This window comes from Notolepis coatsorum (genome assembly GCF_963971535.1).
Source record: "Notolepis coatsorum genome assembly, chromosome: 11".
NCBI classification, from domain to species: Eukaryota; Metazoa; Chordata; class Actinopteri; order Aulopiformes; family Paralepididae; genus Notolepis; species Notolepis coatsorum.
Window position 1 is genome coordinate 80384711 of NC_140175.1, and position 125294 is coordinate 80510004.

General features: G+C 43.8%; 2 protein-coding genes across 4 annotated transcripts in view; both read right to left on the reverse strand.

Annotated features, from left to right (window-relative positions):
- LOC311237166 (E3 ubiquitin-protein ligase TRIM47-like) overlaps positions 1–2271 on the reverse strand; it is a gene marked incomplete at its 3' end in the record, with an annotated part of 11823 nt that extends 9552 nt beyond the window's left edge. The window contains exon 1 of the mRNA XM_084324975.1: positions 2176–2271. The remainder of the gene's footprint in view (positions 1–2175) is intronic.
- Positions 2272–16654: 14383 nt separating this feature from the next.
- lrsam1 (leucine rich repeat and sterile alpha motif containing 1) lies at positions 16655–102041 on the reverse strand. 3 transcript variants are annotated; one of them, XM_084324236.1, is made up of 25 exons: positions 101816–102041; positions 98818–99032; positions 89465–89521; positions 86758–86802; positions 86052–86129; positions 84888–84956; positions 84384–84468; positions 80744–80865; positions 77183–77273; positions 76573–76682; positions 76311–76340; positions 75136–75258; positions 74695–74834; positions 60861–60905; positions 52101–52171; positions 51765–51864; positions 41726–41813; positions 39934–40008; positions 33006–33086; positions 32492–32587; positions 30841–30939; positions 29511–29642; positions 28689–28764; positions 24581–24804; positions 16655–20936 (listed from the first exon to the last, which is right to left on the reverse strand). In XM_084324236.1, the coding sequence occupies exons 2-25, from the start codon at positions 98887–98889 to the stop codon at positions 20814–20816; spliced, it is 2232 nt and encodes a 743-aa protein (XP_084180362.1). In that variant the 5' UTR covers positions 98890–99032; positions 101816–102041; the 3' UTR covers positions 16655–20813. The 3 variants fall into 3 exon arrangements, with proteins under 3 accessions (XP_084180362.1, XP_084180361.1, XP_084180363.1); XM_084324235.1 differs by having other exon boundaries at positions 76573–76718; XM_084324237.1 differs by lacking the exon at positions 89465–89521 and having other exon boundaries at positions 76573–76718.
- Positions 102042–125294: the final 23253 nt, after the last annotated feature.

Consider the following 125294-nt stretch of genomic DNA (forward strand, 5'->3'; position numbering starts at 1 on the left):
GCGGTTAAGCCACGGGAGGAAACAACCAAAGGTGTGTTAAATTCATGTGTGTGTGAGGGTGTAGATTCCCTACGGGAAATGAAATATATTGCAAATATATTAGGAATATAGTGGGAGTATTGCCAATATATACAAATAAGGGAAGAACTCTAATAGAGCTGCATAGTTCAGGTTTTATTTCAACGTAGGTCTACAGAATGATGCCAGTGTTTTTTCTCCATTTCTGTGTTTTATTTCAAAGTGGACTACTTTTTATTTTATAAATGTTCCACAAATAAGGGAAGGACTCAAATATACCTGAATAGTTCAGGGTTTTATTTCAAAGTCGGTCTACAGACACCAGTGTTTTGTCTCCTCTTCTGTGTTTTATTAAAAAATAGGTCTACACAGCCAGTATTTTTTCTCCTCTTCATAAGAGTTTGAGGTTTTCCTTTGTTATAACGGGTAAAAACAGCAATTAAAAAGTCAACATTTTTCTTTTTGTTGCTTTATAATCCCATCAATGCAACAAACTGTGTGCTATAAGTATAAAGTATAAAGTATAATAAATCGCAAATTACTTTGGGTATGCAATTGAGGTGTTTTATGCTAAATGTGGGGTATGCTTGGGGATATATAAAACGTTATACACTGTGTGAATGAATGAATGAATGAAAACTTTATTTAACAGATTGCACAATGGGTACAATACAGTACGGCTCAATACACACAATTGTTAAGTGGATGCAGACCTGAGAAAGACGTTTGTCTTGTTTACATCAGGGTCCCCCATTTTCAATTCATATAGACATTTATGACATACACATTCACAACATACATGACATTTATGGCATAGGGACATATAGGTATTTAGTACTGATACATTTGTGACATAAACGGTATTCAAATATACAGTACTGTTACCCCTAGATCCTGACAGAGTATACTATATACATATGATGGGGAGGGGACTGTACATTAGGAGGGGGTGGGTGGGTGGGAGAGGAGTGGGGGGGGGGGGGTTGGGTAGGAGTGGGGGGGGGGTTGGGTAGGAGGGGTGGGTGGGGACTGTACATTGGAGGTGGTTGGGTGGGTGGGGGGGGGGGGGTTGGGTAGGAGGGGTGGGTGGGGGACACTGTACAACTGTACAAACAACACTGTACATTGGATTATTGACAAGACCATACTTGGTAATTTACTGTACATTGGAGGGGGTTGTGTTCGGACATTTACAGGGGCCAGTTTCGAGTTGCAGTCTCCCTTAGGTGTTTTTTGAGAGTGTTTTTGAAAGTGGGTAGTGATTCACATTCCTTTACAGCTTTGGGTAGGGCGTTCCACATTGATGTGGCATAATTGCGAAACGTGTTTAGTCCCTTGTTTGAGCCGAATCTGGGTTTAACATGATTTGTGGAGCTCCCTCTGGTGTTGTGATCGTGGTATTCACTGACCTTTGGGAAGTATTTAGTCATGTACATGGGTATAGGAGGACCATACGGATTTCTACCATCAAATCCATGCATTGAGCTCCGTTTTTATTACATGTTTTATCACATTCTTGTTCATTTCATAAAATTTTCATACGATTTGTTTTGAAAATATTGAGGCCAACATGGCATTTCACTATTTCGAAAGCCTTTCTGGTGATTCTAAGGCGAGATATGAGTCAAAGAAACTCCACATTGTTATGGCATAATTGCGAAACGTGTTTAGTCCCTTGTTTGAGCTGTACTGTACTGTACCCATTCTGCAATCTGTTAATAAACTTTTCAATCAATCAATCAAACCCTGATTACCACGACCACATCAGAGCGAGTTAGCCGAACGTTAGCCACCAGCCACTTTTTCCTCTGTGATGGTATAAAACTTCCGATTTGGATTTCTGTTTTTGTCATTAGTATAACGCGTAACACAGCAGCTCTTTGGCATTGTGAAGGACTGAAGAAAAGTCTGCTTGATTGTCTTTAATTTGCCGCTTTAACTATCCGTTCTCCACTAAATAGTGTACAGAATGTACCAGGCGGGGCAGTTTCCCCCCACGCTGCAGTTGCGTAGCAATAACAGACAGGAAGTTGACTTCGAGATGCTCTCACCGCTACTCACCCCAGCCCTTCTTGACTGCGCTTCACGATACACTTATATACATTATATTTCTAAACACTGCTGCATGTCTGTATTATTATTATTATCTCTACTCACCTGTTAAATGTGTTGTTGTTAGACTTGTTTTAACTCCTTTGTATCTGGTCTTCTGTCCTGTTTGAGAGTTGTTGGTATGTTCCCGTACTCGAAACACTTTCGTTTTCCTTTTTGGAAACCCAGCTGGCTCCTCCCCCTTCTAGTACATATAGACATTTATGACATACACAACATACATGACATTTATGGCATAGGGACATATAGGTATTTAGTACTGATACATTTGTGACATAAGCGGTATTCAAATATACAGTACTGTTACCCCTAGATCCTGACAGAGTATATACATATGATGGGGAGGGGACTGTACATTAGGAGGGGGTGGGTGGGTGGGAGGGAAATATACATACGGCCAGGGTTCGAATTATCACCTGAGAGCTATGGGGGCCCCCTGAATCTTTTTTTTTACTATTTTTTTTCCTGGAATTGTGGCTGTTTTCGAAGTCATATTTAGAGGAATATCTCATTAGGATTAGTCTAATACTAAGTACTAATGACATCACACAACATTCTAATCATTAGACCAGGGGTGTCAAACTCATTTTCACAGAGGGCCACATCAGCATTATGGTTGCCCTCAAAGGGCCAAAGACCGTATTAATGTTAATGTAATGTAAAATAAATGTAGCTACTCATTTACATATTGTTAAACATGTTGTTTCTGTATTTATTACTTATTCAAGTTATACATATTGCATATGCATTTGCATAGATGTAAAAATATATGTTAGCTTATGTTATTTTAACAAATAATTTTAGTTTATCAGAACCCCATATTACTCCATCAATCAATGATCAAACCATTCAAGTAAATAACAAAGAAGAATATCATCAAATACAAGCTATGACATTAAGTTTGTTCAAAACCTTTTTGTCACAGTCAAGAAGGGCAGAACTAACAACTGAGCTGCAAAGAACACGTGGGACAGATGTAGCAGATGTTACAAAAACAAATGGCTGCACACAACCTTGCAGAGGCCACTAATGGAAGATAGTTTAATTAACTTTAATTAACAGATTGCAGAATGGGTACAGTACAGTACAGCTCAATACACACAATTGTTAAGGGAATGCAGACCAGAGAAGGACTTTCGACTTGTTTACTTCATCAAGGTCCCCCATTTTCAATTCGTAATGAAATTGCTATTATGTGTCTGCATGAACACACAACTGTAACTGTACTCAAAAATAACAAAATAAGGGTTGTCTCAGTTCACAACTATATTGGTCAAGTTTTGGGTGGGACTTGTTTGCGTCCCTACAGCTTCTTATTCAATTGAGCGAGATGCTCGGTTATGTCACACAGCCAGCTTGCATCTGACAGTTCAGACAATATTTCTTCAACCCTTTGTTACCTATTCCGCCTGGATCTTTTTTGTATTTTGGGCTGTAAAATTGTCAAAGAATGTCTGAGGAGTAAGTGCTTTTGGCTTTTTTCCTTTGTTACTTCATCAATACCTCAGATGTTCAACACACATGTATGTGTAAGAATGTGTAATAACTAAGGCTGTCAAAGCATTATTAACGCATTAACCCACAATTATTTTAACGCCGCTATTTTTTTACCGGCGCTCTTGGGGGGCCACATCAAATGACGTGGCGGGCCGCATTTGGCCCGCGGGCCATGCGTTTGACACCTATGCATTAGACTATTGTGTGATGTCATTATTCAGGCTCATTCTTAACCATCAATATTTGTTCATTTTCTTACTCACCTCTGATATATAATGCCATATTTACTTATTTGCATTTTGCATCTGAAAAAATACAACAATTTAATTTGAAAAATTAGACCAAATTTATGAACTTGAATTAACATTTATTTGTCTCTGCACTTATAAATCAAAAACTAACAAAATAATCGAATGGAAAATAAATAGTTGTATGGCACAACAGCAGCATTTATCAGGATACAGTAAGTAACATTATCATCTGATAATAAAATTAACATAAAATAAATACTTGTATAAATCAAAATAAATAATGTTATAAACAAATGTGCACAGGTAATCAAGAACTGTATGAAAAATAGTAGCAGCATCTTCTTAGAACAACAAGAAGAAAAGTAACTACTGCAGCATGTCACCGACATGCAGACTGGAAGAGCCGGGATTCAAACCACTGACCTCTTTTATCCAAAGCGAGTAGTGACGACTATATTCTCTTCCTCAACTTCTTGCTCTGAGAGCTAGTCACAGTCCCATTCATCCACTGCTCTGCCAAATGGGCTCCAAATGATTTATTTAACAATATCTTGACGTTATTACATGGAAGGCAGCCAATGCATCCCTCCTTGGCAAATAACCAGTCATATTTATTTTTCCAAAAGTTCCACTGACTCGGACCCCAGCATTGTGGTGGTTGAGTAGCAGCGCAGTCCAGGTCTAGTGGTGGAGACTCGGGTCTGGCAGTGGCAGCCGGCGCGGTAACAATAACAGGTGCACTGCGCACAGGAGCAGCAGAGCTAACACTAGTACTAGCACTAGCAGTGTCAACTTCAGTGACAGTAGCGCTGCTAGCTGCTACACTAACAGCGTCAGTCTTTGGCCTTTTTATAAAACCAAAGCTGTCCAGCTTTGTACAGCCTTGCGGCGGGTTGAGCCTTTTTTTTTTCTTTCTTTTTGGCGGCATGTGGCGTACTGTTTAGTGTTTATGTTTTTAGTTGCAGGACACAGACCGGCAGCTTTCTGTTTACAGCAGCTGCTTGCTGCTTCTTCTTCACTAGGTTGGAGTAGCGTTAAACTTATGGGCGACGCATAGCGGCTTGGAGGTGAAATGCAGCCTATTCCACAACATTAATTACTCAGTTCTTTTAAAAACTGAAAAGAAAAATATGATCTATTAACAATTTATTTAGGTAACATAAATAATACTAATTCGTAAAAAAAAAAAAAAATATATATATATATAAATTTTTTGAGAGACCCCCACAGGGGGTCTTGACTATGGGGGCTCAGACTATAGCTATGGGGGCTGAGCCCCCATTGGCCCCCTCATAATTCGAACACTGCATACGGCGGGGAGGGAATATATACATGCGGTGGGGAGGAGACTGTCTATTAGGAGGTGGTGGGGGTTTTGGGCATTTACGGTGGCCAGTTTCGAATTGCAGCCTCCCGTAGGTGCTCTTTAAGAGCGGTTTTGAATGTGGGCAGGGATTCACATTCCTTTAGTTTCAAGTTTCTTTAATAGTTGTCATACAGAAGTACAGAATACTTTTATACAAAATGCTTCTTACTGTTACGCTCCAGAGACTGTGCAAGACAAGATAAGTATGAAATAAAATAACATAAAAAAAATAACATAGTATAGCATGTAAATTAGAAGTAAAAAAAAATGAGGTCAGTGTTCAGTTTAGACATATGTACAATGTTCGATGCAGCATAGACGTAACTGAGTTACCATATAATATACAATACTGTGCAGTGTACTAATATACTATGTCTATACTATATAATAATACTATATAGTGCAAGGCAGAAATGGGATGAGGTGCAATTTAGGTACAATTTACAGTAGGTGTACGAGTTGTAGTGCAAATCCTTTATCAATAAATATAAAGTGTAAAGTGTGTTTGTGTGATCTAAAGTGTGGAGAGTGGGTGCTGCAGTGTGTTGTTTGTTTGAGTGAGTGTGTGCGTGTGGGTGTGTGTGCTGTGTGCATTTGATGGTTGTTGCATAGTGTTTATTGTTTGTTTAGCAGCCTGATGGCCTGGGGATAGAAGCTTCTTCTGAGTCTTTCTGTGCTCGCCTTAAGACTCCGGTATCGCTTGCCTGACCGCAGTAGTTCAAAGAGGCAGTTGTTCGGGTGGCTCGAGTCCTTAATAATTCTCGTAGCCTTCCCCTTGCACCGCTTGTTGTAAATGTTCTGGAGGGTGGGAAGCCCCCCTCCAATTGTGCGTTCGGCTGAACGTGTCACTCTTTGTAGTCTGCTACGGTCTTGTGCAGTGCTATTCCCAAACCAGGAGGTGATGTTGCCGGTCAGGATGCTCTCTATTGTACATGAGTAGAAGTTCCTAAGGATCTTCTGACTGACTTGGAACTTCCTTAGGCGCCTGAGGAAGTAGAGGCGTTGTCGTGCCTTCTTCACAACACTGTCAATGTGTGTGGTCCATGTCAAGTCCTCGGATATGTGGGCTCCGAGGTACTTGAAACTGTTCACTCTCTCAACCGGTGCCCCGTCGATGCTGAGGGGGCTGTAGTCCTTGACCCCCGACCTCCTGAAGTCCACAATCATCTCTTTTGTTTAGCTGACGTTCAGGGAGAGGCAGTTCTCCTGACACCACTGTGACAGGTTCTCTACCTCTTCCAGGTAGGCCCTTTCGTCGTTGGCAGAGATCAGGCCCACCACTACTGTGTCATCAGCAAATTTGATGATGGTGTTGTTGTTCCGCTGTGCTACGCAGTCATGTGTGTACAGGGAGTAGAGGAGGGGGCTCAGAACACAGCCCTGGGGGGCCCCTATGTTGAGTGTGATGGATGAGGAGGTGCAGTTGCCTGCTCTTACCACCTGGGGTCTGCCCGTCAGGAAGTCCAAGACCCACTGGCAGAGGTCATAGTTCAAGCCCAGGTCCCTGAGCTTGGCTATGAGTTTGGAGGGGACTATGGTATTGAATGCTGAGCTGTAGTCGATGAACAGCATTCTCACATAGTTCCCCTGCCTCTTGTCCAGGTGTGATGCTGCTGTGTGCAGCACATGGGCTATGGCGTCCTCCGTGGACCTGTTGGGGCGATATGCAAATTGCAGAGGGTCCAGGTTGATGGGGAGGGAGGAACAGATGTAGCCCTTCACTAGCTTCTCAAAGCACTTCATGGCTATGGCTATTACAGCTTTGGGTAGGGCGTTCCACATTGTTGTGGCATAATTGCGAAACGTGTTTAGTCCCTTGTTTGAGCCGAATCTGGGTTTAACATGATTTGTTGAGCTTCCTCTGGTGTAGTGGTTGTGGTATTCACTGACCTTTGGGAAGTATTTTGACATGTACATGGGCACCCCGGTCGTATAGTGTATCTTGAAGACCAGGCCCATTGCAAGTTGCTGTACTCTGTCGTCTACTCTAAGCCATCCTAGGTTGTCAAAGTGGGCAGGGGTGAGGTGGGTTCTGGGGTTCAGGTCAAGTAGTAGTCTGACCAGTTTGTTTTGTGATGTTTGTAATTTTGTTTTAAGCGCCTTTGAGGTGCTTTGGTACCATGAGGTGCACGCATAGTCATAGTACCCTTGAATGAGTGCTCCTGCCAGAGTCTTCAGGGTATTCTTGTTTACCAGAGAGGAGATCCGGTACAAGAATCGAGTTCGTTGGTTGACTTTTTTTATTACATTGGATGCCATTTTGTCACAGGAAAGATTTGCCTCTAGGATGGAACCCAGGTAGGTAATTTCGTCTTTCCTTGTGACAATATTGTCACCCACTGTAACCGAGAAGCCGTCGGTCTTGCTGAGTTTGTTATTTGAACCGAAGAGAATGGACTCTGTTTTGCCCATGTGTAATGATAGTTTGTTATCAGCGAGCCATATGCAGATTTTGCCTAGTTCCGTGCTGAGGGTTTTTTCAACCTGCAATTTGTTCTTGTCAGAGACCAGCAGGGCTGAGTCGTCCGCAAACAGGAACAAGTTGCAGTCACAGGCTGACGACATGTCATTTGCATAAATTAGGAAGAGTAGCGGTCCTAGTATGCTTCCTTGTGGAACACCACAGCTCACTGTGAGGGGGGGGGATAGAGTACCGTTTACCTCTACCATCTGTTCTCTCCCCTCCAGGTAGGATTGCATCCAGCTCACTGATAAGCTATCAAATCCAATTGCCTTTAGCTTGTCCATTAGCTTGTCCATTAGAACCCTTGTTAACCCTTCACATGACTCCTCTGTTTTACAGCAATGGCTCTCTAAATATGTATGTGTGTATACATGTATATAAATGTGGGACATGTGATCATATAGCATATTTCCTGGGATATGTACATTCCCTATTTTCAACATTATTTATTATTATGATCTGTGTGAGTCACGTTTCTATGGCAACAATTGTGATTTTCCATTGTAGTCGGTAATTGATGAATGAATGAATGAAAACTTTATTTAACAGATTGCAGAATGGGTACAATACAGTACGGCTCAATACACACAATTGTTAAGGGGATGCAGACCTGAGAAAGACGTCACCTCCATACTGGTTTCTATCCCTCCTGACTATTGAGTAGTTTTCAATTTCAATCTCTGGATCCTGTACAGATGAGTCTAATTTTGTTTCTGTGAAACACAATATGTTAGCCTTACCGTTTAAAAACAACTGTTTGATTTCAGCCAGTTTAGGTCTCAGGCTGTTTGTATTACGGTGGAATATATGAAGTCCATTTTTTCTGGTAATCTGATTGATGTTGTCACACTGGAGGTAACTCTGTTCATTTGTGTCCTGTCCTGTGGTGGGGGGACGTTGTTGTTGTTTGTGCCGTGAGTGGGGGAGGGGGTGATCCTTTGTCCTTTGCTGGAGTCTGTATTCCTCTGTGTGAAAGCCCGCGATGTGGGGGGGGGGGGGGGGCTGGTTGTTTACAGATGTGTCTGTTAGTACTCCATTGTGGGGGAGGGGGGGGGTGCCTTTTGTCCTGGCCCCGACCCGGGTAGTCTAGCTGGCATGGCGGGGCCAGCCGAGCTAACCGGCGGGTCCTTGGTGATCTCGACGTCGATGATGCATATGAATACCTTATTCTGTATTAACTGGGATATTCGCTTGTGGAACATTAATTTGCATGTAACCACACTAACGTTTTTTACTTTTATGCTCTTTGTATTTTTGGCTCAAGTTGAAGAGAGTGATGAACGGACTCTTCCATTCCCTGAGGGGGGAGTTCGACCAGCACCAGTCATACCAAGGTGGCTTCATCCTTGGGGTCATTCTGAAAACCATCAAGGTGAAGTGGGGGTGAACACCCCCCTTTATAATAATAACCAACAATACTGACACAATGCAAATTTAGTGTCTGTTAAGATATAGTACTTTCCTTCAAAGTCTTTAGATACAGTACTTTCCTCCAGAGTGTTATACTTTCCTTCAGAGTGTAAAAGGGGTTGGAGCTATAATTTAGACATTGTGTGAATCTGTTGTTACTGAACCTTGTGTTTGTCAAAGTTTAAAACCAAATAGACTGAACATTTGAAGAAATTGTCAACTTCACAGAAAGTAACTCTGGCGCTTCTGGCAGCCAATAAGAGAGAGCAGCAGCGGCAGGAGGACGAAGAAGAGGATGATGACTACAGCGATGAGGAGGAGCAGGAGGAGGAGGTTCGGGCACTTGGGCAAAATGAAACGACGCAAGGTGAGAGCTGTCTAGAAGACGAGGACAGTGCCAATATAGGAGGAAGAAGAGAGGGTGGCGTTTTGTCGACCAGCCACAAAGAGAGTGACGTGCAGGAACACGGTGCACATTCCAGTGGCTCTGAAGCCTGTGGGGACCCGGCTACTCAGACCCGCCCTGGTGTAGTCGGTAGCCTATCGCAGCCTCTCACAATCCAGACCGGAGAGGGATCTGCCCAATCACAGACTCCCGCCGTCCAATGCGACCAACCTCAGTGGACCGAGGTTACACGTCTCCGATCTCACTCATCATCGAATGTTGAAGATTTGTCACTTCGTCGACCGCACGCGAGCCGGAATGACCGAGCCGGACCGCGCATCGCACAAGCCGAGACTGCGTCAGTCCATTCTGAAACTTCGACCGATCGAAACCTTCAAACTGAGACTGTGTCAACCCATTCTGAAACTTCTACCAATCGAAACCTTCAAACTGAGACTGTGTCAACCCATTCTGAAACTAAGACTGCACAGGCCCATTCTGAAACTTTGACGAATCGTAACATACAAACTAAGACTGCACAGGCCCATTCTGAAACGTTGACCAATCCAAACATTCAAATGGAGACTCTGTCGACCCATCAAACCTTCGACCAGTCAAAACCATCCATTGGAATCTCACATACTGCAGACTGAAATAAATAATCACAACCAATCACCACTTCCCCTGAACTCAATTGAGTACATTGTGTGGTCACTCCCAACTGACCACAGAGGCGGTGGATATTTTGAAAAGCCTGTCTCTTGCAGCGGAGAGCGTCAGCAGCCACTCAAGAGCAACAGGGGTCTGCTGAGGTGCTTGAGGTGTCCCTGGCCGGCAGCAGATGAAGACAATGGGACGCAGAGAGGACTTGTCCAAACTAGAGGTTTTCAATATAATGGGTCGAGACATGGAGGATAGTCCCAGCAAGGAGCCAAGTGGGTCATAGACCTTTTTTCTTTTTTTCCCCTCCGATTTTCTGTTTTTCTCCCCGTCCCAATTTAGTCGTTGTGCCAATTCCCCCCCCCCCTCCCCCACCTGGCTGCTGTATGCATGTTCTCCTACGAGTCGGTACAAGGGCGTCCCGAAGCCGACCGCACGCTTCCTCCGATGCGTGTGGCGACTGCCAGTGACGTCTTTTCACTTGGCAGCGAGGACTCTCATTGGTGAAGTGTAACGCGTGGGAGGGCACCCTATCTCCACCAAGTCCTGCCCCCGTTGAGCAAGCGCCGAGACCTGACCTGTAGGCGTCGCTGTCCACAACGCCAGATTCCCACCCGCCAGCTTCCCCACCCCCTAATACTGCCAATTGTATTGGTATGAACGACCAGCCAAGCTGGTAGCAACGCCGAGAGCTGGGCTCGAACCCAGCGTCTCCTGCGTTGGTGACGAGCGCAATCTCCGCTACGCCACCTGACCGCCTTCATAGACCTTTTGACAAAAGAAATGCCATGATGAACATGAACAGTGTTTTCTTTCCTGTTTACCAGTCATTTTATTCGTTAAACTGCATTTGGGGTGAGAGGTAAAGTGAAGTTTTATAGGAGGATTATATGTTTTGCTAACTAGCCTATTTTTAAGAGCCACATTGCTAACAATAAAGGAGCAGATGTTGCAGTGTCATTACACCCCTACTACGAGGATGCACTGGAGCTGGAGACGTCAGGTGACCTGAGCTGCAATGCCAAGCTAGTTCCGGCTACCAATATTTTTTTTATCTACTTTTTCTATTTTTCTCCCGTCCCCAATTTCGTATTTTGTCCAATTCTACCCTCCCCTGTCTCGAACGTTGTTAGGCCATGCCTCCCACAAGCCGGCAGCAATGTGGACGAAGCCTTACATCACGTGTCCCCTCCGGTACTCAAGGAGGCAGCCGTCGCATCTTTTCACCTGCACAGCACGATCTCTCAGCGGCGAGGGTCTGCGTGGGAGGGACACACCGCCCCGTCGCTTCCTGATTCTACTGCGCAGGCGCACCAACCGACCTGTAGGAGTCGCTGTCCACAACATCCGATCCCCACCCACCAGCTTCCCACCCCCTAATACTGCCAATTGTATTAGTATGAACGACCAGCCAAGCTGGTAGCAACGCCGAGAGCTGGGCTCGAACCCAGCATATCCTGCGTTGGTGGCGAGCGCCTTGCCCACTGCGGCACCTAGCCGCCCCAATCTTTTGTTTTTTTAAACTGTCACTTAAAAATAAAAAATCCCCTGCCTTAGCAGAGAGACTCAAAATTAGAAGACCTTGGGTGCGGCTGGGTAGCGCAGTGGACTAAGCACTCTATCACCGCAGAGACTCTGGGATCAAATCCAGCTGTCGGCGGTACCTCCGGCTTGGTCAGTCGTCCCTACTAACACAATTGGCAGTGTTAGCGGGGTGGGGTATGTGTCCTGTCAGTGGTCATTGTAAACTGCCTGTTCAGCTGGGGGAAATGGCGTGAACCTCCGCACGCGTTACGTTCCCCCAGTGAAACTCCTTGCCGTCAGGTGAAAAGAAGCGTCTTTATAAATTTTATAAATTAGAAGACCTTGGTCAAAGTAAAGAGCATGTGTGAATGAACCACAGATGAAGCTAGTTTAATAAAGACCTCATTCAAGGTAAAGAGTCTGTGTGAAGCACAGATGAAGCTAGTTTAATAAAGACCTTGTTTGAGGTAAAGAGCCTGTGTGAAACACAGATGAAGCTAGTTTAATAAAGACCTTGTTCGAGGTAAAGAGCGTGTGTGAACCACAGATGAAGCTAGTTTAATAAAGACCTTGTTTGAGGTAAAGAGCCTGTGTGAAACACAGATGAAGCTAGTTTAATAAAGACCTTGTTCGAGGTAAAGAGCGTGTGTGAACCACAGATGAAGCTAGTTTAATTCATTGTCCGTGCTGAAGGAGCAGCCCTCCATTATTTGGGCAGAAAAATTACTATTAAAAATTATTATGAGATGTCTATAGGCAAATTATTGATAATTATATGATGATAAGATACAGATGTTGAGAGGAATAGGTTGTTGGTGTCCATTTTCCCCACTTCTCCTTAGAGTCCATAAAGTGTACGGTTACAACATACTTCCTTCACAGTGTGCTTGATGGGTCCTGCATGTTCTTTCCGGTTTCAGTTCCTAATAAGGAGGATTAATCATTTCACTGTGAATGTAATACAAATGTAAACGGACAGAGCGGAAAAAGATAAAAAAAAAAAAAAAAAAAATGGAATAGAGACATGTTTTCATTGCTCTTGACACAAGTACTAACACTAGACAACAGGTACATTGTTTATACAACTCGTTATACATTGGTATACATCTTGTTTAATCAGTTCAGACACGTTGTATAATGAAATAAAACATTCAGGGGATGTAATAACACCAGGAAATGTAATAACTTTTCAAAATGTAATAACCTTTTCTGTTAGGACTTTAAAATGTAAAATAAAACCGGATAATGTAATAACTTGCTGGATAATGTGATAAGTATGTGGAGTGGATAATGTAACAACTTATTACATTATCCGGTGAGTAAAACATTTTGGATGTATAATGTAACAACTTTACCAGATAATGTAATAACATCAAAATCACTATATTTATGTTTTATTTAAACGAGAATAGTTGAGAAACACATTTTGCACAGACAAACTTGTGCATGCACTCACTCACTCTCATTCAGTTATATACAATAATGCTTTATTGGCATGACTTCATTCATTACAATGTTTCCAAAGCAGGTAACTGTGAAATAGTAGTAAAAATTACTCCTTTGTATTTAAATTAATTAAAATGGAACAGGTAGATAGCGATAGAAATACCACTGAACTACAATACATTTGTACAGTCCGTCAATGTAGCACCAATAACCTTTGTGGCAAATAATAATGTTATGTTTATAGTGTTGTTTGAGTCACCAAATGTTTTGAGATAGTGTCACATCCAGTTAAGGAACTTGTTCAGTGTGTAACTACCTAATCGCTACCGACTGCGATTGTGGTGGTGTTCTACTCTATTTTAAATATTATATAAAAAAATTCTAGAATTGGAATTCTATTTACATTGAGACTTGTTCTAAAGTTGTAGTTTACTGACAACTAGGTGCCTCCTGCTTTAACAAAATGCAGACATATCACAAAAATGATAGATAGAAATGAGTGACTTATAAGGGTTCATAGAATCTTGTGAGTAATAGATACTAAGCTAACTAGTATAGCTAACTAGCTTTGATTGATTGATTGAAAACTTTATTAACAGATTGCAGAATGGGTACAGTACAGTACAGCTCAATACATACAATTGTTAAGGGGATGCAGACCAGAGAAAGACTTTCGTCTTGTTTACATCAGGGTCCCCCATTTTCAATTCATCGTCACAATATATTTCCACTAACATCGTTAACAAACACTAATAATTTTTACATCCATTATCTCAAAAACCAAAACAATGATTTTTAAGTGGGATGGACTGAAAATACTGCGTATCTGCATTTAGTTTATTTTTCATCTTAAAAGTAGCTTATAAACCTCACCCTCAATTTAACCCTAACCTCACTGGAAATAATAATAAAATAATGTTTTTTTCAAAGTTATAATGCATTTCAACAAAACGCCCAACTTTTAGTCATGACCCAGTCTGTGACACTTCAGCTTGGCTTCATAAAATGGTAGAAGGGTAATTTAAAAATATATCTAATGTAGACGAATAAAGAAACTGGAAAACAAACTGGTTAATTTATTAATATGCAATAACCTGTGTGATGTCATAACCAGGGTGCCTGCAAGTTGCAACTCAAGTCAACAAGGGTGCTCAGTGTAAATACTTTACGTTAGAAGTCTTTTGATGCGTTATATTGTGACTATGAATCTGTGTATCATATGTATTGTATTTGTACTATGAAAAGACTACTATTTCTTACTCGACTAGTAGCTTTTCCCAGTTTCTCTTTACTGGGCGGCTATGAAAATAGCATCCTATATGTTTTTTTTTCAACCTACATGAATGACAATAAAACACTTATTAGTCTGCTCTTAAATATTCCCTCCAGATATATTTACACCCTTAAAAATAGCTATATAGCGATTTGTATACATGTTTTTTTTCTCCCACCAAATTGTTCAATAAACTACTGAGTGTCTTAGCAGCATCTTTACACCTTAACCTCATTGAGAATGCAAGGATCTATGAATAAGCAAATTAGTAACAAGCACCCATTTATATTTACTAGGAAGCTTGTATTCTTTCAAGACATGTCAATACCTACTCAGCTTTCTGTGTATGCTGAAGATAAAGGTGTCAGGTTACGACATATTGGACCATGAGATCTATTAATGACATCACACATTCAACTTGAGATTTTGGGGGAAAGTACAGCATAGCACTCCCATAGTCATTCCTTCAAGAGGAGGCTTTTGGAGGGGATCTTTAAATCTGACTGTGGAGCAAATACAGTGAAACTAATGGACCAGACGAGAGACGAGGAAAAGGGTCGAGCAGGTTTTTAATTTGCATAGGTTTTAACATCACCTCTAGAATGCACTAGTGAAGGAGAGGTGACTTACAACCGCTTATTATCCTGCCACAAGTTAGTATTATGACTGGCAGGACGCAGAATGTGAAGCATTCTATTATCGTAACATGCCAACTATAAAAAAAAAAAACATAAAATGGGATATAACTATTTAACATAGAAGAGATATCAGCATTTAGTTAAGGCATAGAGATAGAGTGAGTGACGGGAATATAATTTTTATTTTGGGGAGAAAAACACAGAAAAGATTAGATGTATCGGTATTAACGGTTCCATCCACAGCATCAAATGACAGCATCGGAATGAGATACCTTTTATAATAAGAGATTATATATATACAGAGCAGCAATAGAAGTGAGACGTGGGTTGAAAGATCATCTAACGCTAGGAGGTTGTGTTGTGACAGCATCCCTTTAGCAGCACATTCATAAGCGGACCGCATTGAGAGTGACCACATCTAGAGTGACCACATCTAGTGACCACGTCTAGTGACCACGTCTAGTGACCACATCTAGAGTGACCACATCTAGTGACCACGTCTAGTGACCACATCTAGAGTGACCACATCTAGAGTGACCAAGTCTAGTGACCACATCTAGAGTGACCACATCTAGTGACCACGTCTAGTGACCACATCTAGAGTGACCACATCTAGAGTGACCAAGTCTAGTGACCACATCTAGAGTGACCACATCTAGAGTGACCAAGTCTAGTGACCACGCCTAGAGTGACCACATCTAGAGTGACCACATCTAGTGACCACATCTAGTGACCACATCTAGAGTGACCACATCTAGTGACCACATCTAGAGTGACCACATCTAGAGTGACCACGTCTAGAGTGACCAAGTCTAGTGACCACGCCTAGAGTGACCAAGTCTAGTGACCACATCTAGAGTGACCACGTCTAGAGTGACCACATCTAGTGACCACGTCTAGTGACCACATCTAGAGTGACCACGTCTAGAGTGACCAAGTCTAGTGACCACGTCTAGAGTGACCACATCTAGTGACCACATCTAGAGTGACCACGTCTAGAGTGACCACATCTAGAGTGACCACGTCTAGAGTGACCAAGTCTAGTGACCACATCTAGAGTGACCACGTCTAGAGTGACCACATCTAGTGACCACATCTAGAGTGACCACGTCTAGTGACCACATCTAGAGTGACCACATCTAGTGACCACATCTAGTGACCACATCTAGTGACCACATCTAGTGACCACATCTAAAGTGACCACATCTAGTGACCACATCTAGAGTGACCACATCTAGTGACCACATCTAGAGTGACCACATCTAGTGACCACATCTAGAGTGACCATGTCTAGTGACCACATCTAGAGTGACCACGTCTACATCTAGAGTGACCACATCTAGTGACCACATCTAGTGACCACATCTAGAGTGACCACATCTAGTGACCACATCTAGAGTGACCACATCTAGTGACCACATCTAGAGTGACCACATCTAGTGACCACATCTAGTGACCACATCTAGTGACCACATCTAGAGTGACCACATCTAGTGACCACATCTAGAGTGACCACGTCTAGTGACCACATCTAGAGTGACCACGTCTAGAGTGACCACATCTAGAGTGACCACATCTAGAGTGACCACGTCTAGAGTGACGGCGTCTAGTGACCACATCTAGTGATCACATCTAGAGTGACCACATGACCACATCTAGAGTGACCACATCTAGTGACCACATCTAGTGACCATGTCTAGTGATCACATCTAGTGTGACCACATGACCACATCTAGAGTGACCACATCTAGTGACCACATCTAGTGACCATGTCTAGTGATCACATCTAGTGACCACATCTAGAGTGACGGCGTCTAGTGACCACATGCCCACATCTAGTGACCACATGACCATGTCTAGAGTGACCACATCTAGTGACCACATCTAGTGACCATGTCTAGTGATCACATCTAGTGACCACATCTAGAGTGACCACGTCTAGAGTGACCACATCTAGAGTGACCACATCTAGAGTGACCACATCTAGAGTGACCACATCTAGTGTGACCACATGACCATGTCTAGAGTGACCACATCTAGTGACCACATGACCATGTCTAGAGTGACCACATCTAGTGACCACATGACCATGTCTAGAGTGACCACATCTAGTGACCCCATGGCCACGTCTAGTGACCACATGACATCGAGTGACCACATCTAGTGACCATGTCTAGTGACCACAAGAGATCTAACACTAAATTTTGACGTCACATTGTAATAAGTTAAAGTGTAGTCATTAGATTTGTATATATTCATAACACACTTCATACGCACATAACAGGAATACATCATCCCAAACGCTATCCTGAGGCATGCTGCTAGGTAGGAAATATTAGTAAGAGCACTTGAATGTAGAGAGAGGCAAGGTGTCGTCGTGGTGATGGAACATGAGTTAAATGTGCTACTGGGTTATGACTAAAGCAAGGTGTGGAGTTTAACGTCAACAGGCCAGGATGCTCCCAGGGTCAAGCTGAGAGATCAATGACTCAATTACTCACACAGGTGTTTCTATACATCCTATCTCAGAATTCAATATTTCTTTCATCCAGACCATAATCGCTTGACCGGATCAGAAGAATCTGATCGTTGCCCGGTATGTTGCATGCTGCCAGTGGCTATAGTGTGACTGTAAACTTCACTTTAGAAGGTGAAGACTATTCTTCATAAACAAACACCACAATACACAACTACATCAAACGTGTGTATAATTTTTTTTTCTCTCACACATTTCTTTAGTGCAATTCCCAAACTTCTCAAGATCTGGAGTGTTTTCATGTATATTGGTAAGAATAGAGCATGTACGTCCATGCAGGTGATCAGGTGCAGGACAAACAAGAGAACAGCATCAAACAGAACAGAATCCACACACAGTTAAATGTCCCTCTTGATGAACAAATCAGGAGCACGTTTAAAACCCTTTCACTACCACACTACAGAGGGTTAACCTTCTGTATTGTCGCAGTGAAAGGGTTAACCCTTTGGTAGTGTGGTAGTGAAAGGGTTAACATCATGCAGATTCTGTCATCTTTTATATTGTTTTCATATTATTTCCAGCCTTTACATGAATCCCAATGACACAGACGCATTGGATGACGAACAGCGGATGAATACCTTGACTTGTACGAGCCGCCCTGTTGTCAGGGCCGGAGATACAGATGGAGGAAGTGTAACGGCACCTGGGGCCCAATGTTACCGTGGGTCCAAACACACCCCTCTAGAGTAAACAGTGCCCACACACGCACACTACATCAAATAAATTAACCCTTTCACTACCATGCTACCAAAGGGTTAACCCTCACACTGCGACAATACAGAAGGTTAACCCTTCGACTGCCACACGACAAAGGGTTAAAGGGTTTAGTCCTCATTTTTAAAAGCCCTAACTATGTGATGTTGTCACTACACAGTGCTTTTTAGGCTATATCCAAAAAGCACAAGTCCTAATGGTTTTTGTTAGTTGTTCGCTGCATGGTGAATGAAGTGGGTGGGGGGATGCTAACAAATGCTAACTGATATGATGTATACGTATATATATGGATGTTTAACATTATCAATATGGACATCACCTTTAACATAACAGTCAGCACATTGGGGAAAATGTATATTGCGATTGATAGATATTCCTTTATTGATCCCCTTGGGGAAATTCTGGTTAATGATATTAGAGCGAAATGTAAGTTTGATTATGTTATGATTTGTACCAAGAAAACATGTTTCCTTAAACATCGACACAGTTCGCCCCTTTGTCAAATACCGCAGCCTCCTGCGATTTGGACATTTCATTTTCAGTTAATTGTGCAACTTTACTTACTAAAAAAAACTCATCACCACTCGCTCTGTAGAGTCATTAGTAGAGAGAGCGCCCCATAGATTAATTAGTCACCAAAAGGAATCGTTGGTCGTTTGATTCATGAAATGGAATGAAAGGTGTTGCTGTTAAATAAGGCTTACATTTAGTTACCTTACATTTATATGTTTGACAAGTGTCACTTTGGCAGGCAGTACAGACACATACAGACAGACAGGAGGTTTGTACATGTTGTGAGGGACTGACAGAAACAGAGAAAGGCACATATCAATCCATCAGCTATACTTGTATCCTAAGAGAAACACACTTACTCACTTTGAAACACACAGTGCGAGACGTCGTCCCTTTGGGTCATAACATATTATTCAAATTAGAATTATATAATAGAATAATAAAATACAATAGAAAATACAATAAAATGGCTCTGTTTTAGGGCTGGACCTGGACTAGAGGTTAAAGGGTCTGGCTCTGTCTTAGGGCTGGACCTGCACTAGAGGTTAAAGGGTCTGGCTCTGTCTTAGGGCTGGACCTGCACTAGAGGTTAAAGGGTCTGGCTCTGTCTTAGGGCTGGACCTGCACTAGAGGTTAAAGGGTCTGGCTCTGTCTTAGGGCTGGACCTGCACTAGAGGTTAACGGGTCTGGCTCTGTCTTAGGGCTGGACCTGCACTAGAGGTTAAAGGGTCTGGCTCTGTCTTAGGGCTGGACCTGCACTAGAGGTTAACGGGTCTGGCTCTGTCTTAGGGCTGGACCTAAGGACTGAAACAGAGGGGTATAGAGGCTGCTAGAATGAGAACAGGACTGAAACAGAGGGGTATAGAGGCTGCTAGAATGAGAACAGGACTGAAACAGAGGGGTATAGAGGCTGCTAGAATGCCATCATCTGAGTAGTATTTTCAGCTAAAAACTTCAAATACATCCATTGGGGGACCTCAGAAACTTATGAACTTGTTGAAAAGGAGTATAATATGTGCCCTTTAATAATAACAAATAACACAAAATTGCTGAACTTAAGTTCACTAACATTAGTTGTTATTAGCTAGCTAGCTTAGCTGTTGATGACAGCTAGGTTTGCAGTTGCCAACATTACAATTGTACTTGGAATTTGATATAAAATGTTGTGGCACTTCTTCCCTTCAGAATATCTGTGAAAGCGTGAAGTGATTCTTCATGGTCCCTTCTCCATTACCTCTCTAGCATTACAGCATAATGTGGGCGAACCGATATCAAAATTCAATATGGGCCGAAACCGATATTCTCAAATCAGCCAATATCGGCCGACTGCCATCTCCCACCTTCTCTGCGATTAGCAGGCAAGGCAATGGAGCATCTTTAGCCAGCGGTCTGTCCAACTGAGGGACACCAAGGAGTGTTTTAGGTGTTCCTTTGTGCCTCTACAACGCGTCCTAAGAAGCTGTTGAGGCCTGATGTCTGTACATATTCTACACATGTGTTTTTTATGCATTACTCTGTTAATATATGTAGACATCTGTAAATCTGCCAACATGTGAATAGAAGAGCTAGATCAACGTTTATTTAGTTTCTTTGTTCTTACGTTATCATTTTAATGATGTCTATCTGTGTTGCTCGTTGAAGCTTATCTCGATTGTTCCTGAATCCATAAGGATACGATTGTTTGTTGCTGTTCAACAGAGGATTAAGCACTGTTCTTCTCATCTTACACAACACTTCATCTTTATTATTTATTATTTTAACCAAACATTGTTTCCTGTGGAAACACGTTGAGAGCCAGGTCTCTTTTCCAACGCTGTATGATTCTGGATGAATCATGAAGGCAAGTTGTTAGATACTTTTCGATACTATTTTACTTTACATTTGTAAAGAAAAAGAAAAAACGCTGCTTGCTACAGACTCGTATGGTACTCGACGTGAAGGATTCAAACTGACAGCTTTATCTGCGAGAAGGGAAGGAGTGGCATCCAGCCAGCCAGCAGGGGGCGCTAGTTGTGGTACAGGCGTACGCGCTGGGAGATGGTGCTCCGGCACAGAGGGCAGTTCTGGAGAGCATCGCTGCACACCAGACAGCAGCAGACATGACCACACGGCAAGAAGATGACCTGAGACTGGAGCGCACGCACACACACACAGACACGCACACACAGACACGCACACACAGACACACAGACGCACACACAAGATATATACAGTCAGACATTTGGCACTGGGGAGGATTTGAAGGAATCAAGAGTTCAATTAACTTTCAATTAAGCTCAGGAGCAATTGAGCTCCTGATATAACAGTATAATGTACGTTCATCATGAGGAGCATGCATTCACAGCAACGTTAAAGTGGACATATTGTGTATCATTTCCATGTTCCTTCAATCTGTGGAACATGTTTGTCAAGTCTTTTTATGTTTTTGCAAAGAAACTAGTCTAAATATAATTGTAATTATTGACCTCTTCCCTTGTATTAGTGTGTTGCCCTTTGTTTTTGGTAGGTGTGTAGCGCAACACCAGATTTAAAATGAATGATTTCTTTCCCAGGCTCTCTGCCCCACAACCCAAGACTAAAACACTCTTACAAATTGGGCAGTGCAGTAAGTAGGCAGCGTTCCTGGCTTAAAAAGGCACAGATAATGACATCACAATGGACATAATCTACTGAATGAGATCCAACAAACAACTGTGACTCATTGAGAATCATTTGCTAATCAGAACACAGCTCTAATCATCATAATCCAACTGAATGGTCCCTAGTGATTTACACCTCTAGTGTGCGTGTGCATTCATTCATTCATCTTAAAAGGAACATTATGGGACATGCTTGTTCCTTCAACAAGCCATTTGCATGTTACATGTACAACTGAAAGGACCAGACCAGTCTTTTTTTAAATGTGGGTTCCACGTCATTCTTGGCTTGATATATTCTAAACACTCACTCGGAGATGCCTGTGTCCCCCTGGCATAGCTACTGTATATAGCTATAATACAGAACAGAACACACGATGGGTCCGCAAACATCGCGAAAATGGTCAATAACGCTGGCGCCATTGAGTAGAGATATGAAAACAGCGCGGCAGTCAATGAGTTAATAGGTAGGGTCCCGAAATCGGGCCCTCATGCCCATGCACGCAAGTCACGGCGCTTTGCGAGCGTCTACCGGCTCAGGGCTGCATTTTTCGCTGAACATATACCGTTCGTAAGATCTATTGCCGTTCTAACGCCACCTCACTCGACCAAATCCGTGCTTCGGTTCTCGAGTTACATGACGATATGTCAGGCGAGCGTCTTTTTACGCGCCGCGCGTCATGATGACCACCCCAGACTGTGTATACGCTCTAGAACTGACCAATCACCAGTGATGGCGAAAATGATTGGTCAGCGTTGTAGCCAACGAGTGTACGCTTCCAACGATATCCCACATGGGGGGGGGGTGCGAATATAGGAACTAGGTGAAAGTTGACAAGCAAAAATGGGAAGTGAATCAGACTTCAGAACGCACAGCGGTGGATGAGGAAATGGATTTTGGAAAGCTTTTATTTTTGGCGTCGGGTTTACTAAAATGTCTATCAAAGACCCATTTTGAACGGATTTTTATAAAATGTTTATAAGACTTCAGGCTATGGAAGCACGGCGTTTTCCAGCTCATACGTCATACCTCTATGCTGGAATATTGGAATATAGAATCTTGCAAACAGCCAACCACTACAAAAAAGTTCAAGTTCAATTCAAGTTCAGACCTCTGTTACTCTATTTCAGTGGTGCCCAACCAATCGACCTCGATCGACCGGTAGATCGCGCGCTGGTTTCAAGTAGACCGTGAGATTATTTAGGGAGGTGACAGTGGGGTCGCGCATTGGCAAAAAAATAAATAAAGATCAAGCGAAAATCCTCGAGCCCAACTCAGATAGAGTTTTCACCTGGCCGCTGTGTGTATTTGCCATGTCTCGCCCCTGCATCAATGGAGGCACACAGTATTCCAATACACATCTCATACATCAGCGCAGGCCACGTCTGAGTCAGAGGAGCGCAAAGTGCCGCGACGTGCATGCGCGAGTGTGCGTGACAGCCCTGCGCAGGTATATCGACCGTCTGGTCTTTTGTGAGTCAATGTGTACTCAGATATTTGTGATCGACACTGTCTCGTAACTAAAGCACTTCCAGGGGGGGGGGGGGGGGGGGGGGACACTTCCAGGCCAAGCATATAAAGCTGATTTGATTCATTTAACCTGGACACTCGCAACTACGGTTTTAGAGCAGAGAAAACTGTGCTTAAAACGGCAACAACGAAAAAGGACTACATGCTTTGTTTATTGTCGCCAATTGGATCTCAAAGACTGGGAAACCCCACACACTTGCAGAGAGCTTTTGGTTGCCCTGTACCAAATATGTGGTTTCTGTCCTTTGTGGACAAAGTGTTGCAGAGCAGCTCCATACAATACCGCTGTCAGCTGACACTATTTCAAGAAGAATTGACTGCATGTTGGATGATGTTAAGAGCCAAGTTGTGGAAAAACGTAATCAGAGCCCGTATTTAATGATTTGAAGCCCATCATCTGTAGCCACATAGAAGGGCTCATTGATCAATTTCGGAATTATTTCCCCGAAAGAAAGAGCACGGACAATTTGAACAACTGGATCCAAGATCCGTTCATTGCGCATGACGCTCGCAACAGGCCTCCCTCTGTCTGAGCAGGAGGCGTTGATCGATCTTTCGCGTGATGAGCTACTGAAAGTCAAGTTCACTGGACAGGCCCTCGCAAAGTTCTGGATATCAGTCCGGAACGACTACCCAGTGCTGTGTAATGCTGCGCTGAAAAAGCTTGTCCCGTTTGCGTCAACATACCTCTGTGAAGCGGGATCCTCGGCTCTGACATTAATACAAAATAAATACAGATCTCGCCTCAGAGTAGAAGCGGATCTGCGCCTCTTTCTCAGCACAACGCAGCCACGTATCATGGAACTATGTTCAAATGTACAAGCACACCCTTCCCATTAAGTCTCGTTTTTGTTTATTCTTGAAAAGCGCATGTGAACGCATAAAAAATGGCTAAATATTCCTTGATCGTTTTATAGATGTGTATACAGAAACAATTCCGTTTGATCATATTCATTAATTTCATTAATAACATTCTTGTCATTCTTGTAATTCCTACACTACACCGTTACAATGATATATAAAATATCATATTATATTATATACCCATTCAATATGCACATGACAGAAAATATTATATGCCATATAATATTTTCTGTCATGTGCATATTGAATGGGTATTATTAATCTACTATTACTACTAATACTAGCCGAGAGTAGGTCAAATTTGGGCTGGTAGCTCTCGGCTAGGTGGCAAATTAAAAAGTAGATCTTGGTTCAAAAAAGGTTGGGCACCCCTGCTCTATTTCATTAGCACTAAAAGTGATTTCCCTTTTTTGCATTAGTAACATCAGAATGTTATCTTTCAAAAGATACCAGGCTCATGCATGTGCTATACATATAAAGTATAAAGCTAAGCTTTGCAAAAAAAGTATGCAGTCCTCAAGTTCAAGAAAAGAAAATTGCCACTTTTATGGGTGCCTGTTAACAAGGTTGAGACACATTTGAAGCCAATGGCAGTGGTAACTTCCAACATTCTTCAGTAACGGTAAAAGACAATGATATTCTCTTTATCAAGGCAAGAATGACTTGGGAACCCACATGTCAAACAGACTGGTGTGGTCCTTTAACGCTGGCCATAGTGAGCGCACCGTGCACTCTGTCTTACCACTTTCTCCATGCACACTGCGCACTCCGAGCTGCCCGGCCCCTCCACAGGGCTGGGGGCCGACGGCGTGACGGGGGTCCCCGGGGTGAGTGGCGGGCTGGGGATGGGGAAGGGATCCAGGATGTAGGGAGGGGACCGAGACGGGCCGGGAGCAGAAGGAATCATCGCCTCTTCCTCCACCTCCTCCATCGCCGCCGCCTCATGTTGGGCTGCCTTACTGCCTCCTGGGGGAAGAAGAGAGACCCTTAGCACCATAGATATATATAAAGACTAGATGGCGCAAGGCGGTGGCGCATAGTTCACCAGCGGCCATCTTGCTACAGTTAACTACTGCTTTAACTCTTTCTGCGCCATACCCGACATTTCTCGGGTTTCGTCGCCAACCGTTGAGCGTCATAAACCGAGATTTCTCGGGTTTAGATCCTTTGATATTTTTCCTTTGATCCCCATTCTAAACACTCACGCGGACCTCCCTGTGTCTCCCTTGCACAGCTGCCTACGTTAAAATTGCAATGATGATCGCATCCCGCCAGGTAGCAGTATCGCCTACCTTTTGAACAGGGGATCTAAGTTGTCTTTCAGTACTGAGGTACTTCCGGCTGCACGAATCCCTTCCCCCTTAAAGTGAATCACACACAACAATCTGTCTGAGATTTGATCGCCTGGAACCTATTGTTTCACGTATTATAGCCGTACCCAATGCACACGGATTATTCATTTTGGAGTACCTTCTGACTAAGGTAAGGTCTATTCTATGTCTATTTTACTGAGCCTAAAACATGCACGATGCAGCTTCGTAAAATGACCCCCCCCCCCCTTGATGATTTTGTGAGGAAACATATGGTATATACCTTTGATTTGGAAATAATATAGGTTTCAGGTGGGCAACCCGAACGATTTGGGCATATGCATATGTTACGTATTACTTTCACATGGTGGAGCGATACTTACTGTCTGTGGTGCATATTCACATTGTGGTTGTAGTGTGCTGTCACTAATTGGTGGTTGTTGATTGACACACTCTTCTGTTGTTTTGCTTGTGTCTAAGGCCATGTCCCCACGTATCTGGATCTTTTGCCAAACGCACATTTTATTCCACGATTGGGCCTTTCATAAACGGAGATTTTCTTAAACACATTTTAAAGTGAAGATTTTCCAAAATATCCGTTCAGTGGATCCGTGCAGCCACTGTAAACGCATAGTCTAGATAAACGATGACGCCACGCATGCTCAGACTGTGGCGGGCCGTAATAATATCTGGCCCGTCAGATTGTTTGGCGAATATTACTTTACTATTTCTCTAATATATATCAGACCGACTATAGGCTAGCTAGGCTATATATTTCAGCTATAATGTCCTAACAGAGAAACTACCACCACCTAAAACATCCTTATTACACCTTGTTTTATCCATATAGGCAGTAGCGCTTTGCAGTAATAATAACTTCGGTGGACTTGGTGCTGAAATGTCATTCAAACTATCCTTACTTATATATGCGACGACGGCACCACACGTGAACAGTACAATGCAATTAATGAATGTCTTGTTGTAATTAGTATATATATAGTTTGTGATAAGGACTCGCCATTTAGTTTCAGAATCCGGAGATTGTTAGCCCCTTTCGTGACTGTGATGCACCGAGTGAATCCACAGTCACTTGCTCCTCAATAGGAAACCAACCTAGATTTACCCTGAAGGACTGGTTCTAACCGAACCATTCGTTATACAAGTATCATAGAGAAATGTCAAAGGTACTCACAGTTGCACGAGGGTTTCGAACAGAGATACGGGATGGTTTGAAAGCTCGGTGTTGCTAATAAACATTTTAAATATTCTTTATAAACTGCTCAAAACGGCATTATTTCCGGCGTTGGCTGCCTGGTGTGATCACAGCGCATGCGCATCATGCACCCAACGCCGGAAATAATGCCGTTTTGAGCAGTTTATAAAGAATATTTATAATGTTTATTAGCAACGCTGAGATTTCAAACCATCCCGTATGTCTGTCCGAAACCCTCGTGCAACTGTGAGTACCTTTGAAACGTCTCTGTGATACTTGTATAACGAACGGTTCGGTTAGAACCAGTCCTTCATGGTAAATCTAGGTTGGTTTCCTATTGAGGAGCAAGTGACTGTGGATTCACTCGGTGCATCACAGTCACGAAAGGGGCTAGGAGATTGTGATCTCAACATTGACATTGTATCTCTCCGTCGCCCAGTGCGCAGAAGTAAAGCATTGAATCGTGACATATCTAGATTGGTTGTTTCCTCTGGACTGCATAATCCTCCGCTATATCTATCTATTTATCATCTTCTATGTATGTCAATATAGCCAATGGAAATGCTAGGAATGGTCAAGTGGGCTGGGTGAACCAATGGACAATTCCTATCGTTTCTCAGTCGTCCTGACCGCTCGTACATCGCTTATCGCCACCTACTGGCCCGCATGCTTGTTTGAGCAATTTATATGCGTTTATGTGTTTGCGTATATCCGTTTGGCAAAAGATCCAGATACGTGGGGACATGGCCTAAAATGGCCACTTTTCGAATTAGCCACAGGTGTGGTGATGAGGCACCACGCCATACAAAAGCAGAGTGCAGATCTGGTTCTAGTTTGTTCTCTCTCTCGCAGCTGTCGCTCGTCACTGGTTCTCCAGAGGCCTAACCTGAAGACCTCATTTTGTGCTCACACTGCCTTTTGACCATTTTGGCCTTTTTGCGGTTTGTCCATTTTTGCTACTTAAACTTTTGACCATGTGCTTTTCTTTATTCATGTCCTGAGCTTTGGGAGTCTGGAGCACCCAGCTCCCCATCTTTTTTATCCATTAAATTAGCTGTCCAAATAAATATTGTTATTTTTGATAACTCCTGTCTTGTCCTGTGTCCACCACTTTACGTTCAAGGCCTAAACGAGCCATATTGTAGGATTGAACGTAACAGCATATAACACGACATATCTTGCAATCTAGAAAAAAAGACTGGATTATTTTGGAAAGGGGTGATGTTTAGCGTGTAATATCGCACAAACTAAAGTATGTAGAAATTAACTGGTTTGTCAATGTTGGACTATAAACAATGCCTGTCAAATGAGCCATACTATTGTCTCCCTAGCTATAATACAGAACACACGATGGGTCCGCAAACATCGCGAAAATGGTCAATAACGCTGGCACCATTGAGTAAAGATGGGAAAACAGCGCGTCAATGAGTTAAGGTGAGTGATCTGCACAAACAAAAGTACTCTTAACTCGCTGAAATCTTGATGGATTTACAAACGGTTTGGTTTATTACAAACGTTATTAACTCATTCAGCGCCAAACACGACTAAGCACTCGCGCGGACTTGTGTGGATTGGACCTGCAATGACGATTGTGTCCCACCAGTTGGCAGTATCGCCTACCTTATGAACATGCATGGGCCAGCTTAGTGTGAGTGGCCCCACAGCACCCAAAGCACTAGGGACTCTACTAGTAGGTTGCGAGCAGTAGTGAGCAGGACACGTTCGACAATGGCGATCGCCTAGAGTGAACTATTGGATATTATGAAGAAGACAAAATGGATTATATGGATGTTGATTATGGACAATAAGGTGCGTTTCCACCGGACTGTTGTTGGACTCAGCACTTCTGGTAAATCATAAAAATACTATAGTCAAACCGGCCGATGAGGAAACCTATTCAGCTCCGTCTATAGTCTGGCCAGAGCAGACTATAGTATTTGACAAACCAGTTAATTTCTACATACTTTAGTTTGTGCGCTATTACACGCTAAACATCACCCCTTTCCAAAATAATCCAGTATTTTTTTCGAGATATGACGTGTTATATGCTGTTACGTTCAATCCTACAATATGGCTCGTTTAGGCCTTGAACGTAAAGTGGTGGACACAGGACAAAACAGGAGTTATCAAAAATAACAATATTTATTTGGACAGCAAATTTAATGGACAAAAAATATGTGTGTGTGTGTGTGTGTGTGTGTGTGTGTGTGTGTGTGTGTGTGTGTGTGTGTGTGTGTGTGTGTGTGTGTGTGTGTGTGTGTGTGTATGTGTGCGTCACTGTGTGTGTGTGTGTGTGGTGTGTGGTGTGTGTGTGTGTGTGTGTGTACCTGCTGTGGGTGTAGGAGGGTGGTCCCTGGCCCACTTGAGAAGAACTTTCTGGATCCCCAGCTCACTGATCCCCAGCTGGAGACACAGAGGAGAGAAGTACACAAGTCATTCACAAGCTGGAGACACAGAGGAGAGAAGTACACAAGTTAAGTCAAGTCAAGTCAAGTCAAGAGTTTTATTTGTCACGGCATACAAGTATACAATGAAATGCGGGGTCATTCACCAGTCATTCACCAGCTGGAGACACAGAGGAGAGAAGTACACAAGTCATTCACCATGCCCCCTCATTCACATTAGGGACACACCTATATATCAGCAGACAATCAGTATCGACCAATGGGCTTTAACCCTTGTGTGGCGTTAGTGTTTTTTGTTACTCACCCAATATTCTGGTGGACGCACAGCATTATTGGGATTTTAATCCCTTTCACTACCCCACTACAGAAGGTTAACCCTTTACTATCACACTACAGACGGTTCTATAGTGTGATAGTAAAGGGTTAACCTTCTGTAGTGGGGTAGTGAAAGGGTTAACCTGCTGTCGTGTGGCAGTGAAAGGGTTAACCTTCCGTATTGTCGCAGTGAAAGGGTTAACCGTTTGGTAGTGCGGCAGTGAAAGTGTTAAAACAATAAAGCCATAATAATGAAAGTAAGAATACATAAAGATGTTAACTTAATCTCAATTACAAGCAATCTAGACAGCATATATGGTTAATATTTGCCATTTACCTCTACTAGATCCCATTTATCGATAAAAGTGCTATTCGTTTTTTGCAGGCTATCAAGACTTGCATAGAATTGTGTAAATAGACGGGACGGACCTTGTTGAGGTCGGAGGCCGTCATGTGATACAGGGCCTCTGTAGTAACTCTGTGGTGAGCCAGGATGGGGAGGTAGTGCTGGGCAGACAGCCTACACAACAGGTTGACCAGACACTTCTCTACGCCCGCCTCCTGATGGGGAGATACAGGATGGATGGATAGATGTCAAGACAACATGGAGATATATACAGTATTGTTTTTTAATTTAATTTAAATTACCATGCGTAACCTCATGGTAAATATACTATAGACGTCTCTCTCCATGAGGATAGTCCCAAACTCAATACATAATGCATAATGTATTGAGCTGTACTGTACTGTACCCATTCTGCAATCTGTTAATAAAGTTTTCAATCAATCATGCATTTATATATTCATATCAAAATTGCTTTCCTAGCTCATTCCTCTAGTAATAGAAATATTTGTAAAGGGAAATGAACAAGGATTGAGGTGTTTTCTGTTCAATATTGACGGACCTTGTATCCATTATTAGATCCAGTACGTCTCTCACACACACACACACACAAACACACAAACACAAACACACACACACATATTGAAAGACAAGATGGATACCTTTGTCTGGATAGTGTGAATGTGAATATGTTAAAGCACATTTATTATGCTCATAATCTCCCACATATCCCAAAAACGACAAACTATTTTATGATAAAAGTGTAAAATATAAAAACTAAAATATCAAGACCTTAAAGGAACACAGCAACTTTTGGGGAAATTAGAGTCAGACAAGAATATACAGTGCAGCACAGAGAGAGACCCACAGCACATTAGCTAGCTTACACAATGACTGGAAGTGGATACGGACTGGATATTAGCCTACCGTCAAAAGTAACAAAATACACATTCCAACCACTCCAAAACTGTCTTATTGACTTGTGACTTGTGTATTTCATGACTTTTGACGGTAGGCTAATGGTCCATATCCACTTCCAGTCATTGTGTAAGCTAGCTAGCGCGCTGCAGGTCTCTCTCTCTGTACTGCCTGCACAGAGATGAGATGGGTACCTCCTCTTCTTGTCTGACTCTAGGGAAGACGGCAAATGAGCAAATTTCCAAGGCTAATGTATGCAAAGGCCTTGATGACTTTGTTTTCATTTTCATCATCTCACTGAGCTGTATTTTGACACTTTGAAAATGCGACATCATAATCACAAACTCCAACTCTTTAACCCAATAACTCTCAAATCAACTGAATTTGTAAAAGACTTGTTTGCAGTTTTGGGATATGTGGTAGATAATGGGCATACAGTATATAAGTGTGCTTTATTTTTCTGGGTGGAGTGAGCTAGTGCGCTAGTGGCATGGCTACCTGCATGCGCAGCGATAGTGGCTTGGCATCGAGAAGCCTTTGGTACTGAATCAGCCAGTAGTTCTCCTGGTTGGACTGGGACTTCAGCTCCATCTCCACCTAACACACACACACACACACACACACACACACACACACACACACACACACACACACACACAATCACAATCACAGTTGACGCAGTCAATCCAAATGATCATATGAGCAACATAAAGAGATGGAGAGGAAGAGAAGGAAATAGTATTGCAGACTTGGATTTAAGTGAATGATATATGATATGATACATTTCTTTATATTGCACCCCTCAACCAATAGTTACATCGGCCCGGGGCGCAGCCCGGGAAAAAAGAAAAACAGGAACAATAAGAAAACTGAAAAGAATACATGCAGGCCAACCAAGCAGACAGAGAACAGATGGACATACTGTAATACACCAGTCATATACTACAACACAAAACTAGCTCAAGGATTTATTGTATGGGCGAAAAGGTGGGTTTTGAGCATGGCCTTAAAAGTCTGTAGAGTGCTTGCACTCTATTTTGATGTGTAGTGGGAGCTTGTTCCAGAGTTTCGGCGCTGCAACTGCGAATGCCCGGTTTCCCTTCGTCACCAGTCTTGACTATGAGATCTTAAGGCAGATTTGACTGTTTGATCTAAGGCAGGGGTCCCCAAACTTTTTCCTGTGAGGGCCACATAACTTTTCCCTTCTCTGGTGGGGGCTGGGGTCAGTTTGTAACAGAAAAAGTGTGACGATCGCAGGGGTGCCTAAACGTAAACATTTATTGTTTTCCAGAAAGCCACACATAACCAAATATGAATAACCCTTTCCGGGAACTTCACAGAAAAAAAGAAGTCAGGAAATAAATAATAACACTATTAATGAAATAAATAACACTATTTATGAAATAAATATACAGTACCTACAGACCACCTAGCTCTAGCTCTGTACTATTTAAAAGCAAACTACTACTTACTAAAAATGGATGTTTAAAAGTACTAAAAACCAACAAAAAATATCAAACACTAACAAACATTCAGCACAGACAATGGGGATACTGCCATCAAAAAAGAAAAATATATATATATATTTTTTAGCTCCGGGGCTCTAGGGGGCCGGGCCAAATGTGGAGGCGGGCCGGATGGGCTGTAGTTTGGGGACCACTGATCTAAGGGATCTGGAGTTCCTTTACGTAAACTGGGGCAAGACGAGGATCTTGAAATGTATTCTTTGTTTTACCCGGGAGCCAGTGTAGGGATGCAAGGACTGGGGAGATGTGGTCCCTCATCTTGAATACAGTCATAATCTAGACCTTCCATCCAGTTCACTGTAAGGTCTAGGAATTTTAGCTACCATTTAACCCCACGGATCAGAGCGAGTGATTTGAATGATTTAGTTTGCAGACATTTCAAACTCTCAACCCACACAGAACAGATGATTGGTCTAAACCAGGGATGCACAAACCTTGTTGACATGGAGGGCCTAAGGCTGTATGACTGTATATTGCTAATGTCAATGTGTTTTGTAATTACACTGAAATGACAGCCAGGGCTAATGGCTTCAGGTCGATAACAGGAAAATAAACTGCTATGCTTAACCACCTCCACAAAAAGCATTGAGTAGTGACCTCTGACCCCTCGGATGTTGCCTCACCAGTACGGCCTGCAGCTCCACTTCACGCCGGTCCTTCTGCTTCAACAGCTGCTGCAACAGGTCACTGAGGTTTGAGCGTTCGTCTGACAGGACCTCCTACACACACACGCACACACACACACACACACACACACACACACACACAGTCACCGTTTGAAGCAGAGCTGTGGCTGAGCCAGCACACTGGCCTCCACAGACACCAGAACCAAACACCAGAACCACAGACAGACGTAACCCTGGAGAATGGCAGGAACAACATGTTTTGCAACAAGTTAATTTATCGCGGCGTCTCTCTCTTCCTCCTAACATCTCCTCCTCCGTGGCCCTCTCATCTTCTCCTCTGAAGAGGAAGCTGCGTGAAATGTTTTGTCATGGTGCGCAGTGTGACATGGAGAGCCAACCAAAGAGAGGGGGAAATAAACAAAGAAAAAGAAGAAGAAGCGAGGGAGGAAGAGCACTGGGAAAGAGAGAGAGAAAGAGAAAGAGAGAGAGAGAGGGGAAAGGAGGCACCCACCTGCAGGTTCTCAGCGTCCAGATTGCGTCTCTTTACTTCCAGCTTAGTCAGCTGCATTAGCTCAGCCTCTATGAGCCTGATCTGGGGATACAATGGAAATAAAGGAACGGTGAAGCTAATAGCGAGCTGGGGAGATGAATATTAACGCTTGCAGCGAGCTGGGGAGATGAATATTAAAGGAACACGCTAATATTATTGGAAATGTGCTTAGCATCTTCTCCAGAGTTAGACAAGAAGATAGATTTCCTCTTTGTACGTTCAGTAGAAAGCTATCTGGCTGTAAGCTAGCCTAGCTTAGCACAAATAAATGGAAGCAGATATGGACCACTAGCCTACCGGTAGCTTAAAACTCTGTGAGTGGTGTTTTTGCTAGGCTAGCGGTCAGCTTCCATTAATTTGTGCTAGGCTAGGCTAGCTTGCAGCCGGATAGATTTCTACTGAACGCACAGAGAGGGGATCGGTATCTGTCTTCTTGTCTGACTCTGGAGAAGACGCTAAGCGCTATTGCCGATAACGTCGTTGTGTTCCTTTAAAGCGAGCAGCGAGCCGGGTTGATGGATATTAAAGTGTAGTTCATATGATGGAGGGAAAAGTTGAAAGTAAAACCGTTTATTAAAAAAAATCTATAATAATAATAACAAAAATCTGCAGATACTTTTTTTTTCTTAAGGTGCAGAATATAAAACCTTAGCATGATGTTTGTTTATCTATGATGTTGTCTCCCTCTTAGTCAAGTCTAGTCACATGTATTTATAAAGCATGTTTGAAGACAACTGGAGCAAAGCGCTGTACAAAGACAAATAATGTATTTCGTATTTAGACAGCTCTGGTGGTCCTTGTCGCTAGCTACTACTGTATCCCAGACCCAGACTGTATGGACTCTGAACTCTGTTGCCTATAGTATACTACTACTGCAGTACAGTATGGTACTTATGTTTACACCTGCCTACTGCCTTCACTGTCTACAACTGCCTTACACTGTAATCATAACTACCTACCTCAAACGATCGTCTACCAATATCACTCTGTATAATAGCTAGGGATGGGTACCGAATCCGGTACTTTTAAGGGTATCGACCGAATCACTACCAAGTACCGATTCATGCGAGATCCACCGGTGCCTCATTTCGGTAATGAAGTCCGATGACGTCAATGTTTAGTTTACCGCAAAACTAAACCTACTGTATGAAGTGTGCATAGTAAACTCGTTATTGGCCACCAAGCGTTGAGCGCCAATAACGAGTAAACTCGTTTTTAGATCCTTTGATATTTTTCCTTGGATCCCCATTCTACACAGTCCCCCGGACAGTCCCCCGGATTGGATATATGAAGAACAAATCGATAAATAAACCTATTCGGCTCTGTGGTATAGTCTGGCCCGAGCAGATGAAGTAGACGGATGAAGGCATATGCATTGATCCTGTTCTGATTCAAGACACGTTTGGACTCTACATGAGAAATTGAGTACATCTAAAACAAAGGTAACATCTTTTTTTACATGTACTTTACCGAAACTCCATCATAAAACATGCGTTTATATGATCGCTGCCTCGGATAAACGACCCCCCCCCCCGCTTTGTGAAGAAACAAGGCCATGTGTTTACCTTTGACCTGGTAATAATGTGTCTCAGGCGAGCAAAAAACATGATTTACGCATACCCGCAGAAAACGTTCTGTAACTCGTGTTCCAGGAAATCAGCTTGGATTTTTGTGAAACGAGGCAATGTTTATATTGGAATTGTGAACGAACGAAGGTATGTAGAAACAAACCCTTTTTTACATGTTGTACTACAAATAGTTTCTGTCAAATGAGCCATACTATTGTCTCCATAGCTATAATATAGAATATACAATAGCTCCGCAAAGATCATGAAATATTGCGAAAATGGTCACGAAAAGCTGGCCCATAGACAGCACAGATGGGGGTACATGCTGGCGCTGAATGAGTTAACAAATTGTTCTAAATAAATAATAATGATAATAAATAATTAGAAGTTTGGACAATTTTGTTTTTTACAACTGAGGTAGGTAGATTACATTTTTAGACTACACTAAAGTACAGAAAAAAAGGTACCGTCGGGTACCGGTATCAATTCACAGGTACCGGTTCAAATGTGAACGGTACCCAACCCTAATGATAGCTATAAAAAAACATATGTTCCTCCTCATCCAGAGTGCTATCTATCCATCTAGATAGTTTTGTGACTTGCCTAGTTTGTCTGATGGAACTCAAAAGCAACGTGTCTTTCCAGAAATGATGACACAGTTACTCAGGATAATAATAATACAGACCTTGTTGTGAGCAGTTTCTTGTAGGAACAAATCCAATACAATAATCGATTGTATTGGAGTGATGGCAGACATCTCCAAAACTAAGCAAAAAACATCAAAACTATTTGGATGGATAGATAGCACTGTGGGTAAGGGGAACATTTTGGGTGAAATTACCCTTTAAAGATTAAAATTTAACAACTCATATAAAGTACTTCTATTCTATCTATTATTCCTATGGTGTAAGACAGTACACTTAATGTCTGTGACATGAGCAACTCTCTCCAAAACCCAGAGAGCTAAGATTCAACCTTGTGATGTCATCCGGTATAAAGTCTGGAGCTGCTCCATAGACAATGAATGGAGATAGTAAATGTGACGCTGCATTTCCTGCTAATTTGAGTATTAAAAAACTCAAGACAGATGTTACTGTACGTGAGTGAGTCTCCCATCAGTCTCCCATTTTTTTTTTTTTTTTAATCTTTATTTCGAACATGCAATGAAAAAAAAGCAACACAACTCAATCTGCATGTTCCAAAAGGAGTAGGAAGAAGTATACACTTATTTAATCCTACCCCCTTTCCATTACTCAAATGAGTGTACTATTTTAAACATAAAAAATAAAAGAAAGAAAAGAAAAAAAAAATATATATATGCAAAACAAAAAAACAAAAACTATATATGTATAAAAGAAATAAAATAGAAAACAAAATAAAAATGTAAACACCCGTGAATATCAAGTCCCTTCCTCATCCCTGTACCTTGTGAACATAATTTCCTTATACATCAGTTTGAATTGTCTCATGTTTGGACATTGCTTTAGCACTACATTTAGACTGTTCCACAGTTTCACTCCACATATCGAGATGCAGTGTTTTCTCATGGTAGTGCGTACGTTTAGCACCTTTAAATTGTGTTCTCCCCTCAGATTATAACCCCCCTCCCTATCAAAGAACAATTCTTGAATGTTTCTTGGAAGTGCATGACTTTTTGCTTTATACATTAATTGTGCCGTTTTAAATTCCACAAGATCATTTAACTTCAATGTCTTTGACTCCAAAAACAATATGTTAGTGTGATCACGATAACCTGCAATGTGAACTATCTTTATGGCCCTTTTTTGGAGTATAAAAAGTGGTTGTAGTGTAGACTTATAATTGTTTCCCCAGACTTCAGCACAGTAATTTAAATATGGTAAAACTAGTGAACAGTAGAGAATGTAGAGTGATTTTCTATCCAGAATGTGCTTTACTTTACTCATGACTGAAATGCTTCGTGATAGTTCACTGTCCATTCACTGTCTATGGAGAAGTTCTAGACTTTATACCTGATGACATCACAAGAGATAAATACATCAGACCGGTATAGGTATAGGATATAGTCAGCTGGCAGATCAGGTTCAGGGTCCTAGATGATTAATAATGACGCACTTCCTTATACTGTATATATGTGATTTGAATGCACATGCGTGTCAAAATGTCAGACTTTTACACGGTGTACCAAAGATCATTGGCTGTACGTGGCTTCACAGCCATATAATCAAATCTGTCATCAAGTGACTGAACTAGCTGCTGAAAATCCTACATCCTGCATCTTGAAGTAATAACCACACTACTACACTGACACTGGATGTCTCGCTGCATTGAAACATGAATAATCCATTCCCCGAAGATGGAATGTGATGTGATGGCGCCTCCTAGAGGAGGCTAAGAGGATGAGCGGGTCTCTGATGTCAAGAAAGCGTGATCAAAGTATCTCTGAAGTTCTGGAAAGAATTATCTTGATAATAGTTTTGTTCAAACTAAATTTGGGGGATGTGACTGACTACAGTGTAGCACATACTTAAAGCTAGGATGTCATCAAAACATCCACATACTGTATAATAACTGCATACTGGCTATGGAGATTCTCTATTGCTATGGCTCTAGGAGGTAGCACGTCGTCTGGTAATTGGAAGGTTCCCGGTTAGATTGCAGCTCCTCCCGGCAGCGTGTGGAAGTGTCCATGAGCAAGACACTTAAACCCTAACTGCTCCCGATGAGCAGGATAGCCCCTTGCATGGTGTGTGAATGTGTGAGTGAATGGGTGAATGTAAAAGCACTATATAAATGCAGTCCATTTACCATTTGCTATGGGAATACAGTAAAACACTGGAGAAAATAACCAATGACTATGAATAAGACCTGGGGAGTGAGGTTCCACCCATTGAAGATCAAAACTATTGTATTGCAGTCAAACCGTATTGTGTAGGTTCATACTCTTTGACAGAGGTATATATTATTTAATTCTTATACTATTACAACTAGGGATTATTGGCTTTTTTACCGATACCGATATACCGATATTGTCCAACTCTTAATTTCCGATACCGATATATGCAGGGTTCCCCCCCCCCCCCCCAAAAATGGAATAATTTCAGGTAATTAACATTACATATCTCTTGTTGTGGAATTAACACAACATTATGCATACTTTTGACAATAAATAAAATCAGAATTTGTTCTTACTTGCTTGCCTGGGTAAATAAAGGTTATAGAAATGTTAAATAAAAATGAAAACCGATATTTTCCGATATCACATTTTAATGCCGATATCGGCATCCCTAATTACAACCAATACAGGTCAATGTTTTAACTTAATCTTTGAGAGAATGTGTTTTATATAGTTACCCCGTTTCCATGGTAACTACTACAGCAGTGGTTCTCAACTGGTCTAGCCTCGGGACCCAACATTTTCCTTAGTCATTAAGTCGCGACCCAAATTTTTTAACCACTATGATTCATTTAAAAAAAAGATTTTTGCAGTAATACACAATCTTTCATGCACTTAAAAACATGCAATAAACACAAAAAAGTGCAACAAAAGTACAACTAGGGCTAAAAACCCAATGAAATAAAATAATAATAATAAATAAGATATGCTTCTTAGCAGACTTCCTAGCTTAACATCACAGGGAACTAATGGGATAACTGGGGATGTTGTTTGCTCCTGACAAGAGCAGTGGCGTCATTTCAGTAAAAGCCAAGGTATGGCAAGGAGGGAGGGTGGGGGGTTGAAGGGGGGGGGTTTCCCCCCTTGGTGTATTTTTTTTGTCAAATCAGTTGTGCAATAGTCACTTTTGGTGAGTTGTTTCTATACAATTCACTTATATGTCATTTAGGTATGACACAGGACTACAAAAGCATTTAGTATAGAAATGTGTCAACAGACTAAAGCAGAGAACCACGATATTTTGCATACAAATTATGCTGAGCAGCATGTAATATCATAACTGTCTATGTTATTTTTATTGCAATTGAGCCAATTTTCCATTAGGTACGGTTTTGAGGTGTGTTCAACAGAATGTAGTATCAAAAACACGTTCACAAAAAGTATGGGTTACTGAATGCTGAACTGCACTGTTATAATCACTAAGCCATTGTAAGACTGCACCTGTGTCCCTGTATCACTTGTCTCTGCTGCCCTTTGACTAAAAAACTTTGTATGTCCATTTTCCTTTTTTTCCCCTGGCAGCATATTTGACCTATAGTAAAAACCTAGTAAAAGTGAGATAATTGACTATATCAAAACATGCTAGGGCTGTACCGAATAGTTGAATAATGTTGACATTACATTTTATTTTTAATAAATCTTTTGAATTTAAAAAAAAATATTAAGGTTCGCCTCCCTGTTCGAGCCCAGCGCTCCACATTGCTTTCAGTTTAGCTGGTCGTCCGCACTAATACACATTGGCAGTATTAGGGGGAGGGAAACTGATGGGTGGGGATCGGGCGTTGTGGACAGTGACTCCTACAGGTCGGTTGGTGCGCCTGCGCAGTAGAATCAGGAAGCGACGGGGGCGGCGCCCCTCCAAAGCCCAGACCCCTGACGCTGAAAGATCGCGCCTCGCAGGTGAAAAGATGCGACTGCCGTTACCTCGAGTATCGGAGGGGACTCGTGCTATGTATGGCTTAGTCCACATTGCAGCCGGCTTGTGGGAGGCAAGAAACAGCGTTCGAGACAGGGGAGGGTTGAATTGGATGATACGAAAATTGGGATGGGAGAAAAATAGAAAATGGGAGAAAAAGTGGATAAAAAAAAAGATCACCTGACTCCTACCTCATCAATCAACTATAGCTCAGGATCACCTGACTCCTACCTCATCAATCAACTATAGCTCAGGATCACCTGACTCCTACCTCATCAATCAACTATAGCTCAGGATCACCTGACTCCTACCTCATCAATCAACTATAGCTCAGGATCACCTGACTCCTACCTCATCAATCAACTATAGCTCAGGATCACCTGACTCGTACCTCATCAATCAACTATAGCTCAAGATCACATAACTCCTACCTCATCAATCAACTATAGCTCAGGATCACCTGACTCCTACCTCATCAATCAACTATAGCTCAGGATCACCTGACTCGTACCTCATCAATCAACTATAGCTCAGGATCACCTGACTCGTACCTCATCAATCAACTATAGCTCAAGATCACATAACTCCTACCTCATCAATCAACTATAGCTCAAGATCACCTAACTCCTACCTCATCAATCATCTGTGCAGTTCTGTAAGTATTATGTTAATACTAAACAACTATTTTGTTTTTGTAACCTTGTATCTGTCGGTAGTAAACTTCCTAGGAGGCAGTATGAATGTTCAGACCTGGTTGCGGATGTATCCGTGTACACTGTCCTTCTGCAGCTGTAAGGCCTGGAAGGCTGTTATCTGCATCTCCTCCTAAAAGCACACAAGACAAACATTTTACTCATCATATGTAGTGAACGTACAATGAGTTTGTCTCTGTAATAATTAGGGATGTCCGATATTATCGGCCTACCAATATTATCGGCCGATATCGGCATTAAAATGTGATATCGGAAAATATCTGTATCGGTTTTCAAAAAAAATATATATATATATTTTTTTACATTTCTATAACCTTTATTTACCCAGGCAAGCAAGTAAGAACAAATTCTGATTTTATTGATTGTCAAAAGTATGCATAATGTTGTGTTAATTCCACAACAAGAGATATGTAATGTTAATTACCTGAAATTATTCCATTTTTTGGGGGGGGGAAACCCTGCATATATCGGTATCGGAAATTAAGAGTTGGACAATATCGATGTATCGGTATCGGTAAAAAAGCCAATATCGAGCATCCCTAGTAATAATGGTGCAAAGACACGTCAACAACTTAGAGAGTTCCTCGGTATGACAAACAGACATGGTGAAATAACAGGAAATCACAAACAATGCAGAGGGACAGGATGACAAATAAAACATTTATTTATACGAATAATGATTATTTGTATCTGTGATAACTATAGGTATTTTCAATATAGGCTATTTGTTGGAAAATCCTACTCATAGCTGGTTTAAAGGTTTCCCTAGACTTGGTATGTATTGGGCAGTCAGGAATATTATTTAGGCTCTTGGGTGTGGGGTAGCCACCAGGCAGGAAACTAAATCATTCATTTGAAATGCTGTGTTGCTACAGCCATTAAAAAACACTGTTTAATACAAGGGAAGAAATAGGTGGAAAATGTATTATTTAGATTAGATTTAGACTAGTTTCTTAGCAAAAACGTGTTACACAGATTCAAGAAAGTGTTACAACCACAGCCTCTCTCTCTCTCTCCTGTCTGGCAGCAGGTATCCACGCCCTTATATGGGCAGCTTCCTGTCTCTTCATTCCCACGCTGTCTACCTGGGTCAACCTACACACCTGAGACTCATCAGGTCATCACCGAGCCTGGATATGAGGCCTGCGCCCCTGCCACATCCCCGTCCGAGTGTTGCTTCACCTACCGTGGTACTAGGACTCTAACCTATATGCTTCCTCTGTCTTTGAACCTGCCTGTTGTAACTTAGCTCTCTCTGTGTGTAGGATCACACCCCCCCGGACTACTCCCCACCTGTGGACCTCTCCAGCCTGGACACTGCCTGGGGTCACATGGAGTGACCTTCCTCTCCCTTGTTGCACATTTCAGTAATTCAACCTTGTCAAGCCTGGTACCTATTAAATACCCTAAACCGCCTCATTCTCCTGTACCTTGTGTTCTGCTCTTGGGTTCAAACCTAGACGCCACCCTAACAGAAAGTCGTATAAAATTGTTGAAAAGATACAAACTATGGGACCTAAAGGAACTCTACTCAAAGAAAGTAAACAGTAATTGTAGTTGTCTTTTTGGAGGGCAGTTTATTTGTGTTAAGTAGCTAGTAGTCTAATGAACTACATTTAAATGTCTCTAGAATTCCCTAGAAGTCTGTAAATGTCTTGTATACAGCACGACTCCACCCACCTCGAGAAAAAAAACTAAAAGAAACACTTGATAGTTTGTGTAGTTTGTGTCCAAGGTGTGTGTGCATGTGTGCGTGTGTGCGTGTGTGTGTGTGTGTGTGTGTGTGTGTGTGTGTGTGTGTGTGTGCGTGCGTGCGTGCGTGTGTTTACCTCCTCTAAGATATGGGTGATGGCTTTGGATTTTTCTAGTAGTTGAAGAGAGAACACCTGGTCAAACCTCCTGTCTGAACTCTCCAGACTTTGGGAGAGAGAGATGGGGGGAGAGAGAGAGAGAAAGAACAAGGTAACTTGATGATGTTCTTCAGAGGATCTTACTACTTAGTTTAAATCAAGCATAAAATATGTTAATATACAGTGTGTGGCAGGTGTGTCTGGCACTTTGTGGACTCTAATCCAAAATGTCTTGCAGTGCTGTGAGCAAATTCATATAGGTGGAATAGAACCCCTAACCCTGGCAGTGTTAGTGCCTTGCTCTACCAATTGAACTACACACGGAATTTAACCCATAACCCTGGCAGGGTTTGTGCCTTGCTCTACCCCTTGAGCAACACAGGGAATGGAATCCCTAACCCTGGCGGTGTTAGTGCCTTGCTCTACCCATTGAACTACACAGGGAATGGAACCCCTAACCGTGGTGGTGTTAGGACCTTGCTCTACCCAGTGAGCTACACTGAGAATATAACCCCTAACCCTGGCGGTGTTAGTGCCTTGCTCTACCCATTGAACCATACAGGGAATTGAACCCCTAACCCTGGCAGTGTTAGTGCCTTGCTTTATCCATTGAGCAACACATGGTGTAACTGAGGGGTACAATTCCCTGACTGTATTGTTAGATATGATATTTAATACCACTACCTCATGTACTTTAACTTCTGGCCACCCAGTACAAGATATAAGTATGATGAACACTTTCCCACCTGATGAAACGAATCCACACAAATGTACCAAATCGAAGGTTTAATACAGCAAAGGGTGTATACAACGATCACTTAATTACATTTATGATTTGAAATATGAAATATGCACTTTTATGGCAAATGAGTATTCGTAGGTAAATCAACATTGAATGTCCAATCTCTGGTTACGCAGGGAGTAAGTATACAACCTGGAATATTTAGGAAACGATAGCGATGGTACTTAGATGATTATAGCTGGATACACTAAGGGGGGGGGGGGGTCCCGCTGGTTGTAAGACAGTAGGAGGGGGGGGTTAGAGAAGCCGCTGGCGGTATCCCATCTGGCCGACGGTGTCTTGGGAGAATCCAAAGTCTTGGACACGGTGCCCACAGAACCTCGGACCGCAGACGAATACAGCTGGACCCTCTGTGGACGGTATCTGCCGGTCCACAACGGAGAGACGTGAGGCGACCTCACGTGTAGAGCGCCGTCTCACCTGGAGACCTCTTCGGGGGGTAATTCCAACACTCCGCAGTGTTGGCCTTTATCCATGGAATAATCAAAGCACACAAAGCATAATCCAAGCCGTGGAAGGCTCGCCGTCGTCCGGGTAGAGTAATCCAATATACAGGTCCAGTCGCTCTTGGCCCGGAGCTCCTCGGATGCAATCACCACTAGGGGTCTGACCAGCCTGGTTAAGCGTCCAGATAACGTCAGGAACGATGGGGGTACTGATAACTTTAGAACTCTAACCGAACGATGCACCATACATAAATAGACTATTATTAGCTTAATAGAATACGTCCAACTCGACGGTATAGTGCCAAACTATGACTATTCAACTATTAATCTACACGATATCTCAATGCCTATTCTGGGGCCAAGTAGGCCTTACTACACCGCACGTGCGTCGTGGGGAGGCTTTGCGTCTGTCACTCTGTTGGAGGGTAAAGAACTGGACTAAAAAAAGTTCTACTTTACTTGCGCCATATATATATGCGCTATGAACAAATAGTACCATTCGTATTTCGCCCGACATATTACTGCGCGGAACCGGGGGTTGCCACGACATGTTAGGCGGCACGATTGAACTTGGACCTAGGGGTATGGCAACCTGGCGCCAGGTTCTCGTCCAATGGTAGAATGAAACTATTATGGGCTGTTTAGTAGACTAAAGGGATATTCAATGCATATTGTACAAGGAATATACAGGGGATATCAAACGATATACAAATACAATTAAATATATATATATAAATAAATATACATATTCGGTTTAATCTGATCCTTCACAACAGCCGCCCCCTAATTAGTCCCACCTAATTAGCTAAGCAGAGACAGATTAACCGCACTGTCTACCACTCAAGGTCCGCTGTAAGGGTCAGTCAACTCACAAAGTCATAGGGTCATGGTCATCATCGATAGTATCTGGGAGTCGGGGCAGTTCTATGAGCCTCGCCACGGGACGTGTGTAGGTGCGCCCTTGGACGAGTACTTCAGCTGCTCGGACCTTGCCATCGGCACCGGTGATCACTTTGCTTACGCGGCCAGCCGGCCACATAGCTCTGGGTAGTGACTGGTCAATAATCATGACGACTGTTCCTTCTGTCAAATTGTCTCTCTCTTTTACCCACTTCTGGCGGGTCTGTAGAGACGGTAGGTAGTGAAGTAGGAAGCTGCTCCAAAACTTGTCAGCTAGTACTTGGCTGTACCTCCACATTCTTCGGCCGTTCGCTTCTTCAGGCCTGTACATTGTCTGGGGTAGCGCGGGGTCCAGCCGCCCCATTAGGAGTGTGTTGGGGGTGACTGGGTCGACATCTGCTACATCACTGGAGACGTAACCGAGGGGCTTTGAGTTCAATACTCCCTCGATCTCCGTGAGGATTGTCATTAGGACTTCCTCCGCCACAGTCTGGGCTCCGAGTACGGCGTACAGGGCTGTCTTTATAGAACGTACTTCTCGTTCCCAGGTTCCACCGAAGTGGGGTGCGTTCGGGGGATTAAACTGGAAGTCAATCTGGGCTGGAGCGAGGTGGGTCTTAAGTTCTGGGCCCATAGCTTGGAAGCTCTCTCTCAGCTCTCTTTCTCCGCCTTTGAAGTTGGTCCCGTGATCAGACAACAATGTAGACGGTTTCCCTTTCCGTGATGTGAATCTCCGGAAGGCCATAAGGAATGAGTCTGTGCTCATGGTCGGAAGGAGCTCGATATGTATCGCTCTGGTGGTCATGCATTTGAATACAATACCCCACCGCTTCTCGGTGCCTCTTCCTCTCTTTATATACAACGGGCCAAAGCAGTCCATGCCTGTGGAGTGGAATGGCTTGTCGCCGATTCGGAGGCGACAGGGGGGTAAGTCAGCCATCCGTGGTATGCTGGGCTGCGCGCGCCACTTACGGCAGTCTAGACAGGTTCGCTGGAAGCGCCGTACTGCTTCTCTCCCTTGCAATATCCAATAACGACGTCTGATCTCCGCGAAGACTCTCTCTGCTCCTGCGTGGTGTACATCCTCGTCGTATTTCTTTATGATCAGCTCTGTGACCTTGTGTCGGCTGTTCAAGACGATCGGGTACTTAATGTCATCTGGTAGATCGGGGGCTCTCCGCAGGCGACCACCCACTCTGATGAGATTATGGGCGTCACTCTCTGGTGCCAGGTGAATCAGTCTGCTGTCTGATGGGACGGGGTTTCCTCCCTGTAGACAGTCTAGCTCATCGGGGAACGAGTCTCTCTGGGCTCGCTGTAGTAGAAGAAGTTCTGCTTCTTCGTAGTCAGCTGCTGACATGTCAGTGGTGGACTGAATCTCTGGGTGGTGCCGCAGGAATGTTCTTTGTTGCGCACTCTCTAGGGTAATGCAGTCATCTATGTTGGGGTCTGTGGAGGCGACAGTGCTCAGTCCACAGAACATAGGTTTCTTGTTCTCAGCCTCCTCGTTACTTGCTTCCCTCGGGGTGGGCGTAGGCCAATCTCCTTCCGGGAGCTTGAGGAATGCTGGTCCGTCACTGTAGATGTTGCGACGGGTTAGGTCATCCAGAGACATTCCCCGGGTGATGACGTCAGCTGGGTTGTGTTTGGTGTCCACATACCGCCAGCTTGCTTCTTCTGTTAATTCTTGAATCTCGGTGACTCTGACTCCCACGAAGACCTTGTATCTGCATGAATCAGACTTGATCCATGTGAGTACTGTCGTGGAATCTGACCACAAGATTGTTCTATGCACCGGAATGGTGAGTTCACGTTGGATTAACGTGGCTAGATGCGCTCCTGCGAGGGCTGCGCAGGGCTCTAGACGTGGGATAGATTGTTGCTTACGTGGGGCTATTCTTGAGCGGGCCAGGATGAAAGCAGTGTGTATCTTTCCTCCCATCTCTTGGGCACGCAAATAGGCCACCGATCCATAGGCTACTTCGGAGGCGTCGCTGAAGACGTGTAGCTCAATCTCGCATGTCTCTGGCCTCACTGTGGATGGGAAGTAGCTGCGGCGTATATTGACACCTGGGAGTGAGCGGAGTTCCGTCTCCCACTCTCTCCATGTTGAGGCAAGGTGTGCGGGTATTGGGTCGTCCCAGCCCTGGTCCTTGTCCCATAGTGCTCGTACAATCATCTTTGCCCTGGTGGTGTAAGGTAGAATACATCCCAACGGGTCATATTGTCTGGCGAGTGTTCTGTACACACTCCGTCTGGTGGTCGGTATCGTCGCCGACCTTCCTTGCTCTGGAGCCAAGGGTTTGTGTCTATAGTGGAGCGAGTCTGTTTTGAAGCGCCAGACTAGTCCTAGTGTCATTTCTTGGGCTTCTCCTGGGATTGTCGCCATCCAGGTCTCGCTGCTGGCAGCCTTGTCCGCGGAGGAGAGGCTGCGCAATACGTGCAGGTCGCTGCTGGCCCACTGCCTGAGATCAAAGCCGCCTTTGATTAGGGAGGCGCGTAACTTGATTAGGAGAGCCTCGGCTTCTTCTTGAGTCGAGACGCTTTGTAAACAGTTGTCCACGTAGAAACTGTTCTTCACACTGTGTTGGACCTCTTCATCTGCTGCTGGGTCCTCTGTGACGTGTTTCTGTAGTGCAAATGTAGCACAGCACGGGCTGCATGTGGTTCCGAAGGGGAGTACTTCCCACTGGTAGATGGATGGGTTCTCATCTCCGATCTTCTCTCTCCATAGGAACCGTAGCAGAGGCTTGTCCTCCTCTACTAGTCTCACCTGCAAGAACATCCCTTTGATATCCCCGCTTATAGCCACCTTGTCCTGGCGGAAGCGCAGTAGCACGCCTAGTAGGGAGGGGCCGAGTGTGGGGCCGGGCAAGAGCTCTTTATTCAGATTTTGGGATCCGATCTGGTAGCTGCAGTTAAACACAATGCGATCCTTGCCGTTGTGATGGACCTTGTGATGCGGCACGTACCATGATTCGGTCGTCTGATCGGCCTCTTTAATGTCAATCTTTGTTACGTGTCCCGCTGTGATTAGCTTCTCAATCTCAGCTCGGTACACACTCTCTTGAGCGGGGTCTTTGGCTAGGCGCCGCTCTGTGTTCAGTAGATAGCGCTCCGTGGCGTCTTTCTTTGCGTGAAAGGTGGGCATTCCCTCTCGCCTCAGGAGTGGAGTTGCGTATCTCATCACTCCGCCGACTGTGACTCTCTTTGTCCCCTGCTCGAGTAGGTTGATGGCGTAAATGTCTTCTTTAGAGCGAATATCTTTCTTTTCGTTCTTAAAGGGCATTGTCTCTAGGGTCCATAGCCTCTCGACATGCTGCAGGAGAGTGGTGTCTTCTTCTGTCGTTCTGGAGTGGAAGCAGCTAGTGGCTGCTGTTCGGTTGAGAGATTTAGCGAGGGGGCCTTGGAGGGTCCACCCTAGGCGGGTCTCGACTGCTGCAGGACAGCCTCGGGGGCCTGTATGGACCCGGTCAATCGGGACTATGAGTTCTGCATGGTCGGAGCCTATCAACAGGGTCGGGGTAGCGCCGTCTATGAGCGGGATAGGTAATTGGCGCAGGTGCACATATTTATCCATCAACTTGGTGACAGGGTAGGTGTACTGCGATAGTCCTATTTCTTGGCTGGTGAAAGCATTTGTGATCTTGTACCGTCGCTCTGGCTGCCCGTTGGCTGCGATGGTGAAGGAGACATTCTCGCCCTTTATCGTCTTTAAATCTCTTCTTATTGTCCGAATCGTCATTTCGTTCTTGCTCCCCCGCAGTCCCAACTGGGTCGCAGCGGAGGCGAGCAGAAGGGTCTTCTCTGACCCGTCATCAAGGACGGCGTAAGTGTCCATGACTTTATCTTGGTAGCTCAATGTCACACGGACTACCTTTAAGAGCACTTGGGCTCCGCTGCTGCTGGCGGGGTCAATGTACATGACGCTTGCCTTGGTGCCGCTCCGTGGTGCAGGTATAGGCCGTCTTCCGTTACTATCGTGTAGTATATCTAGATGGGCTCCATCGCACCGGCTGCACCTTTTCTTTAGGCGGCATTCGGCTGCCATGTGGGGCCGCGCACATCGATAACAGCGCCGGTTGGACTTTATCCATTGACTCACTTCTTCTGCATTCATCTTTGTGAATGAGTCACATTGTGACAGCCAGTGTTCTTTCTCACAGTAGGGACACGCTATCTTCCACTTCTCTTTTCTCGAGGGGGTGCTGTGACTCTTACTGCTCGGTACTGACTCTGATTGGTGCATGACAGTCACCGATCTTCTTCCATCATTTATTCTCCTGGGTCCCTCTCTGGAGCTTGGCGTGCTCCGCCCGAAGGTGTCCAGTCGTAAGCTGCTGACTTCTCTCGCCAGGAAGTCGGCTAGATCAAGGAGGGATGGCTCGGGGCCGTCGGGATCCCGGTAATCCCTCTGCCGCCTAAAGCGCTCCTGTCTTGCGGGTGGCAGCTTCTCCAAAATCCTCTCGCCGTTAGAGTTGGCGTATAGCTCATGCATGCCCTTCTCCCGTTGCGCTCCCAGTATCCCCACCAGGGACTGCAGTTTGATTGACAGGTCGTCTAGTGAGCGATTGTCTGTGGCTGGGGGTAGGCGATCAATATGCCTTATCTCCTGGATTACGTAATCCCATATACGTCCATATCTCTGATCCAGCGCTGCAAGGGCCGCTGTGTATGGAGTCGAAGAGGTAGCATAGGCTAGCGCTATATTGTGCGCTCGCGGTACTTTCAGGTGCTTCAGTAATATTGCATACTTGTGGCGTTCATCAGCGACATCCACCATCATTGTCTCTAAGCACATCCGGAGCTCCGTGTACTGTGCTCGACTCTCATAGGCGAAGTCTGGGAATGACGGTGTGGCATTGTATGACGCCGTGGATGGCTGATACATCGGCGAGCGTTGGGGGAGAGACCTCCTGGGCGAGTCCCCTCTTGCGCCTCGCTGTGGGCTGGTACTGGCAGGGTACCATGGCCCGCTGGTCCAGGTACTGTTCCTCGGGGCTGGTCGTGCGTCGTGCTCACCCGTGAATAGAGTCGGGGGTCTGTAGCGCAGCGCCGCGGGGGTATAGCCTGGACTGTATGGGACCTCCTGGTCCGGTGGAGTACTGTGCTGTCGTCGGGCTTGGTTCTCCTCTTCTCCCTCTTCTTCCTCTATCAGATCTTCCAGATCCTGTAATCGTTTATTTAGCTTCTCCGCAGTGTATGCCGCTCCTTCCTTGTAGCTGGGTCTCGCTTGGACCGGTATGGGAAGGGGGTCTGCGGGGGGTCTAGACTCGGTCTGTTGGTCAAGTTCAGGGTCGCTTGCTCGTTGTGGTGACGCTGCCCTTGACTGTTGTCTCGACGAGTTCCTTGAGCCCCTGGCGGAGGGAGAGGGAGTTGTCCTTTTGATCAGCTGCTCTATTAGTTGCGCTTGTAGTCTGTCGCGCTCTGCGTCTCTTTGGGCACCGGCAGCGGCACGCTGGGCGTCGGCCCGGTCTCTTGCCATATTCTCTTCTGTCTGGAAGCGTCTCATCTCCAGGCGTGTGCGCTGTTCTTCGCTCCGTTGTTGCGCTTGGAGGTGTTCGCGCTCGCTGGTCGCCTGTGCTTGGAGACGTTCGCGCTCGCTAAGCGTCTGTGCTTGGAGCCGATCGCGTTCGGTAGAGGCTGTCAGGCTGACGAGGAATGCCTGTTGTAGCATCCTCTCCGCTTCGCTGGGGGAAGGCGGTTGTGGAGGTGAGCCGCTCCTGCGTGAGCCGCTCCTGGGGGTACTCGTTGGGGAGTCCTGGAGCTCTAGTTCCTCGGCGCTCTCCTCCTCTTCTTCCGTGCAGAGTTCTCTCTCTGTCGGGTTGTCTTCCTCCCGGGGCTGGTCGGGGACTACTTCTTGGTCGTTAAGGTCAGACATAATTTTACTTTCTACTTTTACCGCGTTTACCGTTTGTCGAAGGCTAGGTAGTTGACTGACAGTGTAAGCCTCTAAGTACTGAGGTGTCTGTCGTCTGCGCCGCGGGCGTTCTAGGTTAGGAGGATCGTTTCGTGGAGTGTTCATCATAGGCCATTTCGATATTAATAACACTATATTAATATTACACTAGTTACCCTCCGGCTCGAAGGACCAATTGTAACTGAGGGGTACAATTCCCTGACTGTATTGTTAGATATGATATTTAATACCACTACCTCATGTACTTTAACTTCTGGCCACCCAGTACAAGATATAAGTATGATGAACACTTTCCCACCTGATGAAACGAATCCACACAAATGTACCAAATCGAAGGTTTAATACAGCAAAGGGTGTATACAACGATCACTTAATTACATTTATGATTTGAAATATGAAATATGCACTTTTATGGCAAATGAGTATTCGTAGGTAAATCAACATTGAATGTCCAATCTCTGGTTACGCAGGGAGTAAGTATACAACCTGGAATATTTAGGAAACGATAGCGATGGTACTTAGATGATTATAGCTGGATACACTAAGGGGGGGGGGGGGGTCCCGCTGGTTGTAAGACAGTAGGAGGGGGGGGTTAGAGAAGCCGCTGGCGGTATCCCATCTGGCCGACGGTGTCTTGGGAGAATCCAAAGTCTTGGACACGGTGCCCACAGAACCTCGGACCGCAGACGAATACAGCTGGACCCTCTGTGGACGGTATCTGCCGGTCCACAACGGAGAGACGTGAGGCGACCTCACGTGTAGAGCGCCGTCTCACCTGGAGTCCTCTCCGGGGGGTAATTCCAACACTCCGCAGTGTTGGCCTTTATCCATGGAATAATCAAAGCACACAAAGCATAATCCAAGCCGTGGAAGGCTCGCCGTTGTCCGGGTAGAGTAATCCAATATACAGGTCCAGTCGCTCTTGGCCCGGAGCTCCTCGGATGCAATCACCACTAGGGGTCTGACCAGCCTGGTTAAGCGTCCAGATAACGTCAGGAACGATGGGGGTACTGATAACTTTAGAACTCTAACCGAACGATGCACCATACATAAATAGACTATTATTAGCTTAATAGAATACGTCCAACTCGACGGTATAGTGCCAAACTATGACTATTCAACTATTAATCTACACGATATCTCAATGCCTATTCTGGGGCCAAGTAGGCCTTACTACACCGCACGTGCGTCGTGGGGAGGCTTTGCGTCTGTCACTCTGTTGGAGGGTAAAGAACTGGACTAAAAAAAGTTCTACTTTACTTGCGCCATATATATATGCGCTATGAACAAATAGTACCATTCGTATTTTGCCCGACATATTACTGCGCGGAACCGGGGGTTGCCACGACATGTTAGGCGGCACGATTGAACTTGGACCTAGGGGTATGGCAACCTGGCGCCAGGTTCTCGTCCAATGGTAGGATGAAACTATTATGGGCTGTTTAGTAGACTAAAGGGATATTCAATGCATATTGTACAAGGAATATACAGGGGATATCAAACGATATACAAATACAATTAAATATATATATATAAATAAATATACATATTCGGTTTAATCTGATCCTTCACAACACATGGAATGGAACCCCTAACCCTGGTGGTGTTAGTGCCTTGCTCTACCCAGTGAGCTACACATGGAATTGAACTCCTAACCCTGGCAGTGTTAGTGCCTTGCTCTACCCATTGAGCTGCATGGGGAATATAACCCCTAACCCTGGCAGTTTTAGTGCCTTGCTTTACCCATTGAGCAACACATGGAATGGAACCCCTAACCCTGGTGGTGTTAGTGCCTTGCTCTACCCAGTGAGCTACACAGGGAATTGAACCCCTAACCCTGGTGGTGTTAGTGCCTTGCCATACTAATGTGGTAATGTGTGCGTGTGTGCGTGTGTGTGTGTGTGCGTGTGCGTGTGTGTGTGCGTGTGTGTGTGTGTGTGTGTGTCAGACCTCCTGGAGGCCTCTGAGACAAGGCTCTGCCTGCGGAAGTCGCTGGCCTCCTGCAGGAGGCGCATGGAGCTGCTCTCTGACAACATCTTCCGCATGGCCACTGAGGAGGGGGGGGGGGGGAGAGAGGGAGAGAGAGAGAGAGAGAGAGAGAGAGAGAGAGAGAGGGAGAGAGAGAGAGAGAGAGAGAGAGAGTCGTTATATTTTGTCAGATGCAAAAAAAAAGGTCTTTGTCTCGGCTACCAGCCATTGAAAAACACATATCGGTCGACTGCCAGTCATGACTCATGACTGTAAGAAATTAGTTGCAGGACCTACTGTCATACCGATAAAACTCACCTGCAATCTCTCTCTTCCTGAGCGAGTCGGATTCCTCCTGTGTGATGGCCGTCAGGTGCTCTGTACGAATCCTGCAAAGGGACAGTAGACTTAATATCCACTGTTCACTATGGACACAATGCTAACAGTAAGTACTATATACCGTAATTCCTCTAATAGTAACCCCGGGCTTGTATTTGTTTCAACTGTAGCGGGTACCAGGCTTGTATTAGGAGGAGGCCTGTATAAGAGGGAGGCCTATATTTCAAATTTTCAAACGGATCATAATGAATAAATCAACATTTTGTGTCAGTTTGAACCCAGTAAAATGTACTGGGTTCATTTATTGAAACCAAGTACTGTATGAAATAGTAAACAGTGCAATTACAGGTGGTCACTGGTCATTTCAACGTTTTCAAAGTGAAATCAAGTAACTAGCTCAGTATGCAGCTCAGTATATTAGTAACCCGGCTTGTATTAGGAGGCCGGCTTATAATTGCTTAGCTCAAGAGCGCACCCGGCCATTAATAGAGACCCGGCTTGTATTTGAGACCCGGTTACTATTAGAGGAATTACGGTATTCGGTTAGATTCATTCAACAGAAATAAGTTGGCATCTAACCAGAGTGCAAATGTAACAGTAAAGTGCAATGCAATAACAATAATGTGCAAGTAATTAAGCTGGAATATATATAGATGAGTACTACTGAGTAATAATTGCTAATCTGATGTATGTAGAGTGTGTTACAGTATTATGTATAGTGATACAGGTATAAACACACTATGGTAGTAAGCCATTATATGGGTAGACTAGTTTGAGGTAGGTTTTTATGATTACAGTGTAAGGCAGTTGTAAACAGTGAATATATATATATAATGTAATGCAGTTATACTGTATACTGTTAATGCAGTTTATCACATTTACAATAATAAAAATGAGTACTATTCATACTGACCTTATTTAAAGGAGACATGGTATAGAAAATGGGTTTTGCCTTTGCATGGATTGAAATGTTATTTAGGTGCTGAGGGAAGATGACATATGACATATGAACTCCTTGCCAGGGTTTTAAGTCTTCAATTGAACAAGCCTAAACAAGCAGTATTATGCCTTGATGATGTCACAATGGGTACACAAGCAATAAATTAGCTTTGATTAATCAATTAACTGTGCTTTCTGGAGCCTGGATCACTGCTTACCTAATGTACTGCTCAGTTTGTAAAGGTTTCTTACTCTTGAGTGTGGGGTAGCCCAGCAGGGAATGACATAATCAATTTAAAATGCTATGTGTTGCTACACCCACCAAAAACATTGGACCTCATTCGCGAATGGAGAAAGTTACCAACAAATTTCTCCGTAACTCGATTTACAAACTTTTTTGGCATTCTCAAATGGCTTCTTTTCGTAAATTTGTTCGTAGCTACGAACATGATTTATAAACTCGAAAAGGAAGTTGTAAATCGGACAGACTGGTGTATGCCCGTGTTTTTAACGGCTTCATTTGGGTGAAATCCTTGGGGATTGTGTTCACTTCGATTCTATAGACATCCTCGGAATTAAATTATTATAATAATAAATACGACTATATCTGGATGTATTGGTGTGCTCACAATCCTTTTGATCCCGTCCAGTCTGGTCGAAGATGCCCCTGACACAGAAAGAATCGTGACTATATATAGAGACCCAAATGTTCTAGAAGATTCGGTTATGACATCATACAGTGACATCACGAATGTTCCAGAACGTTCTATCATGATGTCATACTGTGGTTCTAGAATGTTCTATGTTCTAGAAAGGCTATTATGACATCACCACAACGCTCTAGAAGGTTCTAGGTTCCAGAATGCCCTATTATGACAAATACGACAGTTCAATGACTTTATCTAAATCCAATCAATAATAATAATAATAATAACCAAAACACTCATATGGCCTTTACACAACCTATGATCACAAGTTCACAACAACACAAGTTTACACAACAGAAACTGGCATCGGCCAATCAGAGAGCGTCTCCGCAAAATGCGGCTACGGAAAAAAGTACTGGCATCGCGTCGGCCAATCAGAGAGCGTCTCCGCGAAATGCGGCTACGGAAATTCTTGACGCTGCTGCTGCCTAGACCGCTTCAAATCGCGCCCGGATTCCAACATAATAGTCATATTTCAACGCACAACGCGTTACGCACTGATTGGCTGTGACGGATACAGCGATCAAACTGTGACGCGCACTCAGAGCGCTATCGCGTCTAGCCCCGGGCCGAGAAATACAAAAAAATTAAAAAATAAAAAAGCGAGTCACTTCCTGTTCAGGAAAACGAGTATTTTTTCTTTTATATAGTAACGTTATATTGTGCATTGGAAACACAAACATACTTAAAATGAGTAAATATTATTCATTTTAAACATGTTTATATTATTTATAGGGCTATAAAACTAAAAACTAAAAAATTATTTTTCTTGTTCTCTCATATAACCAGGGCAGGGCCTGAGGGGGGGCGGCGCCCTAGCGCCCCCCAGTGGCGGCCGCCACTGATGCAAGGCTTCTATCCTCACTACAGCCGACCAGTGGGAGGCATAGTCTAGCAACGTTCAAGACAGGGGAGGGGAGAATTGCTGATACGAAATTGGGATGGGAGAAAAATAGAAAAAATAAGGAGAAAAAAGTGGATTAAAAAAAAGTGTTGAAAGCAAGGGTAAAAAGGTGAGTTTTGAGGGCTAGCAGACTGACCAACAGCCTCTATCCACGGGCTGTTAGGCTGCTCAACAATAAACTTGCCGCCCGCACCCCCCTCGCACCCCCCATCCCCAACGCCCGGTGACATAACTCCCACTTCTACATTACAACAATAACTGTGAACCGGACTTGCATTGCTGCACTATACACTATACACTATTCCATCCATTGCAAGCCAACACCGCCCCCACCCATTAACTCAACTGGACTGTCACTGTACTATTTATTTGCACTAGCACTATTGCACTTGGGACATTGATTGATATGATATTATTATTTTGTATGCTATATTCAGTATGTTTGTATGCCAGTGGTGATGCGCTAAACTCAATTTCGTTGTACCAACAATGACAAAGATTATATTCTATTCTTTTTAAATGAGAGGGTGTCTGTCTGCATGACGGATATGGTTGGGAAGGGCTTTCCAGAGGGTGGGCGCAGCTGCAGCGAAGGCCCTGTCGCCCCAGGTCCGGAGCTTAGTCCTGATTGGTTGGAGGAGGTTAGCATCTTCGGACCTGAGGCAGCGGGTAGGCGTGTGGTGGAGAAGGAGGTCAGAGAGGTAGGAGGGGGCCAGGTTGAGGGCTTTGAAGGTGATGACTAGAATTTTGAACTTAATCCTGTACAAGATGGGGAGCCAGTGGAGATTGTGGAGGATGGGGGTGATGTGGTCGGAGTGGCGGATGGAGGTGAGCATGCGAGCAGCAGAGTTTTGGACGTATCGTTTATTGAGGATTTTGGTGGATGTGGCATACAGAATGCTGTTGCAGTAGTCCAGTCGGGAAGTGATAAGTGCGTGGGTCAGTGTTTCGGCAGCAGATAAGGATAGTGAGGGAATGTTCCTGAGGTGGAAGAAGGTGGTTTTAGTGATCTGGTTGACATGCAGGAGGAAGGAAAGGGTGGGGTCGAGAATGATACCTAGGTTGCAGACATGAGTGGAGGGGGTGACAATGGAACCGTCGATGTTGACTGAAAAATCCTGGGTGGGGCGGGTCAGGGAATTTGGGCCAATGATGATTAGTTCAGATTTGTCACAGTTGAGTTTCAGAAAGTTTTTTTGCATCCAGATTTTTACGTCAGAAAGGCAGGTGATGAGGGTGGAGTGGGTGGCGGCAGTGATGGTCTTGGTGGAAAGGTAGAGCTGTGTGTCATCAGCGTAGAAGTGGAATCGGAGGCCATGTTTGCGGAGGATCTGTCCAAGTGGGAAAATGCAGAGGATAAACAGTAGGGGACCATGTACTGAACCCTGGGGGATAGTTGTTGATGTAGATGAATTGGTGTATGTCAGAGAGATATGATTTGAGCCAGGAGAGGGCAGTGCCAGTGATCCCAATGGTGGACTGGAGGCGATATGAGGTGGATGGAGTGGGTAATGGTGTCGAAGGTGGCACTGAGGTCAAGGAGGATGAGGATGGAGAGGGAACCAGAGTCAGCGGATAGCAGAATGTCATTGGTGACCTTTAACAGAGCGGTTTCTGTGCTGTGTTTTGTGCGAAAGCCGGATTGGAAGGGTTCGTAGAGGTTATTGGATTCAAGGTGGGATGTTAACTGAGTGGCAACAGCGCGTATTAAATTCTACAGACATCCTCGAAATTATAATAAATACAACAATATTTGTATCATAAAAAATTACGTTTTACATTTATAGTCATGACTCAACGTCTGAAAATGTATAAATAAGAACTAAACCCAATCGCGCCCAAAAGTTTAAAAAGAAAAAAAAATGTATTCTTTTTTATAATCTTTTTTTTGCACTACCTATCTTTGTGAAAGTGGCTTCTCAGCTCTGGTCCAGCTGAAGACAAAGCAGAGGAACAGATTGGACATTGAGCATGACCTCAGAGTTGCTTTGTCTACCATCACCCCAGACATTGAGACTCTTGTCAGGAGCAAACAACATCCCCAGTTATCCCATTAGTTCCCTGGGCCCTATTCCCCGTACCTGGTTCAACTAAGTCGATCAAAAGTCCCATTATCCAGATTCAATTAACCCGATTTTTGAATCCGGGCTTTCCCTGTTCCTCGAACGCTGATTCAGTCTCGTTAATTCGAACCAGACTTGATACTCAGGATAATTGCGCGCGGCCGCCTCACCTGAAAAGACAGCAGGTGTCGATCGCAGAAATCCTGATTTTCTAACAGCATTGATTGATTGATTGATTGATTGAAAACTTTATTAACAGATTGCAGAATGGGTACAATACAGTACGGCTCAATAGCCTCGCCGACAAGTTAAATGCATAATCTATAGGCTAATTTTAAGTCCCTCATTACCCCAATCAATCAGATTATATTTCTTTAAATGTGCCTGCTGGCAGTAGGCTTAATGGAATGAATAATCGAATGAGATCTTGCTAGCGAAAATAATTAGTTAAACTATTTCAGAATAAGTAGACAAAAACAAGCCCAAAGAGTATCTAATTGATACGATTTAATAGATACTTATGAGGATATCTGTACTGTATGTGCTTAGGTATCATGTACTATATAAATACATCGTTCCCAAAGTTTTCAAGGTGCGACCCCCGAAATAACGTGTCAGAGAGGCTTGGAGGAAGGCTATACAGTTTCACTATTAATCAGGTTTTAATCTGTTTTGGACATCATCCATACATGCATTGAATTGATTAACCTTTGGTTTATACCAGTGACACCAGTCATGTTAATCACCTTCTTGTTCATCATCAGATAACACTAACAGTGCATTTTCTCAAATTCATCAAAACGTCAAAGGCTTGCAATTGCTCATTAATTTTCTCAAGTCACGTCCACATCATCAAATCAAACAGCGCATCTCCTCAAACATTTTAATCCCAGTTACAATATCACAATAACGTGTGAATGACAATTCAACAATCCACATATTCCGATCCGTCGTAATTCATATCCACAATCCATGCATGAAGACGCTTCAATTTATGCTTGAATGAAACACAATCCGGGCGCAAATACATCCACAGCCGAGAATAATCAGAGCCAAACGGCCGTTTCATTCATTAAAACATCCTTGCGGGATTCATATTTGCAATGCTCCGACGTTATTAAAATAACCACATAGTGTGTATATCGCACCTCGCGAGCGCTGTATATATGACGTGCATTATTTAGGACAAGGTACATTTATTATCAGCATTTTAGGTATATTATTTTACATTTCAAAAGCCCCCTCTAGAAAAACGAAGCACAAAAACATAATTCAGAATGGTATAATGGGATCTAGACTGTGAGAATTATTTCAGGAAGGGAGCTGGCATTCTTTGCGAGGGCGTGGCCATGCAGGTTATCCAGCTAACTGAACTAAACCCTGCCCTCGACCAGGTTCAAACTTTTTGATCTGTTGCCAGTGATTTAGAAAATCGCACGTCGGGGAACCGAAAGGTCTAGTTTAAGTCAAGTTATCCTGAAAATTATCCGGCTAAATCAGTTAGCCAGGTATGAGGAACAGGGCCCTGGGATGTTAAGCTAAGAAGTCTGCTAAGAAGGATATATTATTATTTATTATTATTATTATTATTATTATTATTATTATTATTATTATTATTATTATTATTATTATTATTATTATTATTATTATTATTATTATTATTATTATTATTATTATTTTATTTCATTGTGTTTTTAGCCCTAGTTGCACTTTTGTTGCAACCCCAGTTATCCCATTAGTTCCCCCAAACTTACTGTAGGTCTGTTATGTTAAGCTAATAAGTCTGCTAAGAAGCATAATTATTTATTATTATTATTTCATTTCATTGGGTTTTTAGCCCTAGTTGCACTTTTGTTGCAACCCCAGTTATCCCATTAGTTCCCCCAAACTTAGGTCTGTTATGTTAAGCTAAGAAATCTGCTAAGAAGCATATATTATTTATTATTTTATTTCATTGGGTTTTTAGCCCTAGTTGCACTTTTGTTGCACTTTTTTGTGTTTTTTCCGTGTTTTTAACAGTGCATGAAAGATTGTGTATTACTGCAAAAAAAAGTGTTTGAAATAAATCATAGTGGTTCAAAAATGTGGGTCGCGAGGCTAGACCAGTTGAGAACCACTGCTGTAGAAGAGCATGACATCTTAGCGTCTTATTTAGTAGTGTCAATACTGCGAGCTTGGCTCTCAAGTGTGTGCGCTGAGTGCATCTGCCTTATGCATCATCACCAAGCCGTTTCTCCACTGGCTCTTAGATGTGCACACTAAGTAAGCAATGTAATAAATAAATAAAACCAACAATAAATAATATCATAGAGAACAAGACGGTATATGGAATATGAATACAGTCTATGCGATTGGATTTAGTTCTTATTTATTTATTTTCTGACATGGTTCGTTGAGTCATGACTATAAATGTAAAACGTATTTTTTTATAATACAAATATTGTCGTATTTATTATTATTATAATTTATCATTCTGAGGATGTCTGTAGAATCGACGTGAACGCAGTCACCAACTATTTATCCCAAATGAAGCCTCCCATTTAGACCTAAAACGCCTGCTAATAATGCATTATATAGCCTGCATACACACAAAATTTGTGTTTCCCGGTTTCAATGGGTTAACCAGTTTCATATGTTACTATTGCACTTTACTGTTACATTTGCACTCTGGTTGGATGCCAAACTTATTTTTTGTTGTATTGTACTTGTGCTGTATAATGACAATACATTTAAATCTAATCTCATTTTGATCAGTCGCTAATTTCTTTCACGCTACCTGTTGAATATTTCCCCCATAAGGGTCACCGTCAACACGAACCAGATGTTCTAGTTTCTTTTTTTTTTTTTTTTTTTTTTATCTTTTTCCCCCTCCATTTTCCTCAGATTTTTCTCCCATCCCAATGTTAGTCGTATGCCAATTCCCAGTCCCTTCCTGGTCGCTGCGCACTTACCCCCCACAGTCGGTCTGGGAGAGTGGAGGCTACCACGTGCTTCCTCCGACACACGTCCAGCCAATCACCGCTTCTTTTCACCTGGCAGCGCGGATCCTCCCTGAGAGGGCGTAGCGTGTGGGAGGATCACACTATCCCACTCAAGTCCTATCCGCGCTTAGCAGGCGCCCCGACCGAACTGTAGGAGTCGCTGTTTACAACGACCCGGACCCACCCCGCCAGCTTCTCCCACCCTCTAATACAGCCAATTGTATTAGTGTGAACGGCCAGCCAAGCTGGTGACAACCCCGGAGCTGTGAGCTGGATTCGAACAGGCGAATCCAGCTCACAGCTCCGGGGTTGGTGACGAACGCAATCTCCGCTCGGCCACCTAACCGCTCTGATGTTCTAGTTTCTTAACAAAAAAACTTGTGTATAACTATAGTGAACTATATTGATTAACAATTTATAGGAATATGGTTTCCCCACCAAATTGTTCAATAAAATACTGAAAATGTCACAATAGGTTGGACCCATTTGTGACATCAAACATGTAACTCAGATTTCAGGGAAATACAGCCCTCTCTCTCTCTCTCTCTCTCTCTCTCTCTCTCTCTCTCTCTCTCTCTCTCTCTCTCTCTCTCTCTCTCTCTCTCTCTCTCTCTCTCTCTCTCTCTCTCTCTCTCTCTCTCTCTCTCTCTCTCTCTCTCTCTCTCTCTCTCTCTCTCTCTCTCTCTCTCTCTCTCTCTGAGACTGTGGACTCTTGACGAGGGATGGATGATAAAAGGTGGTCTGAGACTGTGGGCTCTAATGATGGATGGATGATAAAAGGTGGTCTGAGACTGTGGGCTCTAATGAGGGATGGATGATAAAAGGTGGTCTGAGACTGTGGGCTCTAATGATGGATGGATGATAAAAGGTGGTCTGAGACTGTGGGCTCTAATGAGGGATGGATGATAAAAGGTGGTCTGAGACTGTGGGCTCTAATGATGGATGGATGATAAAAGGTGGTCTGAGACTGTGGGCTCTAATGAGGGATGGATGATAAAAGGTGGTCTGAGACTGTGGGCTCTAATGATGGATGGATGATAAAAGGTGGTCTGAGACTGTGGGCTCTAATGAGGGATGGATGATAAAAGGTGGTCTGAGACTGTGGGCTCTAATGATGGATGGATGATAAAAGGTGGTCCACTCACCGATCCTCCTCCATGGCCTGGAGAAACTCAGCACTCTTCTTCTGTCTGGGTGGAACAGAGCAGATAAACAGCAGTCAGCTGGGAATTATAGAAAACGTGGAACTGGAATTTTTTTTAATTTTGTTTAAATTTGTTTGTAGCAGCACAAAGTCTGTATAATAAGGTCAAGGGATGCACAAACTTTGCACTGTATATTTATCTCTAATCAAGTCCAACTGATTTTTGTAGCTGATGCCGATAGATCATCAACTAAAATATTTAGTCAACAAAAATATTTCATCGACTAAAATATACAGTAGGTCACACCCCGCGCCTCTCCCTGCCGTCTGCAAGTGGCTAATCTTAATCTTAGTAAGCTAACCATGGATAAATCCAAAAAAAGGAAAATCTGAGGAAAATAGAGGGTTTAATTCAGCATGGACAGATTAATTTGCTTTCACGACTAACGATGCAGGCTTACCTGTATGCCTGATATGTGGTGCGAAATTTGCGATCAACGAAACATTTTCTTTTTATTTTATAGATTTTCCACAAATAAGGGAAGGACTCAAATAGAGCTGCATAGTTCAGGGTTTTATTTCAAAGTAGGTCTACAGATGCCAGTGTTTTTTCTCCTTTTCTGTGTTTTATTTCAAAGTAGGTCTACACATGGTAGTCTTTTTTCAAAGTGGACTTTTTATTTTATAAATGTTCCACAAATAAGGGAAGGACTCAAATATACCTGAATAGTTCAGGGTTTTATTTCAAAGTCGGTCTACAGACACCAGTGTTTTGTCACCTCTTCTGTGTTTTATTTCAAAATAGGTCTACACAGCCAGTCTTTTCTCTCCTCTTCATAATAGTTTGAGGTTCTCCTTTGTTATAACAGGTAAAAACAGCAATAAAAAGTCAAAACTTTTCTTTTTGTTGCTTTATAATTCCATTAATGCAACAAACTGTGTGCTATAAGTATAAAGTATAATAAATCGCAAATTACTTTGGGTATGCAATTGTCTGGCATTTTATGCTAAATGTGGGGTATGCTTGGGGATATATAAAACGTTATACACTGTTATCTTCATTTTAAGGGTAAATAGGTTGTGCGGCTCCCTGAGCATTTTATTTTGTGGGAGGGGGGAAAAGTGAATTGTCAGAAAAATAGACAAATCAAACAGACGGTACGCTCCACTCAATGTTGGACTAAAGATGCTGAAACACTATTACAAGGGTGTCTCGACGCCACAGACTGGTCTGTTTTTAAATGTAAGGACCTTGACCAATAAACTGGCTAGATACTCGCTGGAGCGGTCAATAAGAGCCGCCAAGCGCTCCTATGGAGAACGTATTGAAGGACATTTTACTGGCAGTGACCCCCGTCGGATGTGGCAGGGACTGAACACTATCACTTCCTACAAGCCCAGGGGCCTCGCCTCCACTGAAGGTGATCATTCGCTCCCCGGTAGACTGAATAACTTTTACTCCAGATTTGATGAAAGTAACACAGAGCGTCCTGTTTTTATTCCTTCCAACTCCAGTGACTTGTCTGGGCTGACTGTCACAGAACATGAGGTGCGCAAGGTCCTGTCCAGTACTAAGGCTAGGAAAGCCACTGGCCCGGACGGCATTCCTCCCAGGGCCGTCAGACTCTGCTCTGAGCAGCTTGCCCCTGTGCTCACAGACCTTTTTAATATGTCACTGGAGCGCCGCCTTGTTCCAAGGAGCTTCAAGGAATATACTATCATTCCGGTTCCCAAGAAATCACCTGTGACTTGTCTTAATGATGAATGAATGAATGAATGAAAACTTTATTTAACAGATTGCAGAATGGGTACAATACAGTACGGCTCAATACATACAATTGTTAAGGGGATGCAGACCTGAGAAAGACGTTTGTCTTGTTTCCATCAGGGTCCCCCATTTTCAATTCATATAGACATTTATGACATACACAACATACATGACATTTATGGCATAGGGACATATAGGTATTTAGTACTGATACATTGTGACATAAGCGGTATTAAAATATACAGTACTGTTACCCCTAGATCCTGACAGAGTATATACATATGATGGGGAGGGGGGACTGTACATTAGGAGGGGGTGGGTGGGTGGGAGTGAAATATACATACGGCGGGGAGGGAATATATACATGCGGTGGGGAGGAGACTGTCTATTAGGAGGTGGTGGGGGTTTTGGGCATTTACGTGGCCAGTTTCTAATTGCAGCCTCCCGTAGGTGCTCTTTAAGAGCGGTTTTGAATGTGGGCAGGGATTCACATTCCTTTACAGCTTTGGGTAGGGCGTTCCACATTGTTGTGGCATAATTGCGAAACGTGTTTAGTCCCTTGTTTGAGCCGAATCTGGGTTTAACATGATTTGTTGAGCTTCCTCTGGTGTAGTGGTTGTGGTATTCACTGACCTTTGGGAAGTATTTTGACATGTACATGGGCACCCCGGTCGTATAGTGTATCTTGTAGACCAGGCCCATTGCAAGTTGCTGTACTCTGTCGTCTACTCTAAGCCATCCTAGGTTGGCAAAGTGGGCAGGGGTGAGGTGGGTTCTGGGGTTCAGGTCAAGTAGTAGTCTGACCAGTTTGTTTTGTGATGTTTGTAATTTTGTTTTAAGCGCCTTTGAGGTGCTTTGGTACCATGAGGTGCACGCATAGTCATAGTACCCATAGATTACAGACCTATTGCTCTAACCTCAGTTTTAATGAAATGTTTAGAGCGGCTAGTGCTGAATTATATAAAAGGTCAGATTCCTACCCGTCTTGATCCCTGGCAGTTCGCCTACAAGAAAAATAGATCAGTAGATGATGCTATTTCCTTAGCTCTTAATCCTGTGTATGAACACTTAGATAAGAAAAACTCCTATGTTAGAATGCTTTTTATCGATTATAGCTCTGCTTTTAATACGCTTATTCCATCTAATCTGATCCACAAACTTCAGTGTCTGGGTCTATGCGACGCTATCTGTGAATGGATTCTTAGCTTTTTAATTTTGAGACCTCAAAGAGTCAGGATTGGAAACAATATGTCTGATGAACTTGTTTTAAGTACTGGTTCTCCACAAGGCTGCATTCTCAGCCCTTTACTGTTCTCTCTCTGCACTCATGACTGTACTGCTTCCTATGATAAAAATCTGATAGTAAAGTATGCTGATGATACCACGGTCATTGGGCATATAAACTCAAATGACGAGTCATTTTACAGATCAGAGGTGCAGAACCTAGTTAGGTGGAGTGAGACCAATAACCTCACCCTGAATGCTTCCAAAATGAAGGAGCTAGTCATCGATTTTAGACGTAGCAAGGTATCCCATCTCCCCATTACCATAAATGGCTCAGGTGGAGATGGTGAGCAGTTTTAAATTTCTTGGGGTCACTATTTCAAATGACCTGAGCTGGCACTCTAATACCAGAACCATTGTTAAAAAGTCCCAGCAACGTCTTTTCTTTCTCAGGAAACTGAAAGAGTTCACAAATAACAGGGTGATTCTACACAACTTCTATCGCTGTGTGATCGAGAGCGTTCTTACTTCCTCCTGTACTATATGGTTTGGTAACATCACAGACCAGGAGAAGAAATCTCTGAACAGACTTCTCTGAACAGAATTGTGCGTCTCGCATGCAAGACAATCGGGTTTAGCCTGCCAGCTCTAGAAGAGATCTATGGTGCCAGGCTGCTTTCCCGTGCCTCTGGCATTATCAACGACCCCTCTGGTCACCCAGCCGCAGGCCTCTTTGTCCCCCTCCCCTCGGGCAGACGTTACCACTCTATCACATGCTCTACCTCTCGGTTTACTAAGAGCTTCTTCCCCAGTGCTGTGCGCAGCCTGAATGACTCCAAAGGCTAGATTTGTATTTTATCCTATTTTGTTTCGGAGTGTTTATTAGTGCTATTAGTCAGGTTTGTGGAAGTGCTGTTTTTGTGTCTGTGCATCATGCACTTTGATTATATGCACTTTTACTGTAATTTGTGCCTCTATGCATTATGCACTTAACTATGATATGCACTTTTAGGGGATGTTGATATCAATTTTAGCATTTGTCCTTTTATACTGTCTGTGTTTTTACATATTTTTCCTGTACTGTTTCTACTCTGCTCATGTATTGGATTAGTTGTAGACACACAGCGTTTGCTCTGTACCTGTATTCCAATGTGGATTCGTCCATACATGACAAATAAAATCTTTGACTTTTTGACTTTGAAGTGGCTCTTTTGATAGTAAAGATTGCTGACCCCTGGTCTACAAGATACACTACACCACTAAGGTACCCATGTACATGTCTAAATACTTCCCAAAGGTCAGTGAATACCACAACCACAACACCAGAGGGAGCTCCACAAATCATGTTAAACCCAGATTCGGCTCAAACAAGGGACTAAACACATTTGGCAATTATGCCACATCAATGTGGAATGCCCTACCCACAGCCGTAAAATAATGTGAATCCCTACCCACCTTCAAAACCGCTCTCAAAGAGCACCTACGGGAGGCTGCAATTCGAAACTGGCCCCTGTAAATATCCAACCCAACCCCCTCCAATGTACAGTTTCTTCCCCCTCAAATGTATATACTCTTTTAGAAACTCTCTCTCTTAACACATCCAGCGCCGGAAACGTTTTCCAGCGTTATTGAGATCAATATTTCATTTTTTCGCCATGGCATTCATAATTCATATACCCACCCCCGGTCCTGCAGCTGGACCTTAGATGTGACTGCAACGACGGCTCAATACCGCCGCCTGGTGGATGGTCGGGCGAGTTACACTCGCAAACAGGATGTGCCATCAGTGCATCGATGAAAATCATCCGGCAGTCACATCTCGTTACGGGACTCCCGACAGACACTATGTACATAATGGATCGCTTTCTAAACTTAATAATCAATATGATTTCGGCGTTTATTGCGCCATACAAACCGGAAATGGACCTAGGCGATCGGCGTCATATAATTGGGATCTTTCACCGCCAGTCTCATTGGCCCACGGTAAGAGGAATATAACGTTATTTTGCATTTCCTTGTTTGCAAACCTACATAAAGCAGTTACTGATGATCGGGGAATTATAAACGACCCCCCCCCCCCCCCCTTTCCTCCGCGCATGATGAGGCATAATGTATACCGATCATATACATTTGAGTTTTTTGGTGTAGCGTGTATGGGGGGGAAACGGCAAGCGATAATCTATATAATGCGTTTGGGCCTATAACTAGCGTTTTTGGAATTACAGCAGAAAAGATTAAAAACATACTTATAGTCAGGGGGCCAACACTGATATTGCAACTTAAGTAATCGCTTTTGGGTAGAAGCTGTCAACCTATCCAGTATTCATGTTTAACCCCTTGACATATGGCCTAGCTATGTTGACATCTTTGAAAAAGATTTTTTTGGTAATTTAATCATTCTATCATTGTAAGTGGTAAAATCGGAAACATTTTCACAATGCTGTCAAATTAGTGACAATTTGCTCTGTAATTTCTAACAATTTTGTAATATTATCCCTTAATATATCTCCTGTGAAAGTATGATCTTAACTATTGATTAAAAAAAATCAACCAATTGTAGACACCTGAATATTTCTGACAATGATTCAATGTGTCTAACGCTAATTCTTTGCATTCCCTGTGTCCGCGAGGACGTTGTGTTACCGGCTGACCGCTCTTGATCCTCCCTACCCTAACCTTGACACTTAACTTGCTACCTCTCTTGACGGGTCCCTATCCTAACATTGACACTTCATAGTGGGACAGGATACAGGTGCCGCCAGAGGGAGCTGGTGGTTACATTGGGCAGGGAGACACAGGTGAAGAAGGATGGGCTCAGAGCGCGGTGCCGAGGGAGGGGCTTCCTCTTCATCGTTTTCCACAGAGAGAGGAGGACGCACGAAGCTGGAGCTCCGGAGATTCACCACGCGAGAGATAAACCCTGTTACAAAGCGGGTTATTAAAGAGACATCGTGGACGAATGAGCCTTGTCGATGAATGAGCCTTGTGTGTGAATGAGTACGCGATAGTTTAGCGTTTGGTTAATGCGGAAGAGACATTGTGAATCAACCAGCAGACGAGCGACTGCCGAAGACCAGGTGGTAGATATTGTCCACCTTGCGTTAGCTGTGTATAGGCGTTATGACAGGGGGTTCACCACGACCCACAGCTTAGCTTCAGTTAGGCTAGCACCAGAGTTTAGCCCACGTGTCGTCCCACCCCTTCAGCCCAGCAGCGGACGTCACTACACTGCACGCTCCTCCAGCCCCTCCGAGCCGTTACCCCAGCAGTCACCTGCCCAGCGTCTACCCAGCCCCACTGCCTGTTGTCGCGGGATCTCCCGACGGCCATCTCACCACACGGACGGTTGGTGGTGAGAGCAGGCCCGCCATTTGGATAAGTACAGCGGCGCTCCGAGTGCTGAAACTTTATCGGTAGACATTTTCTCTGTGTGGCGCGGGCTCTCTAAGGGCGAAGATAAACGGTGCTTTGAACTGACGCTGGCAGCAGTGTCTAGGGGCGCCCCGACCATTTATTATTTTGGGGAAAAGCCGGCTATAGATAGGATCTTTTATTTGATAACGTGGGCCCACTGTCAATCTGGTTTGAGTGTAATAATGTGTGTTTTCTTATAAAAAATCCCATTGAACTCCTTTACTCCTTTCCCTCTTCCCCCACCTACGGAGAAGCGGAGCAGTAGATAACCCTTAAAGGGAAGAGGTTATTACTGTGTCTAGCCCAGAGTGGGGATAACTTGAGTCTGTAGTACAGAGCGAGAGCACTAGGTGCCCAGTGTGGAAATAGCCTTAATAGGTGTGGTAATTTGTAACGTGAAACAGACTTCAGTAAAGGAGACGTAAATGGGAGCACTGTGTGTGTGTCTTTAATGTGCATTCTGTCTAACCCTTTTCTTTCCGGGTAATGCTCATTATAGTTTAACCCTTTTCCCACCCCCTGCCTATAGTCATTGTGAAAGGTCTCCACTCATCATTGAGGAAGGGTACTGCTTTGGGGAGCGAATATATCATCCATCTTTACTGCCATCGGGTGTGGGAGAGCCCAGGAAGTATTGGGGGAAGTGTGGGTGTGTGGGGAGCTACTGCTGATAGCCCTGGAGGGCAAGAAGGACCAGCGTACCATTCCTAGGTCAGTGAATCCTAGGCCCCATCCACTCCTGCTGCTCGACCTCCACTTCAACATCCCTGGCCTACAGTCGGGGACCCAGCTGGACCCAGCTCTGCTGCGTTCTCGCTACCAGGTGGCCGTGTACAACCACTCCCATAAAGCAGGGATAATCCACCCTGCTACACAATGGTAAAACAATATCATAGCCTACCACATAGGGTGCTGTGGGTTGATACAGCAAAAAACAGCAGCAATGTCAGTGAAGCAGAAGAGTTATACACTTCAAACTAATGGGTGGTAGGAAGTGGAGAAATGGAAGCAGCTTCAGCATGCTATGAGGAACTTGTGCTGAAAGTTGGGGAGATTCAAGATCTCCTTGTACAGTTTGACAAGGCCAATGAAGACAAGCCAACCTTTACCTTCTGGAGACAGTACATGGACCTTGTGTCTATTCTCCTTGCGTTCACCCGGGCACTGAGATGTGGTGATTGGAACCTGTACATGTCAGCCTTCATGATGCCTTGGTTTTCTGCGTATGATCACACCCATTACACAAGATGGGGTGCTGTGTTCATAGCAGACGTGGAACAGCAGGCACAGACAGCACCAAAGGTCTACCAGGGCTTCCTAGATGGTGATTTTGTAGCCAAGGAGACCACACACAGCTTCAACGAGGTGCCTTTCGACCTTCGCCTTGAACACATCAATAAAACAGGAAAGGTTGCTGGAGGATTATTAGGCATCACTAGAAATTATCCAGCAAGAAATCGTTGGTCCATCACCTATAATGAACGTGCATTAGTGATGCACCGATGTGAAAATTGTGGCCGATACCGATAACCGATATTAATATTGCCGTTCTGGCCGATACCGATATTTACCGATGTCGATATCTCTGTATAGAAAACACTTTTTTATGATAATCAAATAAAGAGCTATTTTCCAAAACGCATACTTTTTTTTACTTTTGTAACTTATTTTCAGAAATTACTGATATTTTGAAACTATTTAAGGCCAAAACATGTAAAAAGAAGATTTTTTTTTTTTTTTTTTTTTTTTTTATATCGGCCCTATCTTGATATCGGACCGATACCGATGTGTAAAAAAACGGCCATATCGGCCGATATTATATCGGCGGCCGATATATCGTGCATCACTAACATGCATCCTTGGCAGAGGATACCAGATCCCTGTTTGGACTGACACGATGATGAGGAGACACACAAAGACTGCCTTCAATCAAGAATCAAGAGGGATAATCACGATGTCATTCAACTTGTTGATCAGTTCCAGAGATACAACGTCTTCCAACAAGCGCATATGTATGATTTAGTGTGCCGGACAACTGGTGATGTTGCCTCAGAAGAGATACTGAATGACCTTACACATGCTGCAGAGTCTGGCAAAAAAACAATCACTGAGTTGGTGAAAAACCGACTGGGCACAACGAACACAGACTTCCACGGCAGTCTCACCAAGAGAAAACCGAAAACATTCTCAAGCCTATACAGCACAGATACCAAGCTTGAACAACTCAGATCCAAGTGTGTGAAGCCTGACAGGGATATTTTCGCTGCATCATTGTATGCATGGAGAGTGGCAGAGAGGTCAACATGGCTGAGCTTCTCCAAAAAGAACTGTGTGCAGTCCCCCTGTCACTTGCCACAACAGATTCAGTGCTCAGGCCTACAAACAAAGCTGACTTAGCCACCATACTACAAGCTGGTGCAAAGGAAACAGAGCTCAGTCCATCTGTTATGAGAACATGCACCATCATTGATGGAATGGCCTTAGTAAGAGCCATGGAAAAACCTCAAAATGCATCAACCTTCAGGGAATATGCAGATGTGTTCACACAGAGAGTGGCATCTAATCTACATGGGAACATCACCAGAATGGATATAGTGTTTGATCTGTACCAAAAAAACTCTATCAAGAGTGGAACAAGAACAAAACACAGCATTACTCAGCGAAAGGTTCGCACAATTGTGAGTAGAGATGTAAAGCTACCTGCTAACTGGAATAGCTTAATTGAAATGGATGAAAACAAAGCCAACCTTACCCATCAGTGGAGGGTTTGAGGATCCTGAAAAAGTCACGTCAGCAGCTGGGATTGATGTATCTCCCCTACAAGCTACACATGAAGAAGCGGATACACACATACTACTACATGCAGCTGATGCAACAACGAAAGGGTTTCAGAGGCTCATCATTCAGTGCTGAGACACAGATGTGTTGCTGCTACTACTTGTATTTGCAAACCAACTAAGCCCAGAAGTTTGGATGAAAGCAGGAACAGCTAAGAAACCAAACATCAAAGTCCATCAAAGCACACTACCAAATGAGATGCTCGATGGTCTGTTGGCATTTCATGCCATCACTGGATGTGATACTATGAGCTAGTTCACCGGAATTGGAAAAAGGACAGCATGGAAAGTGTTCCAGCAGTACCCGCATCTTCTCCACAACTTTGGTGAGGATGAAGTACCAAGTACCACTTCCCTATCCTTGGCAGAACAGTTCATATGTAAGCTCTATGACCTTAAGTCAACCAGCAACTCGATACAAGAAGTTCGCTGTGCTCTCTCTTTCGAAAACTTAAAGCCAATATTGATACATTACCACCAACAGAAGATGCATTGTCAATGCACCTCAAGAGGGCCCACTACCAAACGAGGGTTTGGAAACAGTCACTAGTGACACATCCACAACTCCCCTCACCAATTGTGGTTGGCAGATGAATGGTATGCTGGTCCCCATGCTTCTTACCAAGGAACCTGTACAATCCACATGCGTACAGCTGACAGTGTGTGGATGCAAGGAAAGTGGAAGTCAGTGCAGTACCAGACAGTGTCTCTGTCGCAGAAGAGGACTGTATTGCAGTGGGGCATGTGGATGTGCTCGTGCAGCATGGTGCATGAACGCCAATGTCATTCAAGAGACTAACGGTGAAGAAACCGATCTTGATCTGGATGTTGTGGTGCGGCCGCCAGAAAAAAGCACATCAACAACGAGATCTTCAGTGTGCAATGCTCAGCCCTCCACATCAGCACGTGCACTGAGGGCGCAGGGGCGTACAGATCGCCGTCTGTAACCAGCAAACCTTGAGTCTGAAGTGCCTTCTAGGTCCTAACGGTATGTACCTGAGATTCTAGTTTACTACCTTGCTGTACATCCAGTTGTTGTGCCATTCTGACCTTGTGTCTCTTTCCTCCTCAGTGTCTCCTGTGCCCCATTGGATTCCTGGGCCTGTCCTCGTCCTCGTAGACACCAGGATTCTAGTGCCCCATGCTGCCTTGACTCAGGGATTAAAGCAAAAAAAAATCTCCTGACTGAAATTTTTTTCAGGCCAAGTCATATTCTTATTTTAACCTCCACTGTATTTCTTTTTAATAGCGTTGGCGTTTTAAGGGAGCCTACTTGTTTCGGTTTCGTCGATAATCCAATGTACAGTTACCCCCCCACCCCGCCTACCCAACCCTTCCCTCCCCAACCACCTCCAATGTACAGTCCCCCCCCCCTCCACCCAACCTCCTCCAATGTACAGTTTCTTCGTCAAATGTATATGCTCTCTTTTTTAGACTCTTATTGTATCACAAACAATACTGTGTAAATCTGGTACGTCATAAATGTATAGATGTAGCAGTATTATCTATCTGTATGTCATGTATGTCATATATGTTATGATGAATTGAAAATGGGGGACCCTGATGTAAAGAGGAAAGTCTTTCTCTGGTCTGCAACCCCTTGACAATTGTGTGTATTGAGCCATACTGTATTGTACCCATTCTGCAATCCGTTATAACAATCAATCAATATTTAACAGATTGCAGAATGGGTACAATACAGTATGGCTCAATACACACAATTGTTAAGGGGATGCAGACCTGAGAAAGACGTTTGTCTTGTTTACATCATCAGGGTCCCCCATTTTCAATTCAGTGACATTTATGACATGCATGACATTGACATGACATTTATGGCATAGGGACATACTACAGGTATATAGTACTGTTACATTTGTGACATATACGATATGCAAATATACAGTAATGTTACCCATAGATCCTGACAGAGAGAATATATACGGTGGGGAGGAGACTGTCTACCGATACACCTGTGTGATGTTGCTACGGAGTTAAGCTAATAAACGTATACTCACAACCACAGCAGGGGACTCGCATATTGTACTGTGAAGTAACACGACAATGACAAACGTGTTGTTTCTGTTTTTCTTTTTGACATCGTTGCGGCACACGGAACAAGTTAACTCACCACTACAGCCCCCAGTAGCGCTGCCTAGCCAGTCTCTTCAAACGTCCTCTCCTCTCGAAACTTTTTGTTAGGTGGTCACGCTGATCCTTTTCATCTGAGAACCCCGCGGTGGGTTCTCTTTTTAGTGGCCGGCTTACTCCTTCCATTTAACAGACGCTATTAAGCTAACGTTAGCTAATCGGTATATAGCAGCGAGTGCAAGCAGCGTGGTGGCTGTGACGTTGGTAAACAAGCAGTTGACGCGTGAGGCTGCAAAAAAGGCGACCCGTCTCTCGAGTCGCTGAGTGATGATGACTGCTTGGCGCGATAGGAAAAAAAAGCCCTTTTCCATATTTGGCGCCTCTGATTGTCTCAATTTTGTTTCAATCTGTATGCATCTACAAATCATGCAAATACTTCCGTCAGACTGCGAATCAAATGGACGGATCTCCCCAATCAAATTGACGGAAATCCGTCTGGAGACGGAATGCTTTAATGCATGCCTTGACTACACCTTGTCTCACGCCTTAGCCTACACGCACACTAACAACACTTCCAACATTCCCATTCTGCACACAATATGCACTACACACGCTTTGCACTCATACACATGGTCAGGGATACATTTCATATCCAGAATTCCAGTTGCACCATACACGTCCCAGAAATGTCACTCCCTCTTCCAAATAAACGCGCATTTTGGCTTGAACATGCCTAACCCCTGAGTTGCTCTGGTTCCTTCCGACCCTAACACTGGATACATTTTATTGTTTTAGTTTTTATTTATGTTTTATGTAATATTTTGTATACATACAATGGTTCCATTACTGGGAAAATGATCCTCAGTAATCCACAAAAATATTTTGTCTTATCATGGTATCCAAGTGTATTGTCAAAATACAACATTAAAAAGTCAAAAAGCGGGGTGGCTGGGTGGCGCAGCGGTCTAAGCGCTCGTCACCAACGCGTGAGACACCGGTATCTAATCCGGCTGTCAGCATTGCCTCCGGCTTGGTCCAGCAGAGTCAGCGGGAGGGGAGTCGATGGGTGGTAATCTGGTCGTTGTAAACAGCGACTCCTACAGGTCGGTCAGGGCGCCTGCACAGCAAGGACAGCAGATGTCGAGGGTAGTGTGAGCCTCCCACACGTTACACCTCGCCAATGAGAGTCCGCGCTGGCAGGTGAAAAGAAGTGGCTGGCTGACTCTGCATGTATCGGAGGGGACATGCGATAGATTCTTCAACCCTCCCTACGACCGACCAGTGGGGGGCACATGCGAGCAACGATTAAGACAGGGGAGGGGGGAATTGGCACGACTAAATTAGGATGGGAGAAAAACAGAAAAAAGGATAAAAAGTGGAACAAGAAAAAAAAAAGTCAAAAAGCATTAGCACGAAAGGTCACTTCGAGAATCATATAGATTTCCGCTTGGACATAACCTGTGTAGTATTGCACTGTATCAAATTTCTGTGCTCTAACTTGGCAAAAGTACCTAGCATACATTGGAGTCATGATTCCTAAATTATTTGGGCTACTATCTCATGTTTCCAAGCTGATATTCACTCTAAAAACATGTTTTCTTTTAGGCGGAAATAGAATTTTGGACTTTTTTCAATGGTCTAGCTCTATTTTCTCTGACACAGTAACATCCATTTACATTCTGACACTGCTGCAGCCATCCCACTTCTGTCACCTTTCTTTTGATATCAGGATTATCTCTACATGGCCCTTGTGATTGGGGAGATATTCTATATTTATTGTGGGCATGTCATTTCGGGCAGGCAATCTGAAAAATTGGCCTGAAATATCCTCTAAAAGTCACAAAATAAATTTTCAAACTTGTCAACCACCCTAGAACATCTTACATAGGTCCCCTCTTACCAAAAAAATATGTTGACAGCTTCTACCCAAACATGGCAGCAAAAGTGTTAACGGAAGCACTTTTCAGGATTGGCCCCCTGACTATTATATTCTAGAAGGTATTAACACAACAATGTATGAATGAAAAAGTATAACGTTCCCACATCCTGAACGATAGATAATCGATGTTGAATGGGCCATAGTAATGTCAATATAGCAATACAAAATTTAAAGTGATAGCCATGCAAAGAAGGTAAACATCTCCATAGGCTTACAGCGCTGGCAGAGAGGGGCATGAGATGGGCATAACCCCCGGCGGGCAATGTGTTAAACAGTACTGTATATTTGTATATCTTGTATGTCATAAATGTCTGGATGTAACAGTAACTGTTTATCTGTATGTCGTGTATGTCATAAATGTTACGATGAATTGAAAATGGGGGACCCTAAACAAGACGAAAGTCTTTCTCTGGTCTGCATCCCCTTAACAATTGTTTGTATTGAGCCGTACTGTATTGTACCCATTCTGCAATCTGTTATAAATAAAGTTTTCAATCAATCAATCAAACCTCCAAAACACACACACACACATGCACGCACGCCCGTCCTTCCTCCCTAGGCCTACCGGTCACCGTCCATCAGTAGGCTGCCTATGCGATAGCCAATGTCGGTCTCGGCCTGACGGACGCTCTCCAGCACCCTCATCCTCTCCGCATCCATGGTCCTCTGCTGCAGGTTCACGCCCAGCTCCAGACGCTCCTGTTCCTGGGGTGACAGTATGGGGGGCAGGGGTCATCATAGGTGGTGGTGTAGGCTGTGCCGAATGCAGCTTTGAAACCAAGTCCATTCATTCTTTCAAACCCTCTGGCTGGAATTATGCATTATTATGTCGTTTGGGAAAGACAGCCTCCCTCGAGTAACACACATTATCTTCCCTTCACCTGACCTGGTTCTCTGTCCACTCTGTCTCTCTGTGTGTGTGTGTGTGTGTGTGTGTGCGCGTGTGTGTGTGCGTGTGTGTGTGTGTGTGTGTGTGTGTGTGTGTGAGGAGGGGAGGGAGCTATACCTGTCTGACAGAGCACAGGATGCCCTCCTTGCGGGAGGTGTTCATTAGGAGGAGCTGAGTGTGCTCCTTCTGGTTCCTCTCCAGGTCTCGCTCAAACGCTAGCTTCTCCTGATACTTCTGTTCCTAAAGGAGGGAGGGAGAGACAGGCAAAGAGACAGGCAAAGAGACAGACAGACAAAGAGACAGACAGACAAAGAGACAGACAGACAGACAGACAGACAGACAATGTAAGGTTTCCCCATCACCCCCTTGAAAAAAAAAGAGAACCCTTGTATTTGTGATGTCACTGGGATGTCAAATCTGGGGCTGCTCCAGTGCTCCATAGACAATGAACGTAGCTCTGACTTTGTGGGTCCATAAAAATGTTAGCGTGAGCTCGAATAGAAACCTCATTCGAGTGTGAGAACTCAACTTTACATTTTATGGGCCCACAAAAATCAAGAGCCCCATTCATTGTCTATTGAGCAGTCACAGATTATCTCTCTCTAATTTATAGCTTAAGGAGAGTGTGGTACGTGTTCATAAATACTGACTGAACTGTCCTGGGGCACAGGAAGAACATACTGACTGAACTGTCCTGGGGCACAGGAAGAACATACTGACTGAACTGTCCTGGGGCACAGGAAGAACATACTGACTGAACTGTCCTGGGGCACAGGAAGAACATACTGACTGAACTGTCCTGGGGCACAGGAAGAACATACTGACTGAACTGTCCTGGGGCACAGGAAGAACATACTGACTCAACTGTCCTGGAGCACAGGAAGAACATACTGACTCAACTGTCCTGGAGCACAGGAAGAACATACTGACTGAACTGTCCTGGGGCACAGGAAGAACATACTGACTGAACTGTCCTGGAGCACAGGAAGAACATACTGACTGAACTGTCCTGGGGCACAGGAAGAACATACTGACTCAACTGTCCTGGAGCACAGGAAGAACATACTGACTCAACTGTCCTGGAGCACAGGAAGAACATACTGACTCAACTGTCCTGGGGCACAGGAAGAACATACTGACTCAACTGTCCTGGGGCACAGGAAGAACATACTGTCTGACTGACTGAACTGTCCTGGGGCACAGGAAGAACATACTGACTCAACTGTCCTGGGGCACAGGAAGAACATACTGACTGTGTGGTGGATATGGAATGGAGTGGTGAGCGGCCATACCTTTCTCTTCTCAAAGTCGCTGAATTTGCTCTGCAGGAAACAGAAAGCAATAGACATGAGTCATCCACCAGTACTAATGGAAAACACTGCTATTATTACTACAATACTGGTATCCTGTCAAAACTAAGAAACATAACGTGATATGATATTTGACCATGTTTCCCAGCCCTACACTCAACCTGAACACATCACCACGCTGGGCATCATGTTTGGATAGAATACTGTTCTGTACGGTCTTGTTTATGTGTGCTGTGCTGCTCACCTGCCAGGCCTCCTCCATGCTATCCACGTAGTCAGTTTGCTGCTTCCCACAGTCGCTTTCCAACACGGGCAGGAGGTACTGGGAGGGAGGGCAGTACTCCTCTCCCAGCTCTGATACACCATAAGGTAATGTGGGATACGTTAAGGCTAAGTTAAGGTAGAATAGGTAAAGTAAAGTATGGTTAATATAGGATAGGGTATGGTTAAGGTAAGGTATGATAAGGTAAGGTTAGGGTAGGATAAGGTTAAGATAAGGTAGGATAAGGTAAGGTATGGTTAAGGTATGGTAAAGAAAGGTTAATATAGGATAGAGTAAGGTTAAGGTAAGGTTAAGGTAAGGTAAAGAAAGGTTAAAATAGGACATGTTAAGGTAAGATAGGGTAAGGTTAAGGTAAAGAAAGGTTAATATAGGACATGTTAAGGTAAGGTAAGATAGGGTATGGTTAAGGTAAGGTAAAGTAAAGTAGGATAGGGTAAAGTTAACGTAAGGGAAGATAGGATAGGGTAAGATAAGATAAGGACATTATTAATCTTCTGGGTAAAACTGGTCAGCAGTAAACCACAATAAGATGAGATGGGAACAAGGTGATGCATGTGTGTAGGTTGCTTACCAGTACACAGGAAGCGTTGGATGGCCTCAGTCCCATCCGTACACACAGATGCAGGAGGATATGACATCACGGCAGCATCAAGCGTTAAACTCTGTCCAAACACAAACACTGAAGTTATACAGCCTTGTGAGTTCTGCCTTGGGGTCTATTTGTAGACTAGACACTTGCATTTTAAAGGCTACATTTGAATTCATGAAAAACAAATATTGATTCATGATGTAAAAAGATTTATAAATATCAGTATATTGCCCAACCCCAATTAGATTTTTCTTTTATTATATTACATGCAATCCTAACTTTTGCATTTTTCCATCATGTGGAGTCTAAATTAATGAATAGGGACAACAATTTTTATAATTGGTCCAGTATTGAGAGATCGCTTCAGCCGGCAGCCGCAAACGGACTGCAATGTAATCACAAGTAGTTTAGGCTGAACATGGTGCACAAAATAATCAATCACAGGGCCCCCAAATATTTTAGCAATATTTTAGCAACTATTTTCCTAGTGTTAGGGAATCACACAGCCACAGAACCAGATCTAGCTTAGCAAATCTGCATCTTCCAGGGTGTAGAACAAAGATGAAACAATGCTCATTTGCTCACACAGGACCACAGGGATGGAATGAGTTGTCTTTAACCATCAAACAGGGCTTGAACCTGTAGTTTTAAGGTTGTGAGATCCGACTGGTTTTTCAATGTGTACATAATGTAAATATCTGTAGGTCAAGGTCAATCAAGAGAGAGAGAGAGAGAGAGAGAGAGAGAGAGAGAGAGAGAGAGAGAGAGAGAGAGAGAGAGAGAGAGAGACCGTTGGTAGGGGAAGATTTGGGTCGTAGGTGACAGGAGACGTAGATGCATTGTGCGGTTGCTATGGGCTGTCAGCCGTTACTAAGGACTATAACTTTATAGCTGGGCGTTCTTCCGGTTTGACTCAGACTAGGACACGAGGCTGACACATAGGGAGGTGGACAGAGAAACTACAATAGCTGGAGGGTGGGGAAGGGGCCTCCGCCACCCTCCTAGGCCATGAGGGCTAGCTTCGGCTAACAGGGAAGGCTTTTGGCTAACGACTAGGCCTCAACTACCATCGGACTAATAGCAGAAGAGACGGTAGAGATAATGAATTCAATAGCAGTCAAAGACCTTTCAGAACTGTTTGTTTATGGAAATAAACATCACCATCAAGGAAAGGTATCATGTTTCCAGTGTGTCTTTAATTGTTCCAAGCCGAATGCATCAACGGGGGTAGATATCGGGTATCAGCCAGTACGATGAGTAAGGTATAAACAACACAACGCAGACTTCACTGGAGAGATTACTGGCTGATAAACAGGATTATCCAACAAGGTGAACATTAGGAAATGTCCCAGAGTAACTCAAGAGATGGGACAGTGGAGGGAGGCTTTGTGCTATAGTATATGAGATCTGTACATTTTGTACATATTTTATTAATAATGTTGTATTTTACTTTTTAATTGTACTTTTAGCAATATACTGTAGGCTGATGATAATAATGTTTATGTAAACACTATGTGCTGCTGAAACCCAAGGACCACAATGAAAATAAGTCTGTGACTATTTTGTGCTATCCTTGATAATCTTAGGATGCATGATGTGTTATAACCGTATTTTAATAATTGTCAAATCAAATGAAATTAAATAAACATGAGTGAGTTGGTGATTAGGTTGTCTGGTTGGGAGTACAGAAAGCATTGCGTTATCTAAAAGATACAAAACAATTGTTCGTGTTTGCACATATCCAAATTGTACCAAGAAAATGTTGAGCCACATGTTGGATAGGAAAACGGTGAATGTGAAAACACTCGTCCATACACTGCGCCTTTCAGACCATCGGGTTTGTAGCAATAATTCTTACCCGGATGACTACTGCCAGTCAACTGCTCAAACAAGGGACTAAACACGTTTCGCAATTATGCCACATCAATGTGGAACGCCCTACCCAAAGCTGTAAAGGAATGTGAATCACTACCCACTTTCAAAAACACTCTCAAAAAACACCTACGGGAGACTGCAATTCGAAACTGGCCCCTGTAAATGTCCTAACACAACCCCCTCCAATGTACAGTAAATGACCAAGTATGGTCTTGTCAATATTCCAATGTACAGTTTTGCTTGTACAGTGTCCCGCACCCACCCCTCCTACCCAACCTCCCCGCCCCCCCCCCCCACCCACCCAACCTCCTCCAATGTACAGTTTCTATGTAAAATGTATATACTCTCTTTACTGGACTCTTTTCGTATCACAAACAGTACTGTATTTGCAAATCTGGTATGTCATAAATGTATAGATGTAGCAGTACTGTCTATCTGAATGTCATGTATGTCATATGTTAGGATGAATTGAAAATGGGGGACCCTGATGTAAACAAGACGAAAGTCTTTCTCTGGTCTGCATCCCCTTAACAATTGTATGTATTGAGCTGTACTGTGTACCCATTCTGCAATCTGTTAATAAAGTTTTCAATCAATCAATCAATCAGTCAAAGAGAAGAAATCCTATACCAAAGCACATTTTCCTAATGAAAAATGCTGTTCCAAGAGTGGAGAGACGTGCTGCAGACAGAGTGGAGGTAATGTTATTAGCTAATGTTATTGTGTTGACCTGGCATCAGTAGCCTACAGACAAAAGCTTGGCAGGATAACGGCCAAAACAATCACTCAATAAGCCAGTATAAAATGTATATTATAATTATAAAATATCTAACATTATATATTTATTTCCCCTTGCGACTTCTTTTGTAAACATCAGAAAACAAATCAACTGGAAGAAGCGTAAACACAAAGGTAGGTAGGGATCCTTTACAGAATGTCAGACACTTATTATAACAGTCAGTGGCAAAAAGAAAAGCTCTTTCAGTTGACATACTTTGACGTTCATGTTTTCTAGGGCTGACCCTAGAATTCGAAGCTTCGGGGCCGAGATTCGATTTTAATTCGAAGCTTCGAAATAAAATAAAAAATATAAAATCTTTTTAATTTTTTATGTTGTGGGACTTGTACAGCACTTTGTTCAACTTTGTCAGTGCTGTAAAGTTTAAACCTTTTTAAATCTGAGACAAACTAAACACTTTGCTTTCATGAAATATTGTAAGCCGTCATTTGAGGCTTTATAAAAGCAGCACAATGAACACAAATCTGTCAGTGCAGAGTCCGACCTCATCTTAAATAACAAACAGCATTGATTGTTGTAATTAACAAAGAGAAGCAGAGTTGATTTTGCACCAAAAAAAATATATATATGAATACTTTATTTTTAATTTGTTCCATAATCGAATTTTTTTTCCATATTCGAATCCCATGCCCATCGAACGAAGCTTTGAAGCTTCGAAGTATTTAAGACAGCCCTAATGTTTTCCCTGTGTGATTACATTGCAGCCCATTTTGCTGCTGCCTTCTGAAGTGATCTCCCTCAATACTGGACAAATTACAAAAATCGTTGTCCCTATTATTAATTTAGTGATGAAAAAATAGGGGCCAGGTTTAAAATATATACATATACACCGGAATGCCCCTTTAATGTGAAAGAAAGCACAAACACACCTCCAGAGTACGGGCGTAGGCCAGTTCTTTGGGAAGCTCGTGGATATGGTTGTCACTGAGGTCCAGGGTGCGCAGGCTGCTCATACGACCCATTGAGGAGGGCAGTTCACTGAGACTGTTACCTGTTGGAAATGTTACAAACGCACGCACACACACTTTGCCATTATTTGTGAGGAGGACATATTAATTTACATTAATTTCCTATCCCTTTACCCTTGACCTTAACCCTTTGGGTGCCGTTAACGTAGAACTACGTTTCTGTCGCCCGACGGTTGAGTGCCGGAAACGTAGAACTACGTTTTTCTCACGGTATTTCTTTTATTCGCTATTGCCATTCATAATTCAGCGGGGCACCTTGTGCATACTGTTCTGAGTGTGTCTGAGCTGGCAGACGGTCTTATACCGCCCTCTAACGCCTTCGGCCGCTATTGCACTCCATTCGAAACGGTGTAGTTTCTTTTCTCTACCGAGCTGCGGCGTGGGGGCGGGTCCTAAACACTGACCCCGCCCGCCCGTTCATGTGCAATGCCCAATAACGTCGGAGACAGGATCGCTGTGGATAACTGGAATGGCGATCAGGGCACATTTCATGTATGCACGAGGAAGGATAATAATGATAATCTAGCGTTGATTTCAGGAAAATTCGATAATCAGGCGAAAAATGCCAACGTGTTTATTGAATTACACTGTTTTCGCGTCTTTTTCCTGGAATTACTCAGAAGCACCCAAACTATATTCACATTTAAAACGGTATCAAACGGAAATGTACGGATGAAAAAATATTCTGTTTTTTGCACGTTGACTGGAAGCAACTCACTGACAATCAACAGCGTTATTAGACCGATAGCTATAAAATATAGGTTTAGCTCTACAAACAAGGTGCGCGTTTACATGGGGTTAATGGACGGCAAGGCCAGATGCACTTCCCGGAAGGGGCGTGGCACTCAATGTGTTAAAGAGGAACACCTAATATGTTATTTCCATGGATCACAGAAAGTTCAATAAATATTTGTGAAGGAGAGCTACTCTCTTCCAGAGCCATAGAAAGTACTTTGAAACGTCCTGACCTCCATACATGCCTCGACTACTGTACATAGGTCCAACGTCAACACTGAGCAAATTTCCATCCAAATTTCAAAACATTGTCTCCAAAGCCATGCAAAACCTATTGCGTGATTCCATTCTCGAGTTACAAGATTAAACATCCTGCAAGCGTCATTTGACAAGCCGCTGATGATTGACCACGTCCAGTTGTGAACGGTCCTGAACTGACCAGTCACCGCTGATGGTGAAAATTATTGACCGTCTGCTCCGAAAGCGATCCCAGACGGGCACTGACAGTGGGGGAAGGTGACGAAAGAAGATGTCGTTTTGACGAGAGCCTCTGAATGAAAGGGAGCGGATGGCCATTTTGGATAATCATGCCAAATCTTTACTGGTACACACATTACAAAAACCTTTGTAAAACATTCCTTTTCCATGGGATTTTTATAAACTTTGGACCTGTACTACATAAGACCATTATGTTTCCCTGCTCCTACCTCTGAGCTGGAACTTAAAAACAGGCATCTGGCATCAACACCTTTACTTCAGTGTGTTCAAACCTCTGTTACTCTATTTCATTAGCACTCTAAGTGACTTTTCTTTATTGTGTAAGAGACATCAGAATGTTACCTTTCAAAAAAGACCAGACTCATGCCTGTGCTAAGTATAATAAATGGCAAATTACTTTAGATATGCAATTGTCAAAAACTTAAACAAAAATAGCCCCATTTTTGCCCAATGCCCATTCGAGGCCAAACCCGAGATAAGTCGGGTTAACTCGCCATGCTCTGGGTGCCAAACCCGAGAAATCTCGGGTTTTAATTGATATTTCTTTCACTCGCTATATCCATTCATTTTTCATCCATCCAGCCTGACGTTATCATTGGGAATGGGTCTGAGCTCGCAAAGAGCAAATACCGCCACCTATCGTCTCCCGGATGGTATTGCACATCATTGGAATCCCTTTGGCTGGGGTTGTGCATCAAAAAAAAAGTCCGGTCCAGGTTTTCCTTCTCGGGCATGCAGTATCGTTATAACAGATGGACTGGGGACACTCAGAGCAGCGTGGATTATGTGTTTTGGATATATAACGTTGGATCAATAAACGCGATCAATATTTGGAATGGCGATCAGGAATTGGATTAATCTTTTTGCAGGACATCAGATGTGAGGTAAGGACTCTATGTTACCAGTCTTGGGTTAATCAGATGTTTCTTTCACAGCGATCACAACGTGTCTGTGTGTGTGTGTGTGTGTGCCGTTGGCACCGACCCAAGGCACGGATAACCGATTTTTCAGCCCGCTTCTGTATCGTGCATGAGGACACATATACTATCGATAATCTAGCGTTTATTTGAAAACGATTCATAAATCAGCCGAAAAATTACAACGTGTTTTGTGTATTCCACTAAAGGGCTATTATCGCGTCTTTCTCTGGAATTACTAGAAATCACCAAAACTATACTCGTATTCAAAACGGTATAAAACGGAAATGTACTGATGAAAAAACAATCCGTTTTGTACATGTTGACTGCAAGCAACTCATTGATAAGCGACGGGTGTATTAGACCCATAACCATAATTTAAGATATATATTATCGCAAATAAGTCATATCCTACATTGGATAAAGCACTGGCGCTAAAGGATCACAGCGCCCTCTGCTGTTGGCGCCGGAAGTGTTAAGAGGTTAACAAAAATAAACTGGTAGGGCGGCTACGTGGCGTAGTGGGCAAGGCGCTCGCCACGAAATCTGGAGATGCTGGGCTTGCCTGTTCGAGCCCAGCGCTCCACATTTGCTTTCAGTTTAGCTGGTCGTCCGTACTAATACACATTGGCCGTATTAGGGGGTGGGAAACTGATGGGTGGGGATCGGGCGTTGTGGACAGCGACTCCTACAGGTCGGTTGGTGCGCCTGCGCAGTGGAATCAGGAAGTGTCGGGGGCAGCGTGAGCCTCCCACGCGTTACTCCTCGCCACTGAGAGATCGAGCTGCGCAGGTGAAAAGATGCGACTGCTGTTACCTCAAGTACCGGAGGGGACTTGTGCTATGTATGACTTAGTCCACATTGCAGCCGGCTTGTGGGAGGCAAGAAACAGCGTTCGTGACAGGGGAGGGTTGAATTGGATGATACGAAATTGGGATGGGAGAAAATATAGAAAATGGGAGAAAAAGTGGATAAAAAAAAAAAAAAAAAAAAAAAAATTGTTTGTGCTGCAGATTTTTTTAAATGCTGGTTGAAATTAAAAGCTGTGAGTACTTGACCATTCAGAATGTTCAGAGAAGCAAGTACCACCCCCCAAAGTTCCTTCATTTTGGAGTCCTACTCCCAAAGCAGGGGTGTTTTAGGGGGTAAATTGGGTAGAATAATGTCCCGGAACATGTGCTTAGACCCTGGTCCCTGCTGTGGAGATGCACAGAGTTCCTCAAAAGGTGCCTAGTTCCGGGGGAAAGTTCCTGCCGTGGAAGTCACAATCTCACAATCCTATAAGGTCCTCGAAAAACAGGTAGGCTGTCCAGAGTCTGTCCATACAAGTATAGCTATACATGTGATGTACACACACAAGACTGCACTCACACACATGACAGCCACCTCACCCTTCACGTTGAGCGTCTGCAGGAGCCGTAGATCCCCCATGGAGTCTGGCAAAGCCGTTAGCCTGTTCTTTTCCACATTCAGGACCTGACAGGACACAAAATGGCCACAAACAGAGGATCAGTGGCTTTCATTCCTGTTACTCCTAACGATGTGTGGTCTCATTGTGTAATTGTTGAATGTTCGGATTTTATAATTCTATAACTTTTTTAATTTGTTTAGTGTAGGCTTAATCATTGCCTTAGTTTCATCAATTATATAGAATTGTTTTGTCTTGAGGACCCTGGGAAGGATGGCCTAGCTATTAGGCTAAACGAGATCTTAATAAATAAACAAACAAACGTATCTGTAAAGAGAAGTATACTAATAATTAGGGATGCAACAATCTCAATACAGAATCGAGAATTCAATCAAATGTACATTCAATACAGTGAATTTAAATTTAAAACTTTATGGACAATTCTCCTTCTCTTCCCTGAGTCTCTAAAAACCTTTATGTTTTTTACCTGCAGAAGTTCCAGTTTTCCAATGTCATCAGGGAGAGAGTTGAGCCGGTTGTCATGGAGATCCAAGACCTGGGGAGGTTTAGGTTTACTTTATTTGATCAAGGGGGACAGCGTACATTAATCAAACATTTTACAAATGTAAATTCACCCAATTTTTGCCAAAAGGCTAATTTCCATTGGCAGTCCCCCTGCCAGAAGGTACAGGCTAAAATCTGTGTGAAAAAGGGTTAGCAATAAAAACAGAATAAAATCAAGATAAATAACGTTAGAATAAAAACACAACAAAGGCACATAGGAGAGGTAGGAGGAGAGTATGAGGATGAAGAAAGAACTATAGCTATCCTTGACTAAAGAAATAACTAGAGCTATCCTTGATTAAAGAAATAACTAGTTATCCTCAACTAAAGAAATAACTAGTTATCCTTGACTAAAGAAATAACTAGAGATATCCTTGATTAAAGAAATAACTAGAGCTATCCTTGATTAAAGAAATAACTAGAGCTATCCTTGATTAAAGAAATAACTAGAGCTATCCTTGACTAAAGAAATAACTAATTATGCTCAACTAAAGAAATAGCTAGTTATCCTTGACTAAATAAATAACTAGAGCTATCCTTGATTAAAGAAATAACTAGAGTTATCCTTGATTAAAGAAATAACTAGAGCTATCCTTGATTAAAGAAATAACTAGAGCTATCCTTGATTAAAGAAATAACTAGAGCTATCATCAACTAAAGAAATAACTAGAGTTATCCTTGACTAAAGAAATAACTAGTTATCCTCAACTAAATAAATAACTAGTTATCCTTGACTAAATAAATAACTAGTTATCCTTGATTAAAAAAAGAACTAGAGCTATCATCAACTAAAGACATAACTAGAGCTATCATCAACTAAATAAATAACTAGAGCTATCATCAACTAAATAAATAACTAGAGCCATCATCAACTAAAGACATAACTAGAGTTATCATCAACTAAATAAATAACTAGAGCTATCATAAACTAAAGAGATAACTAGAGTTATCATCAACTAAATAAATAACGAGCTATCATCAACTAAAGAAATAACTAGAGCTATCATCAACTAAAGAAATAACTAGAGCTATCCTTGATTCAAGAAATAATTAGAGCTATCCTCTTCATGGACTTATGGAGTCATACCTTTAATGTTGCCAATGTCCTGATGTCGTATCCTTTAGGGATTAGATACTTGAGCTCGTTGCTATGGAGAATTAAGACCTGGGTGAGCAAGAAAGACAAGACAGAGATAGAGGTGGGCGATATGGCAGAAATACTGTATCACGATATTTCCACACATTTTCACAATTCACGAAAAGTATCATGATATTTTTCAATTAACTTTTCTATGGCTATTTTGCAAGTTACTGGACTTTACAAAACCAACAATATAGTACTCCATTGGCAGCCTTTAAAAAACGTGTCATAAATATGGGAAATGCTCTTACTGTCTTCTCGAGAGTCAGACAAGAAGACAGTTACTAATTTCCTCTCTGTGCGTTCAATATTGCGTTCAGTAGAAATCTATCCGGCTGCAAGCTAGCCTAGCTTAGCACAATTTAATGGAAGTATATACTGTACGTACCACTAGCCTATCTTAAAACTCTGGGAGAGGTGTTTTTGGCCAACAGCTAGGCTAGCTGGTCCGTGTCTACTTCCATTCATTTGTGCTAAGCTAGGCTAGCTTGCAGTCAGATAACTTTCTACTGAACGCACAGAGGGGGAATTGGTATCTCTCTGGAGAAGACAGTAAGCACATTTCCCATAACATTGGCATGTTCCTTTAAATGTGATTTGGATTGTTATTCGTCTTTGCTCCACCATTCTGCCGCGAGTTCTCCACATTTACCTTCTTCTGGAGGACCTTGCAGAGGGACAGAGCACTGGAGGGAACCTACAGTATGGGAGAAGAGAAGACCCTGGTATGAGACCACTCTCTGATGAAGAGGAATATTCTCCTCTACTACACGGGCGATTTGATGAAAATGTATCTTGTTCTCAATTTCACCTACAGTAGCTCACATGCCAAACAAAGTCTGTCCTCATCTGGGGTGGCCTTAAACCTGATGGTCTCTAGGGCTAGTGGTAATGTCCCTGACTGAATCTGTGCACATAGGGAACTTTGTCTTTTGTTTAAATTATACTTCACATAACGTTCTGCACTCTAGCTATTCTTTATGAGACAGTAAGTTTGTCATACCATATATCAACAGACTTACATGAAGAGAGATCCAACATACTTCTACAGTACGTGTAAAAAATGCAGCAAATCAAGTCCCTTTGCTTTGTTTTCTGGCATGGCTCTTGGTAACAGAAATTTAGTGTTGGGGAAAATGTTTGTAATGTTTATCTGTCAACATGTGATTGGTTGTTGTACATTCAGTTGAATTAAAGGGGCACAAAATTAGACAGCCTTTGCACTGGAGGAATATGTTTACCTAACATACCGATATGAGCTAAATGAGGCCAGTAAGAGAAGGTACAGGTATATTTTCGCCCAGCCCTTTTACAACGCATTATGACTACTGTGCTACACAGTATCCACAATAATCTTTGCCTCTAATGAAAAATGTTTTATGATACAAATGGCTCTTTAAATACATTTTCACCTACCAATACAATCATATCATGGAAAACTAATATGAAGCTAAAATGGCTAAATAAATGTAAAAATGCTTTATATATTGTGTACCTCTTGTCACCCAATCTTGCAAAGACATTAATGTTATAAGAGGTACACTTAGATATCAGGGCCAAGGAGTTACAAATAGCCATCAGGCTTTGCTTCTTCCTGTCTGTAAGACTACATTGAGGGCTAAAAACCTCCAATAGTGTGTAAGAACAAATTTGTGTGTAAGAACATTTAATGAATGAGGCCCAAATGTTTATCCCCTGCAAACCTTTTAGACTGACTATAATACTTTTGTACAGTATAAACTATCTCTCTCTCTCTCTCTCTCCCACCTGAGGGAGAGAGAATCTAAAGCTGCAGTTATGGACTTTTCTGTCTGTGTGACCTACCACAGTAAATATATGTAAACATGGTCTAGTGCAGGGACACTAGGTGGATTTGAATTGTCAGGGGAAAACATTCATGACCAGAATTAAACACTCTGCTTGCCAGTGAGGAACTGGGCATGTTCTAAACCATAATAAACACGGTCCAGTGAGGAACTAGACATGCTCTAAACCACACTGCCTAAACACGGTCCAGTGAGAAACTAGACGTGTTATTTTTTTTTTTTTTTTTATCTTTTTCCCCCTCCATTTTCCTCCGATTTTCTCCCATCCCAATGTTAGTCGTTATGCCAATTCCCAATCCCCTTCCTGGTCGCTGCGCACTTACCCCCCACAGTCGGTCTGGGAGAGTGGAGGCTATCACGTGCTTCCTCCGACACACGTCCAGCCAATCAACCGCTTCTTTTCACCTGGCAGCGCGGATTCTCATTGAGAGGGCGTAGCGTGTGGAAGGATCACACTATCCCACTCAAGTCCTATCCGTGCTTAGCAGGCGCCCCGACCGAACTGTAGGAGTCGCTGTTTACAACGACCCGGACCCACCCCGCCAGCTTCTCCCACCCTCTAATACTGCCAATTGTATTAGTGTGAACGGCCAGCCAAGCTGGTGACAACCCCGGAGCTGTGAGCTGGAATCGAACAGGCGGATCTAGCCGCTCCGGGGTTTGGTGACGAACGCAATCTCCGTTACGCCACCTGACCGTCCCGGAACTAGACGTGTTCTAAACCACACTGCCTAAACACGGTCCAGTGAGGAACTAGACGTGTTCTAAACCATACTGCCTAAACACAGTCCAGTGAGGAACTAGACGTGTTCTAAACCACACTGCCTAAACACAGTCCAGTGAGGAACTAGACGTGTTCTAAACCATACTGCCTAAACACAGTCCAGTGAGGAACTAGACGTGTTCTAATCTAAACCATACTGCCTAAACACAGTCCAGTGAGGAACTAGACGTGTTCTAAACCATACTGCCTAAACACAGTCCAGTGAGGAACTAGACGTGTTCTAAACCATACTGCCTAAACACAGTCCAGTGAGGAACTAGACGTGTTCTAAACCATACTGCCTAAACCCGGTCCAGTGAGGAACTAGACGTGTTCTAAACCACACTGCCTAAACACAGTCCAGTGAGGAACTAGACGTGTTCTAAACCATAGTGCCTAAACACAGTCCAGTGAGGAACTAGACGTGTTCTAAACCATACTGCCTAAACACGGTCCAGTGAGGAACTAGACGTGTTCTAAACCATACTGCCTAAACACGGTCCAGTGAGGAACTAGACGTGTTCTAAAGTAAACCATACTGCCTAAACACAGTCCAGTGAGGAACTAGGGGGGACCCTGATGGAAACAAGACAAACGTCTTTCTCAGGTCTGCATCCCCTTAACAATTGTATGTATTGAGCCGTACTGTATTGTACCCATTCTGCAATCTGTTAAATAAAGTTTTCATTCATTCATTCATTCTAGACGTGTTCTAAACCATACTGCCTAAACACAGTCCAGTGAGGAACTAGGCATGTTCTCCCACTCACCTCTGACAGCTGACAGGTGGAGATGTCCAGAATGTCATCAGTACCAGCCTCCTTACACTGATGAAACAAAGAAGGACGAGAGTCATTGGGTGTCATTACACATCCTCTCACTCTATTTATTTTTTTCTATATGTGACAGTAATTATTAGATTAATTATCAAGTCATGTTGTTAATTAAAGGAGAACTTCTGTATTTTAAAACCTGAATCCCACTTTTCTGTTGTGTGGGATCTTAATGAATAAGAGGATTTTATTTTTTTAATTGGTCCCGTATTGAGGGACATCGCTTCAGTCGGCAGCTGAAAAATGGGCTGCAATGTAATCACAATAGGAAAACGTGCATGTCAAAGTACGTCCACAAAAACAGCTTCTTTTTATTGCCAATGACAGGCTCAGACTGTTATAATAAGCGTCTGACATTCTGTCCCTACAGAGATAGACCTTTGTGTTTACTCTTCTTCCAGTCTCTGTTTACCCATTACACTATTTGTTTTCTGATGTTTACAAAAGAAGTAGCAAAATAACTATTTTTTTTTTATATTTTTTTTATTATTGCAAAACAAAAAATTATTAAAAGTCAGTACTCAACACACAATGCATAATGAAACTTTCAGTAAAGGTGGTTATAATATATGCAAGTACAGAAACAGGATAAAACAAAAATAGTCTATAATAACATTTTAGCCATATACAGTGTATATCCAGCGAAATTACAATTATATAAATGTTAGTATATATTATACCCCTAATACCTATTTTCTAAAACCCTACACACATATGCTCCAGCTCAAACCCCCCCCTCCCAGACCCCCTCTTGGATAGTACCTCCATTATCCCTCACTCCTAACCAGACACCACCATTATAAGCTAGCTTTTATTCTCTCCACCACTTCTAACCACATTGACATTTTGGATTCATTGAGCCCCAGAATTCTTGCTGTAGATATTTCTTGATATATCACATCAAGATATGTAAGAAACCACACTTTTCGGCACATTTTTTCCGGTTGAAACCAGCGTGATGCGATCAGTTTTTTAGCTACTGTGATACCCGATAAAACCAATCTTTTTAGTTGTGGATTCACTGCAAACTCAAAAACATCATTCAATATTAATACCGCGGGGTGTACAGGTATATTCCAAAATACGAGTGTTGATAATTGTTGGGACACATCTTTCCAGAATGCCTTAACTGGTGGGCAGTCCCAATACATGTGCATAAATGTTCCTTCGTCCCCATTTGTACATTGGGAGCATTTGGAGTCTTGTATAAGCCCCATTTTGCACAGCCTTATAGGAGTCAAGTATGTCCTGTGAATATAGTTCAGATTGATTTGTTGATGATCCGGGTTCCTTGATGTAAGTCGGACATTTGCCCAGGCTCCTTGCCAATCAAAGTCATATTCCAGGTCTGGTATATCCCTCCTCCAGACAGTGTCTATTTGAAGGGTTTCATACGAGGACGTTAGTAATTGATAATAAAAACTTGATACAAAACCTCCCAATGTATCTCTTTCATAGAAAAATTTGTGGTATCTGTGGTGTTCAATTGGTACGAGTAATGGAACACCGTGAGATCTCATACAAAGTCGTAACTGTATGTAAAAAAGCCATGTGGACTCGGTGAGGTTAAACTTTATGCATATTTCGACATAACTACAGAGGCCCTTGTTATTAAAAATATCCCCTAATGAGTGTATGCCTTTCTCTTCCCATATAGGGAATCTTATAGGTCGTTTTCCCATTAAGAGTGCATTGTTATTGAATATGGGTGTGTGATTATGCCATTCTTGAGGGTTAGGATATTTCTTTTGTGTTTCCCGCCATGTTCTGATTGCATGGGTAATTATTGGGCCAAATTCTCGCTCACAATGCTTGATTGAAAGTTTAGTGTGTGCTATGTCTTCCAGTCTCTGTGGGGCTACCATGTTTTCTTCTAATTCTCTCCAAGATACCAAAGCCTGGGGGTCAAACCATATCTTCACTGGTCTTAAAGTGAAGGCCTTAAAATATTGTAAAAAATCTGGGACTGCCATGCCACCGTCTGCTTTATTTCTCTGTGCGGTGGATCTTTTTATGCGAGGTGGTTTGTTATTCCAAATAAATTTGTATGTGGAGGTTTGTAATCTTTTCCAGTAGCCCTCTGGAGGAGGTAACGGAAGCATTGAGCTGAAGAAATTGATTCTTGGTAATACATCCATCTTAACTATTGATACCCTTGCCTGTACTGAGTTTTTAAGTTTTGCCCACCTGTCCAGGTCGTCTTTGATTTTGTTCTGTATTTTTGTGTAATTGTGCTTCACCGTTTGTCTTATGGTGGGAAATATTTCCACACCCAAGCATCTGAAATGTTTGACCATGGGTATCGCACCTGGGAGGGTTGTGTCTTTTTTTGCACTGGTGTTAAGAGGAAGAAACGCCGACTTAGGCCAATTTATTTTAAATCCCGATAAATCACCAAAGTTTTCTATCAACTTGAGTATATGCGGCAATGTGTTGTTGGGGTTTTGCATGAACAATATTACGTCGTCCGCATATAAACTAATTTTAAGATGTGTGCCCTTGATTACTATTGGTTCTATGTGTTGGGATTGTCTTATAAATTGTGCTAAAGGTTCTAATGATAGATCGAATAGTCCGGGACTAAAAGGGCAACCCTGTCTGGCTGAGCGTGATACCGGAAAGATATCGGAGATAAATGTGCCTGTTGTAATCCTGGCCGATGGGTCCTTGTATAGTACTTTAATCATATCAATGAATCCTTTTCCTAACCCCATCCTTTCTAATACTGCCCATAGAAACGACCATTCTAACCTGTCAAATGCTTTCATAGCATCCAGGGATAGTATCGCCTTAGGTGTGGTGTCCTCTTTATCATCATCTAGTACGTGCAGTATTCTCCTTATGTTATCATTGATCAGGCAACCTTTTATGAAGCCTGTTTGGTCCGGATGAACTAAAGACGTCATATGCTTTTGCAATCTGATGGCTAATATCTTAGAGTACAGTTTGACATCGGTTCCGAGGAGGCTTAAAGGACGGTAACTACCGCACTCAGTGGGGTCTTTGTCTTTTTTGTGAAGAACTGAAATGAGTGCGGTATTTTGGTGTTTATGGAAGCTTCCCTCTTTGATTGAGTATAAGATCATATTTAGTAATAAGGGTCCAAATATGTCCCAGCAAGAAATGTACATTTCTGATGGGATACCGTCAATTCCCGGAGCCTTGCCGTTTTTCATTCCGGATATGGCCTCCTTGAGTTCTTCTAATGTGATCGGTACTTCTAACTGTTTAGCGTCTTCCTCCGTAAGTTTAGGGAGAGTAATTTGATTAAGATATGTGTCTAATTTGTCTTGATCAAAGGTCGTTTCTGAATTATATAAATCGGAGTAGAATTCTTTGAATGTATCGTTTATTATTTTGGGTTCTGTTACTAGAGCTTGTTGTTTCCTAATGGCAGTTATATCTGCAAATTTTGCATTAATTCTTAGTCGCATGGCTAATAGGTGACTAGGTTTAGAGCCTTGGAAGTACTGCTGTTGTCTTGTGCTGCGTATTTGCAATTCCGATTTTTGTCTGTATATTGCTTTGATCTCTGTCTTTAGAATGTTTACTTGGTTTTCTAGTCTAGTAGAGTTGTTGTATTTTAAAGAATTAAAAAGCGTTGAGTAAAGCGTTTCCATTTCAGATAGTTTTGTGTTTTGATTTTTGCGCAATATGGAGGAAAATCTATCCGAGAAATCCTTAATCATAGTCTTTACCGACATCCATAATATTCTGGGATCTTGCACCGAGTTAGCATTATCCCGTAGGAATATTGTGAGAGCTTCTTTAATTTGTGTAATGAATTCATTGTTGTTAAGCAGCATAGAATTAAAACGCCATCTTGGGGCCCGGGAAGATAGTGTACCAAATGTTGCTTTCAGGATTAAGTAGCAGTGATCTGATAGCGCATTGGGTGTCATTTCCACTTCATATTTATCAAATATTCTCGGGGATGCAAAGACGTAATCAATTCTGGATAGTGTGTTGTGTCTCGACGAACGACAGGAGTACTTGCGGGTCATGGGGTTAAGTGAACGCCATAAATCAGTTACCCCTGTTGATTTCGACCAATCTTTCAATGCTTTAGATGAATTTTTTTGTTCGCTGGAAAAGGTAAGGTAAGTTTTGTCCATCCTTGGGTTCCAAATGGCATTAAAATCCGCACCTATTATATATGAGTATTCGGGATGGTTTAACATTTCTCCGGTTAGTGAAGTGAAGAAACCCACTTCGTACAAATTTGGGGCATATACCGCTGCTAATGCAATTTTCCTGTTATTGTGTATAATCCTAGCTATAGTTATGCGCCCCTCAGCATCCGACCATACCCCTTTCAATTCGATATTTAATTTGCGTCTGACGACTATGGCTACCCCTCTAGTTCTCGTAACAAAAGAAGAGTGACTAATATTATGGTATATGTTATCCGCTAACGTATTTATGTCTTCCTCTAAAATGTGCGTTTCGCTTAATAGAGCCACGTCCACATGTTCTTTTTTCATCAGTGTGAGCACGCTTTTGCGTTTGTGTTGTTTGTTTATCCCACCGGTGTTCCATACCATTATATTCAAACTAGCCATAATCTATGCATGTTTTTGTGTAGTTTTTGGTAATGTTTCTGGAGTGTGAAGCTACAATAGATGTACATCCAATTAATGAGGTCCCGTTGAGAGCTGAGCTTAAAAACATATATATATACAAATAAAAATCCCCTAATTTCCCCTCACCCAGAAAGTCGTACAGGCCTGTGTTCCAGGAACACATCCTCCGCGATTGACTTTCTCCCATAGTCCACCGGATTGCCCAAACTGAGCATTGTAATCTTAATCTACCTATGCTAATTGCCATAGGATCTAACATTTCCATTCTATTGCAATAGAATGTCGCTTTTGGTCTTGCACCTTCCCTTACTGTAATGAAGTGTTGTGATAAATGACAGAAAAAATAAAATAAACAATAAAAAAAGAGAATAAACTTTTATCGACATATTCATTTGAACCCTCCACTAACGTGTGGAAAAAAGGAAAAAAGGAAAAGATTGTAGAGCAATATTGACACCTTAATGTGAAGAACATTGGAAAAGAACAATGTAAGTTAAAATATATTTTAAAAAATATAGAGTAATGAGAAGAAAAAATTTAATAAAATAAAAATCAATGGAAAGATATAGATAAGGAATGAGAGATAGAATAATTATCAACGTGGAGAAGCCACTAGTCTCGAATTAACAGATTAGATAAGATAGAAAAGCAGCGCCTTTTAGAGCTTCAATGTGCCTTCAATGGAGTGATTACTTAAATTGTCAGAATAACCTTGTAGTGTTCATACGTTTAAGTGTGGTTAATTTTAAAATATTATTAAAGACTGATAGAACTTCATTTAATTTATTATCTGCTATGTGTATACACACCGGATGTTTATTGTTAGAGTTGTAGGCTTCGTTGTCATGGTGCCTTATATTCTAGAAGGTTGTAGAGTATACTAGCATAGATATATATAGAACACTAGATAGCTTGCCCGCGCTGCCGGCCAATGGAGAGCAACGTCACTGAACCGCCGCCATCTTGCTCCAGTTAGCCTTGAGTGAGAGTGAGTGAGCTGCACAGACAAAAATACTCATAACTCGCTGAAATATTGACGGATTTACAAACGGTTTGGTTTATTACAAGCATTATTAACGTGGCTATGATTCAAGCGGTTTGTAAAAAAAAAACATCTTTAAAAAAAAAAAAAAATTATAAGTATGCAGTATCATAACTACATCTTTGATGTTTATAGCAAACCAACCCGTTTGTAAATCCGTCAATATTTCAGCGAGTTATGAGTATTTTTGTCTGTGCAGCTCACTCACTCTCACTCAAGGCTAACTGGAGCAAGATGGCGGCGGTTCAGTGACGCTGGTGACTCCGCCTTAAGCTATCTAGTGTTCTATAGATATCTATGTATACTAGTGCCTAGACTATTTTATGTTCCAGAATGATCTAAGAGACCCAGGGCATTTGAGCGATAAACCCAGAATATTCCAGATAGATCTTTTTGCAATGATATGTATTTGTCTCCTCAGAGACCAGAGTCTGAAATTATAATGTATTATGAATCGTATTATACACAATACACATTGTTATAGACGGCTTGCATATCGTCTGCTACCTTGATGAACACAATAAAGTCATTCTAACACTGGTATACAATGAGAAAGAGGCTTATATGTTTCCGACATTTTCGCCCTGCCTTGGGTTATTTGCTCCAATTCGATTCAGAAAATCCTCAGCTTCAATAGGTGTGTGTATATCTGACCTGCGACCGTCGCTGCCCAAGAATGATAACAGCGCTGGGTATGATAGCCTTGGCTTGTAACCGGCTTTGAACAGCTTTTGCATCACATCTTTGTATGGTAGACGTCGGATGATGGCATCTTTGCTCAAATCTTCGTAGATAAATATTGGTTTACCACCATAATTCAGATTCCCACGTTGGTTGCGAGCAAATTTGATGATGTCATCCCTTGTTGTCGTCTTCCGCAGGGTGACAATGATGACTCTTGGCCCGTTGATTCTTTGCCCCCGAGAACCGATTCTGTAAACTTGGTCCACTTCTGGCACTTTGTTTGGATCGATGTTACTCAAAATCGTTGATAACACTGTTGGAAAGTTGGGATCTTCGCAGTTTACTGCTTCTTCAAGCCCTACAATGCGGATGTTATTCCGCCTGTGGTAGCGTTGGGTTTCTAGTAGCCTCTCCGCCGCTTCGTTTTTAAGCCCTTGTATTTCCCTCCGATATTCTTCTTTCACTCTTTCCATCTCTTTTCCCATCTCTGTCATGCCACCTTCGTTCGCCTTGACTGCCTTTGTGATTTCTGTCACCGTATTCTCCACTGTCGTGATTCGCATGGACTGTAAAGCGCCCGCTCTCATAACCTCTTCGAATTTAGTATCGATGTGTTCAACGTGTGCTTTGAAAGCGACCATCTGTTCTTTTACGTGTGCTTTGAAAGCGACCATCTGTTCTTTTATCAGGATAGTCAGGGAGTTGAAGTCGGGTTGTGTAATTGAACTGCTTGTGTCAGTTGATGTTGTTGGAGCAGTGAGGGATCCGATGGATGTTTTTGCTATTATCTTCTCAAAATCGTCTGCTTTTTCCTTCACGGTATTTTTTTCTGATGTTCCTGTTATGTTGTCATCTATTGTCTCCCTCTCGGAGCCAGTTGTCTTTGGTCCCTGTGTATTCTCCTCTATATTCCCCGCGTCGGGGCTCACCAACGGATCTGCCACAGCGTCGCCTGTCATTCTCTTTGATCGAGTTTCAATCGGCGCCGTTAGATTTGCCGTTTCTTGTTTCTTTCCCGTCCTTTCCTTATCCCTAACCATGTTGTCTTTTGATATAGTTAGTAGAAGGTCTTATCAATACATACGATGTGGTCTAATCTCTTTTGGTATTGTCCAAATAAGGTTTTTAAACGAAATTAACGATAACGGGAGCGGAGCTGTAACCAATTGCGTGCGCTACATATTGCAGCTAAACCGGAAGTAATAACTCTATATAGATATTTTATGATCACATTTACATTTAGTCATTTAGCTGACGCTTTTATCCAAAGCAACTTACAAGTTTTGTACAACAAGACAGCAGGGTACAACTCTATCAGCTGAGTAACAATGTTCATCAAAGTGTTAAGTGACTTTCTATACTTCCTCTCAGCCGCTCTCATGACCTGTCTTTGTTCTATCACTGATAAGTCATGACAGTTGATATTTTGTAGATACTACTGGCTTTTTGAGCGATTGTTTTTGCTGTTATCCTGCCAAGCTGCCAGGTCAACACAATAACGTTAGCTAATAACATTACCCCCATTATGTCTGCAGCAGCTCTCTCCACTCTCGGAAGAGCATTTTTCTTTAGGAAAAGGTATAGGATTTCTTGGACTGGCAGTAGTCATCAGGGTAAGAATTATAGCTACAGACCCAATGGTCTGAAAGGTGCAGTGTACGGATGAGTGTTGTCATCCATTTGTAGCATATCTAGCCACACTTTCAGCGTGTCCCTATCCAACAAAGGTAGTCTATGAAAACTTAAGATATAACATTTCTATATATCTTTTAGATAACGCACTGCTTTCTGTACCCCCAACAAGACCACCTGATCAAAAACTGTTTGAGCCGGGCGGTCAGGTGGCATAACGGAGATTGCGTTCGTCACCAACCCCGGAGTGGCTGGATTCGCCTGTTCGAATCCAGCTCACAGCTCCGGGGTTGTCACCAGCTTGGCTGGCCGTTCACACTAATACAATTGGCAGTATTAGAGGGTGGGAGAAGCTGGCGGGGTGGGTCTGGGTCGTTGTAAACAGCGACTCCTACAGTTCGGTCGGGGCGCCTGCTAAGCGCGGATAGGATCTAAGTGGGATGGTGGGATCCTTCCACACGCTACGCCCTCTCAGTGAGAATCCGCGCTGCCAGGTGAAAATAAGCGGTTGATTGGCTGGACGTGTGTCGGAGGAAGCACGTGGTAGCCTCCACTCTCCCAGACCGACTGTGGGGGGTAAGTGCGCAGCGACCAGGAAGGCGATTGGGAATTGGCATAACGACTAACATTGGGATGGGAGAAAATCGGAGGAAAAGGGAGGGGGAAAAAGAACAAAAAAAAAGAAAAAAGAAAAAAGAAAAACTGTTTGAGCCAGACTGTAGTAAAAGATATCTTCAATAGTCAAGAGTCTTCAGACACTTATTATAACAGTCAGCGGCAAAACGAAAAAATTATTAAAGAAAACGACTTGTGATTACATTGTAGTCCGTTTTGCGGCTGCAAGCTGAAGCGATTCCCCTTAATACTGGACCAATTACAAAAATGTTTGTCTTTATTTTTTATTTAGACCCCACACAGCGGGAAAATGGGGTCCTGGTTTTAAAATACTGAAGTTCTCCTTTAACATTGATCTATGTCTATGAGCAGCACATACTGAGTGACTGACTTACAATACCCTTCATACATTTTCTTGTGACAAACATAGTCAATACAGAATATTTAATGGTACAATCTGTAATGCCATCAAACAGCGACCTCTAGGAAAAGGGTATTGCGCTTGGTTTACATTTTTTATTTTGGTCTGATGTGTGGAATAGGGGACATGGGTTGCTATTGCTGGCCACAACCTCAGGTTCTGCCAAGAGAAACCAAAACAAAATAAATCTAAACAAAGCAGGACTCTTTTGCCTAAAGGTCACTGTTTGATTGCATTACTGATTCTACCTTTAATCTTACACACAAACTCACACCTACAATACATATTTATTACACACCTACAAGTTTCTTACCAAGCACAATTGATTCTCCAACCGTTTCTTGGAGTCCTCGCTGGGCTTCCTCTTTCTGAAGAACAGAGGCATCCTGGTTACCGGTCCGTCCTTCGCAGTGTCCTTCCGTCTGTCTGCCTGCCTATAAACCTGTTGTCTTGAGTCCCCTCCGCCCCACCCCTCCGAAAAACTAAACTCCAAGGGCTTGTTGAGAGGTTGTTAGGACACCACAGACACTGATGAAGAGGGAGAGAAGGACAGGGGTCAGGGCTGGGATGTATACAGAATACAAAGGATAGTCAGGTAAATATAATTTTGGTCCTGTTCACCACCACCATGGATTTGAAATTAAACAATGTCCTTAAGTGCAGTCCTATATCCTCCTCCTTATAGGGATAATTGGCTGATCAGCTGTTCCATGGCCAGGTGTGTGTGTTCTTCCCTCAATATTCTATTTAGAAGGAGCCGATAAAAGGTCTAGAGTTAATAATTTTATGTATAAAATTTGCATTTGGAATCTGTTGCTGTCAATTCTCAATATGAGGTCCAAAGAGCTGTCACTATCAGTGGGTGGCTACGTGGCGTAGTGGGCAAGGCACTCGCCACGAAATGCTGGAGACGCTCAGTTCGAGCCCAGCGCTCCACATTTGCTTTCAGTTTAGCTGGTCGTTCATACTAATACACATTGGCCGTATTAGGGGGTGGGAAACTGATGGGTGGGGATCGGGCGTTGTGGACAGCGACTCCTACAGGTCGGTTGGTGCGCCTGCGCAGTAGAATCAGGAAGTGTCGGGGGCAGCGTGAGCCTCCCACGCGTTACTCCTCGCCACTGAGAGATCGAGCTGCGCAGGTGAAAAGATGCGACTGCTGTTACCTCAAGTACCGGAGGGGACTTGTGCTATGTATGACTTAGTCCACATTGCAGCCGGCTTGTGGGAGGCAAGAAACAGCGTCCGTGACAGGGGAGGGTTGAATTGGATGATACGAAATTGAGATGGGAGAAAAATATAGAAAATGGGAGAAAAAGTGGATAAAAAAAAAGAGCTGTCACTATCAGTGAAGCAAGCCATCATTAGGTTGAAAAATGCAACACCAAAAGACCCAGAAGACCATGGAAAACAATGAATGGATGGTGGATGACTTTCCCTGTGAAGATAAACCCCTTCACAACAGTTGACGCAATCAAGAACGCTCTCCATGAGGTAGGCGTATCTGTGTCAAAGTCAACAATCAAGAGAAGACTTCACCAGAGTGAATACAGAGAGTTCACCACAAGATGTAAACCATTGGTGAGCCTCAAAAACAGGAAGAACATCTGATAAAAAAATCTGTACATTTCTGGAACATTTAGTCATTTAGCTGATGCTTCTATCCAAAGCGACTTACAAGTTTTGTACAACAAGACAGCAGGAAGGGCACAACTCTATCAGCTGAGTAACAATGTTCATCAAAGTGTTGAGTGCTACAGTGACAGTAAGGTTAGTTAGGGTTAGGGTTTTTTTTTTTTGTGATAATGATTGAAGAAGTGCGTCTTTAGTCGATGGCGAAGAACAACATCCTATGGACAGATGAGACAATGGTCAACTTGTACCAGAACGATGGGAAGAGAAGAGTATGGAAGGAAAGGATCCAAAGCATACCACCTCATCAGTGAAGCATGGTGGTAGTGATATGGCGAGGGCATGTATGGCTGCCGGTGGAACTGGTTCCCTTGTATTTATTGATGATGTGACTGCTGACAAAAGTAGCAGGATGCATTCTGAAGTGTTACTGGCAATATCATTGTGCTTATATTCAGCCAAATGCTTCAGAACCCATTGGATGGCACTTCAAAGTGCAGATGGACCCAGCATACTGTGAAAGCAAACAAAGAGTTGGTAAGCCAAAGAAGTGGAATGTTATGGAGTTATGCAATGGCCAAGTCAATCACCTGACCTGAATCCAATTGAGCATGCATTTCACTTGCTGAAGACACAACTGAAGGGGAAATGCCCCAAGAACAAGCAGGAACTGAAGACAGTTGCAGTAGAGGTCATTCCTACACTGTTCACCTGACATGGATGTACAATTTGTAAATACTCTCAAATTAAAGCTGAAAGTCTGCACTTAAATCACATCTTGATTGTTTCATTCCAAATCCATTGTGGTGGTGTACAGAGATAAGATAGAAGATAACATATTTACGTACTATATAGGCTATATTTGCTATGTTTTTAATTTATATATAACACTTACACCTATAATACGCCCATAATTCACAGAGCTTTTAGAAAGGTGCGGAATAAAAAATATTGCTTTTCCCCCCAAAAAATATTAATTAATGAATGTATCCCAAAACATTTTTGCTGGTCCAAAATGAATGTTGTTGTTTAACGTTACATGCTTCCTATTTCCCCACGCAATGCGACATCTAAGTAGCTGCATGTTATCTATATAGCACCTTTAATCAAATAATTGTTGTTTGCAGCCATATTTATATTATATTATATATTATTAGCATTGCAACATTTCTATTACAAGAGATATCATAAAACATTGTAACTTAATTTGTACTTTAAAACTTAAAATACCGTCAAATATCGAAAATATGGTGATCTATTTCCACCCAGCTCTTAATATTAGGCTAAGGATAATTTGATCCAAAAATACAGCACATTCCATCTCTTATTAAATTAAAAATAGAACATTGACAGCAACGATTAATCTAACTAGCAGCACACGATTGCACGTATTAACATAGTTATGTACATTTGAAGAACATGTAACGTTATACAATTAACAATTGCACGTTAGACAATGATGACCACCTTTTCCCTGCCAGTGCTAATCTGACCTAAACCTAAAGCTACAGTAAACACAGCAGCTACAACTAACGTTAGCTAACCTGCCCATTCCACCATGTCGATAGGTTTCAAGCCAGTTAATTAAGGTATAATTACACAATAAAGCGAGCAAACATGCCACCAATACTAAATAACGTAATTGATTAGTATGAGGCAATAACGTTATCATTACGAACATTATTGTGCGTTGCTGCTGTAACTGGAATTTCCCTCGGAATGATGTTGTAAACGTCAGGTTTTCAGGTTGTCAGCCACCATCCATAGGATGAAGAAATCGCCAACAGTGGTATAAAAGTATCACGCGAACCAAAAAGCTTAGGATATAATTATATTTCGGGTAAATAACGGTCTAAATATTGAAATGGTCTAAACTGTGTTGTTTGGGGATGTTTCCTGATACAGTCCAGCCCACCCAGCTTCTTCTTCTTCTTCTTCCATGAGTTAATGGCAGATCGCGACCACTGAAGGCGCATACCGCCACATACTGTACAATCCATTAAACCCCATAATACCCAAAACAAAACCCCTTCCCTAACATCACCACCCTATCCAATCCTAATCTACGAGTCATTCATTGCCTCCTGTGGGCTGACTCTGGCTTTTTCTACACTCACCACCACCTTCCCTAACTCTCTTACTTGATCACTCACAACCACCTTCTTCCCTAACTTCCCTAACTCCTGTGTTACTTGCCCCATTGTCAACCCCTTCATACCCATGTCTAGTACTGCTGCTTCAACTACTAACTTTAACCTCTCTGTCCTACTGCTAACCATCACTATTGTATTCACTACTCTTGTCACAAATGCCACTATCTCCAACTTCTCCCCCCACACCCTCTCTTTCTCCTCCTGTACTTCCTCTACTGACAAATGCCCTTTTCTAAACCCCTGATCCTCACCTTGCTTCCCCTGATCCTCCTGCACTACCCTTACTGCCAAATGCCCTTCTCCTTCCTTACCTTGCTTTCCCTGTCCTACCTTCCTAACTGCCTCTGCATACGAAATCCTATCATCCCTTCTCACCTGCTGGACCACTACCTCTCGCTTCATCGCCTCACAACCCCAATACGCTACACTATGCTTCCCACCACAACTACAACACCTCGGCTCCACTCCCATGTCACACTCCCCATACTCATGCTCCCCACTACATCTACCACATCTCTGTCCCTTCCTACATGACCTAGCTATATGACCAAACTCCTGGCACCTGTAACATCTCAACGGTTTTGGCACAAACTCCCTAACCCTATATGCCAAAAACCCTAAAAATACTCTCTGACTAACCTCACCCTCAAACTGAATAACTATCGTCCCTGTCTCCTCCTTCTCTACACCTCTCTTCATCCTAACTACACTCTTAACTTTCTCATTACGTTTGTCACTCCTCAACTCTTCTAACAGCTGCTCCATACTAACCTTAATTGGAATTCCACTAATCACCCCCTTGCACCCACCATCCCTTTTCTCCCCTACTATCCCTACTCCACAGACCTTCACTTTGCCAATGCTCTTCATTTCCCTAGCCTTCTCTACCTGCACTACACTTACACACCCTATAAATAAGTTCCCATCATCTAACACCTTTCCGTACCTTACCTCTCCTAACTGTGCTCTAATGAGGTTTGACAGCTGACTCGGCTCTATGTTCCTAACTCCGTCTACTCCCTCGAATAGCCCACCCAGCTGGTTGACGTCAGCGACGTCACACGACTTCTTCTTCTTCTTTAAATTTACGGCAGTCTGGATGCGTTGAGGGCATATTGCTGTCTCCCACAGGAAAGATTTATATTGCCATTTGTTAAGACTCCATAGGAGCAATCCGGTTGGCGTCTATACTTTCTTTGTGCCCAAAACCCCCACCACCTCCTAATAGACAGTCTCCTCCCCACCGCATGTATATATTCCCTCCCCGCCGTATGTATATTTCTCTCCCACCCACCCACCCCCTCCTAATGTACAGTCCCCTCCCCATCATATATACTCTGTCAGGATCTAGGGGTAACAGTACTGTATATTTGAATACCGTTTATGTCACAAATGTATCAGTACTAAATACCTATATGTCCCTATGCCATAAATGTCATGTATGTTGTGTATGTCATAAATGTCTATATGAATTGAAAATGGGGGACCCTGATGGAAACAAGACAAACGTCTTTCTCAGGTCTGCATCCCCTTAACAATTGTATGTATTGAGCCGTACTGTATTGTACCCATTCTGCAATCTGTTAAATAAAGTTTTCATTCATTCATTCATTCATTCATTCATTCATTCATTCATTCATTCATTCATTCATTCATTCATTCATTCATTCATTCTTTTTTTTATCCACTTTTTCTCCCATTTTCTATTTTTCTCCCATCCCAATTTCGTATCATCCAATTCAACCCTCCCCTGTCTCGAACGCTGTTTCTTGCCTCCCACAATCCGGCTGCAATGTGGACTAAGTCATACATAGCACGAGTCCCCTCCGATACTCGAGGTAACAGCAGTCGCATCTTTTCACCTGCGCGGCGCGATTTTTCAGCGTCAGGGGTCTGCGCTTTGGAGGGGCGCCGCCCCCATCGCTTCCTGATTCTACTGCGCAGGCGCACCAACCGACCTGTAGGAGTCGCTGTCCACAACGCCCGAAACCCCACCCATCAGTTTCCCACCCCCTAATACTGCCAATGTGTATTAGTACGGACGACCAGCTAAACTGAAAGCAATGTGGAGCGCTGGGCTCGAACAGGCAAACCCAACGTCTCCAGTATTCGTGGTGAGCGTATACTTTCTATATTTCTATACTATACTTTCTATACTTGAGCCTAGCGTCTATACTTTCGACGACAAATGTTTGTTTTTGCGTTCGAGTTTTGCGCTCTGATTGGCCAGGTCATGTGACATGTGCGCCAATCGTGGGACGGCAAGTTCGGTGCCTATTTCCGGGTCTAACAGCCTGCAAACTACGCCTAGTTTATCACTGGTTAAGCTTAGGCGACTCTTTCGCAGTTGGTTAAGGTTAGAGTTTGGAATCAGAGCAGGCATTCTATCGCCATGCTCTAAGACAAACTCTAACCTTAACCAACTTCGAAGGAGCGCCTAAGCTTAACCAGTGTAGAAACTTGCGGTCCCACGATTGGGCGTACATGTCACATGACCTGGCCAATCAGAGACGCGGAAACAAACATTTGTTGTCTAAAGTATTCAGGCATCCGGCGTCCATGTGATGTATTCAAGGACTGCTTTTCCAGTCCCTGGTTGGTTTCCTGCCTGCAGCCGCTCTCTTTCACCTGTGAAACCAGTGCATTCCATTAGTATATGTTCCGCGGTTTGTTCTTGTTTGCATGTTCCACAAAGCCCATCCTCATGCTTTCCCATCTTTGCCAGGTCCCATGCCAGCCCACAATGCACCAGCCTCAGCCTAGTCAACATAACTGTATGCCTTCTTTCTGCACCTAAATAACAATGGCCCTTCATCACATCATTACTTCCCTGAATGCTGAAGTAATGCCGCCCCTCTCCTACTCCTCCCGTCACACAGCTGTGATGTTTCTCTTGGCGATGGACCTGCAGTCAGTTGACCTACAGTCACTCACATCAACCTCTCTTTTCAACACCCTTCTTGCGACACCATAAGTGAGCGCCTTCCCCTCTGTCCCCATTATGGGCTGGCACCCACAGGAACCTCACTGACTCTCCCGCCTGCTCAGTTCTGTACAGTGATGTTAAAAGCTCCACCACAAGGTCCTGACTTGGCTCAAAACATTGACTGGCCCATTTAGTCCACTCTGATCTGCCCAGTTTGGTAGGGTAGGGCTGAAAAAGTTAATATAAAAATGAAAATGGCCACAGAAAGATGCTTAAAAATTATAAAAAAATTGCCTACTAGCTCTTGCAGTGATTTCAGTCATCTCCCAGGCTACATGGTCTGTACGGCGGGCCGGTGTGGGCCAGTGTGAGCCGCTGTGTGAGTCGGTGTGTGGGCCACTAATGTGGGCCGGTGTGTGGGCCAGTGTGTGGGCCAGTGTGTGGGCCAGTGTGTGGGCCGGTATGTGGGCCGGTGTGTGGGCCGGTGTGTGGGCCGGCAGGATTCAATTCCATAGTACGCATGCTCGCTCAGAAAGAGGCAGACAGACAGACAGACAGACAGACAGACAGACAGACAGACAGACAGACAGACAGACAGACAGACAGACAGACAGACAGACAGACAGACAGACAGACAGACAGACAGACAGACAGACAGACAGACAGACAGACGGACAGACGGACAGAAAGACACACACACACACACACACAGAGAGAGAGAGAGAGAAAGAGAGAGAGACACACAGAGAGAGAGAGAGAGACACACACACACACACACACACACACACAGAGAGAGACACACACACACACAGAGAGAGACAGAAGACAGAGCGAGAGAGAGAGAGAGAGAGAGAGAGAGAGAGAGAGAGAGAGAGAGAGAGAGAGAGAGAGAGAGAGAGAGAGAGAGAGAGAGAGAGAGAGAGAGAGAGAGACCTGGAAAACGAACAAGCTCTTGGAATGGGTGTCTGGGAGGAAGTGGGGTGTGGTGTTATGTTAATGTGTGTGCGCATACGCGAAGACACAGGCCACCGTACTGGGGGTCAGGTAGAGTCTGGGAGGAACCTAGGATGACACCCGTGTAACTTAGCGAGGCTAAGCTAATAAACATACTTACAACCAAAGCAGAGGACTCACGTATTTGTTACCGTGCAAAGTAACACGACATGGTGTCAGAAGCCCTGCTAGAGTTGTGTATGAGTTCGGTCGGACATTAAAGTGCCATTTGAGACTCGTTTATGACGAAGAAAAGCAGAAGGAGAAAGAAAAAGATGGTGGATAACGCTAATAACGCTGTAGCTCCGGTAGCGGCAGCGGTTTCAAGTGCTACGTTTAGCATCCAGCCTCCTGAGTCCTTCGACTTCTCAAAGCCGCAAGAGTGGGCCAAGTGGATACGCAGATTCGAAAGATTTCGCCTGGCAAGTAACCTAAATGCTAGCTCTGAAGAGAATCAAGTCAACACGCTAATATATTGTATGGGCGATGAGGCGGACGATATTTTACGTGGACTGAATCTGGCTGTTGATCTACGACGTACGTACCAAGGAGTGCGGGATGGATTGCAAGGTTTCTTCGTGGTCAAGAAGAACGTGATATATGAACGAGCCAAGTTTAACATGCGCAAACAGGGAGAAGGTGAAACAGTCGATTCCTTCGTGACGTCATTGTATGCGCTGGCGGAGTATTGTACATACGGAGTGTTGCATAATGAACTTATACGTGACAGGCTTGTCGTCGGTCTGATGGATAAGCGGCTGTCAGAACGCATGCAGCTGGACCCAGACTTAACCTTGGAGAGGGCATTGAACATGGCGAGGCAGAGTGAGGAGGTGAAACGACAGCAATCCTCTCTGCGAGGGGATGCCAGGACAGAGGCAAGTGACATTAAATCGGTGGACAGGGTGTTTAAGAGCAGTAGCAAGAACTATGCTAAGAACAGCCCCCAACAGGCTAACAGCTACACAGCCAAACCACTCAGTACTCAGTACCCGAGGGGGAGAAGTGTCCAGTGTCATAAATGTGGCAGTTCTCAGCTCCACCCACAGCGCGATTGCCCTGCTAACGAGGTGAAGTGCCATTCATGTGGGAAGATGGGCCATTATAAACGTGTGTGTAAATCTTCCAAAAATGTACATGAGGTTGAGGAAGACTATTCCTGCTCCTGTGATGGGGAGGAGGAGCACATGTTCTTGGGCAGCATCACAACTGATGGGGAGCCATGGATGGTCGACATAGACATCAATGGCAGACGTGTGCCATTCAAAATAGACACTGGCGCTGATGTTACTGTGATGCCTCACACTGTATTCAGAGAGATATACAAACACAAGGATCCACCTACCCTGCAGAAAGCAACAAAGCCACTGATGGGACCTGGGAGGAGTCCACTAGATGTTGTGGGCGTCGCCAAGCTGTTGCTGAGGAGAGGAGAGAGAGAGGTGTTGGAGGATGTGTACGTCGCTCGACACCTACACTCAGCGTTGCTGGGGAGACCTGCTATCAGCAAGATGGAGCTTGTGGCACGTCTAGACAGTATAACGATGGAGACGCTCAAGACGACCTACCCAAAGATATGCAGTGGTCTCGGGGAGATGAAACAGCCGTATGCAATCAGGCTGAAACCGGGGGCTCAACCATTCTCACTGAAGACGCCTAGAAGGATTCCATTGCCACTGATGGACAAAGTCAAGCAAGAACTGTCCCGCATGGAAAGCCTCGGAGTGATCAGCCGGATCGAAGAGCCAACCGACTGGTGCGCTGGCATGGTAGTAGTCCCTAAGAAGAAGACAGAGGAGGTACGCATATGTGTCGATCTCACAAACCTCAATGAGTCAGTGTGCCGGGAGAAATACACCCTGCCAACAGTCGAGGAAACACTGGGAATGCTGGCCGGAGCCAGGATATTCAGCAAGTTAGACGCAAACATGGGATTTTGGCAAATACCCCTGACTGAGGAGTCGCCAAAGTATACAACTTTCATCACGCCGTTTGGTCGTTACCACTTCAATCGCCTACCTTTCGGCATCGCCTCCGCCCCAGAACACTTCCAAAACAGAATGGTGACTGAGGTCACGGAGGGGCTGGAGGGTGTCGTCTGCCACATGGATGATGTGCTGGTGTGGGGCCGATCACAGGAGGAGCATGACGCTCGTCTGCATGTCGTGCTGGGGAGGATCGAGAAAGCAGGAATCACCCTGAACACAGGCAAGTGCGACCTGTCAAAGGAAGAGGTGACCTTTCTAGGCCATGTGATCTCCAGCAGTGGCATTAACCCCGACCCGAGTAAGACGGATGCCGTGAGGAGGATGGAGGAGCCGACAAATGTCAGTGAGCTGAGAAGCTTTCTCGGCATGGTAAACCAGCTGGGGAAGTTTATCCCGCGGCTGGCGGAGAGAGACAAGGCCCTGCGAGACCTTCTGTCAAAGAAGAACTGCTGGCTGTGGGGCATCGAGCAGGCCAAAGCCTTTCAAGATTTAAAAGATGCACTAATATCTCCACCAGTGTTGGCCATGTACGATAACCACAGGGAGTGCAAGGTCTCAGCGGACGCGTCGTCGTACGGCTTGGGGAGTGTGCTTCTCCAAAAATGGGATGGAGTGTGGAGACCAGTAGCCTATGTGTCGCGGTCTCTCACACAGACTGAGCAGAGATACGCACAGGTTGAGAAGGAGGCCCTGGGCTTGACCTGGGCTTGTGAGAGGTTTAGAAATTTTCTCATCGGCAGACACTTCCAGCTGGAGACGGACCACAAGCCTCTCCTGAGTCTCCTGGGGTCTCAGGCGTTGGATGATCTCCCTCCACGGATTCTGCGCTTCCGGATGCGCCTGATGCGCTATTCCTATTCCATTGCCCATGTGCCAGGGAAGAGCCTGTGGACTGCTGATACGCTCTCACGTGCTCCTGTGAAGAGGAGAGAGACACCAGAGGAGGAGGAGTTATTTGAGAATACAAATATCTATGTGGACATGGTAATAGAGAACCTGCCAGCGAGCACTGCCTACCTGGACGAGCTGAGAGAGCAGTTGGAGGGGGACAGTGTGTGCGCACAGGTGAAGCAGCGGTGTGCAGAGGGATGGCCACCACACAACAGTGAACCGGCTCTCAGGCTGTACTGGGCGGAACAGGCGTCGCTCACAGTAGAGGATGGACTGTTGCTGAGGGGAAGCAGGCTTGTAATCCCTTCAACAATGAGAAACGACGTGCTTGCCAGGCTGCATGAAGGCCACCAGGGGGTGGTAAAGTGCAGGGAGCGAGCACGGCAGTCTGTATGGTGGCCCGGACTCAGCCAGCAGCTGAATGAGCTGGTCCTCAACTGCCGAACATGCAGCAAAGAGAGAGAGAACCAAAGGGAGCCCCTGATGCCATCTCAATACCCGGGGCGACCGTGGCAGAAGTTGGGAGCAGACCTGTTCATGCTGGAGAGCAAGACTTACCTGCTGGTTGTGGATTATGCATCAAGGTACGTGGAGATCGCTCTGCTGACTCCCACAAAATCAACAGACGTCATCCACCACTTGAAGTCAATCTTCGCACGCCATGGTATCCCGGAGGAACTGGTGACGGATAATGGGCCGCAATTCTCCGGAATGGCCTTTGCAGCGTTTGCGACATCATATGGGTTTCGCCATGTCACAAGCAGCCCGAGATATCCCCAGAGTAATGGGGAGGCAGAACGTGCGGTCAAGACAATAAAAGGCCTACTGAAAAAGGCTGCCGACCCATACCGTGCTCTGCTGGCATACAGAGCCACCCCGTTGCATAACGGGTACAGTCCAGCCCAGCTTCTTATGGGGAGGAGACTCCGCACGACGGTGCCAACGCTTCCTGCTCTACTGGTCCCTACTCTTCCTGACAGTAAGGCAGTGGTTCAGAAGGAGGAGGAGAGGAGAATGAGAGATGCACAAAGCTACAACCGGCGTCATCGTACGCGAAGTCTCGACAGGCTCACTCCAGGAAAGGAGGTGTGGGTCACAGATCAAAGTGCAACTGGAGTTGTGGTCAGCAGTCACTCCACTCCACGTTCGTACATCATAGATGGACCCCATGGAACATTAAGGCGAAACCGTCGCCATCTCGTCCCCATGGAGCCCTCACCGGAGCAGAGTGCAGCAGAACCTACGGAGCAGGAGGTCCTGGAACCACCAGCTACTCCCAGAACCAGGTCTGGGAGATGTGTGGTGAAACCAACTAGGTTGGACTTGTAAGAGACAGTAGAGAGAGAGAGAGTAAAGAAAAGTGACATTCATGCGATAGAAGGATAGAGGTTTATGTTAAGATAAGACATTGTTTCATGTTTATATATATATATTATTCGTTTAGATATACATTTCGAAAGAAAGCAATTGCTATGTTTAATAGAACCCATGGTTTATATGGTGTTAAAGAAATTGTTTAGATCAGTTCAGATGGACAGACCTTTTAGATATAGAGGCAGAATAATCCTCTAAGGTCTGGGGAATCAATGGTAGTCTACCCATTGATTCTAGAAAGGGAGATGTGGTGTTATGTTAATGTGTGTGCGCATACGCGAAGACACAGGCCACCGTACTGGGGGTCAGGTAGAGTCTGGGAGGAACCTAGGATGACACCCGTGTAACTTAGCGAGGCTAAGCTAATAAACATACTTACAACCAAAGCAGAGGACTCACGTATTTGTTACCGTGCAAAGTAACACGACATGGGGGTCTTTCGATGTTGATTAAACGGCAAGCAACTAATGTCACAAGTGCAAAATTAAAGGACAATAAATTTAATCTCACTGAAATTGTGTAGCACAGACCTTTCTAGGCACAATCTATAGACCGCCAGAACAGAGTGGCTTTTATGACACACTTGATGGGTGTTTAGCTGGGGTGGAGGGGGTAGAAAAAATTCTCATTGGGGACTGGAACACGGATATGCTGCGTAAAGCAGCACCCGTCTTCAAGGCCTTCAGTAGATTTTCTGATCTGCACGGTTTCAGCCAGCTAATCACCCAACCCACAAGGGTATGTGATTCAACACAAACCACCATTGACCTCATTTTGACCTCTGACAAGTCCATGATCTCCAATAAAGGGGTGATAGCATGCGGGTTAAGTGATCATTATATGATTTTCTGTACCCGCAAAAAGCTAAAACAGAAGGCCGGCTGTCACAAAACAGTCACATCTAGAGACCTCAAAACTTACTCTAGAGAGGCCTTTAACCTAGAACTGGGGAGCTTGGACTGGTCAGATGAACTCAGTGGTACACAGGTTGAAGAAACATGGCTTGGATTCAAAACCAAATTCAAGAGTCAAGAGTTTTATTTGTCACGGCATACGAGTATACAATGAAATGCGGGTAAACAGGGGAGCTCCAGTAGCTCACTGCGTACCTCGAACGCTATTTCGGCGTCGGGGACAACCGTGCGCGTCACGGATCTGGGGTAGCGAGTTCGACTCCCGGACAAGCCGTACTTTCTCAGAGTGTCTTTCCCCCCATCTATACCCCCATTCAACCTGTTTCTGTCGGTCATACTTGACCAGAAAAAAAGCGATAAACGCGAAAAGAACCAGCTGACTGGTCAAAGTAAAAAAAAAAATGCGGGTAAACTGTGTTCCCTGACCGGGAATCGAACCTGGGCCGCGGCGGTGAGAGCGCCGAATCCTAACCACTAGACCACCAGGGAGCTATTAATATAATTCACAGCAATACTCAACAACATGGCACCCATAAGAACCACCAGGGTTAAAAATCATGCTGAGCCATGGATGCACACTGAAATACTGGCCGCTATGAAAACCAGAGACAAAAAATGCTCTGAACTTCATAAAAGTCAGACAAAGCTTTCCAAAAGCTCAAACAGTGAACTCCAAGCCCAGGTGGTTGAACAAAAAATTCAAAGAAACAGACTAAGAAATGACGTAAACACCATGATCAGAACCGCAAAAAGAAATTTCATCAACGACAAAACTGAGGAAAACAAAAACAAACCCCGCAAACTTTGGAAATTACTCAATAATCAACTAGGCTGCAGTAAAAAACTTAAAACCAGATTCTCAAACATAAACATAAAGACGGACAACACGCTCATCACAGACAAGCTGGATGTAGCCATTTACTTAAACATCTTCTTCACAAACATAGCCACAACACTGGTAAACAAACTACCCTCCCACTCAGGGCATTATGGGGTAGAACACATAGTAGCATACTACAAAAACCTAGGGGTCCACAAAGACGACTTCAAACTTGAAATGGTAACAACCGATGAGGTACTCAAAAAATAACATTTTTTAATAAAAACAACATCCCCTCCAAATTCCTCAGAGACGCATCAGCCGCCATCACCCCAGTCATCACACACATAATAAACCTCTCTATAAAACAGGGACACGTCCCCAAGGACTTCAAAATTGCGAGAGTGACCCCTCTGCACAAAAAGGGCAGCAAATTAGACCCAGGCAACTACCGCCCTGTTTCTATTCTTACCTCCATCTCGAAAGTCATGGAGAAAATAGTCTACGAACAGGTCGAAAAGTACCTGGCGGAAAAAAATCTAATCTACGAATTCCAATCTGGCTTCAGAACGTCCCACTCCACTGACACATGCCTCCTCTATTTGAACGACCACATCAAACAAGAGGTGGACGCTGGCAAATACTGCGGCATGGTCATGCTGGACCTACAAAAGGCCTTCGACACTGTCAATCACTCCATTCTGATTGACAAGCTAAAAGCAATTGGTTTTGATAGCTTATCAGTGAGCTGGATGCAATCCTACCTGGAGGGGAGAGAACAGATGGTGAAGGTAAACGGTACTCTATCCCCCCCCCCCTCACAGTGAGCTGTGGTGTTCCACAAGGAAGCATACTAGGACCGCTACTCTTCCTAATTTATGCAAATGACATGTCGTCAGCCTGTGACTGCAACTTGTTCCTGTTTGCGGACGACTCAGCCCTGCTGGTCTCTGACAAGAACAAGTTGCAGGTTGAAAAAACCCTCAGCTCGGAACTAGGCAAAATCTGCATATGGCTCGCTGATAACAAACTATCATTACACATGGGCAAAACAGAGTCCATTCTCTTCGGTTCAAATAACAAACTCAGCAAGACCGACGGCTTCTCAGTTGCAGTGGGTGACAATATTGTCACAAGGAAAGACGAAATTACCTACCTGGGTTCCATCCTAGAGGCAAATCTTTCCTGTGACAAAATGGCATCCAATGTAATAAAAAAAGTCAACCAACGAACTAGATTCTTGTACCGGATCTCCTCTCTGGTAAACAAGAATACCCTGAAGACTCTGGCAGGAGCACTCATTCAAGGGTACTACGACTATGCGTGCACCTCATGGTACTAAAGCACCTCAAAGGCGCTTAAAACAAAATTACAAACATCACAAAACAAACTGGTCAGACTACTACTTGACCTTACCCCCAGAACCCACCTCACGCCTGCCCACTTTGACAACCTAGGATGGCTTAGTGGCTTAGAGTAGACGACAGAGTACAGCGACTTGCAATGGGCCTGGTCTACAAGATACACTATACGACTAAGGTACCCATGTATCAGCCCCATGGTGGGGCTGATCTCGGACAACGACGAGAAGGCCTACCGGGAGGAGGTGGAGGTACTGGAACGCTGGTGCCAGGACAACAGCCTGCTCCTGAACATTGGCAAAACCAAGGAACTGATCGTGGATTATAGGAGAGGACAGCAGGAGACACACACACCACTGATGATAAACGGGGCTACCATGGACAGGGTGAGCAGCTTCAAGTACCTGGGGGTCCACATCTCAGAGGACCTGACATGGTCAACACACATAGGCACAGTAGTAAAGAAGGCGAAACAGCGTCTCTACCACCTGAGACAGTTAAGGAAGTTCAGAGTATCGGGGAAGATACTCCAGTCCTTCTACTCAGGAGCTGTAGAGAGCATCCTGACCGGAAACATCACTGCCTGGTATGGAAACAGCACGGCACAGGACAAGAAGGCCCTACAGAAAGTGGTGCGCTCAGCCGAGCGTACCACGGGTATTGCACTACCCCCCCTGCAGGTTCTATACAACAAGAGGTGCAAATCCAGAGCCTGCAGGATAATGAAAGACCCTCACCACCCCAATAACAGCCTGTTTCAGCTGCTGAGGTCAGGCAGACGCCTGCAAATCTCAGCTACTAGGACAGAGCGGTTTAGGCTCAGCTTCTTCCCCCAGGCCATCAGAGCCATGAACAATGTACATTGAGTGCTCAGAACATTGAACTGTCCACACACAAGCACACATGAACACACACACGACACGCACACTGTGCACGCTCACACACGAGCAGCCACTTAACACTTTAACATGAGCGGGCACACACTCATGTCGCACACACGCACACTTATGGCCAAAGGAAAGGTCACTTTAAATTAGAATAACAGGAACAGTGTATTGCACTACCAAAGCTAACTAGCATGTCACACATGCGCTGTAAATAACTATGTACAGATACCGAGATGTCACTCCATGTTACCTGCTATCTGTTACTGCACAATGTTGTTTCTTCTTTTGATTCTATTATATGTACCACTGTATTGCACATCGTTGCGGGCAAGACCACCCGCATTTCATTGTATACCTGTATGCCGTGACAATTAAAACTCTTGACTTGACTTGACTTGATGTACATGTCAAAATACTTCCCAAAGGTCAGTGAATACCACAACCACTACACCAGAGGAAGCTCAACAAATCATGTTAAACCCAGATTCGGCTCAAACAAGGGACTAAACACGTTTCGCAATTATGCCACATCAATGTGGAACACCCTACCCAAAGCTGTAAAGGAATGTGAATCCCTACCCACATTCAAAACCGCTCTTAAAGAGCACCTACGGGAGGCTGCAATTCGAAACTGGCCACCGTAAATGCCCAAAACCCCCACCACCTCCTAATAGAGAGTCTCCTCCCCACCGCATGTATATATTCCCTCCCCTCCGTATGTATATTTCTATCCCACCCACCCACCCCCTCCTAATGTACAGTCCCCTCCCCATCATATGTATATACTCTGTCAGGATCTAGGGGTAACAGTACTGTATATTTGAATACCGTTTATGTCACAAATGTATCAGTACTAAATACCTATATGTCCCTATGCCATAAATGTCATGTATGTTGTGTATGTCATAAATGTCTATATGAATTGAAAATGGGGGACCCTGATGGAAACAAGACAAACGTCTTTCTGAGGTCTGCATCCCCTTAACAATTGTGTGTATTGAGCCGTACTGTATTGTACCCATTGCAATCTGTTAAATAAAGTTTTCATTCATTCATGCATGGATCAAAACATCAATATTATTATGGTGTAGTTAATACTTCATAATCCCTAGGCTAATGAGGCACTAAGATGTTAGTAAAAAAAAAAAAAAAACGTATGCCAATGACAGGAAGTAACGGTATATATATATATGTGTGTGTGTGTTGTGTGTGTGTGTGTGTGTGTGTGTGTGTGTGTGTGTGTGTGTGTGTGTGTGTGTGTGTGTGTGTGTGTGTGTGTGTGTGTGTGTGTGTGTGTGTGTGTGTGTGTGTGTGTGTGTGCACATCTAGGGGCGGGTGTAGATTTGGTCTCCCTGATGTTGACTCCTTAGCCACAGCCTTGGGTTGTTTAATACTGGACGAGTGTGTCATAACGGCCGGTGCGTGGGCCGGTGCGTGGGCCGGTGCGTGGGCCGGTGTGTGGGCCGGTGTGTGGGCTGGTGCGTCTGAATGTCCCGGGCTGAATTTGTGTCCCAGTCCGCCCCTGTATCCATCCATGGGAAAAAGACATTTCCAGTGAGTGAAGGTTTGTTCAAATCATGAGGGAACAAAATACTATTTTGAGGCCACAAAATATTATTTTGAGGCCTCAAATTGATTAATTTGAGGGAACAAAATACTTGAGGTAACTATTTTGACGCCACAAAATATTTTTATATTTTGAAGCCACAAAATATTATTTTGAGGCCCAACATTTATTAATTTGAGGTAACTAAATAAATTTTGAGGTAACAAAATACTATTTTGAGGCCACAACATCTTTTTTTCATTTTGCGTGGCAGCAATAAGCCTTTGTAGCAAGCAGATTAGCTGGGCTAGCTAGCTAACATTAGCTGAACTGACATTAGCTTGATAGCTAACTAGCGAATAGCATCAGCTAGCTAACATTAGCTAATGTTCTTTGACACTATTATTACACCCAGCCATGCGTTGCCGATTGGCTGACTGGCTGCACGGTGTTTTAATGACGCCACGTGCACGCGCGCTCCCGGGCTCCATTAATTTTCCCTCGCGTTTGCACAGACTAAAGACAATGGGTCTCATTCCCAAACGGATTTACGACCAAAAATGTCCTCTTAGGCAGATTTCTGCCCATTTAAGACATATTGGGGCTGGTAGCGCGATTCCCCACATTTTCCTGAGATCAGATTTGAGCGTGGCTGAGAGCAGATTTAAGAGTGCTGAGGAGCACACTTATGATTGATTGACTAATTGAAAATTTTATTAACTTGACAGACTGTTCTCATAGTGATTCCTTCATGTTAACGCTACAGGCCTCCTTGGAATTAATTACTTAATCATAATTAAAATAAATATGACAATATTTGTACAATAAGAAATTACGCATTTGATGTCGGAAAAATAAATAATATGGATTCATTTGATCACAGGGCAGCTGGATTAACCATATCTGAACCAGCTATTTTGGACAAATGTATAATTACTTTAATTACTCAGATATTCAAACACAATTATGCAATTATTGTGAAATGATTGAAAATAATTAAAAAGAAAAATGTGATCTACTTTTTCTCCCATTTTCTATGTTTCTCCCATCCCAATTTCGTATCGTCCAATTCTACCCTCCCCTGTCTCGAACGCTGTTAGGCCATGCCTCCCACAAGCCGGCTGCAATGTGGACTAAGCCTTACATCACGTGTCCCCTCCGGTACTCGAGGAAGCAGCAGTCGCATCTTTTCACCTGCACAGCGCGATCTCTCAGTGTCGGGGGTCTGCGTTTTGGAGGGCACGCCACCCCTGTCGCTTCCTGATTCTGCTGCGCAGGCGCACCAACCGACCTGTAGGAGTCGTTGTCCACAACGTCCGATCAGCTTCCCACCCCCTAATACTGCCAATTAGTATGAACGACCAGCCAAGCTGATAGCAATGCGGAGAGCTGGACTCGAACCCAGCGTCTCCCGCATTGGTGGTGAGCGCCTTGCCCACTGCACCACCTAGCCACCCGAAAATACTAATTATTGAATGCCTTCTGTGGAATTTGTATTTCTTATTTGTTACACATCTGTTTTAATGATTAATTATATACATTTGAAAGAATGCAGGTCAACATGCAATATATCCCATTGATATACAATGGGACAGACCTTTGTTTGATATAGCTATAAACCTGCATTCCTTCGAATATATCATTAATCAATTAAACGTATATTGAAATACACTATATAGCCTATACACCAACACTGAAATGACAGTGGATAAATAAATAAATAAGAACTAAAGCTAATCGCATGGAAATAGACTGCATTAATATTCCATAACAAGTCTTGTGTGCGCCAGTATGGCCTACGTGTCTAATGAACAGTATAGGCTTAATATATTCTAGTTACTTGTTTCATTAGGATTTAGTAGATACTATATATATGCTCTGCCTCTGCCCTACGTACAGTATAAGTACAGACTGTACCTATACTGTACGTAGGGCAGAGCATATAGTATCTACTAAATCCTAATGCAACAAGTCATTAATGGAATAATAAGCCTATACTGCGTTCATTCATTACGCCGTAATAAGCCTATACTGCGTTCATTCATTACGCCATAGGCTACAGTATACTGCGTGCGTGTGTGTGTGCACGCGTGCGCTGCGGCAGGTGTACCACGAGCTGTACTATATATGATAGGGCTGGGCGATGTAACGATAACGATAAATATCGCAATATATTTTAATAATCGATATCGAATATCGAAATAAAAAAAAATCGAAAAATCTTTTATATATATATATATATTATATATATATATATTTTTTTTTCTTTTTTGTGACCTGCAACAGGGCAGTTTTAAAACCAGAGACAGTGGACAGACTTGTCTTTCTTACCTGCAACTTAAAGTAATGGCTTTGCTTGTCCAAATGACAATACTGACCAAATTGAGATTTATTTTTCTCTTGTCCATTTATTTTGTTTGCTTTCTAATTTAAAATACAGTTTGAAGCCGTCTGTACACAGTAGGCTATGTGTGCTAGCAGAACTAGACTCCAGTCACGAGTTACGGTGCACATGTGCAGTGGTTTGTCCACCAAAAAAGCGCCAAAAGATCAAAAATAAACTAGCAGAGCCAGAACTGTTCAACTCCCCTGGAGCCACAGCCAGCAGAGAAGCCGGTTTACTTTCGCTTTTAAACCAGCTGCAGCCTGAGAACTGGAGTGTGAGGGGATGTAACACTAAAGATGGCGGCAACGACAAAGAATTGCTGCAAAATAAACATACATCTGTTGTTTTAAAAAAAAGAAAAAAAATTATTTTTTATTTTTTATAACAATTTCGATAATTATCGATATCGAGAAATATGATAACATTATCATATCGTTATCGCGATATGATTTTTTTCCATATCGCCCAGCCCTAATATATGATGACAATACATTAATCTAATCTCATTTCGATGGGTCGCGCAAGACTCGCAAGGCACTTCCGCATCCATTTCCACACAGCTGCGTCATTACTTTGCCTTATAAGGAGCTCTGGAGGCGTTGTTTTGTATGCAAATGACCTGAACGGGGACACGCATTCACGTTTGAGACATAATGCCATTCTCCAAGCAGATGTCACAGGTGCGACCATTTGAGCCACTTAAGACATATTACCAGCACGTTGGGGACTCAGAGTGAACTTGTCATTGATTCTGTCTCAGTCGGTTCCAAGATAAGTCTTCCAAGAGAACTCTTTGGAAAATGTTGGGGAATGAGACCCAATGCCTAATTGCCTCTACGAATGGAATGTAACACATTTCATTCAAAAGTTTTGTGTGAATGTATCTGAGAACGTATTTGAACACACTTGACGACCTGAGCTATTGTTATGCAAGGTAGCCAGGTCACGTGGGTGCATGTACGTGCACGCGCTTCTGCTCACAAAAGCTTGGTTGCCCGGCGTGCAACCCCGTCCCATGAGCAACGCACCTCTGATTACACCAACACCATGGAACTAATGACCAATTTGACAACGTTCTCTGTCAGAATAGCCAGTAATTTTATATAGTGCTAGCTAACGTTTCAACATACTTGTCTTGTTGCCCATCAGCACTGGCAAATTCACTATTACTAAACTAGTTACAGTATAGGTAGCTATAGCTACATCTGCTTCCACGTCTTGTGTTGAATGTCGGACTGGGACTTGACATGACATTACCAACGTCTTTGAATTTCTTATCAATGAGGTCAACAGGCTACTACCGGCAATCCATGTCTGTAATAATAATAATAATAATAAAAGAATGCAACTTTAAAAAATGTAATTATAAAAAAAAAAAATGTAATCTTTAAATATTAATATTTAATATTAATATTAAAAAGGGTCTTCTAGAACCGCCACTGATCTCCCACTGCAGAGTCCATATTATAACCTGCAGCTCTGGTTTCACCTCCTCTACCCACCGCAGAGCCCATATTATAACCTGCAGCTCTGGTTTCACCTCCTCTACCCACCGCAGAGCCCATATTATAACCTGCAGCTCTGGTTTCACCTCCTCTACCCACCGCAGAGCCCATATTATAACCTGCAGCTCTGGTTTCACCTCCTCTACCCACCGCAGAGCCCATATTATAACCTGCAGCTCTGGTTTCACCTCCTCTACCCACCGCAGAGCCCATATTATAAAAATGCAGCTATGTTGTGTTGTGTAGACTGAAACCCTCTCAGACAGTCGTTTATATTTCATGATCTTCATGATCTGTATAAATGTGTATATACTGCCCCCTGGTGTTCTTTAGATTCAGATTCAGATTATTGTCATTTTTTTTTTTTTTTTTTTAAATGTACTGTACATTGTGACAGGGTTCTTTTTCGCTCTCCCCCAAATGATGGCGTAGTCGGAAAAATGGTCTTGGTGTTACTTTATTACCCGGCCTCCCACGGTGCAGAGGTGACATTCTTTCCAAAAACATTGACATAATCGAAATAACAAAAAATACTCTATACTACCTGGAATATCACATTCACATGAATTCCACAATAACTGCATGATGATAAACAAAAACATTCACTGTGCGGCGCTTCCCTATATCTACCTACACTGTAACCTTAAGACTAACATCATCTACAAACGTTGCACACCTTCCTCCTGCTTTCTCATTTCGAACCTGTCTAATAGCTTCATAAACAGGCACCATGGTATGTCATAAATGTATAGATGTAGCAGTACTGTCTATCTGTATGTCATGTATGTAATATATGTTATGATGAATTGAAAATGGGAGACCCTGATGTAAACAAGACGAAAGTCTTTCTCTATAATAGCACATACCACCGAAGTCACTGGCCCACTGTGTGCGTGTGTGTGTATCTGCGTGTGCAAACGGGAATGGGACACAGACATTTGAACTATTAAGTGATTAATGCCTACTGTGCCAAGTTGTAGCCAACAACTAGGCCTAATAGAAAAGGCAGTGACATTGACATTGGCCCCTGTAAATGTCCTAACCCAACCCCCTCCAATGTACAGAAAATTACCAAGTATGGCTTTGTCAATATTCCAATGTACAGTTTTGCTGGTACAGTTGTACATGTCCCCCTCCTACCCAACCCCCCCCCCCCCCCCCCCCCCAACCACCTCCAATGTACAGCCCCCCCCCCCCCCCCCCCCACCCAACCCACCTACCCAACCTCCTCCAATATACAGTTTCTACGTCAAATGTATATATACTCTCTTTTCTGGACTCTTTTTGTATCACAAACAGTACTGTATTTGCAAATCTGGTATGTCATAAATGTATAGATGTAGCAGTACTGTCTATCTGTATGTCGTGTATATCATATATGTTATGATGAATTGAAAATGGGGGACCCTGATGTAAACAAGACGAAAGTCTTTCTCTGGTCTGCATCCCCTTAACAATTGTATGTATTGAGCTGTACTGTACCCATTCTGCAATCTGTTAATAAAGTTTTCAATCAATCAATCAATCAATCAATCAATCAATCAATCAATCAATCAATCAATCAATGCATCCTCTTAACAATTGTATGTATTGAGCTGTACTGTATTGTACTGTAGTATTATTTGATAACCATAAATCCTAAAATGTACTGGAAAATGTTCCTAATAGAAAAGGTCATAAGATTAAGCTTTAGTCAAAACAGCTGTCTTATTCAGTCAGTCCAAGGGCCAGTGTTACAAAGGGTCAGATTAAACCGAATATATATATTTATTGCCTGAGATCCCATGTATAATATTTGTATATCGTTTGATATTCCCTGTATATTCCTTGTACAATATGCACTGAATATCCCTTTAGTCTCCAGGACAGACCATAATATTCGTTCCCCTATTGGAAGCGATCCCCTGGCGCCAGGTACCGAGTAAAGCCTTACCCCCCTTGAGCTGACTTGAAAGCTACCGCCAGGACTTGCCCAAACATGCCCGCTTTCGCCCAAGGCTACGAGACAGTGAGCAGGCTGGCACCATCGTTTACCCCCCGCACATATAAATATAGCGCGGCAAATACAGAACCCCCCTTGCAGTTCCCTTTCAGTTCGCCGTCAGTTCAGTCTGGTTCAGTTATCCAAGCAACGTCTCACCCACTACGCAACGTGGGCAGAGCAGGGCTCGCATTGCCCTAATATAGTCTCGTGTTATCCTAATACGTCTGTTTGTCGTATCGTTCTCTATTTATTAGTAAACCTTCATTACGAGTCAAAGACCACGTGGAGTGAGTGATTGTGCGTCTATAATAGAGCACTTATTGCCCGTGCTAATAGTATAGTAACATCAAGGTCAACCGTGCACTACCACGCACCGGAGGATATTTGCACCGGAACAGCAGCACCACGGGGGATTTACACCCCGCCCGCAGTGCCACTTTTCCGGCAAGGATTATTATTCTTCATTCTTCACTACGCTGCTGGAAGCAGAGAACCGTCTACACCTACTGCTGTGGGACCCACGTGCCCGTGGAGACATCACTCAAGCCCGTCTCCGTCGTACCGGAGACCCCACGGCTTCCACCTTCATCTGCGCGGAGCGCACCCTGGGATTACCAGGCTGCTTTCTCCGCTGACGCAGGGAGTAAATACACCGTCTCCAGGTGCATTGCTACAGCTCCGTGGACCCTGGACTTGCATAGAGCTTTGGCCCCCTCGGCTGGCTTACAACCGGTAGTACCCCCATATCCCTAGAGATCATCCTTAATATTTACTATTGACTCGCCTATGCACATTCTATTTGCCTTATAAGCGCAACTAAGTCATGTAATATAATCCTTTATGTAATAAATATTCTAACCGAGTATTTTGTGTGGAAAACCGTGTTATTGTGGGAGTGTTCTAATCTAATAATACTTATGTACAGTATTGGCCAGGAGTACATAGACGGTAGTGATTTAATGATATCAGTACTTGATTAATACAGTCAGGGAATTGTACCCCTCAGTTACAATTGGTCCTTCGATAGCCGAGATAATAATTAGCGTAATATTAATATAATATTAATATTGACATGGCCGATGACGAACACTCCACAAACGGTTCTCCTAAGCTAGATCGCCCGCAGCGCAGACGACAGCCACCTCCCTACCTAGAGGCATACTCTGTCAGTCCAATACCTAGCTTTAAAGGAACGGTAAATGCGGTAAAAGTAGAAAGTAAAATTATGTCTGACCTTAACAACCAGGTTACCCCGACCACAGAGGCCCTAGTGGGTGCTAATGTAACTGACCAAGCTCACGGTGGGGACCAGGAGGGAACTGACACGACTTTACCCCCAGACAATACCGAAGAAATAGCCCCCGATCAGCCCCGGGAGGAAGACAACCCTAAAGAGACGCGCACCCAGGAGACGGATCTCCTCGGTACGCAACAGGAGAATGGATCTCCAACCAGTACTGCCGGGAGCCGATCGCCCCGAACGGCGTCTTCCCCCAGCGAGGCGGACAAGATGCTGGCGCAAGCACTCATCGCCACCCTGGCAGCCTCCACCGAACGCGATCGACTTCAAGCGCAACAGACGTGCGAGCGCGAACATTATGCAGGCGAGCGAGAGCGCTTCCAGGCGCAACAAAGGAGCGAGGACGACCGAATAAGACTGGAGACCAGACGCCTCCAGACAGAAGAGAACATCGAGCGAAGCCGCGCCGACGTCGCAAATGCACAGCTCCACGCCGCCCATGCCAGCGCCAATGCCCAGCGCGACGTCGCCAACGCACAGCGCGACGCTGCCCAGGCCAGTGCCAATGCGCAGCGCGACATCGCCAACGCCCAGCGCGAAGCCGCGCGCGACGCAGCCCATGCCCGGCGCGAGGCAGAGCGCGACCGGCTGCAGGCGGAGCTAATGGACAAACTGGTTGCCATGGCGACACCCCCTCACTCCGCACGGAGCTCTCAGAGGTCGTCAAGACATGGGTCTAGGACACATTCCCCTACCCGACGAAGCGACCCGGGACCCCGCCTACAGGAGGATCCTGTCCACGTCTCTGAACCCCCTCCCCAGCCAGTCCATACGAGACCTAGCAACCGGGGTACAGAACCGAACCACGCCCAGAGACTGAACAGACGACTCCAGGTCCTAGCAGAGGAAGAGGAGGAGGAAGAGGAGGGGTGTCAAGCCGACCAGCAGCAACGTGCTCTGGCCCAGGAGGCCCAGTATAGCCCCGACCAGCAGCAACGTACTCAGGACCAGGAGGTCCAGTACAGCCCAGAAGTCAGCCCCGAGGCCCTGCGTTACAAACCCCCGACTCAACTCACGGGTGAGTTCGACGCACCACCAGCCCCGAGGAACAGCACCTGGGTACCCGACCTTCGGTACCCACCAAGTACCAGCCCAAGACGACACGCAAGAGGAGACTCGCCTAGGAGGCCTCTCCCCCAACGCTCACCGATGTACCAGTCATCCATGACATCATACATCGCCACGCCGTCGTTTCCCGACTTCGCCTATGAGACTCGAGCACAGTACACGGAGCTCCGGATGTGCCTAGAGACAATGATGGTGGATGTCACTGGTGAACGCCACAAGTATGCAATATTACTGAAGCACCTGAAAGTACCGCGAGCGCACAATATAGCGCTAGCCTATGCTACCTCTACGACACCATACACAGCGGCCCTAGCGGCGCTGGACCAGAGATATGGACGTATATGGGATTACGTAATAGAAGAGATAAGGCATATTGACCGCCTACCCCCAGCCACAGACAATCGCTCACTAGACGACCTGTCAATCAAAGTGCAGTCCCTGGTGGGGATGCTGGGAGCGCAACGGGAGAAGGGCAGGCATGAGCTATACGCCAACTCTAACGTTGAGAGGATTTTGGAGAAGCTGCCACCCGCAAGACAGGAGCGCTTTCGGCGGCAGAGGGACTACCGTGATCCCAACGGCCCCGAGCCATCCCTCCTTGATCTAGCCGACTTCCTGGTGAGAGAAGTCAGCAGCTTACGACTAGATACATTCGGGCGGAGCACGCCAAGCTCCAGAGAGGGACCCAGGAGAATAAATGATGGAAGAAGATCGGTGACTGTCATGCACCAATCAGAGTCAGTACCGCAGCACTCCAACCACAACACCCCCTCGACGAAAGAGGACCAGTGGAAGATTGAGTGCCAGTACTGTGAGGGAGAACATCGGCTCCATCAGTGCGAGGACTTCAAGAAGCTGACCACGGATGATGTGAGCCAGTGGGTCAAGGACCACCGCCGCTGCTTCCGCTGCGCGCGCAGCCACCTAGCAGCTGAGTGCCACCTGAAGAAAAAGTGCAGCAGGTGCGGTGGCACCCACCTGGAGGTCCTGCACGACATCAACAAGCGTCAGCCAGGACAACCGAGTGGGCCCGTCGCGGTACTGTACCACGCCGAGGCGGTG

Excerpts from the sequence above, each read along its gene's own strand:
- lrsam1 (XM_084324235.1), bottom strand. The coding sequence starts at position 98,889 with ATGCCTCTGTTCTTCAGAAAGAGGAAGCCCAGCGAGGACTCCAAGAAA. Across the intron at positions 89,522-98,817 it reads TGGAGAATCAATTGTGCTTG|TGTAAGGAGGCTGGTACTGA; the intron begins GTAAGAAACTTG and ends TTGTTTCATCAG. Across the intron at positions 29,643-30,840 it reads CACTATCGCTGCGCATGCAG|GAGGCGGGCGTAGAGAAGTG; the intron begins GTAGCCATGCCA and ends TCTCCCCATCAG.